At 41.2% G+C, this 144179-nt stretch overlaps 5 protein-coding genes and 6 long non-coding RNA genes across 11 annotated transcripts in view; 5 read left to right on the top strand and 6 right to left on the bottom strand.

The window, feature by feature from the left end:
* Positions 1–9895: 9895 nt before the first annotated feature.
* On the top strand, positions 9896–11107 carry LOC138410582 (uncharacterized). The gene is made up of 2 exons (XR_011243292.1): positions 9896–10035; positions 10127–11107. It is a non-coding gene; the product is annotated as an uncharacterized lncRNA (long non-coding RNA).
* Positions 11108–11567: 460 nt separating this feature from the next.
* Positions 11568–16240, bottom strand: LOC138410572 (rho-related GTP-binding protein RhoA-C-like). The gene is made up of 4 exons (XM_069527322.1): positions 16067–16240; positions 14968–15088; positions 14755–14885; positions 11568–13353 (listed from the first exon to the last, which is right to left on the bottom strand). Exons 1-4 carry the CDS (start codon positions 16220–16222, stop codon positions 13189–13191), a joined length of 573 nt encoding a protein of 190 aa, XP_069383423.1. The 5' UTR covers positions 16223–16240; the 3' UTR covers positions 11568–13188.
* Positions 16241–31466: 15226 nt separating this feature from the next.
* Positions 31467–35255, bottom strand: LOC138410536 (rho-related GTP-binding protein RhoA-C). The gene is made up of 4 exons (XM_069527030.1): positions 34864–35255; positions 33765–33885; positions 33552–33682; positions 31467–32071 (listed from the first exon to the last, which is right to left on the bottom strand). The coding sequence occupies exons 1-4, from the start codon at positions 35017–35019 to the stop codon at positions 31898–31900; spliced, it is 582 nt and encodes a 193-aa protein (XP_069383131.1). The 5' UTR covers positions 35020–35255; the 3' UTR covers positions 31467–31897.
* Positions 31791–97970, bottom strand: LOC138410538 (uncharacterized). The gene is made up of 3 exons (XR_011243246.1): positions 97884–97970; positions 55087–55161; positions 31791–31814 (listed from the first exon to the last, which is right to left on the bottom strand). It is a non-coding gene; the product is annotated as an uncharacterized lncRNA (long non-coding RNA).
* LOC138410585 (uncharacterized) lies at positions 50745–53142 on the top strand. The gene is made up of 2 exons (XR_011243294.1): positions 50745–52080; positions 52172–53142. It is a non-coding gene; the product is annotated as an uncharacterized lncRNA (long non-coding RNA).
* LOC138410535 (rho-related GTP-binding protein RhoA-C) lies at positions 55112–58843 on the bottom strand. The gene is made up of 4 exons (XM_069527029.1): positions 58452–58843; positions 57353–57473; positions 57140–57270; positions 55112–55343 (listed from the first exon to the last, which is right to left on the bottom strand). Exons 1-4 carry the CDS (start codon positions 58605–58607, stop codon positions 55170–55172), a joined length of 582 nt encoding a protein of 193 aa, XP_069383130.1. The 5' UTR covers positions 58608–58843; the 3' UTR covers positions 55112–55169.
* LOC138410587 (uncharacterized) lies at positions 73469–76768 on the top strand. Its single transcript, XR_011243295.1, has 2 exons — positions 73469–75706; positions 75798–76768. It is a non-coding gene; the product is annotated as an uncharacterized lncRNA (long non-coding RNA).
* Positions 78360–82255, bottom strand: LOC138410537 (rho-related GTP-binding protein RhoA-C). Its single transcript, XM_069527031.1, has 4 exons — positions 82073–82255; positions 80974–81094; positions 80761–80891; positions 78360–78964 (listed from the first exon to the last, which is right to left on the bottom strand). Exons 1-4 carry the CDS (start codon positions 82226–82228, stop codon positions 78791–78793), a joined length of 582 nt encoding a protein of 193 aa, XP_069383132.1. The 5' UTR covers positions 82229–82255; the 3' UTR covers positions 78360–78790.
* Positions 97971–117594: 19624 nt separating the features above from the next.
* Positions 117595–118806, top strand: LOC138410520 (uncharacterized). The gene is made up of 2 exons (XR_011243231.1): positions 117595–117734; positions 117826–118806. It is a non-coding gene; the product is annotated as an uncharacterized lncRNA (long non-coding RNA).
* An 18499-nt stretch (positions 118807–137305) lies between these two features.
* LOC138410519 (uncharacterized) lies at positions 137306–141777 on the top strand. The gene is made up of 2 exons (XR_011243230.1): positions 137306–140705; positions 140797–141777. It is a non-coding gene; the product is annotated as an uncharacterized lncRNA (long non-coding RNA).
* Positions 141778–142232: 455 nt separating this feature from the next.
* LOC138410518 (rho-related GTP-binding protein RhoA-C) overlaps positions 142233–144179 on the bottom strand; it is a 4925-nt gene continuing 2978 nt past the window's right edge. The window contains exon 4 of the mRNA XM_069526921.1: positions 142233–143975. Coding sequence (XP_069383022.1) covers positions 143802–143975 — 174 coding nt within the window. The 3' untranslated portion in view covers positions 142233–143801. The remainder of the gene's footprint in view (positions 143976–144179) is intronic.

Here is a 144179-nt window from a genome sequence, read left to right as displayed (position 1 = left end):
TGAGCGCTGTAGCCAAGTGGCCAACACCTGATAGCCGCAAGAAAGTGCAGCAATTCCTAGGTTTCGCTAACTTTTACAGGCGGTTTATCAGAGGCTTTAGCGCAATAGCAGCTCCTCTCCACGCTCTCACTTTTCCGCAGGTGTCATTCCGCTGGTTCGCTGACGTGGACGCAGCGTTCCGAGAGCTGAAGGGGCGGTTCACCATGGCGCCTATCTTCACGCTTCCCGATCCCTCTCACCAGTTTGTGGTGGAAGTAGATGCATCTAACGAGGGGATCAGGGCCGTCTTATCCCAGCGAGCCGAGGTGGACAACAAGCTGCATCCCTGCGCCTTCCTGTCCCGACGCTTGAAGGCAGCTGAGCGGAACTACGACGTTGGAAATCGTGAACTGTTGGCGGTGAAGGTGGCGTTGGAGGAGTGGCGGCATTGGCTGGAGGGGGCACAACACCCGTTCTTGGTTTGGACTGATAACCTGCAGTATATAAAAGGAGCTAAACGATTAAATTCCTGTCAAGCTCGCTGTTCATTGTTTTTTAACAGATTAAATTTTTCCTTATCTTACAGACCGGGGTCCAAAAACACTAAGCCTGACGCCCTGTCCCGCCTATTCAGCCCCGAGCCTGTTGCCACGGATCCCGAGCCTATCCTTCCACTTATCCGTGTGGTGGGGTTGGTATCCTGGCACATAGAAGCCGAGGTGAAGCAAGCGAATGGTGAGACCCCGCCACCTAGTGGGTGCCCTGAGAACCGTCTGTATGTTCCTGTTGATCTGCGCCCACAGGTGATTCACTGGGCTCACTCGTCTCTGCTCACCTGTCATCCGGGCGTACGACGGACCATATTCGCCATCACACAGCGGTTCTGGTGGCCGTCCATGGAGCTGGAAGTGCGGGAGTACGTTGAGGCGTGTCCAGTCTGTGCCAGGAATAAGAACTCCTCCAGAACCCGCGCAGGCTTGTTGTAGCCTCTTCCTATTCCGTCCCGGCCGTGGGCGGAAATTTCTATGGACTTTGTCTGTACACCACGGTTTTAACAGTCGTAGACATTCGCTAAAATGGTTCACTTTATAGCTTTGCCCAAATTGCCCTCAGCCAAAGAAACGGCCGAAATTATGATGAACAATGTTTTTAAGATTCACAGATTCTGACAGGACATCGTGTCAGATCGGGGGGCCCCAGTTTATCTCGCGGTTCTGGAAGGAGATCTGTAAACTCATCGGTGCCATTGTCATGGTTGTAATAGTGAACATGGGTTAACCAAGAGCTTATGACTGAGTAGAATAATAATAATTAATGGCAAAATGTGTTTAAAAAGACTGTCATGATTATAATACCGGATAATAAAATGTTTCATGTGTTTAAAATAAGATAAAATGAATGAAAATAATAATAATTCATGTTCATGATTTTCATATGCTAAGATAGCAGTTCATTAGAAAGAGTGAGTTAAAAAAGAATAATAATTAATTGTTTTCAAGTGTCTTGAGTTAAAAGAGGTTAAAATGATGATCGATCATCTATTCAGTGTTCAACTGCTTTTGCCTCGCAGGTATTGAAACAACAACAGAGACAGGACTGCACTTATAGATAAAACACTTTATTTTATATCATTTTTGTTTACAACTTTGTACTTACCTTTGATCAAATATGACTTGCATAAGTATTTCTGTAACTGCAATTGTGTTTTATTTTCTTTTATTAAGTCCGTGGCGAATGTGCTGCACGGCGATTGATTGTTGATGTCTGTTCCCGTGTTGAAGGAGAAGCAGGATGGCTGACTGACGAATACACACTGGCTGCTAACTCGTCGTGCTTGTGTAGTTTCTTTCCACCTTTTTTACTTTATATTTTCCCCGGCAACGGGGCGTAACACCATCGGTGTCATCGGTGCCACTCCATGACGCGGGGGTTTTCCCCGCGTCATGGAGTTATGGGCGAATTATGGGCGTACTCGACCTGACATGGGTCGAGTACGCCCATAATTCCCTTCCCACCTCAGCCACCAGTATGTCCCCTTTTAAGTGTGTTTTTGGTTACCAACCCCCGATCTTTTCTGAGTCCGAACCTGAGGTGTCTGTCCCATCAGCCCATGCCCTATCTGGGCTGCAGCGCAACAGACTCTTATACGTCAAGGGGACAGAGTTAAGAGAGCTGCAGATCGCAGCAGGAGACCGGCTCCTGTCTACCAGCCTGGCCAGCGAGTCTGGCTCGCGGCCAAAGAACTGCCTCTTCAGGTGGAGTTGCGCAAACTGGCTCCACGCTTCGTCGGTCCGTTCCCCATCACCAGGATTATCAATCCAGAGGCTGTGCGTCTTCGTCTGCCTCGGTCCCTCCGAGTACATCCCACATTCCACGTCAGCAAAATTAAGCCGGTCAAGGAGAGTGCTCTGTTTCCAGCTACCAAATCACCCCCTTCTCCCCGTATGGTCGATGGAGGGCCGGTGTACACCATGCTGGCGGTGCGTAAAAGGGGCCAGGGCAGGAAACTCCTGGTGGACTGGGTGGGGTATGGACCTGAAGAACGCCAGTGGGTTCCGGACAGTTTTATTATGGACTTGGATCTTATCAGTGACTTTAATAAAGAACATCCAGACATTCCAGGGCCATCTGGTATTTGGCCATAGAGGGGGGCCAATTTGTTAGATTGGCATAGAGACTTCCAAAAATGAATTTACAGAGCCTGATAAATTATGTGACACACAGAAACAAGATCTTCTAAACAACTGACAGAAGATCTGAAAATGAATCCATTTAATGGTACAAAGCAGGGGAGAATATAATAATAATAATAATAACTGCATTTGTATAGCACTTATTAGAAGCCATTGTTAGCTGCTAATGCTAAGTTGCTAAGCTAACACGGATAGTGTGTAAATCACAGTGATTTAGCAAATGAGTCGCTAAGAGAGGGAGAGGTGAGTGTAAGGAATAGTAAAACTGTGAGTGTGACTCAAAATTAGCTTCAGTGAGTCAGATATTAGCAGAATAGGGAGAGACGAAAAAGAGAAGAGTTCAAAACAAGGAGGTGACACAATACGCTCACCGCAATACGTCAGCACGTCAACAACGCAACACGTGTTACTTGTTATTTGAAAGTTAATGTTAGTTCTGTTAGGCTTTTCATTTTCTTTGCATGCATCTAACTACTTTCTTTAACCTGGCACCAACACCTCACACACTCATCTCCACAAACTTAACACATACATGTGATCTCAGCCACATGGTCCCACCACTCCAGGGGGCCTTTTGTCTTCATAGTGGCCAGCTGCTATTTTGAATCTCAGTCACACACACACACAAACACACACACACACACACACACACACACACACACACACACACACACACACACATCTGTATATAGTAAGTACACCTTTTGTTAGTTTGTGTGTTTATACTTTTATTTTTTTCATAATAAATGTTTTTCTTTAAAACACGTCTTTATTAATGTTGCATAAGTGTGAATTTTGCCAACCTCTATACTGTCAAGAAAGAGAAGAGATACTTTATTGATCCCTCAAGGGTAAATTCTTTTTACACTCATTTTTTTAGATGCACTTTTTTTTAACCCTGAAACACAATCCCACACACACAAAGGCCGACGCCTGCCGACCCTGCTTCTATGGATTGGTCCCCCAGACGGCGGCGCACTCCTGTTCCGGGGTCCAAGGTGCCTGTGCGGCGGCGCCCACCTTCCAGGCCGCCAGAGAGACGCCGCATCCCGCGATGCCCACCTGCTCGACGCCCGGAGCGCCTCCTTTGGTGGGGTGGGTTCCTCCCCTGGGCGGATGGAAGGGGGGGAGCAGTTCAGGCCGGATAGCTCCCGGTCCTGAATCTGACAGTGGAGGTATGTGGAGGTGAAGGGGCTGGGAGAGCACCTTCACCTGCACCACAGAGGATCAGTCAGCACAGGTGAGAGCTGTTAGCTGATTGATCCTCATGCTTGAAAAGGCAGCAGCAGAGCTGCCTCGTGGAACACACTGGGGAAGAGACTGGGCGAAGCTAAAGGTCCAGCAGAAAGTGCTGGACCCTTTAAGTTAAGTGTTCTGTCAGTTCTCTTTGTATTAAATAAAAAGATGTTGCTGAGCACCCAATGGTTGGACTGGTTCGTCTCTGGCTGTCGTGGTGGGTACCCCGTGGCATGGTCGACTGCCACAACACCATTTAATGGTGCCACGTTTAATGAGTACATAGTCACAACAGTGATTAAGTGCAAGTGTTTGTTTTCCTGGTTCTTTTAAAGAGCTGGAAAAATCGTCTCAGCAAAGACGGTTTCTTTGATTTGCTCTCTTTCACCTCCATCATTTCTTCTAGGATTGTTATTCTCCTAATCATTTCCTCGCTCCACTTTACTTTATCCTCCTCCATTGCCTCCAGAGCTTCCTTAGTGGTGTTGAGAGTCTCCTGAATTGTGGACATTTCCGACTGCCACTGGTGTCTTTCCTTCCTTCCTCCTTCCTGTTCCTGTAGCAGAGCTGCCTTGAGCCTGGAGGTTTCCTGACTATGTGTAGCCAAGATTTGGGACTTCTCATGCTCCCAAAGGCATCTTGACTTTTCCAGTTGGTCATGGGCTTGAACCAGGGAGGTTTGGATTTTGGATGTTTCCTCAATCTCTCTGGCGAGGCATGTCTCTTTCTCCATTGTTTTCTCTCTTTCAGTTTGGACAGCTCTCTCAAGGTCACTGACCTTTTGGCTACCACTTGACTGAAGCATCCTCAGTCGTGAAACTTCCTTCCCTAGACCCACTTTAGTGGCATAAATATATACAATTTTTCGCTCCATATCCTTTGCCTTTCTGACGAGGTCATCATTTTCATGTACCTGAGCGATCATTTTCATGTGCTTCTCATACAGGAGCCGATTCAAGAGTTCAGAGTAGGCATGTGTAGTCAAATCAACCCCACTGCCAGATTCAAACTTAGGCTCAGATGCAGACACAAATGCAGATGCCTCTGTGTGTGCAGAAACATCAGCTGTCCCAGCAAACTCTGTTTCTGTGGACTGAGAAGTCGATGCCTCTGCCTGTGGAGATGGAGGCTGAAACACTTTTGTCTCTTCCTCCATCCCCAGGACAGTCTGGTCTTCAATTGTCTCTTTCCTCAGGACAGTCTGGTCTTCAATTGTCTTTGTTGTCTCTTCCCTCAGGACAGTCTGGTCTTCAATTGTCTCTGCGGACTCTGTCCTAGGGATTATCTTTTCTTCATTCATCTCTTCTGACTTTATACTCAGGACAATCTCGTCCTTATTAATCTCTGCTGAGTCCACCCTCAGGACAGGCATGTTTGTTGCCTTTGTTTCCTGACATGCTGGAAATGGAAGGCAATTTACAACTCCCTTTTTTTTCTTTGGGGGAGACTGCACTTTCCTTTTCACTTCAAATGCAGATGCCTCTGTGTGTGCAGAAACATCAGCTGTCCCAGCAAACTGTGTTCCTGTGGACTGAGAAGTCGATGCCTCTGCCTGTGGAGATGGAGGCTGAAACACTTTTGTCTCTTCCTCCATCCCCAGGACAGTCTGGTCTTCAATTGTCTCTTTCCTCAGGACAGTCTGGTCTTCAATTGTCTTTGTTGTCTCTTCCCTCAGGACAGTCTGGTCTTCAATTGTCTCTGCGGACTCTGTCCTAGGGATAATCTTTTCTTCATATATCTCTTCTGACTTTATACTCAGGACAATCTCGTCCTTATTCATCTCTGCTGAGTCCACCCTCAGGACAGGCATGTTTGTTGCCTTTGTTTCCTGACATGCTGGAAATGAACGGTGATATACAAGTCCCTTTTTTCTCTTTGGGGGAGACTGCACTTTCCTTTTCACTTCAGGTCTAATGACGGGAATTCCATATACAACTCTTGCTATTATGTTCTTCTTCTTCTTTTTAGATGTAGTTGTCTTATTATTCTCCCCAATTCCACTTCTGTCTGGTTTATAGATCTCTCTTTGTAGTGGTGGGAAATTAATATCATCCATTGATTGATTGAACGTTAGAAGCGGTCCATTGCTTTCGGTCACTTTATTCCTATTCATGCTGAGATTTCTGTATGAATGTGTGTGTGAATGGGTGAATGGAAAACTGTAGTGTAAAGCGCTTTGAGTGGTCTTCAAGACTAGAAAAGCGCTATATAAATACAACCATTTACCATTTATGTGTGCAACTGTGATCTGATTTCCTGTTGAAGTTGACAAGTCTGTTAATAGTAGCACAAAGAGAAAAGAATTGGTTGCCTGGCTGAGAAAACTGAGATGTGTGGCCTGTTGACTGCACCTCTTCATCTAACAGCTCACTAGGGTTGCTCCTGACTGTTCCATTTCTCCCTGCAATATCTCCAACTAATCCCTTGTTGAAAAAATACCCCAAATAACTGTTACCTTGGTTTGTAAACATGTTACATAGAATAAAGCAAATGTTAATAGTAGTGAAACAGAAAAACTCCAGGCCTTTTTATCATTTGCGTGTTGGACGTAGTGTGCACAGCTTTTTATTAACAGTCTATGATGTAGTGTTACGTTTTCATTCATCCTACCTGGTTTATCTGCATAAAGATTTTATATTCAATATTTACATGAGATGAAACAGAACTTGCTTATTTACTGTTCACGTGTGTGGCTTTGAATAGGTTTGAATGATGTTATTTTTACATACATAACACTGCGGCTATTTCAGGTCTGTTAAGCCATTGACACAACCTTCAGGCCATAGTTCACAGCTTTTTGAAATTCAAACATCAAACTGCATCAAAACAAAAACATTAAGCTTTGAGGGCAAATTGATAAACAGGAAGTGATTCTGTGAATATACAGTGTCACAAAGAAATGCAATATGTCACCTTGTACTTTACATATACATTACATATATACATGCCAGCCACAAAATGTTGCCTTTTTAACTCTGTGTTCAAGTGAAAAATAAAATAGAGTAAAATCCATAAAATAAATGTTATTATTATTAAACTGTTATTAATTATTATTAAATAATTATTAAACTGAATCTCCTCTCTCTCACTTCTGTCCTGTTTGGAGATGCCTTTAGGAAGTGATGCGAAATTAATTTCATCCACCTTTGGCAAGGATTCAACCTCTGCTTGAAATGCATTGTCTTCTGAGGGTTGACTGTTGGCAGCTCAGTTTATTTTATTTTGAAGAAATGACACCACGACTTGAAACAATACAATTGATGATCAAATATAATCTATTTAATGTGAATGTGGACAGCAGTGACATTATAGTAATATGTTTTTAATTGGCTGGTGTGTACGTCCTCATGATTGAAAATGCAAGGATTTGTTTAGTAAATTTGTTTTTGCTGCATTTGTTAGATTGGCATAGAGACTTCCAAAAATGAATTTACAGAGCCTGATAAATTATGTGACACACAAAAACAAGATCCTCTAAACAACTGACAGAGGATCTGAAAATGAATCAATTTAATGCTACAAAGCAGGGGAGAATATAATAATAATAATAACTGCAATAACGGCAGCGATAAAAGACCGGGAACACTTGAGCACCATCAGGTATTAGATCTGACTAGTTAAAAAGTAAACAACAGTGTAAAGACATTTAATTATTATTGATGACAGACACAATTCATATTATAATGAATTACTGATATATTGTAATTAATAATAGTAATAATGGTAAAGTTGTTGTCCTGAGGTTCCGGGGTCAGAGATATCTGAAATGAGAGAGAAAAATGGAGAGAGAGAGACTATGGGAGTACAAAGTGAACTAGTCATTGACATGTATTAAAATAAATAAATGAATGAATGTGGGGGGTGCAGAGAGACAGAGAGAAGTGGAGAGGTGCTCAGTGCATGATGGGAGTTCCCCCAGCAGTCTAGACCTATAGCAGCATAACTAAGTGATGGTTCAGGACTCACCTGATCCAGAACTAACTATAGGCTTTATCAAAGAGGAACGTTTTAAGTTTAACTTTAAATGCAGAGATGGTGTCTGCCTCCTGAACCCAGAGTGGGAGCTGGTTCCACAGGAGAGGAGCCTGGTAGCTGAATGCTCTACCTCCTGTTCTACTCTTACAGTCTCTTGGAACCACAGAGAGCCTGTGTTTTGTGAACGAAGTGATCTGTTGGGTTAATATGGTGTTATGAACTCTTTTATATATGAAGGGGCTTGATTGTTAAGGGCTTTAAATGTGAGGAGCAGGATTTTGAATTCTATTCTGAATTTTACAGAGAGCCAATGTAGATAAGCTAAGACAGGAGTAATATGATCTCTCCTTCTACTTCCTGTCAGCACTCATGCTGCAGCATTTTGGACCAACTGGAGGTTTTTCACAGTCTTCCTGGGGCATCCTGATAATAAGGAATTACAGTAATCTAGTCTAGAGGTAACACACAGGTGTACTATCACATTCAGTAAGGCTCTATGAATGTGATGGTCATAACTGTGTTTACCTACTTTTTAGAAGGTGGAAATAATCAGGGTGATCAACAGGTGGAGGAACACGGGGCAGGAAGTGAAGTTCTCTGAGAAGACACAAGAGGTGAGGCAGCTGTGGCTTAGGGGGTAAAGTGGCCATCCTCTAACCATAAGGTCGGCCCTCTTATAGACGAAGTGCTGCACATAGATGCACTGTTTGAATGTGTGTGTGAGTGGGTGAATGGTAACTTTACTGTAAATGCTTTGAGTGGTCATCAAGAGGAGAAAAGCTCCATCTAAATACAGTCCATTCATATAGTCTGGAGGATATTGCACCTTGTTAACCCAAATGAAACAAATTGTGATTTGTGAATATTGGCTATACAAAATAAAATGTGATTGATTGATACAAAAAACATGAAACGAGAAAACATTCTGCTGAAATAAAAGACTGGATGGGAAACAACTTTCTCCAACTAAACCTGTCCAAATCCAGTGTAACTGTCTTTGGTCCCATCTCCAGCAAGAATGATATGATGGCAAAATGGTGAGCTAGAACCATTTACCAAGTCCTCAGCTAGAAATCTGGATGTGGTTTGTCTCAACATTAAGAAGGTTGTGCAATCATGTTTTTATCATTTAAGAAACATAGCCACGGTTAAATCTTGTATCCCTCACATAGACCTGGAAAGACTCATTCCCGCCCTTATTTCCTCTCACCTCGACTACTGTAACTCCCTTTATAGTGGTCTTACTCAGAAATCAATCCAGCGTCTACAGTGAGTCCAGAATGCTGCCCCTCGGCTTCTAACACAATCCAAAAATGTAACCATATCACCCCCCATTTAAGCACCCATGTACTGGCTGCCTGTTTATTTGAGGATTGATTTAAAAATACTTTTAATTACTTTAAAAAGCCAGACAGGCTTCTCCTCCCTATATTTCAGAACTTTTATCTCCTTACGAGCCAGGACGCAGTCTGAGATCCTCTGGTAAAGCGTTTCATACATGATGGTATATTTTGCTTGATAGTGACAATTGTTTGTACACTGCTTTTCTCAATGCATTGTGGGAAACAACGAGTCCACTATATAGGGTATAAAAATGTTCACTTAAAATTCGGGACAACACTACAAAATTGCAAACTCACCATATAGTGAACTATCTAGTAATCAGTGATTGATTTCAGACACAGCCCACGTGTCCCGGATGTTACACATGTCCTGGTCTCCCCTCATGATTGTGGTGATGGTGGTGAAGGAGGTTAGTGGTGATTTGATCCAATCTGTGGACAACTTTGCAAAGTTCAGTTATCTGGTCCCTGTCAGACTTTTCATACCCAAACACAACCATGCAACACAAGTAGAGGCAAACTGTGTTATGTCACAATCACCGCATTTTGCAACACAGCACTGTCCAAATGATGAAAAATATTTAAACAAGGTATTATTCACATTACATTTCAAGTTAGTCCATTTCATATATTAATTGATGTATATATATATGTCTAACATCCAGAGAAGAAATATGAGGAGAGTTTTGTGACCACCCTGTCATGGTTCCAGGTGAAAGAACTGCTGGCCACTGATGACTTCAAGCCCAACTCAGCCATGGTGGTCTTGGACTTCCTCATTAGACATTCATTTATTGAGCCTGACACAGGTTTGTGACTCTCCAGACAATTTCCATTGTGAGAGTAAATTGTAAAATCTGTTTACAACTTTAAATGTCTTTGTATTTCATCCCCTCTCAGAGCCATACTATCAGGAACTAGTGGCAGGACTCCATCGGACACTATAGAGCGGAGCTGAGGACTGACGCCAGTGATGCCACTGTGTTAGATTTAGCTGCTTTCAGAAGTGCACTGAAGTCTGGAGCTCCTCCAGACTTCCTCCGGAGGGGCTGTATGTGTGAATGCAAATATGCAAGTGAGAGCCTCCGGACTTTTTCCAGAGTTGCTTTGGCCAGCCCCCTAGTATAAAGTCTGCAGAAAGTCCAGAGGAACTGATGTGAGAACACAGCAGGAGATCGTCCACAGGATTCATCGAATGTGAGTGGGGGTGTTGATGGTGTTTCTAACACACGACAGACTGAAAATAACGTTATATCCTGGGTCTGCCTGCTGCTCCACCCCTCACCTGAATCCTCTATAAGATGTATGTGTTGTTGTGAATACGTCTGAGCGGAGAATCTGCTGCATGTGAAAAGACAAAACTGCAGAAAGTCTGACCCAATTCTGCAAACGTCCTCCAGAGGTCATGTCTGAAAATGGTTTTATTTACGTGTATGTCAGCACAATAATGTGATCTTAACAATTTTACAATATTAACTTAGTATTTAGAAATGTGAATTTAAATAACATTGTACTAATTAGTGACAGAGATATAAAGACTCAATCAACTCACCTCTACAGACACAAGAACTCTGCAAGCACATGACAGTAAGTGGTGAAGAGAGGGTTCATAGATTGGTGCTGCACTGCACTCACCAAAACTGGTTTGAAAAGCCTGGGTGGAAATGTTTGATCTCTGCCACTTGTCACACATACTGTCACTCATTACGAGAATGAGCTTTGATCTTTCAGTCAGAACAGAGGAATCTGTGCCCACAGAATTCTCTTAACACAGCTAATAGATTTTAAAAACATTGTGATGCTGCTTGTAAAACTGAGAATGTTAACCCATCTCTACCAACCTCTGCATATGAAATGAAAAATAAATTTTCTCAGTTTTAATTCTGTGTCCATGTGTTAATTATTTTTACATCCAAGTCCCTGTCTTTTCTACAGAGCACCGGGGGAGTCAGATAGAAAAGTACATATATCGAGGCCATGTTTTACTTCATTGACTGCTGGTACTACTGATGCATGTGTCTAAGATACTATTTGTAACCACATTTTAATTAATTTGTGCACATGAGATACGTGTATAAAAACAGTATAACTGCAAAACCAACAGTTACAGTATGAAGGTCAAAACAATTGAACAATCAACTGGCAGAACTTAATGAAGCTTTTCATAACCATAAGCTAAATATGGCTGTACCAAACAATTCAATGGAAATGGGTATGAGCCTGACACATGGGGTACCTTGGAAACTTTGGGATCTTGATGGATGAGTGATGAACAATAGCATGATTCGTCATAACTGAAATGGTGTTAAGAGAGAAAGCACAAGACGCCAGAGGCAGAATTTGGTCATTCTCGGTTACAATTTATTTCCTTTAGAATACATTACAAAATACAACTGGAGAAATGTCAGGATACATTTGTATACAAAAGAATATTACAAATGTCCGATCCATAAGGAGTTGCTTGCATTTTGGATTTAATAAGCTGACATCATATATTTTAAAAAGTGTTAACCACTCCGACCTCTTGATTTTAGTTGTGTGCAAATAATACAACAAAAGCCAGTAGAATATCACAAAGTGAACATAACATACAACAGAGTAAAAAGCAGAAAATAACAGCTGTAGACATGAGTGAAGTGGCAGAGTGGGGAAAAACACTGTCAATGTCTAACTTCCAGAGAAGACCAAAGGTGTGGAATTACTTGTCCTGTATATTGCAGATGAACATCACTATAGATGACAGTCCCATGGCACTGATTCCATCAACTATCCCTCAAGTGTCACTTCTCCAACACAAACACTGTTTTCACTCACTTCCACAAGTGACTGAAGCCCTGGGCAAAGGTTTCACATTAAAAGCCTACTGGCAGCTAGCAATTTATCCTATTAACATAAAATATTGGTAAATAAAAGCAATTTCACAAAAAGTAACTGAAAACAGTATTTATTTTGAAAGAAACTACCCAACTGTATAGTATAGGATACTTTGCTATAGAAATGTGCAATATACTGAATTTGTCAGGTAGACAGGGTTCAGTTTGCATTAACAGCAAATTGAAAGTGATCACATGGTAAAATTGGGAGGATTCTTCTTAAATTCTGAAATATTTTCAGAAAACGGGGGAAATTAGGAATCAAGTCTTTTCCGCTTGTTTAAAAAAGGCTCTGCCCCAGTAGCAGTTAGAAATTAAGACCTGTTACTATTTCAGAATTTACAGTAACTTTCTAAAGGACAATAATATTTTATTTACCCTTTAATCCCCAGTCACATACAGCGTATTTGACAGTACACTTTGATTTATTTCAATCACAGTTTTGTCACTTTAAGGCCAAGTTAACTCAGTCAACTTTTATTAATTAACAAGCAGGTATAAAACACTCATGGTCGTTGGTCTCATTATGTTTTTATACTGCAAACAATTAAACTCTGCTTTTTAATTGAAAATTGTATGAAATATCACAGGTTCATAAAAAAGAAAAGCGGGTCCATAAAAAGTTTGTTAGTTCTAACTTTGGAATTTAAGGAGAGTGAAAAACATACAGAATGAAAGACAAGCACAGTCACACTGCAAGCCACGGAAGTCTTCCAACAGTTAGTTAGGCAGGCATTCGTCTGATTTCGACCACCAGCCACAGAGGAGCTTACTGTACTGGAGTAAGAGTATGAGCAGGAGAGATGTTCCCTTCTCGTCATGTTCTCTTAATTTCAGCTTTATTGAGTCCTAAACTCGAGATTACAGTATTTCTATTTGAAAGCTAAAAGCTATAATGTCGAACTTAAATGTATATACATGTATTCCCCTTTTCCATAGCATTTGACCTTCCTTTTTTTCTTTAGCCTGGTTTCATCCCTACAACTCCCCAGTCAACTGTGCCTACCTTGGTGGAAACAGGCACAGGGATGTTTTTCTTAGCCGTGTTTATTTCCCTCCTTCCCTCCTGATCCTGCGTCACCTGACACTCTATAAAAGGCAGCAGCCGCTTTTCTTGCCTCGTCTCTTGGCCTGCAGTGCTGCCCTGGTGGCCATCTCAAACACCTCCCTCACGCCATCCTTCGTCTTGGCCGAGCACTCCAAGTAACCAATCCGGTTAGCCATTTCCCTCGCCTCATCAGACTTCACTGGTTCCTGTGTGGCAAAATCAAAAAAGAAAATAAGTTCAATGGGATGACTTGATGGTTTGATCTCTTCACATCTTTCTATCTTTCTAGCAGCTGATACATGCAGTGAATATGTTGGCTTGTGCATAGAGTTTACAGCACCGATGCTGCACCTCGTCAGAATCACAGAAATCATTCATAATGATGTGACCTAGATATTTCACTTTGTTCTTTCTTTAGGACTCGGCCTGCTCAAAAGAATGAGAGAAAATTAAGCTGGATCCAACACTCTTTTTTAATGAATTAATTGTATTAAACATCAGCCCTGATCATAAATACCAAATATTCATTCATTTTCATTATTTCAACTCTTTAAAATTCCAGTTTGACACCATCGGTTTTTATGCTAACTATATAAAAACAAAACACAGAAAATGTCATATTTTCCCTTTACTACATGATAATGTCATTATTTTTGGAAGGTTAACAGAGCCTGGCATATGTCACTGATGATCACTAACATTATTTTTGCGTAATTATTTTGCTGATTAGCAACACACAAACACAGATGCACAAACACACTTACACATACACAGTTACAGTGAAAGCTTAGCATGCTGTAACTCATACAGATGTTCACAGCAAAATGTAGGTTTCACACATCATTTCACTTGCACACATTAGGTTTATGGGTTCCATTATACAGAAATAGTGCCACTACAGGAAACACTATGTATTTTACCTTTATGCCAAATGTGGGAAAATGGGTCAATATAAAAAATATAACTTTGAAGCCAGGACTTCAGAATGAAATAATAAAAATGTGTAATGCATGATTTTATTTTGGCAAAGAGATAAAAAAGCAGTTAAAATGGATTCCAATGGGACTTTTTTTGTGCTACAAATGTGATAAAAGGTTGTATTTTTTTTACACAAATTTTAAAAATCTGCAGAAAATACACATCTTTTGAAAGTCCCGAGTCATATGCATTAACACAGACAGAATTATCAAAAAAAGAAACTTAAATGGCCAAAGATGTCCAGAAGTTGCCCTAAGGGTTAACAATGCTATCCCCACCATACAGCCAGTCCTTAACTCTATTAACTGTTTGGAGAGACCATCCATATACAGAGTGAAGTGAACTGGTGAGAATATTCCACCTTGTCAAACCTGATTGTTACTAGAGTGTGCAGATAAACATTTACTATCTTGTATAGCTTTGCAGTGAGAACCAAAAGTGCAGAATATGGAGGACTCCTCGCTCTTACAGTTTCACAAACAGTTTCCCATGATTAACTCAGTCAATTTGATGCATTTTGAGATAAGTAACCTTTGGGATTATAATGAAATTCAGTCTAAACAAACCCCCATAGGTTTGAATTTGTATAAGCTGCAGAATGAGCACAGTTAAGTACAGGCCTCACTCACCTGTTTCATCTTGGCTAACTCTCGACGGGTGTGTTCATCATTCCACAGGTCTTTCTTGTTTCTCACCAGAATAATAGGCACATTGGGACAGAAGTGTTTGACCTCTGGAGTCCACTTCTCTGGAATATTCTCTGCATCGGGCACAAAGTGTCCATGTTGAATGTGGAGCAAATGGTACATTTGTCAAAACCAATGGCAGGAAAGAAATCTCACCTAGGCTGTCGGGGCTGTCGATGGAGAAACACATGAGGATGACATCTGTGTCTGGGTAGGAGAGAGGCCTCAGCCGGTCATAGTCCTCCTGTCCTGCTGTGTCCCAGAGAGCCAGCTCCACCTACAGGGGTCGAGGACATTAATGCTTACATACTTCACAACACCACCATATCTGCATCACAATTAAATGCTACAGGGCTCAGTTACAAGGTTTGTGCCCTAGATTCTGACAACATGAGATAGATTCAAAGACAACCAGGAAAACAGCAGAAAGGTTGGATAGAACAGTTGTTTGACAAAAAATTGTTCCGGTACACAACAGTCAATTTTCCATTTCTGTTGATGTACAGGTTAAACAAATTATTATTGAGCTTTGTTCAGTTTGTTAAAAATCCATCAAAATGTCAAACTGGTGATCTATTATCAGGTTTAAAAGCCATGGCTCAAAATCAGGAAAAGTATTCAGATTCAGACATCAGGCAGATTCTGGGTGAGGGAGAAGCTTTGAAATACAACTAAACTAAAATCCAGAGGCACTTTTAATCTTAAAACATTTTCTTGAAAATATTTCGCCCAATTGGATGGCAACGTTGACGTTCGATCCAGCGGTCAATGTGGATTCTACATACTGTGTATATATGTCTAGATAGATTACTTTATTCATAGATTACTTTATTCATCCCCGAAGGGAAATTAAGTCTATGTACAAATCCGCCAGGCCAATATACAACCCAATGTTACCTTCTTCCAGATGTGTTGGTATCAGTGTACATGTTTAGAGATAAGTGAGATGAAATGACAGAATTTCACAAACAAGTTTATCATTTAAAAATAGCGTCTCTATGTTCATATATCATTGACAAAAAAGATGAAGCATTGCACAAGCATTAGTTTAAAACATATTACTAACATTTGATATATTGTTAGCATTTTTTGTTTTTAACTGTCCAATATAGTATCATCCTTAAAAACCAAGTGCTGCGCAGGTTATATTATGAAACAAACCTTCAGGGTCCGAGGCTCAGTCTACACACCCTATGCTGTGTTAATTGACTCATGACAAAAAGAAAGAAATGTGACATTATAATAAACAGCTTACCTGTTTACCATCCACCTCAATATCTGCCACATAGTTTTCAAACACAGTGGGCACATAGACCTCAGGGAACTGATCTTTGCTGAACACTATGAGGAGACAGGTTTTGCCGCAGGCTCCATCACCGACTATCACTAGTTTCTTTCTGATTGCAGCCATTTGAAAGAATGAAGAAAGACATGTACTCTGTTATTGATTCTGTGCATTCAGAGCAAAAACAACCCTGCAGGGTGAGGAGCTTGATTGGTGTACAAGCACAATGATGAAATAGGACAGGATGATAGTTTTAAGATGGTGTGAGGTATGGATCCATGAAACACTGTCAGGAAACACTTAACAAAACTCTGGAAACCTATTATGGCCACAATCATTTCATCTCCTGCTTTTTCAATATGTGGAATTAAACTCCTTTTGACAAAAATAATATCAACCAGAAATGTTTGCTTGATGATGCAAATTCACAATATAGATGATGCCATGGCTCTTTACAGAGTAAGTTTGAGACCTGACAAAATTATAGAGTAACTCAACAGTTCCTGCAAAGAGAAGCTCCCAGGGAGAAACGAGGTAGAGGGGGCATCTGCCAATCAGACAGTGAACTTTGACTATTTCATCTGTCTAATGTATCTGCATTTATATGTGCGTGTGCGCCACTGGTGTCAGATTGTATCGAATGATATTCCCCAACACGAGTTGCTATGTGTGTGCACTTTAGACAAGAGGTACAAGAGATCTAGTTGTGGCATCATGGACATGTGAAAAACTGTATTCAGGGTATGCTCCAGTATTTCAGTGTACTCCACCAGATATTTACAATGTTTCACTTAGGGCCAAAGCATTTTACTGACCAACAATGACTTTCAAATTAGTTTCTGGCATAAAACAAATGAAACACTATAGGTATGATATAACATAGTGCATGGAAAAAAACATGTGGGGTGAGGCCTCATTTCTGATTAGAAGAAAAAGTCATGACAATAACACTCGAACATGATCATTTCCAGAACGACTAGTATCAAACCAGCTAATTCAAAACTGAGACCTTGGATTGCATTCTGGATTTGGTGTTTACATGCTGATAAAATAAGATCAACCAATTTAATAGTCTGAAGTTATTAGGTTATGACTGTCGCCAATTTTCATCCAGAGCAGGAAATGGTAATCTCCGAATATAATCTCTGACAGCAGCTTTCAAACTGTGCCTCAATAAAATCCCGTCAAACCAGATGTAGAGGTTTAGTGGGTGGCGTTCTCTCACATGACACCGTATACCTCCATTAAGTCTGTAACCACCCAGCTTCATCCGTGTTTATACACTGCTGTCAGTGTAGCTCCTCAGCTAGCTGGTGTTTCAGGAGTGTTTGCCAAGTTTACGTTGCGTTAGAGCTCCACTTCCTCACTGCTGTTTACCTCTCATGTAAAGAACCATCACATCTGTCAACCTAACCTCTGGTGAACCACTTCAGATTGAATATAATTGACGACCTAATCTCCTTTATTTTTAATCTAAAATATCTTTTGGCCTGTGTGAATCAGTGAAGTAGCAGCTAACTTGTAGCTAACAGCAGTTCAGTAAGGACACTGAAGTGTTAGCTAGCTAACTTGGCTGAGTTGACCGGTACAGTTAGCCTGTCGTCAGACACAAAACATTGTCACACCGCGATATGTTGTTTAAACCCGGCAGCTGGCTCAATCTCAAAGAGCTTTTACAGGACAGTTTGCCTTTTACCCATTCATATGAGGGGCCATTCAGGGTTCAGTATCTTGCCCAAGGACACTTTGGCATACAGATGGAGAAGACTGTGATCAAACCAATGACATTCTGGTTGGAGGACGACCGCTCTTCTCCTCAGCCACAGCCATAGCCACACATACACTTTGGTCCCTGAGGTCAGATGGAGGGTTTGCCCTTCAGGTGTTATGTAGAACATGAACCTTGTCATTACGACAGGAAGAGTTTTGATACTACTGTAGGCATGTAAAATCAAGCCCCTCTAGATATGGGGTGCCGTTTGTAAAGCAGCTCACGCTTAAAATAACAGCAACATTTTGTCACATTTAGCTTCAAACCATGTTTAAAAAACTGGTGTGAATTTTTGAGAGTCACTTTTTTGCACATTTACAACAATATTTGTCAACTTAGAGATATTTTAAATATTTAAATCCAAATGTTAAATGTTACACTTAAATGTTAAATGTTAAATCTAAATGCTAAATCTAAATGCTAAATCTAAATGCTAAATCTAAATGTTAAATTTAAATCTAAATCTGCCATCTAAATGTTAAATCTAAATCTAAATCTAAATGTTAAATCTAAATCCAAATCTAAATGTTAAATCTAAATGTTAAATCTAAATCTAAATGTTAAATCAAAATGTTAAATCTGAATGTTAAATCTGAATCTAAATCTAAATGTTAAATCTAAATGTTTCGGGTGAAACTAAATATTTAACTAATATGCAAATTCAAATGCCGGTAACAGGAAGTACCAAAATAAAAGCTCGAGGAGGTCAGAGTGTGTTTATAGTGGCAAATAACAAATAAAACCCAACTTATCCGGGGAAATGGACTCTTGGACATGGAATATCATGTTAATAACTACATAAAATAACAAACATGTTTGGAGAAACTTTATTTGAAGAGTACTTTGAGTTTTTAGTGTCACTTTTATGAAGAATGCGGGATTTATGACCTGTAGCCACTATAGCCAGCCACAAGGGGGCGCACTTTGACTGATCTGTCATGTTCGCCCGCCTCCACCCGGTACACTCTCCTGTCGGCCATGGTCGCTCTGCAAACATGTCGATGAATGAATCGGCGTTAGCGGAGAATATCGGCAGAGCCGTTCTGGCAGCAATCCAAAATTTTTCCACATCGACGGCAACAGCAACAGCAACCGCCACAGGGCTACCACAGGCCACCTCGGTAAGTATGTTTTCCAAATCAGGTAGCATTGGATTCTTGTCAAGGCTAACTTAACTAAACTAGCTTACGGTAGCCAGTAGAGATTTGCTACTAGCACCAATGCACTTTATGTGTAGCACATATGTTTCTATAAACAGTAAAACTCACACCGGTAAGTGACGCAGTGGGACGAACTCATGAGCTGAAAAGCAAGGTGTGTAAATGTGAGTTAAAGATTACGTGAAGATGTTCTGAGCCGCAAAGCATCAATTATATAATTTAGCATTACAGCTAACGGATGTCAAATGTAAATGTGCCTCTGTCCTCAGTCAGACATCTCACCTTGGCTTACCTGCTGGCCTTTACTCAAGATAAAACCGTTCTCTGCTCGGCTAGAGAGAGAGTTATGCTGATGGAGGGCAGAGGCAGTCACAATGATAAAGACATTCATTTAATGTGAATAAGGTACCAGAGTGAATACTGTAAAAAAACATAAAATCTATCTCTCTTTGTTTCTACATTTTCTAAGACAGGAATATGATCTCTCCTTAGAGCTCCTGTCAGCACTCGTGCTGTGGCATTTTGGACCAACTGGAGACTTTACAGTCTTCCTGGGGCATCCTGATAATAAGGAATTACAGGCCTTGATGTTCTTGAGACATTCCTGAAGTTGAACTAAGTGATTAGATTCATCATGCTTCAGAGAAATGTACAGCTGGGTGTCATCTGCGTAACAATGGTAGTGTATGTGGTGCTTTCTCATGATGTTGCCTAAGGGGAGTATATATAAGGTGAAGAATATCGGTCCAAGGACAGAACCTTGTGGAACTCCATGACTAACTTGCATGTGCATGGAGGGGTCATTGTTGACATTAACAAATTGAAATCTATCTGATAAATATGATTTAAACCAGTCTAGTGCAGTTCCTCTGATCCCTATATGTTGTTCTAGTCTCTATAACAGGATCTTATGATCTATGGTGTCAAATGCTGCACTAAGATCCAACAGGACGAGCACAGAGACAAGTCCATCATCTGATGCCTTAAAAAGGTCTTTCAATAGTGCTGTTTCTGTGCTGTGATGGATTCTAATGTAACGGGTATGGTTTTGAACCCAAATGCAGCACAACAAGCATGGACAGTTGGTAACAGTCTTTATTGTCAGCTCTTAGCAGATCAGGTGGCAGGCAATACAGACAGCAACAGGCCGACGACTTGGTCAGATAGTAACAGGCAGAAGACTTGGTCAGGGATGGAAGGCAGAGGTGATTACCAGGTTTCGGACGAGGCAGGTTAGTCAGGAACAGGCAGGGTCGGCAACGAAGAATCAGTCCGGAGATAACTGCTGGAAAGTCTTGCATGAAGGCGTAGAACAATCTGGCACTGACTGAGAGTGGAGCTGGTGAATATATACTGGGCTTGATTGCAGGTGATGAGGAGCAGCTGTGTTGGATTGTGAGAGGGTGTGGCTTGGCTGGCAGATGAGGCAGAGGCGGAGTCCATGGAAAAGTACTGAGAGGTGGAAGGATGGGAGACTGACTGAGAAGTGGGAGGATGGGTGACTGACTGTGACATCTGAATCCTGACCGGAATTTGTCCAACAAATCGTTACTATCTAAGTAATCACACAGCTGGTTAGCAACTGTTTTTTCTAAGATTTTTGAAATGAAGGGCAGGTTTGATATGGCTCTGTAATTAGCTAAAACCTCTGGGTCAAGTGTAGGCTTTTTACGCAGAGGTTTAATAACAGCTACCTCAAAAGCTTGTGGTACATAGCCTGTCAACAAAGACATTTAATATGGAACTGTCAATCAGGGGGACAACTTCCTTAAAAAGTCCAGTTGGGACAGAGTCTAATTGACAAGTTATTGGTTTAGATGATGAAACTAATGAGGTCACTTCAGGAAGGTCAATAGAAGAAAATTGGTTCAAACATAAATCTGGTTCTATGGTTTCAGGACCAGACAATGTTTCTACGTATGTGCTATTCATTGGGAGGAGGTGGTGGATTTTATCCCTGATGGTTATAATTTTATTTGTAAAGAAGCTCATGAAATCATTGCTTCTCAGGGTTAGAGGAATAGATGGGTCAGTAGAGGTGTGACTTTCTGTCAGCCTGGCTACAGTGCTGAAGAGAAACCTGGGAGGTTCTGGCATTTCTAAGTGCTTTCTTGTAATATATCAAGCTATTCTTCCAGGCTAGGTAAAAGTCATGTTTATTGGTGGAACGCCACTTCCTCTCTAGTTTCCGTGATGTCTGTTTTAGAACACGTGTCTGAGAATTATACCACGGAGCTGATCTCCTCTGATTTGCCTTCTTCTTTTTTAGAGGGGCGACAGCGTCAAGGATTGTTTTTAATGAAGCTGCTGTACTATTAACTAAGTTATCAACTAGTGTGGGGGTAAAGTTTTGATAACTTTCCTGTATTGTAGTGACACATGGCTGAGAGGTAAGTGTAGAAGGAAGCAGTTCTTAAATGTATTCAGTTTTATCAGATAAACACAGACTATAATAGAGTTTCTGTCCAGAATCAGTGTAATTAGTAATTCTAAATTTAAATGTAATTAAAAAATGGTCGGACAGAAGAGGGTTCTGTTGAAATATTATTACATTTTCAATGTCTATGACATATGTCAGAACAAGATCAAGAGTGTGATTCAGACAGTGGGTGAGTTTATTCACATGTTGAATGACACCAATCGCTATTATTGATTTGAAAGCTGAACTAAGGCTGTCGTTGGCAACATCTACATAAATGTTGAAATCACCTACTATAATTATTTTATCTGTCCTAAGAACTAGTTCTGATAGAAATTCAGAGAATTCAGATAAACCAATTCATCTAGTTATCATATATCGTCCGCCTGCCCCTTAGTCAGAATTTCTATGTGATTTCAGGCTTGGATGGATGAGGCTGATTATAAGATTTTCAAAGGAGTTATAACTTTCTTTCGGTCGAGGGTTGATAGATAGGTCAGATTTAGAGGTTGCTGCAACCCCTCCACCTCTGCCTGTGCTTCGAGAAGTATGAGTATTAGTATAGGTTGGGGGCTTCGTTTCATTTAAGCCTACATATTCTCCATCTTGCAGCCAGGTTTCTGTTAAACATAATAGATCGATTTGGTGATCGGTAATCAGGTCATTAATAAGTAATGATTTTTGATTGAGTGACCTGATATTTAATAAACCGCCTTTTATAATTCTGTGTTTTGTTACAGGTATATTGGCTGTGTTAACTTTTATTAGGTTTGAATATATTATTCCTGTCCTGTTTGCTTTTGATTTAATGAATTTAGGGTGTCGGGGGCAGACACAGTTTCTATAGGATATTGTGAGGATGACTGTTCAAATAGAAGCGCAGAGAAAGGTGTAAGACTGCGACTCTGCCTCCTGGTCTCAACTCTGGATTGTCACGGTGTGGACTGTCTAACAAACGTTGTCATGTTTCTAGATATGAGAGCTGTTCCATTCCAAGTGGGATGAATACAATATCTCCGAATCAGACCAGGTTTCCCCCAAAGAGTGCGCCAATTATCTACGAAGCCCACGTTGTTATTTGGACACCACCTTGACAGCCAGCGGTGAAAGGATGACATGTGGCTGTACATGTCATCACTGGAAACATTAGGCAGGGGTCCAGAGAAAAATTACGGAGTCCGACATTCTCTTTGCATATGTACACACCAAATCAATATTGATTTTTGTGACCTCCGACTGACGTAGTCACAGTCAAGAATAGATAACCCTTCCCCCTCATGACGTCAGTGTTTGATCAAATACAACAAGTGCAGATCTTCACCAAGTTGGATCTGCGAAACGCATACCACCTTATCCGCATTCGGGAGGGGGATGAGTGGAAAACTGGTTTCAACACACCAAGTGAGTATTTAGTGATGCCGTTTGGTCTCACCAATGCCCCAGGAGTGTTCCAAGCTTTGATTAATGATGTTTTAAGAGACTTTTTAGATCAGTTTGTTTATGTATATCTAGATGATATTCTTATTTACTCTCCCGACGTGGAAACCCACCAGAGACACGTTAAGCTCGTTCTGCAACATCTTCTAGCTAATAAGTTACATGTGAAAGCAGAAAAGAGTGAATTTCATGCCGATACCATCTCCTTCCTGGGCTTTATCGTAGCCCCTGGAAGGGTTAAGATGGACCCAGCTAAAGTGAGCGCTGTAGCCAAGTGGCCAACACCTGATAGCCGCAAGAAAGTGCAGCAATTCCTAGGTTTCGCTAACTTTTACAGGCGGTTTATCAGAGGCTTTAGCGCAATAGCAGCTCCTCTCCACGCTCTCACTTTTCCGCAGGTGTCATTCCGCTGGTTCGCTGACGTGGACGCAGCGTTCCGAGAGCTGAAGGGGCGGTTCACCATGGCGCCTATCTTCACGCTTCCCGATCCCTCTCACCAGTTTGTGGTGGAAGTAGATGCATCTAACGAGGGGATCAGGGCCGTCTTATCCCAGCGAGCCGAGGTGGATAACAAGCTGCATCCCTGCGCCTTCCTGTCCCGACGCTTGAAGGCAGCTGAGCGGAACTACGACGTTGGAAATCGTGAACTGTTGGCGGTGAAGGTGGCGTTGGAGGAGTGGCGGCATTGGCTGGAGGGGGCACAACACCCGTTCTTGGTTTGGACTGATAACCTGCAGTATATAAAAGGAGCTAAACGATTAAATTCCCGTCAAGCTCGCTGTTCATTGTTTTTTAACAGATTAAATTTTTCCTTATCTTACAGACCGGGGTCCAAAAACATTAAGCCTGACGCCCTGTCCCGCCTATTCAGCCCCGAGCCTGTTGCCACGGATCCCGAGCCTATCCTTCCACTTATCCGTGTGGTGGGGTTGGTATCCTGGCACATAGAAGCCGAGGTGAAGCAAGCGAATGGTGAGACCCCGCCACCTAGTGGGTGCCCTGAGAACCGTCTGTATGTTCCTGTTGATCTGCGCCCACAGGTGATTCACTGGGCTCACTCGTCTCTGCTCACCTGTCATCTGGGCGTACGACCATATTCGCCATCACACAGCGGTTCTGGTGGCCGTCCATGGAGCTGGAAGTGCGGGAGTACGTTGAGGCGTGTCCAGTCTGTGCCACGAATAAGAACTCCTCCAGAACCCGTGCAGGCTTGTTGCAGCCTCTTCCTATTCCGTCCCGGCCGTGGGCGGAAATTTCTATGGACTTTGTCTGTACACCACGGTTTTAACAGTCGTAGACATTCGCTAAAATGGTTCACTTTATAGCTTTGCCCAAATTGCCCTCAGCCAAAGAAACGGCCGAAATTATGATGAACAATGTTTTTAAGATTCACAGATTCTGACAGGACATCGTGTCAGATCGGGGGGCCCCAGTTTATCTCGCGGTTCTGGAAGGAGATCTGTAAACTCATCGGTGCCATTGTCATGGTTGTAATAGTGAACATGGGTTAACCAAGAGCTTATGACTGAGTAGAATAATAATAATTAATGGCAAAATGTGTTTAAAAAGACTGTCATGATTATAATACCGGATAATAAAATGTTTCATGTGTTTAAAATAGGATAAAATGAATGAAAATAATAATAATTCATGTTCATGATTTTCATATGCTAAGATAGCAGTTCATTAGAAAGAGTGAGTTAAAAAAGAATAATAATTAATTGTTTTCAAGTGTCTTGAGTTAAAAGAGGTTAAAATGATGATCGATCATCTATTCAGTGTTCAACTGCTTTTGCCTCGCAGGTATTGAAACAACAACAGAGACAGGACTGCACTTATAGATAAAACACTTTATTTTATATCATTTTTGTTTACAACTTTGTACTTACCTTTGATCAAATATGACTTGCATAAGTATTTCTGTAACTGCAATTGTGTTTTATTTTCTTTTATTAAGTCCGTGGCGAATGTGCTGCACGGCGATTGATTGTTGATGTCTGTTCCCGTGTTGAAGGAGAAGCAGGATGGCTGACTGACGAATACACACTGGCTGCTAACTCGTCGTGCTTGTGTAGTTTCTTTCCACCTTTTTTACTTTATATTTTCCCCGGCAACGGGGCGTAACACCATCGGTGTCATCGGTGCCATGACGCGGGGGTTTTCCCCGCGTCATGGAGTTATGGGCGAATTATGGGCGTACTCGACCTGACATGGGTCGAGTACGCCCATAATTCCCTTCCCACCTCAGCCACCAGTATGTCCCCTTTTAAGTGTGTTTTTGGTTACCAACCCCCGATCTTTTCTGAGTCCGAACCTGAGGTGTCTGTCCCATCAGCCCATGCCCTATCTGGGCTGCAGCGCAACAGACTCTTATACGTCAAGGGGACAGAGTTAAGAGAGCTGCAGATCGCAGCAGGAGACCGGCTCCTGTCTACCAGCCTGGCCAGCGAGTCTGGCTCGCGGCCAAAGAACTGCCTCTTCAGGTGGAGTTGCGCAAACTGGCTCCACGCTTCGTCGGTCCGTTCCCCATCACCAGGATTATCAATCCAGAGGCTGTGCGTCTTCGTCTGCCTCGGTCCCTCCGAGTACATCCCACATTCCACGTCAGCAAAATTAAGCCGGTCAAGGAGAGTGCTCTGTTTCCAGCTACCAAATCACCCCCTTCTCCCCGTATGGTCGATGGAGGGCCGGTGTACACCATGCTGGCGGTGCGTAAAAGGGGCCAGGGCAGGAAACTCCTGGTGGACTGGGTGGGGTATGGACCTGAAGAACGCCAGTGGGTTCCGGACAGTTTTATTATGGACTTGGATCTTATCAGTGACTTTAATAAAGAACATCCAGACATTCCAGGGCCATCTGGTATTTGGCCATAGAGGGGGGCCAATTTGTTAGATTGGCATAGAGACTTCCAAAAATGAATTTACAGAGCCTGATAAATTATGTGACACACAGAAACAAGATCTTCTAAACAACTGACAGAAGATCTGAAAATGAATCCATTTAATGGTACAAAGCAGGGGAGAATATAATAATAATAATAATAATAACTGCATTTGTATAGCACTTATTAGAAGCCATTGTTAGCTGCTAATGCTATGTTGCTAAGCTAACACGGGTAGTGTGTAAATCACAGTGATTTAGAAAATGAGTCGCTAAGAGAGGGAGAGGTGAGTGTAAGGAATAGTAAAACTGTGAGTGTGACTCAAAATTAGCTTCAGTGAGTCAGATATTAGCAGAATAGGGAGAGACGAAAAAGAGAAGAGTTCAAAACAAGGAGGTGACACAATACGCTCACCGCAATACGTCAGCACGTCAACAACACAACACGTGTTATTTATTATTTGAAAGTTAATGTTAGTTCTGTTAGGCTTTTCATTTTCTTTGCATGCATCTAACTACTTTCTTTAACCTGGCACCAACACCTCACACACTCATCTCCACAAACTTAACACATACATGTGATCTCAGCCACATGGTCCCACCACTCCAGGGGGCCTTTTGTCTTCATAGTGGCCAGCTGCCATTTTGAATCTCAGTCACACACACACACACACACACACACACACACACACATCTGTATATAGTAAGTACACCTTTTGTAAGTTTGTGTGTTTATACTTTTATTTTTTTCATAATAAATGTTTTTCTTTAAAACACGTCTTTATTAATGTTGCATAAGTGTGAATTTTGCCAACCTCTATACTGTCAAGAAAGAGAAGAGATACTTTATTGATCCCTCAAGGGTAAATTCTTTTTACACTCATTTTTTTAGATGCACTTTTTTTTAACCCTGAAACACAATCCCACACACACAAAGGCCGACGCCTGCCGACCCTGCTTCTATGGATTGGTCCCCCAGACGGCGGCGCACTCCTGTTCCGGGGTCCAAGGTGCCTGTGCGGCGGCGCCCACCTTCCAGGCCGCCAGAGAGACGCCGCATCCCGCGATGCCCACCTGCTCGACGCCCGGAGCGCCTCCTTTGGTGGGGTGGGTTCCTCCCCTGGGCGGATGGAAGGGGGGGAGCAGTTCAGGCCGGATAGCTCCCGGTCCTGAATCTGACAGTGGGGGTATGTAGAGGTGAAGGGGCTGGGAGAGCACCGTTACCTGCACCACAGAGGATCAGTCAGCACAGGTGAGAGCTGTTAGCTGATTGATCCTCATGCTTGAAAAGGCAGCAGCAGAGCTGCCTCGTGGAACACACTGGGGAAGAGACTGGGCGAAGCTAAAGGTCCAGCAGAAAGTGCTGGACCCTTTAAGTTAAGTGTTCTGTCAGTTCTCTTTGTATTAAATAAAAAGATGTTGCTGAGCACCCAATGGTTGGACTGGTTCGTCTCTGGCTGTCGTGGTGGGTACCCCGTGGCATGGTCGACTGCCACAACACCATTTAATGGTGCCACGTTTAATGAGTACATAGTCACAACAGTGATTAAGTGCAAGTGTTTGTTTTCCTGGTTCTTTTAAAGAGCTGGAAAAATCGTCTCAGCAAAGACGGTTTCTTTGATTTGCTCTCTTTCACCTTTATCATCTCTTCTAGGATTGTTATTCTCCTAATCATTTCCTCGCTCCACTTTACTTTATCCTCCTCCATTGCCTCCAGAGCTTGCTTAGTGGTGTTGAGAGCCACCTGAATTGTGGACATTTCCGACTGCCACTGGTGTCTTTCCTTCCTTCCTCCTTCCTGTTCCTGTAGCAGAGCTGCCTTGAGCCTGGAGGTTTCCTGACTATGTGTAGCCAAGATTTGGGACTTCTCATGCTCCCAAAGGCATCTTGACTTTTCCAGTTGGTCATGGGCTTGAACCAGGGAGGTTTGGATTTTGGATGTTTCCTCAATCTCTCTGGCGAGGCATGTCTCTTTCTCCATTGTTTTCTCTCTTTCAGTTTGGACAGCTCTCTCAAGGTCACTGACCTTTTGGCTACCACTTGACTGAAGCATCCTCAGTCGTGAAACTTCCTTCCCTAGACCCACTTTAGTGGCATAAATATATACAATTTTTCGCTCCATATCCTTTGCCTTTCTGACGAGGTCATCATTTTCATGTAACTGAGCGATCATTTTCATGTGCTTCTCATACAGGAGCTGATTCAAGAGTTCAGAGTAGGCATGTGTGGTCAAATCAACCCCACTGCCAGATTCAAACTTAGGCTCAGATGCAGACACAAATGCAGATGCCTCTGTGTGTGCAGAAACATCAGCTGTCCCAGCAAACTGTGTTTCTGTGGACTGAGAAGTCGATGCCTCTGCCTGTGGAGATGGAGGCTGAAACACTTTTGTCTCTTCCTCCATCCCCAGGACAGTCTGGTCTTCAATTGTCTCTTTCCTCAGGACAGTCTGGTCTTCAATTGTCTTTGTTGTCTCTTCCCTCAGGACAGTCTGGTCTTCAATTGTCTTTGTTGTCTCTTCCCTCAGGACAGTCTGGTCTTCAATTGTCTCTGCGGACTCTGTCCTAGGGATAATCTTTTCTTCATATATCTCTTCTGACTTTATACTCAGGACAATCTCGTCCTTATTCATCTCTGCTGAGTCCACCCTCAGGACAGTCATGTTTGTTGCCTTTGTTTCCTGACATGCTGGAAATGGAAGGCAATATACAACTTCCTTTTTTTTTCTTTGGGGGAGACTGCACTTTCCTTTTCACTTCAAATGCAGATGCCTCTGTGTGTGAAGAAACATCAGCTGTCCCAGCAAACTGAGTTCCTGTGGACTGAGAAGTCGATGCCTCTGCCTGTGGAGATGGAGGCTGAAACACTTTTGCCTCTTCCTCCATCCCCAGGACAGTCTGGTCTTCAATTGTCTCTTTCCTCAGGACAGTCTGGTCTTCAATTGTCTTTGTTGTCTCTTTCCTCAGGACAATCTCGTCCTTATTCATCTCTGCTGAGTCCACCCTCAGGACAGGCATGTTTGTTGCCTTTGTTTCCTGACATGCTGGAAATGAACGGTGATATACAAGTCCCTTTTTTCTCTTTCGGGGAGACTGCACTTTCCTTTTCACTTCAGGTCTAATGACGGGAATTCCATATACAACTCTTGCTATTATGTTCTTCTTCTTCTTTTTAGATGTAGTTGTCTTATTATTCTCCCCAATTTCACTTCTGTCTGGTTTATAGATCGCTCTTTGTAGTGGTGGGAAATTAATATCATCCATTGATTGATTGAACGTTAGAAGCGGTCCATTGCTTTCGGTCACTTTATTCCTATTCATGCTGAGATTTCTGTATGAATGTGTGTGTGAATGGGTGAATGGAAAACTGTAGTGTAAAGCGCTTTGAGTGGTCTTCAAGACTAGAAAAGCGCTATATAAATACAACCATTTACCATTTATGTGTGCAACTGTGATCTGATTTCCTGTTGAAGTTGACAAGTCTGTTAATAGTCGCACAAAGTGAAAAGAATTGGTTGCCTGGCTGAGAAAACTGAGATGTGTGGCCTGTTGACTGCACCTCTTCATCTAACAGCTCACTAGGGTTGCTCCTGGCTGTTCCATTTCTCCCTGCAATATCTCCAACTAATCCCTTGTTGAAAAAATACCCCAAATAACTGTTACCTTGGTTTGTAAACATGTTACATAGAATAATGCAAATGTTAATAGTAGTGAAACAGAAAAACTCCAGGCCTTTTTATCGTTTGCGTGTTGGACGTAGTGTGCACAGCTTTTTATTAACAGTCTATGATGTAGTGTTACGTTTTCATTCATCCTACCTGGTTTATCTGCATAAAGATTTTATATTCAATATTTACATGAGATGAAACAGAACTTGCTTATTTACTGTTCACGTGTGTGGCTTTGAATAGGTTTGAATGATGTTATTTTTACATACATAACACTGCAGCTATTTCAGGTCTGTTAAGCCATTGACACAACCTTCAGGCCATAGTTCACAGCTTTTTGAAATTCAAACATCAAACTGCATCAAAACAAAAACATTTAGCTTTGAGGTCAAATTGATAAACAGGAAGTGATTCTGTGAATATACAGTGTCACAAAGAAATGCAATATGTCACCTTGTACTTTACATATACATTACATATATACATACCAGCCAAAAAATGTTGCCTTTTTAACTCTGTGTTCAAGTGAAAAATAAAATAGAGTAAAATCCATAAAATAAATGTTATTATTATTAAACTGTTATTAATTATTATTAAATAATTATTAAACTGAATCTCCTCTCTCTCACTTCTGTCCTGTTTGGAGATGCCTTTAGGAAGTGATGCGAAATTCATTTCATCCACCTTCGGCAAGGATTCAACCTCTGCTTGAAATGCATTGTCTTCTGAGGTTTGACTGTTGGCAGCTCAGTTTATTTTATTTTGAAGAAATGACACCACGACTTGAAACAATATAATTGATGATCAAATATAATCTATTTAATGTGAATGTGGACAGCAGTGACATTATAGTAATATGTTTTTAATTGGCTGGTGTGTACGTCCTCATGATTGAAAATGCAAGGATTTGTTTAGTAAATTTGTTTTTGCTGCATTTGTTAGATTGGCATAGAGACTTCCAAAAATGAATTTACAGAGCCTGATAAATTATGTGACACACAAAAACAAGATCCTCTAAACAACTGACAGAGGATCTGAAAATGAATCAATTTAATGCTACAAAGCAGGGGAGAATATAATAATAATAATAACTGCAATAACGGCAGCGATAAAAGACCGGGAACACTTGAGCACCATCAGGTATTAGATCTGACTAGTTAAAATGTAAACAACAGTGTAAAGACATTTAATTATTATTGATAACAGACACAATTCATATCATAATTAATTACTGAGATATTGTAATTAATAATAGTAATAATGGTAAAGTTGTTGTCCTGAGGTTCCGGGGTCAGAGATATCTGAAATGAGAGAGAGAAAGAGAGAGAGAGACTATGGGAGTACAAAGTGAACTAGTCATTGACATGTATTAAAATAAATAAATGAATGAACGTGGGGGGGCAGAGAGACAGAGAGAAGTGGAGAGGTCCTCAGTGCATGATGGGAGTTCCCCCAGCAGTCTAGACCTATAGCAGCATAACTAAGTGATGGTTCAGGACTCACCTGATCCAGAACTAACTATAGGCTTTATCAAAGAGGAACGTTTTAAGTTTAACTGTAAGAGATGGTGTCTGCTTCCTGAACCCAGAGTGGGAGCTGGTTCCACAGGAGAGGAGCCTGGTAGCTGAATGCTCTACCTCCTGTTCCACTCTTACAGACTCTTGGAACCACAGGAGAGCCTGTGTTTTGTGAACGAAGTGATCTGTTTGGATAATATGGTGTTATGAACTCTTTTATATATGAAGGGGCTTGATTGTTAAGGGCTTTAAATGTGAGGAGCAGGATCTTGAATTCTATTCTGAATTTTACAGAGTTTTGTCACTTTAAGGCCAAGTTAACTCAGTCAACTTTTATTAATTAACAAGCAGGTATAAAACACTCATGGTCGTTGGTCTCATTATGTTTTTATACTTAACTGCAAACAATTAAACTCTGCTTTTTAATTGAAAATTGTATGAAATATCACAGGTTCATAAAAAAGAAAAGCGAGTCCATAAAAAGTTTGTTAGTTCTAACTTTGGAATTTAAGGAGAGTGAAAAACATACAGAATGAAAGACAAGCACAGTCACACTGCAAGCCACGGAAGTCTTCCAACAGTTAGTTAGGCAGGCATTCGTCTGATTTCGACCACCAGCCACAGAGGAGCTTACTGTACTGGAGTAAGAGTATGAGCAGGAGAGATGTTCCCTTCTCGTCATGTTCTCTTAATTTCAGCTTTATTGAGTCCTAAACTCGAGATTACAGTATTTCTATTTGAAAGCTAAAAGCTATAATGTCGAACTTAAATGTATATACATGTATTCCCCTTTTCCATAGCATTTCACCTTCCTTTTTTTCTTTAGCCTGGTTTCATCCCTACAACTCCCCAGTCAACTGTGCCTACCTTGGTGGAAACAGGCACAGGGATGTTTTTCTTAGCCGTGTTTATTTCCCTCCTTCCCTCCTGATCCTGCGTCACCTGACACTCTATAAAAGGCAGCAGCCGCTTTTCTTGCCTCGTCTCTTGGCCTGCAGTGCTGCCCTGGTGGCCATCTCAAACACCTCCCTCACGCCATCCTTCGTCTTGGCCGAGCACTCCAAGTAACCAAAAGCATTGATCCGGTTAGCCATTTCCCTCGCCTCATCAGACTTCACTGGTTCCTGTGTGGCAAAATCAAAAAAGAAAATAAGTTCAATGGGATGACTTGATGGTTTGATCTCTTCACATCTTTCTATCTTTCTAGCAGCTGATACATGCAGTGAATATGTTGGCTTGTGCATAGAGTTTACAGCACCGATGCTGCACCTCGTCAGAATCACAGAAATCATTCATAATGATGTGACCTAGATATTTCACTTGGTTCTTTCTTTAGGACTCGGCCTGTTCAATAGAATGAGAGAAAATTAAGTCTCTGGATCCAACACTCTTTTTAAACATGTCATAGGCTTGTACAGTTGCTGTAAACCAGCACTGTGAGGAGACAAGACAACTAAATCATTTCGTGGCCAAAAATGCTGTTATAAACTTTACATATATATAAATATTTTTTTCCCTTTTAATGAATTAATTGTATTAAACATCAGCCCTGATCATAAATACCAAATATTCATTCATTTTTATTATTTCAACTCCAGTTTGACACCATCGGTTTTTATGCTAACTATATAAAAACAAAACACAGAAAATGTCATATTTTCCCTTGACTACATGATAATGTCATTATTTTTGGAAGGTTAACAGAGCCTGGCATATGTCACTGATGTTCACTAACATCATTTTTGCATAATTATTTTGCTGATTAGCAACACACAGATGCACAAACACACTTACACATACACAGTTACAGTGAAAGCTTAGCATGCTGTAACTCATACAGATATTCACAGCATCATTTCACTTGCATACATTAGGTTTATGGGTTCCATTATACAGAAATAGTGCCACTACAGGAAATACTATGTATTTTACCTTTATGCCAAATGATGGAAAATGGGTCAATATATAAAATATAACTTTGAAGCCAGGACTTCAGAATGAAATAATAAAAATGTGTAATGCATGATTTTATGGTTTCATGGCAAAGAGATAAAAAGCAGTTAAAATGGGTTCCAATGGGGCTTTTTTTTGTGCCACAAAGGTGATAAAAGGTTGTATTTTTTTACACAAATTTTAAAATCTGCAGAAAATACACATCTTTTGAAAGTCCCGAGTCATATGCATTAACACAGTGAGAATTATCAAAAAAAGAAAACTTAAATGGCCAAAGATGTCCAGAAGGTGCCCTAAGGGTTAACAATGCTATCCCCACCATACAGCCTGTTTGGAGAGACCATCCATATACAGAGTGAAGTGGACTGGTGAGAATATTCCACCTTGTCAAACCTGATTGTTACTAGAGTGTGCAGATAAACATTTACTATCTTGTATAGCTTTGCAGTGAGAACCAAAAGTGCAGAATATGGAGGACTCCTCACTCTTACAGTTTCACAAACAGTTTCCCATGATTAACTCAGTCAATTTGATGCATTTTGAGATAAGTAACCTTTGGGATTATAATGAAATTCAGTCTAAACAAACCCCCATAGGTTTGAATTTGTATAAGCTGCAGAATGAGCACAGTTAAGTACAGGCCTCACTCACCTGTTTCATCTTGGCTAACTCTCGACGGGTGTGTTCATCATTCCGCAGGTCTTTCTTGTTTCCCACCAGAATAATAGGCACATTGGGACAGAAGTGTTTGACCTCTGGAGTCCACTTCTCTGGAATATTCTCTGCATCGGGCACAAAGTGTCCATGTTGAATGTGGAGCAAATGGTACATTTGTCAAAACCAATGGCAGGAAAGAAATCTCACCTAGGCTGTCGGGGCTGTCGATGGAGAAACACATGAGGATGACATCTGTGTCTGGGTAGGAGAGAGGCCTCAGCCGGTCATAGTCCTCCTGTCCTGCTGTGTCCCAGAGAGCCAGCTCCACCTACAGGGGTCGAGGACATTAATGCTTACATACTTCACAACACCACCATATCTGCATCACAATTAAATGCTACAGGGCTCAGTTACAAGGTTTGTGCCCTAGATTCTGACAACATGAGATAGATTCAAAGACAACCAGGAAAACAGCAGAAAGGTTGGATAGAACAGTTGTTTGACAAAAAATTGTTCCAGTACACAACAGTCAATTTTTCATTTCTGTTGATGTACAGGTTAAACAAGTTATTATTGAGCTTTGTTCAGTTTGTTAAAAATCCATCAAAATGTCAAACTGGTGATTTATTATCAGGTTTAAAAGCCATGGCTCAAAATCAGGAAAAGTATTCAGATTCAGACATCAGGCAGATTCTGGGTGAGGGAGAAGCTTTGAAATACAACTAAACTAAAATCCAGAGGCACTTTTAATCTTAAAACATTTTCTTGAAAATATTTCGCCCAATTGGATGGCAACGTGGACGTTTGATCCAGCGGTCAATGTGGATTCTACATACTGTGTATATATGTCTGGATAGATTACTTTATTCATAGATTACTTTATTCATCCCCGAAGGGAAATTAAGTCTATGGACAAATCCGCCAGGCCAATATACAACCCAATGTTACCTTCTTCCAGATGTGTTGGTATCAGTGTACATGTTTAGAGATAAGTGAGATGAAATGACAGAATTTCACAAACAAGTTTATCATTTAAAAATAGCGTCTCTATGTTCATTTATCATGGACAAAAAAGATGAAGCATTGCACAAGCATTAGTTTAAAACATATTACTAACATTTGATATATTGTTAGCATTTTTTGTTTTTAACTGTCCAACATAGTATCATCCTTAAAAACCAAGTGCTGCTCAGGTTACATTATGAAACAAACCTTCAGGGTCCGAGGCTCAGTCTACACACCCTATGCTGTGTTAATTGACTCATGACAAAAAGAAAGAAATGTGACATTATAATAAACAGCTTACCTGTTTACCATCCACCTCAATATCTGCCACATAGTTTTCAAACACAGTGGGCACATAGACCTCAGGGAACTGATCTTTGCTGAACACTATGAGGAGACAGGTTTTGCCGCAGGCTCCATCACCGACTATCACTAGTTTCTTTCTGATTGCAGCCATCTGAAAGAATGAAGAAAGACATGTACTCTGTTATTGATTCTGTGCATTCAGAGCAAAAACAACCCTGCAGGGTGAGGAGCTTGATTGGTGTACAAGCAGTGCTTGTCAAGCACAATGATGAAATAGGACAGGATGAGAGTTTTAAGATGGTGTGAGGTATGGATCCATGAAACACTGTCAGGAAACACTTAACAAAACTCTGGAAACCTATTATGGCCACAATCATTTCATCTCCTGCTTTTTCAATATGTGGAATTAAACTCTTTTTGAAAAAAATAATATCAACCAGAAATGTTTGCTTGATGATGCAAATTCACAATATAGATGATGCCATGGCTCTTTACAGAGTAAGTTTGAGACCTGACAAAATTATAGAGTAACTCAACAGTTCCTGCAAAGAGAAGCTCACAGGGAGAAACGAGGTGGAGGGGGCATCTGCCAATCAGACAGTGAACTTTGACTATTTCATCTGTCTAATGTATCTGCATTTATATGTGCGTGTGCGCCACTGGTGTCAGATTGTATCGAATGATATTCCCCAACACGAGTTGCTATGTGTGTGCACTTTAGACAAGAGGTACAAGAGATCTAGTTGTGGCATCATGGACATGTGAAAAACTGTATTCAGGGTATGCTCCAGTATTTCAGTGTACTCCACCAGATATTTACAATGTTTCACTTAGGGCCAAAGCATTTTACTGACCAACAATGACTTTCAAATTAGTTTCTGGCATAAAACAAATGAAACACTATAGGTATGATATAACATAGTGCATGGAAAAAAACATGTGGGGTGAGGCCTCATTTCTGATTAGAAGAAAAAGTCATGACAATAACACTCGAACGTGATCATTTCCAGAACGACTAGTATCAAACCAGCTAATTCAATACTGAGACCTTGGATTGCATTCTGGATTTGGTGTTTACATGCTGATAAAATAAGATCAACCAATTTAATAGTCTGAAGTTATTAGGTTATGACTGTCGCCAATTTTCATCCAGAGCAGGAAATGGTAATCTCCGAATATAATCTCTGACAGCAGCTTTCAAACTGTGCCTGAATAAAATCCCTTCGAACCAGATGTAAAGGTTTAGTGGGTGGCGTTCTCTCACATGACACCGTATACCTCCATTAAGTCTGTAACCACCCAGCTTCATCCGTGTTTATACACTGCTGTCAGTGTTAGCTCCTCAGCTAGCTGATGTTTCAGGAGTGTTTGCCAAGTTTACGTTGCGTTAGAGCTCCACTTCCTCACTGCTGTTTACCTCTCATGTAAAGAACCATCACATCTGTCAACCTAACCTCTGGTGAACCACTTCAGATTGAAGATAATTGACGACCTAATCTCCTTTATTTTTAATCTAAAATATCTTTTGGCCTGTGTGAATCAGTGAAGTAGCAGCTAACTTGTAGCTAACAGCAGTTCAGTAAGGACACTGAAGTGTTAGCTAGCTAACTTGGCTAAGTTGACCGGGAAAGCTAGCCTGTCGTCAGACACAAAACATTGTCACACTGCGATATGTTGTTTAAACCCAGCAGCTGGCTCAATCTCAAAGAGCTTTTACAGGACAGTTTGCCTTTTACCCATTCATATGAGGGGCCATTCAGGGTTCAGTATCTTGCCCAAGGACACTTTGGCATACAGATGGAGAAGACTGTGATCGAACCAATGACATTCTGGTTGGAGGACGACCGCTCTTCTCCTCAGCCACAGCCACAGCCACACATACACTTTGGTCCCTGAGGTCAGATGGAGGGTTTGCCCTTCAGGTGTTATGTAGAACATGAACCTTGTCATTACGACAGGAAGAGTTTTGATACTACTGTAGGCATGTAAAATCAAGCCCCTCTAGATATGGGGTGCCGTTTGTAAAGCAGCTCACGCTGAAAATAACAGCAACATTTTGTCACATTTAGCTTCAAACCATGTTTAAAAAACTGGTGTGAATTTTTGAGAGTCACTTTTTTGCACATTTACAACAATATTTGTCAACTTAGAGATATTTTAAATATTTAAATCCAAATGTTGAATGTTACACTTAAATGTTAAATGTTAAATCTAAATGCTAAATCTAAATGCTAAATCTAAATGTTAAATTTAAATCTAAATCTGCAACCTAAATGTTAAATCTAAATGTTAAATCTAAATGTTAAATCTAAATCTAAATGTTAAATCTAAATCCAAATCTAAATGTTAAATCTAAATGTTAAATCTAAATCTAAATGTTAAATCTAAATGTTAAATCAGAATCTAAATCTAAATGTTAAATCTAAATGTTAAATCAAAATCTAAATGTTAAATCAAAATGTTAAATCTAAAAGTTAAATCTGAATCTAAATCTAAATGTTAAATCTAAATGTTTCGGGTGAAACTAAATATTTAACTAATATGCAAATTCAAATGCCGGTAACAGGAAGTACCAAAATAAAAGCTCGAGGAGGTCAGAGTGTGTTTATAGTGGCAAATAACAAATAAAACCCAACTTATCCGGGGAAATGGACTCTTGGACATGGAATATCGTGTTAATAACTACATAAAATAACAAACACGTATGCAGAAACTTTATTTGAAGAGTACTTTGAGTTTTTAGTGTCACTTTTATGAAGAATGCGGGATTTATGACCTGTAGCCACTATAGCCAGCCACAAGGGGGCGCACTTTGACTGATCTGTCATGTTCGCCCGCCTCCACCCGGTACACTCTCCTGTCGGCCATGGTCGCTCTGCAAACATGTCGATGAGTGAATCTGCGTTAGCGGAGAATATCGGCAGAGCCGTTCTGGCAGCAATCCAAAATTTTTCCACATCGACGGCAACAGCAACAGCAACCGCCACAGGGCTACCACATGCCACCTCGGTGAGTCTGTTTTCCAAATCACATAGCATTGGATTCTTGTCAAGGCTAACTTAACTAAACTAGCTTACGGTAGCCAGTAGAGATTTGCTACTAGCACCAATGCACTTTATGTGTAGCACATATGTTTCTATAAACAGTAAAACTCACACCGGTAAGTGACGCAGTGGGACGAACTCATGAGCTGAAAAGCAAGGTGTGTAAATGTGAGTTAAAGATTACGTGAAGATGTTCTGAGCCGCAAAGCATCAATTATATAATTTAGCATTACAGCTAACGGATGTCAAATGTAAATGTGCCTCTGTCCTCAGTCAGACATCTCACCTTGGCTTACCTGCTGGCCTTTACTCAAGATAAAACCGTTCTCTGCTCGGCTAGAGAGAGAGTTATGCTGATGGAGGACAGAGGCAGTCACAATGATAAAGACATTCATTTAATGTGAATAAGGTACCAGAGTGAATACTGTAAAAAAACATAAAATCTATCTCTCTTTGTTTCTACATTTTCTAAGACAGGAATATGATCTCTCCTTAGAGCTCCTGTCAGCACTCGTGCTGTGGCATTTTGGACCAACTGGAGACTTTACAGTCTTCCTGGGGCATCCTGATAATAAGGAATTACAGGCCTTGATGTTCTTGAGACATTCCTGAAGTTGAACTAAGTGATTAGATTCATCATGCTTCAGAGAAATGTACAGCTGGGTGTCATCTGCGTAACAATGGTAGTGTATGTGGTGCTTTCTCACGATGTTGCCTAAGGGGAGTATATATAAGGTGAAGAATTTCGGTCCAAGGACAGAACCTTGTGGAACTCCATGACTAACTTGCATGTGCATGGAGGGGTCATTGTTGACATTAACAAATTGAAATATGTCTGATAAATATGATTTAAACCAGTCTAGTGCAGTTCCTCTGATCCCTATATGTTGTTCTAGTCTCTATAACAGGATCTTATGATCTGTGGTGTCAAATGCTGCACTAAGATCCAACAGGACGAGCACAGAGACAAGTCCATCATCTGATGCCTTAAAAAGGTCTTTCAATAGTGCTGTTTCTGTGCTGTGATGGATTCTAATGTAACGGGTATGGTTTTGAACCCAAATGCAGCACAACAAGCATGGACAGTTGGTAACAGTCTTTATTGTCAGCTCTTAGCAGATCAGGTGGCAGGCAATACAGACAGCAACAGGCCGACGACTTGGTCAGATAGCAACAGGCAGAAGACTTGGTCAGGGACGGAAGGCAGAGGTGATTACCAGGTTTCGGACGAGGCAGGTTAGTCAGGAACAGGCAGGGTCGGCAACGAAGAATCAGTCCGGAGATAACTGCTGGAAAGTCTTGCATGAAGGCGTAGAACAATCTGGCACTGACTGAGAGTGGAGCTGGTGAATATATACTGGGCTTGATTGCAGGTGATGAGGAGCAGCTGTGTTGGATTGTGAGAGGGTGTGGCTTGGCTGGCAGATGAGGCAGAGGCGGAGTCCATGGAAAAGTACTGAGAGGTGGAAGGATGGGAGACTGACTGAGAAGTGGGAGGATGGGTGACTGACTGTGACTTCTAAATCCTGACCGGAATTTGTCCAACAAATCGTTACTATCTAAGAAATCACACAGCTGGTTAGCAACTGTTTTTTCTAAGATTTTTGAAATGAAGGGCAGGTTTGATATGGCTCTGTAATTAGCTAAAACCTCTGGGTCAAGTGTAGGCTTTTTACGCAGAGGTTTAATAACAGCTACCTCAAAAGCTTGTGGTACATAGCCTGTCAACAAAGACATTTAATATGGAACTGTCAATCAGGGGGACAACTTCCTTAAAAAGTCCAGTTGGGACAGAGTCTAATTGACAAGTTGTTGGTTTACATGATGAAACTAATGAGGTCAGTTCAGGAAGGTCAATAGAAGAAAATTGGTTCAAACATAAATCTGGTTCTATGGTTTCAGGACCAGACAATGTTTCTATGTATGTGCTATTCATTGGGAGGAGGTGGTGGATTTTATCCCTGATGGTTATAATTTTATTTGTAAAGAAGCTCATGAAATCATTGCTTCTCAGGGTTAGAGGAATAGATGGGTCAGTAGAGGTGTGACTTTCTGTCAGCCTGGCTACAGTGCTGAAGAGAAACCTGGGAGGTTCTGGCATTTCTAAGTGCTTTCTTGTAATATATCAAGCTATTCTTCCAGGCTAGGTAAAAGTCATGTTTATTGGTGGAACGCCACTTCCTCTCTAGTTTCCGTGATGTCTGTTTTAGAACACGTGTCTGAGAATTATACCACGGAGCTGATCTCCTCTGATTTGCCTTCTTCTTTTTTAGAGGGGCGACAGCGTCAAGGATTGTTTTTAATGAAGCTGCTGTACTATTAACTAAGTTATCAACTAGTGTGGGGGTAAAGTTTTGATAACTTTCCTGTATTGTACTGACACATGGCTGAGAGGTAAGTGTAGAAGGAAGCAGTTCTTAAAATGTATTCAGTTTTATCAGATAAACACAGACTATAATAGAGTTTCTGTCCAGAATCAGTGTAATTAGTAATTCTAAATTTAAATGTAATTAAAAAATGGTCGGACAGAAGAGGGTTCTGTTGAAATATTATTACATTTTCAATGTCTATGACATATGTCAGAACAAGATCAAGAGTGTGATTCAGACAGTGGGTGAGTTTATTCACATGTTGAATGACACCAATCGCTATTATTGATTTGAAAGCTGAACTAAGGCTGTCGTTGGCAACATCTACATAAATGTTGAAATCACCTACTATAATTATTTTATCTGTCCTAAGAACTAGTTCTGATAGAAATTCAGAGAATTCAGATAAACCAATTCATCTAGTTATCATATATCGTCCGCCTGCCCCTTAGTCAGAATTTCTATGTGATTTCAGGCTTGGATGGATGAGGCTGATTATAAGATTTTCAAAGGAGTTATAACTTTCTTTCGGTCGAGGGTTGATAGATAGGTCAGATTTAGAGGTTGCTGCAACCCCTCCACCTCTGCCTGTGCTTCGAGAAGTATGAGTATTAGTATAGGTTGGGGGCTTCGTTTCATTTAAGCCTACATATTCTCCATCTTGCAGCCAGGTTTCTGTTAAACATAATAGATCGATTTGGTGATCGGTAATCAGGTCATTAATAAGTAATGATTTTTGATTGAGTGACCTGATATTTAATAAACCGCCTTTTATAATTCTGTGTTTTGTTACAGGTATATTGGCTGTGTTAACTTTTATTAGGTTTGAATATATTATTCCTGTCCTGTTTGCTTTTGATTTAATGAATTTAGGGTGTCGGGGGCAGACACAGTTTCTATAGGATATTGTGAGGATGACTGTTCAAATAGAAGCGCAGAGAAGCGCAGAGAAGCGTGTAAGACTGCGACTCTGCCTCCTGGTCTCAACTCTGGATTGTCACGGTGTGGACTGTCTAACAAACGTTGTCATGTTTCTAGATATGAGAGCTGCTCCATTCCAAGTGGGATGAATACAATCTCTCCTAATCAGACCAGGTTTCCCCCAAAGAGTGCGCCAATTATCTACGAAGCCCACGTTGTTATTTGGACACCACCTCGACAGCCAGCGGTGAAAGGATGACATGCGGCTGTACATGTCATCACTGGAAACATTAGGCAGGGGTCCAGAGAAAAATTACGGAGTCCGACATTCTCTTTGCATATGTACACACCAAATCAATATTGATTTTTGTGACCTCCGACTGACGTAGTCACAGTCAAGAATAGATAACCCTTCCCCCTCATGACGTCAGTGTTTGATCAAATACAACAAGTGCAGATCTTCACCAAGTTGGATCTGCGAAACGCATACCACCTTATCCGCATTCGGGAGGGGGATGAGTGGAAAACTGGTTTCAACACACCAAGTGAGTATTTAGTGATGCCGTTTGGTCTCACCAATGCCCCAGGAGTGTTCCAAGCTTTGATTAATGATATTTTAAGAGACTTTTTAGATCAGTTTGTTTATGTATATCTAGATGATATTCTTATTTACTCTCCCGACGTGGAAACCCACCAGAGACACGTTAAGCTCGTTCTGCAACATCTTCTAGCTAATAAGTTACATGTGAAAGCAGAAAAGAGTGAATTTCATGCCGATACCATCTCCTTCCTGGGCTTTATCGTAGCCCCTGGAAGGGTTAAGATGGACCCAGCTAAAGTGAGCGCTGTAGCCAAGTGGCCAACACCTGATAGCCGCAAGAAAGTGCAGCAATTCCTAGGTTTCGCTAACTTTTACAGGCGGTTTATCAGAGGCTTTAGCGCAATAGCAGCTCCTCTCCACGCTCTCACTTTTCCGCAGGTGTCATTCCGCTGGTTCGCTGACGTGGACGCAGCGTTCCGAGAGCTGAAGGGGCGGTTCACCATGGCGCCTATCTTCACGCTTCCCGATCCCTCTCACCAGTTTGTGGTGGAAGTAGATGCATCTAACGAGGGGATCAGGGCCGTCTTATCCCAGCGAGCCGAGGTGGACAACAAGCTGCATCCCTGCGCCTTCCTGTCCCGACGCTTGAAGGCAGCTGAGCGGAACTACGACGTTGGAAATCGTGAACTGTTGGCGGTGAAGGTGGCGTTGGAGGAGTGGCGGCATTGGCTGGAGGGGGCACAACACCCGTTCTTGGTTTGGACTGATAACCTGCAGTATATAAAAGGAGCTAAACGATTAAATTCCTGTCAAGCTCGCTGTTCATTGTTTTTTAACAGATTAAATTTTTCCTTATCTTACAGACCGGGGTCCAAAAACACTAAGCCTGACGCCCTGTCCCGCCTATTCAGCCCCGAGCCTGTTGCCACGGATCCCGAGCCTATCCTTCCACTTATCCGTGTGGTGGGGTTGGTATCCTGGCACATAGAAGCCGAGGTGAAGCAAGCGAATGGTGAGACCCCGCCACCTAGTGGGTGCCCTGAGAACCGTCTGTATGTTCCTGTTGATCTGCGCCCACAGGTGATTCACTGGGCTCACTCGTCTCTGCTCACCTGTCATCCGGGCGTACGACGGACCATATTCGCCATCACACAGCGGTTCTGGTGGCCGTCCATGGAGCTGGAAGTGCGGGAGTACGTTGAGGCGTGTCCAGTCTGTGCCAGGAATAAGAACTCCTCCAGAACCCGCGCAGGCTTGTTGTAGCCTCTTCCTATTCCGTCCCGGCCGTGGGCGGAAATTTCTATGGACTTTGTCTGTACACCACGGTTTTAACAGTCGTAGACATTCGCTAAAATGGTTCACTTTATAGCTTTGCCCAAATTGCCCTCAGCCAAAGAAACGGCCGAAATTATGATGAACAATGTTTTTAAGATTCACAGATTCTGACAGGACATCGTGTCAGATCGGGGGGCCCCAGTTTATCTCGCGGTTCTGGAAGGAGATCTGTAAACTCATCGGTGCCATTGTCATGGTTGTAATAGTGAACATGGGTTAACCAAGAGCTTATGACTGAGTAGAATAATAATAATTAATGGCAAAATGTGTTTAAAAAGACTTTCATGATTATAATACCGGATAATAAAATGTTTCATGTGTTTAAAATAAGATAAAATGAATGAAAATAATAATAATTCATGTTCATGATTTTCATATGCTAAGATAGCAGTTCATTAGAAAGAGTGAGTTAAAAAAGAATAATAATTAATTGTTTTCAAGTGTCTTGAGTTAAAAGAGGTTAAAATGATGATCGATCATCTATTCAGTGTTCAACTGCTTTTGCCTCGCAGGTATTGAAACAACAACAGAGACAGGACTGCACTTATAGATAAAACACTTTATTTTATATCATTTTTGTTTACAACTTTGTACTTACCTTTGATCAAATATGACTTGCATAAGTATTTCTGTAACTGCAATTGTGTTTTATTTTCTTTTATTAAGTCCGTGGCGAATGTGCTGCACGGCGATTGATTGTTGATGTCTGTTCCCGTGTTGAAGGAGAAGCAGGATGGCTGACTGACGAATACACACTGGCTGCTAACTCGTCGTGCTTGTGTAGTTTCTTTCCACCTTTTTTACTTTATATTTTCCCCGGCAACGGGGCGTAACACCATCGGTGTCATCGGTGCCACTCCATGACGCGGGGGTTTTCCCCGCGTCATGGAGTTATGGGCGAATTATGGGCGTACTCGACCTGACATGGGTCGAGTACGCCCATAATTCCCTTCCCACCTCAGCCACCAGTATGTCCCCTTTTAAGTGTGTTTTTGGTTACCAACCCCCGATCTTTTCTGAGTCCGAACCTGAGGTGTCTGTCCCATCAGCCCATGCCCTATCTGGGCTGCAGCGCAACAGACTCTTATACGTCAAGGGGACAGAGTTAAGAGAGCTGCAGATCGCAGCAGGAGACCGGCTCCTGTCTACCAGCCTGGCCAGCGAGTCTGGCTCGCGGCCAAAGAACTGCCTCTTCAGGTGGAGTTGCGCAAACTGGCTCCACGCTTCGTCGGTCCGTTCCCCATCACCAGGATTATCAATCCAGAGGCTGTGCGTCTTCGTCTGCCTCGGTCCCTCCGAGTACATCCCACATTCCACGTCAGCAAAATTAAGCCGGTCAAGGAGAGTGCTCTGTTTCCAGCTACCAAATCACCCCCTTCTCCCCGTATGGTCGATGGAGGGCCGGTGTACACCATGCTGGCGGTGCGTAAAAGGGGCCAGGGCAGGAAACTCCTGGTGGACTGGGTGGGGTATGGACCTGAAGAACGCCAGTGGGTTCCGGACAGTTTTATTATGGACTTGGATCTTATCAGTGACTTTAATAAAGAACATCCAGACATTCCAGGGCCATCTGGTATTTGGCCATAGAGGGGGGCCAATTTGTTAGATTGGCATAGAGACTTCCAAAAATGAATTTACAGAGCCTGATAAATTATGTGACACACAGAAACAAGATCTTCTAAACAACTGACAGAAGATCTGAAAATGAATCCATTTAATGGTACAAAGCAGGGGAGAATATAATAATAATAATAATAACTGCATTTGTATAGCACTTATTAGAAGCCATTGTTAGCTGCTAATGCTAAGTTGCTAAGCTAACACGGGTAGTGTGTAAATCACAGTGATTTAGCAAATGAGTCGCTAAGAGAGGGAGAGGTGAGTGTAAGGAATAGTAAAACTGTGAGTGTGACTCAAAATTAGCTTCAGTGAGTCAGATATTAGCAGAATAGGGAGAGACGAAAAAGAGAAGAGTTCAAAACAAGGAGGTGACACAATACGCTCACCGCAATACGTCAGCACGTCAACAACGCAACACGTGTTACTTGTTATTTGAAAGTTAATGTTAGTTCTGTTAGGCTTTTCATTTTCTTTGCATGCATCTAACTACTTTCTTTAACCTGGCACCAACACCTCACACACTCATCTCCACAAACTTAACACATACATGTGATCTCAGCCACATGGTCCCACCACTCCAGGGGGCCTTTTGTCTTCATAGTGGCCAGCTGCTATTTTGAATCTCAGTCACACACACACACAAACACACACACACACACACACACACACACACACACACACACACACACACACACACACATCTGTATATAGTAAGTACACCTTTTGTTAGTTTGTGTGTTTATACTTTTATTTTTTTCATAATAAATGTTTTTCTTTAAAACACGTCTTTATTAATGTTGCATAAGTGTGAATTTTGCCAACCTCTATACTGTCAAGAAAGAGAAGAGATACTTTATTGATCCCTCAAGGGTAAATTCTTTTTACACTCATTTTTTTAGATGCACTTTTTTTTAACCCTGAAACACAATCCCACACACACAAAGGCCGACGCCTGCCGACCCTGCTTCTATGGATTGGTCCCCCAGACGGCGGCGCACTCCTGTTCCGGGGTCCAAGGTGCCTGTGCGGCGGCGCCCACCTTCCAGGCCGCCAGAGAGACGCCGCATCCCGCGATGCCCACCTGCTCGACGCCCGGAGCGCCTCCTTTGGTGGGGTGGGTTCCTCCCCTGGGCGGATGGAAGGGGGGGAGCAGTTCAGGCCGGATAGCTCCCGGTCCTGAATCTGACAGTGGAGGTATGTGGAGGTGAAGGGGCTGGGAGAGCACCTTCACCTGCACCACAGAGGATCAGTCAGCACAGGTGAGAGCTGTTAGCTGATTGATCCTCATGCTTGAAAAGGCAGCAGCAGAGCTGCCTCGTGGAACACACTGGGGAAGAGACTGGGCGAAGCTAAAGGTCCAGCAGAAAGTGCTGGACCCTTTAAGTTAAGTGTTCTGTCAGTTCTCTTTGTATTAAATAAAAAGATGTTGCTGAGCACCCAATGGTTGGACTGGTTCGTCTCTGGCTGTCGTGGTGGGTACCCCGTGGCATGGTCGACTGCCACAACACCATTTAATGGTGCCACGTTTAATGAGTACATAGTCACAACAGTGATTAAGTGCAAGTGTTTGTTTTCCTGGTTCTTTTAAAGAGCTGGAAAAATCGTCTCAGCAAAGACGGTTTCTTTGATTTGCTCTCTTTCACCTCCATCATTTCTTCTAGGATTGTTATTCTCCTAATCATTTCCTCGCTCCACTTTACTTTATCCTCCTCCATTGCCTCCAGAGCTTCCTTAGTGGTGTTGAGAGTCTCCTGAATTGTGGACATTTCCGACTGCCACTGGTGTCTTTCCTTCCTTCCTCCTTCCTGTTCCTGTAGCAGAGCTGCCTTGAGCCTGGAGGTTTCCTGACTATGTGTAGCCAAGATTTGGGACTTCTCATGCTCCCAAAGGCATCTTGACTTTTCCAGTTGGTCATGGGCTTGAACCAGGGAGGTTTGGATTTTGGATGTTTCCTCAATCTCTCTGGCGAGGCATGTCTCTTTCTCCATTGTTTTCTCTCTTTCAGTTTGGACAGCTCTCTCAAGGTCACTGACCTTTTGGCTACCACTTGACTGAAGCATCCTCAGTCGTGAAACTTCCTTCCCTAGACCCACTTTAGTGGCATAAATATATACAATTTTTCGCTCCATATCCTTTGCCTTTCTGACGAGGTCATCATTTTCATGTACCTGAGCGATCATTTTCATGTGCTTCTCATACAGGAGCCGATTCAAGAGTTCAGAGTAGGCATGTGTAGTCAAATCAACCCCACTGCCAGATTCAAACTTAGGCTCAGATGCAGACACAAATGCAGATGCCTCTGTGTGTGCAGAAACATCAGCTGTCCCAGCAAACTCTGTTTCTGTGGACTGAGAAGTCGATGCCTCTGCCTGTGGAGATGGAGGCTGAAACACTTTTGTCTCTTCCTCCATCCCCAGGACAGTCTGGTCTTCAATTGTCTCTTTCCTCAGGACAGTCTGGTCTTCAATTGTCTTTGTTGTCTCTTCCCTCAGGACAGTCTGGTCTTCAATTGTCTCTGCGGACTCTGTCCTAGGGATTATCTTTTCTTCATTCATCTCTTCTGACTTTATACTCAGGACAATCTCGTCCTTATTAATCTCTGCTGAGTCCACCCTCAGGACAGGCATGTTTGTTGCCTTTGTTTCCTGACATGCTGGAAATGGAAGGCAATTTACAACTCCCTTTTTTTTCTTTGGGGGAGACTGCACTTTCCTTTTCACTTCAAATGCAGATGCCTCTGTGTGTGCAGAAACATCAGCTGTCCCAGCAAACTGTGTTCCTGTGGACTGAGAAGTCGATGCCTCTGCCTGTGGAGATGGAGGCTGAAACACTTTTGTCTCTTCCTCCATCCCCAGGACAGTCTGGTCTTCAATTGTCTCTTTCCTCAGGACAGTCTGGTCTTCAATTGTCTTTGTTGTCTCTTCCCTCAGGACAGTCTGGTCTTCAATTGTCTCTGCGGACTCTGTCCTAGGGATAATCTTTTCTTCATATATCTCTTCTGACTTTATACTCAGGACAATCTCGTCCTTATTCATCTCTGCTGAGTCCACCCTCAGGACAGGCATGTTTGTTGCCTTTGTTTCCTGACATGCTGGAAATGAACGGTGATATACAAGTCCCTTTTTTCTCTTTGGGGGAGACTGCACTTTCCTTTTCACTTCAGGTCTAATGACGGGAATTCCATATACAACTCTTGCTATTATGTTCTTCTTCTTCTTTTTAGATGTAGTTGTCTTATTATTCTCCCCAATTCCACTTCTGTCTGGTTTATAGATCTCTCTTTGTAGTGGTGGGAAATTAATATCATCCATTGATTGATTGAACGTTAGAAGCGGTCCATTGCTTTCGGTCACTTTATTCCTATTCATGCTGAGATTTCTGTATGAATGTGTGTGTGAATGGGTGAATGGAAAACTGTAGTGTAAAGCGCTTTGAGTGGTCTTCAAGACTAGAAAAGCGCTATATAAATACAACCATTTACCATTTATGTGTGCAACTGTGATCTGATTTCCTGTTGAAGTTGACAAGTCTGTTAATAGTAGCACAAAGAGAAAAGAATTGGTTGCCTGGCTGAGAAAACTGAGATGTGTGGCCTGTTGACTGCACCTCTTCATCTAACAGCTCACTAGGGTTGCTCCTGACTGTTCCATTTCTCCCTGCAATATCTCCAACTAATCCCTTGTTGAAAAAATACCCCAAATAACTGTTACCTTGGTTTGTAAACATGTTACATAGAATAAAGCAAATGTTAATAGTAGTGAAACAGAAAAACTCCAGGCCTTTTTATCGTTTGCGTGTTGGACGTAGTGTGCACAGCTTTTTATTAACAGTCTATGATGTAGTGTTACGTTTTCATTCATCCTACCTGGTTTATCTGCATAAAGATTTTATATTCAATATTTACATGAGATGAAACAGAACTTGCTTATTTACTGTTCACGTGTGTGGCTTTGAATAGGTTTGAATGATGTTATTTTTACATACATAACACTGCGGCTATTTCAGGTCTGTTAAGCCATTGACACAACCTTCAGGCCATAGTTCACAGCTTTTTGAAATTCAAACATCAAACTGCATCAAAACAAAAACATTAAGCTTTGAGGGCAAATTGATAAACAGGAAGTGATTCTGTGAATATACAGTGTCACAAAGAAATGCAATATGTCACCTTGTACTTTACATATACATTACATATATACATACCAGCCAAAAAATGTTGTCTTTTTAACTCTGTGTTCAAGTGAAAAATAAAATAGAGTAAAATCCATAAAATAAATGTTATTATTATTAAACTGTTATTAATTATTATTAAATAATTATTAAACTGAATCTCCTCTCTCTCACTTCTGTCCTGTTTGGAGATGCCTTTAGGAAGTGATGCGAAATTAATTTCATCCACCTTTGGCAAGGATTCAACCTCTGCTTGAAATGCATTGTCTTCTGAGGGTTGACTGTTGGCAGCTCAGTTTATTTTATTTTGAAGAAATGACACCACGACTTGAAACAATACAATTGATGATCAAATATAATCTATTTAATGTGAATGTGGACAGCAGTGACATTATAGTAATATGTTTTTAATTGGCTGGTGTGTACGTCCTCATGATTGAAAATGCAAGGATTTGTTTAGTAAATTTGTTTTTGCTGCATTTGTTAGATTGGCATAGAGACTTCCAAAAATGAATTTACAGAGCCTGATAAATTATGTGACACACAAAAACAAGATCCTCTAAACAACTGACAGAGGATCTGAAAATGAATCAATTTAATGCTACAAAGCAGGGGAGAATATAATAATAATAATAACTGCAATAACGGCAGCGATAAAAGACCGGGAACACTTGAGCACCATCAGGTATTAGATCTGACTAGTTAAAAAGTAAACAACAGTGTTAAGACATTTAATTATTATTGATGACAGACACAATTCATATTATAATGAATTACTGATATATTGTAATTAATAATAGTAATAATGGTAAAGTTGTTGTCCTGAGGTTCCGGGGTCAGAGATATCTGAAATGAGAGAGAAAAATGGAGAGAGAGAGACTATGGGAGTACAAAGTGAACTAGTCATTGACATGTATTAAAATAAATAAATGAATGAATGTGGGGGGTGCAGAGAGACAGAGAGAAGTGGAGAGGTGCTCAGTGCATGATGGGAGTTCCCCCAGCAGTCTAGACCTATAGCAGCATAACTAAGTGATGGTTCAGGACTCACCTGATCCAGAACTAACTATAGGCTTTATCAAAGAGGAACGTTTTAAGTTTAACTTTAAATGCAGAGATGGTGTCTGCCTCCTGAACCCAGAGTGGGAGCTGGTTCCACAGGAGAGGAGCCTGGTAGCTGAATGCTCTACCTCCTGTTCTACTCTTACAGTCTCTTGGAACCACAGAGAGCCTGTGTTTTGTGAACGAAGTGATCTGTTGGGTTAATATGGTGTTATGAACTCTTTTATATATGAAGGGGCTTGATTGTTAAGGGCTTTAAATGTGAGGAGCAGGATTTTGAATTCTATTCTGAATTTTACAGAGAGCCAATGTAGATAAGCTAAGACAGGAGTAATATGATCTCTCCTTCTACTTCCTGTCAGCACTCATGCTGCAGCATTTTGGACCAACTGGAGGTTTTTCACAGTCTTCCTGGGGCATCCTGATAATAAGGAATTACAGTAATCTAGTCTAGAGGTAACACACAGGTGTACTATCACATTCAGTAAGGCTCTATGAATGTGATGGTCATAACTGTGTTTACCTACTTTTTAGAAGGTGGAAATAATCAGGGTGATCAACAGGTGGAGGAACACGGGGCAGGAAGTGAAGTTCTCTGAGAAGACACAAGAGGTGAGGCAGCTGTGGCTTAGGGGGTAAAGTGGCCATCCTCTAACCATAAGGTCGGCCCTCTTATAGACGAAGTGCTGCACATAGATGCACTGTTTGAATGTGTGTGTGAGTGGGTGAATGGTAACTTTACTGTAAATGCTTTGAGTGGTCATCAAGAGGAGAAAAGCTCCATCTAAATACAGTCCATTCATATAGTCTGGAGGATATTGCACCTTGTTAACCCAAATGAAACAAATTGTGATTTGTGAATATTGGCTATACAAAATAAAATGTGATTGATTGATACAAAAAACATGAAACGAGAAAACATTCTGCTGAAATAAAAGACTGGATGGGAAACAACTTTCTCCAACTAAACCTGTCCAAATCCAGTGTAACTGTCTTTGGTCCCATCTCCAGCAAGAATGATATGATGGCAAAATGGTGAGCTAGAACCATTTACCAAGTCCTCAGCTAGAAATCTGGATTTGGTTTGTCTCAACATTAAGAAGGTTGTGCAATCATGTTTTTATCATTTAAGAAACATAGCCACGGTTAAATCTTGTATCCCTCACATAGACCTGGAAAGACTCATTCCCGCCCTTATTTCCTCTCACCTCGACTACTGTAACTCCCTTTATAGTGGTCTTACTCAGAAATCAATCCAGCGTCTACAGTGAGTCCAGAATGCTGCCCCTCGGCTTCTAACACAATCCAAAAATGTAACCATATCACCCCCCATTTAAGCACCCATGTACTGGCTGCCTGTTTATTTGAGGATTGATTTAAAAATACTTTTAATTACTTTAAAAAGCCAGACAGGCTTCTCCTCCCTATATTTCAGAACTTTTATCTCCTTACGAGCCAGGACGCAGTCTGAGATCCTCTGGTAAAGCGTTTCATACATGATGGTATATTTTGCTTGATAGTGACAATTGTTTGTACACTGCTTTTCTCAATGCATTGTGGGAAACAACGAGTCCACTATATAGGGTATAAAAATGTTCACTTAAAATTCGGGACAACACTACAAAATTGCAAACTCACCATATAGTGAACTATCTAGTAATCAGTGATTGATTTCAGACACAGCCCACGTGTCCCGGATGTTACACATGTCCTGGTCTCCCCTCATGATTGTGGTGATGGTGGTGAAGGAGGTTAGTGGTGATTTGATCCAATCTGTGGACAACTTTGCAAAGTTCAGTTATCTGGTCCCTGTCAGACTTTTCATACCCAAACACAACCATGCAACACAAGTAGAGGCAAACTGTGTTATGTCACAATCACCGCATTTTGCAACACAGCACTGTCCAAATGATGAAAAATATTTAAACAAGGTATTATTCACATTACATTTCAAGTTAGTCCATTTCATATATTAATTGATGTATATATATATGTCTAACATCCAGAGAAGAAATATGAGGAGAGTTTTGTGACCACCCTGTCATGGTTCCAGGTGAAAGAACTGCTGGCCACTGATGACTTCAAGCCCAACTCAGCCATGGTGGTCTTGGACTTCCTCATTAGACATTCATTTATTGAGCCTGACACAGGTTTGTGACTCTCCAGACAATTTCCATTGTGAGAGTAAATTGTAAAATCTGTTTACAACTTTAAATGTCTTTGTATTTCATCCCCTCTCAGAGCCATACTATCAGGAACTAGTGGCAGGACTCCATCGGACACTATAGAGCGGAGCTGAGGACTGACGCCAGTGATGCCACTGTGTTAGATTTAGCTGCTTTCAGAAGTGCACTGAAGTCTGGAGCTCCTCCAGACTTCCTCCGGAGGGGCTGTATGTGTGAATGCAAATATGCAAGTGAGAGCCTCCGGACTTTTTCCAGAGTTGCTTTGGCCAGCCCCCTAGTATAAAGTCTGCAGAAAGTCCAGAGGAACTGATGTGAGAACACAGCAGGAGATCGTCCACAGGATTCATCGAATGTGAGTGGGGGTGTTGATGGTGTTTCTAACACACGACAGACTGAAAATAACGTTATATCCTGGGTCTGCCTGCTGCTCCACCCCTCACCTGAATCCTCTATAAGATGTATGTGTTGTTGTGAATACGTCTGAGCGGAGAATCTGCTGCATGTGAAAAGACAAAACTGCAGAAAGTCTGACCCAATTCTGCAAACGTCCTCCAGAGGTCATGGTTTTATTTACATGTATGTCAGCACAATAATGTGATCTTAACAATTTTACAATATTAACTTAGTATTTAGAAATGTGAATTTAAATAACATTGTACTAATTAGTGACAGAGATATAAAGACTCAATCAACTCACCTCTACAGACACAAGAACTCTGCAAGCACATGACAGTAAGTGGTGAAGAGAGGGTTCATAGATTGGTGCTGCACTGCACTCACCAAAACTGGTTTGAAAAGCCTGGGTGGAAATGTTTGATCTCTACCACTTGTCACACATACTGTCACTCATTACGAGAATGAGCTTTGATCTTTCAGTCAGAACAGAGGAATCTGTGCCCACAGAATTCTCTTAACACAGCTAATAGATTTTAAAAACATTGTGAAGCTGCTTGTAAAACTGAGAATGTTAACCCATCTCTACCAACCTCTGCATATGAAATGAAAAATACATTTTCTCAGTTTTAATTCTGTGTCCATGTGTTAATTATTTTTACATCCAAGTCCCTGTCTTTTCTACAGAGCACTGGGGGAGTCAGATAGAAAAGTACATATATCGAGGCCATGTTTTACTTCATTGACTGCTGGTACTACTGATGCATGTGTCTAAGATACTATTTGTAACCACATTTTAATTAATTTGTGCACATGAGATACGTGTATAAAAACAGTATAACTGCAAAACCAACAGTTACAGTATGAAGGTCAAAACAATTGAACAATCAACTGGCAAAACTTAATGAAGCTTTTCATAACCATAAGCTATATATGGCTGTACCAAACAATTAAATGGAAATGGGTATGAGCCTGACACATGGGGTACCTTGGAAACTTTGGGATCTTGATGGACGAGTGATGGACAATAGCATGATTCGTCATAACTGAAATGGTGTTAAGAGAGAAAGCACAAGACGCCAGAGGCAGAATTTGGTCATTCTCGGTTACAATTTATTTCCTTTAGAATACATTACAAAATACAACTGGAGAAATGTCAGGATACATTTGTATACAAAAGAATATTACAAATGTCCGATCCATAAGGAGTTGCTTGCATTTTGGATTTAATAAGCTGACATCATATATTTTAAAAAGTGTTAACCACTCCGACCTCTTGATTTTAGTTGTGTGCAAATAATACAACAAAAGCCAGTAGAATATCACAAAGTGAACATAACATACAACAGAGTAAAAAGCAGAAAAAAACAGCTGTAGACATGAGTGAAGTGGCAGAGTGGGGAAAAACACTGTCAATGTCTAACTTCCAGAGAAGACCAAAGGTGTGGAATTACTTGTCCTGTATATTGCAGATGAACATCACTATAGATGACAGTCCCATGGCACTGATTCCATCAACTATCCCTCAAGTGTCACTTCTCCAACACAAACACTGTTTTCACTCACTTCCACAAGTGACTGAAGCCCTGGGCAAAGGTTTCACATTAAAAGCCTACTGGCAGCTAGCATAGTATTTATTTTGAAAGAAACTACCCAACTGTATAGTATAGGATACTTTGCTATAGAAATGTGCAATATACTGAATTTGTCAGGTAGACAGGGTTCAGTTTGCATTAACAGCAAATTGAAAGTGATCACATGGTAAAATTGGGAGGATTCTTCTTCTTAAATTCTGAAATATTTTCAGAAAACGGGGGAAATTAGGAATCAAGTCTTTTCAGCTTGTTTAAAAAAGGCTCTGCCCCAGTAGCAGTTAGAAATTAAGACCTGTTACTATTTCAGAATTTACAGTAACTTTCTAAAGGACAATAACATTTTATTTACCCTTTAATCCCCAGTCACATACAGCGTATTTGACAGTACACTTTGATTTATTTCAATCACAGTTTTGTCACTTTAAGGCCAAGTTAACTCAGTCAACTTTTATTAATTAACAAGCAGGTATAAAACACTCATGGTCGTTGGTCTCATTATGTTTTTATACTTAACTGCAAACAATTAAACTCTGCTTTTTAATTGAAAATTGTATGAAATATCACAGGTTCATAAAAAAGAAAAGCGGGTCCATAAAAAGTTTGTTAGTTCTAACTTTGGAATTTAAGGAGAGTGAAAAACATACAGAATGAAAGACAAGCACAGTCACGCTGCAAGCCACGGAAGTCTTCCAACAGTTAGTTAGGCAGGCATTCGTCTGATTTCGACCACCAGCCACAGAGGAGCTTACTGTACTGGAGTAAGAGTATGAGCAGGAGAAATGTTCCCTTCTCGTCATGTTCTCTTAATTTCAGCTTTATTGAGTCCTAAACTCGAGATTACAGTATTTCTATTTGAAAGCTAAAAGCTATAATGTCGAACTTAAATGTATATACATGTATTCCCCTTTTCCATAGCATTTCACCTTCCTTTTTTTCTTTAGCCTGGTTTCATCCCTACAACTCCCCAGTCAACTGTGTCTACCTTGGTGGAAACAGCCACAGGGATGTTTTTCTTAGCCGTGTTTATTTCCCTCCTTCCCTCCTGATCCTGCGTCACCTGACACTCTATAAAAGGCAGCAGCCGCTTTTCTTGCCTCGTCTCTTGGCCTGCAGTGCTGCCCTGGTGGCCATCTCAAACACCTCCCTCACGCCATCCTTCGTCTTGGCCGAGCACTCCAAGTAACCAAAAGCATTGATCCGGTTAGCCATTTCCCTCGCCTCATCAGACTTCACTGGTTCCTGTGTGGCAAAATCAAAAAAGAAAATAAGTTCAATGGGATGACTTGATGGTTTGATCTCTTCACATCTTTCTATCTTTCTAGCCGCTGATACATGCAGTGAATATGTTGGCTTGTGCATAGAGTTTACAGCACCGATGCTGCACCTCGTCAGAATCACAGAAATCATTCATAATGATGTGACCTAGATATTTCACTTGGTTCTTTCTTTAGTACTCGGCCTGTTCAATAGAATGAGAGAAAATTAAGTCTCTGGATCCAACACTCTTTTTAAACATGTCATAGGCTTGTACAGTTGCTGTAAACCAGCACTGTGAGGAGACAAGACAACTAAATCATTTCGTGGCCAAAAATAGCCACTCTGTAAAACTATTAAACAAGTTAATGTTATTCTTTATTTTTCACTTTTAATAACTTTTTTTTTTTTTAACCAACCTCAGTCCTGATCATAAATACCAAATATATGTATTCATTTTAAGTATATGAATGCTTTAAATGCTAATTTTACATGGCAATGACATTATTTTTTGAGGGTGAACACAGCATGGCATGTGTCATTCGTGTAGTGTCATATTTAAAAAACACTACCCTCTCGGCTCCTTCGTGGACAACAATGTCCACTCCCTAAATCTGCTGTAATAAACTTTACATATATATAAATATTTTTTTCCCTTTTAATGAATTCATTGTATTAAACATCAGCCCTGATCATAAATACCAAATATTCATTCATTTTTATTATTTCAACTCCAGTTTGACACCATTGGTTTTTATGCTAACTATATAAAAACAAAACACAGAAAATGTCATATTTTCCCTTGACTACATGATAATGTCATTATTTTTGGAAGGTTAACAGAGCCTGGCATATGTCACTGATGATCACTAACATTATTTTTGCGTAATTATTTTGCTGATTAGCAACAAACACACACAGATGCACAAACACACTTACACATACACAGTTACAGTGAAAGCTTAGCATGCTGTAACTCATACAGATATTCACAGCAAAATGTAGGTTTCACACATCATTTCACTTGCACACATTAGGTTTATGGGTTCCATTATACAGAAATAGTGCCACTACAGGAAATACTATGTATTTTACCTTTATGCCAAATGTGGGAAAATGGGTCAATATAAAAAATATAACTTTGAAGCCAGGACTTCAGAATGAAATAATAAAAATGTGCAATGCATGATTTTATTTTGGCAAAGAGATAAAAAGCTGTTAAAATGGATTCCAATGGGGCTTTTTTTGTGCTACAAATGTGATAAAAGGTTGTATTTTTTTTACACAAATTTTAAAAATCTGCAGAAAATACACATCTTTTGAAAGTCCCGAGTCATATGCATTAACACAGACAGAATTATCAAAAAAAGAAACTTAAATGGCCAAACATGTCCGGAAGGTGCCCTAAGGGTTAACAATGCTATCCCCACCATACAGCCAGTCCTTAACTCTATTAACTGTTTGGAGAGACCATCCATATACAGAGTGAAGTGGACTGGTGAGAATATTCCACCTTGTCAAACCTGATTGTTACTAGAGTGTGCAGATAAACATTTACTATCTTGTATAGCTTTGCAGTGAGAACCAAAAGTGCAGAATATGGAGGACTCCTCGCTCTTACAGTTTCACAAACAGTTTCCCATGATTAACTCAGTCAATTTGATGCATTTTGAGATAAGTAACCTTTGGGATTATAATGAAATTCAGTCTAAACAAACCCCCATAGGTTTGAATTTGTATAAGCTGCAGAATGAGCACAGTTAAGTACAGGCCTCACTCACCTGTTTCATCTTGGCTAACTCTCGACGGGTGTGTTCATCATTCCGCAGGTCTTTCTTGTTTCCCACCAGAATAATAGGCACATTGGGACAGAAGTGTTTGACCTCTGGAGTCCACTTCTCTGGAATATTCTCTGCATCGGGCACAAAGTGTCCATGTTGAATGTGGAGCAAATGGTACATTTGTCAAAACCAATGGCAGGAAAGAAATCTCACCTAGGCTGTCGGGGCTGTCGATGGAGAAACACATGAGGATGACATCTGTGTCTGGGTAGGAGAGAGGCCTCAGCCGGTCATAGTCCTCCTGTCCTGCTGTGTCCCAGAGAGCCAGCTCCACCTACAGGGGTCGAGGACATTAATGCTTACATACTTCACAACACCACCATATCTGCATCACAATTAAATGCTACAGGGCTCAGTTACAAGGTTTGTGACCTAGATTCTGACAACATGAGATAGATTCAAAGACAACCAGGAAAACAGCAGAAAGGTTGGATAGAACAGTTGTTTGACAAAAAATTGTTCCGGTACACAACAGTCAATTTTCCATTTCTGTTGATGTACAGGTTAAACAAGTTATTATTGAGCTTTGTTCAGTTTGTTAAAAATCCATCAAAATGTCAAACTGGTGATCTATTATCAGGTTTAAAAGCTTTGGCTCAAAATCAGGAAAAGTATTCAGATTCAGACATCAGGCAGATTCTGGGTGAGGGAGAAGCTTTGAAATACAACTAAACTAAAATCCAGAGGCACTTTTAATCTTAAAACATTTTCTTGAAAATATTTCGCCCAATTGGATGGCAACGTTGACGTTCGATCCAGCGGTCAATGTGGATTCTACATACTGTGTATATATGTCTAGATAGATTACTTTATTCATAGATTACTTTATTCATCCCCAAAGGGAAATTAAGTCTATGGACAAATCCGCCAGGCCAATATACAACCCAATGTTACCTTCTTCCAGATGTGTTGGTATCAGTGTATATGTTTAGAGATAAGTGAGATGAAATGACAGAATTTCACAAACAAGTTTATCATTTAAAAATAGCGTCTCTATGTTCATTTATCATGGACAAAAAAGATGAAGCATTGCACAAGCATTAGTTTAAAACATATTACTAACATTTGATATATTGTTAGCATTTTTTGTTTTTAACTGTCCAACATAGTATCATCCTTAAAAACCAAGTGCTGCGCAGGTTATATTATGAAACAAACCTTCAGGGTCCGAGGCTCAGTCTACACACCCTATGCTGTGTTAATTGACTCATGACAAAAAGAAAGAAATGTGACATTATAATAAACAGCTTACCTGTTTACCATCCACCTCAATATCTGCCACATAGTTTTCAAACACAGTGGGCACATAGACCTCAGGGAACTGATCTTTGCTGAACACTATGAGGAGACAGGTTTTGCCGCAGGCTCCATCACCGACTATCACTAGTTTCTTTCTGATTGCAGCCATCTGAAAGAATGAAGAAAGACATGTACTCTGTTATTGATTCTGTGCATTCAGAGCAAAAACAACCCTGCAGGGTGAGGAGCTTGATTGGTGTACAAGCAGTGCTTGTCAAGCACAATGATGAAATAGGACAGGATGAGAGTTTTAAGATGGTGTGAGGTATGGATCCATGAAACACTGTCAGGAAACACTTAACAAAACTCTGGAAACCTATTATGGCCACAATCATTTCATCTCCTGCTTTTTCAATATGTGGAATTAAACTCTTTTTGAAAAAAATAATATCAACCAGAAATGTTTGCTTGATGATGCAAATTCACAATATAGATGATGCCATGGCTCTTTACAGAGTAAGTTTGAGACCTGACAAAATTATAGAGTAACTCAACAGTTCCTGCAAAGAGAAGCTCACAGGGAGAAACGAGGTGGAGGGGGCATCTGCCAATCAGACAGTGAACTTTGACTATTTCATCTGTCTAATGTATCTGCATTTATATGTGCGTGTGCGCCACTGGTGTCAGATTGTATCGAATGATATTCCCCAACACGAGTTGCTATGTGTGTGCACTTTAGACAAGAGGTACAAGAGATCTAGTTGTGGCATCATGGACATGTGAAAAACTGTATTCAGGGTATGCTCCAGTATTTCAGTGTACTCCACCAGATATTTACAATGTTTCACTTAGGGCCAAAGCATTTTACTGACCAACAATGACTTTCAAATTAGTTTCTGGCATAAAACAAATGAAACACTATAGGTATGATATAACATAGTGCATGGAAAAAAACATGTGGGGTGAGGCCTCATTTCTGATTAGAAGAAAAAGTCATGACAATAACACTCGAACGTGATCATTTCCAGAACGACTAGTATCAAACCAGCTAATTCAATACTGAGACCTTGGATTGCATTCTGGATTTGGTGTTTACATGCTGATAAAATAAGATCAACCAATTTAATAGTCGGAAGTTATTAGGTTATGACTGTCGCCAATTTTCATCCAGAGCAGGAAATGGTAATCTCCGAATATAATCTCTGACAGCAGCTTTCAAACTGTGCCTGAATAAAATCCCTTCGAACCAGATGTAAAGGTTTAGTGGGTGGCTTTCTCTCACATGACACCGTATACCTCCATTAAGTCTGTAACCACCCAGCTTCATCCGTGTTTATACACTGCTGTCAGTGTTAGCTCCTCAGCTAGCTGGTGTTTCAGGAGTGTTTGCCAAGTTTACGTTGCGTTAGAGCTCCACTTCCTCACTGCTGTTTACCTCTCATGTAAAGAACCATCACATCTGTCAACCTAACCTCTGGTGAACCACTTCAGATTGAAGATAATTGACGACCTAATCTCCTTTATTTTTAATCTAAAATATCTTTTGGCCTGTGTGAATCAGTGAAGTAGCAGCTAACTTGTAGCTAACAGCAGTTCAGTAAGGACACTGAAGTGTTAGCTAGCTAACTTGGCTAAGTTGACCGGGAAAGCTAGCCTGTCGTCAGACACAAAACATTGTCACACTGCGATATGTTGTTTAAACCCAGCAGCTGGCTCAATCTCAAAGAGCTTTTACAGGACAGTTTGCCTTTTACCCATTCATATGAGGGGCCATTCAGGGTTCAGTATCTTGCCCAAGGACACTTTGGCATACAGATGGAGAAGACTGTGATCGAACCAATGACATTCTGGTTGGAGGACGACCGCTCTTCTCCTCAGCCACAGCCATAGCCACACATACACTTTGGTCCCTGAGGTCAGATGGAGGGTTTGCCCTTCAGGTGTTATGTAGAACATGAACCTTGTCATTACGACAGGAAGAGTTTTGATACTACTGTAGGCATGTAAAATCAAGCCCCTCTAGATATGGGGTGCCGTTTGTAAAGCAGCTCACGCTGAAAATAACAGCAACATTTTGTCACATTTAGCTTCAAACCATGTTTAAAAAACTGGTGTGAATTTTTGAGAGTCACTTTTTTGCACATTTACAACAATATTTGTCAACTAGAGATATTTTAAATATTTAAATCCAAATGTTAAATGTTACACTTAAATGTTAAATGTTAAATCTAAATGCTAAATCTAAATGTTAAATTTAAATCTAAATCTGACATCTAAATGTTAAATCTAAATCTAAATGTTAAATCTAAATCTAAATGTTAAATCTAAATCCAACACTAAATGTTAAATCTAAATCCAACACTAAATGTTAAATCTAAATCCAAATCTAAATGTTAAATCTAAATGTTAAATCTAAATCTAAATGTTAAATCAAAATGTTAAATCTAAATGTTAAATCTGAATCTAAATCTAAATGTTAAATCTAAATGTTAAATCTAAATCTAAATGTTAAATCAAAATGTTAAATCTAAATGTTAAATCTGAATCTAAATCTAAATGTTAAATCTAAATGTTTCGGGTGAAACTAAATATTTAACTAATATGCAAATTCAAATGCCGGTAACAGGAAGTACCAAAATAAAAGCTCGAGGAGGTCAGAGTGTGTTTATAGTGGCAAATAACAAATAAAACCCAACTTATCCGGGGAAATGGACTCTTGGACATGGAATATCGTGTTAATAACTACATAAAATAACAAACACGTATGCAGAAACTTTATTTGAAGAGTACTTTGAGTTTTTAGTGTCACTTTTATGAAGAATGCAGGATTTATGACCTGTAGCCACTATAGCCAGCCACAAGGGGGCGCACTTTGACTGATCTGTCATGTTCGCCCGCCTCCACCCGGTACACTCTCCTGTCGGCCATGGTCGCTCTGCAAACATGTCGATGAATGAATCGGCGTTAGCGGAGAATATCGGCAGAGCCGTTCTGGCAGCAATCCAAAATTTTTCCACATCGACGGCAACAGCAACAGCAACCGCCACAGGGCTACCACAGGCCACCTCGGTGAGTCTGTTTTCCAAATCACATAGCATTGGATTCTTGTCAAGGCTAACTTAACTAAACTAGCTTACGGTAGCCAGTAGAGATTTGCTACTAGCACCAATGCACTTTATGTGTAGCACATATGTTTCTATAAACAGTAAAACTCACACCGGTAAGTGACGCAGTGGGACGAACTCATGAGCTGAAAAGCAAGGTGTGTAAATGTGAGTTAAAGATTACGTGAAGATGTTCTGAGCCGCAAAGCATCAATTATATAATTTAGCATTACAGCTAACGGATGTCAAATGTAAATGTGCCTCTGTCCTCAGTCAGACATCTCACCTTGGCTTACCTGCTGGCCTTTACTCAAGATAAAACCGTTCTCTGCTCGGCTAGAGAGAGAGTTATGCTGATGGAGGACAGAGGCAGTCACAATGATAAAGACATTCATTTAATGTGAATAAGGTACCAGAGTGAATACTGTAAAAAAACATAAAATCTATCTCTCTTTGTTTCTACATTTTCTAAGACAGGAATATGATCTCTCCTTAGAGCTCCTGTCAGCACTCGTGCTGTGGCATTTTGGACCAACTGGAGACTTTACAGTCTTCCTGGGGCATCCTGATAATAAGGAATTACAGGCCTTGATGTTCTTGAGACATTCCTGAAGTTGAACTAAGTGATTAGATTCATCATGCTTCAGAGAAATGTACAGCTGGGTGTCATCTGCGTAACAATGGTAGTGTATGTGGTGCTTTCTCACGATGTTGCCTAAGGGGAGTATATATATAAGGTGAAGAATATCGGTCCAAGGACAGAACCTTGTGGAACTCCATGACTAACTTGCATGTGCATGGAGGGGTCATTGTTGACATTAACAAATTGAAATCTATCTGATAAATATGATTTAAACCAGTCTAGTGCAGTTCCTCTGATCCCTATATGTTGTTCTAGTCTCTATAACAGGATCTTATGATCTGTGGTGTCAAATGCTGCACTAAGATCCAACAGGACGAGCACAGAGACAAGTCCATCATCTGATGCCTTAAAAAGGTCTTTCAATAGTGCTGTTTCTGTGCTGTGATGGATTCTAATGTAACGGGTATGGTTTTGAACCCAAATGCAGCACAACAAGCATGGACAGTTGGTAACAGTCTTTATTGTCAGCTCTTAGCAGATCAGGTGGCAGGCAATACAGACAGCAACAGGCCGACGACTTGGTCAGATAGCAACAGGCAGAAGACTTGGTCAGGGACGGAAGGCAGAGGTGATTACCAGGTTTCGGACGAGGCAGGTTAGTCAGGAACAGGCAGGGTCGGCAACGAAGAATCAGTCCGGAGATAACTGCTGGAAAGTCTTGCATGAAGGCGTAGAACAATCTGGCACTGACTGAGAGTGGAGCTGGTGAATATATACTGGGCTTGATTGCAGGTGATGAGGAGCAGCTGTGTTGGATTGTGAGAGGGTGTGGCTTGGCTGGCAGATGAGGCAGAGGCAGAGTCCATGGAAAAGTACTGAGAGGTGGAAGGATGGGAGACTGACTGAGAAGTGGGAGGATGGGTGACTGACTGTGACATCTAAATCCTGACCGGAATTTGTCCAACAAATCGTTACTATCTAAGAAATCACACAGCTGGTTAGCAACTGTTTTTTCTAAGATTTTTGAAATGAAGGGCAGGTTTGATATGGCTCTGTAATTAGCTAAAACCTCTGGGTCAAGTGTAGGCTTTTTACGCAGAGGTTTAATAACAGCTACCTCAAAAGCTTGTGATACATAGCCTGTCAACAAAGACATTTAATATGGAACTGTCAATCAGGGGGACAACTTCCTTAAAAAGTCCAGTTGGGACAGAGTCTAATTGACAAGTTATTGGTTAAGATGATGAAACTAATGAGGTCACTTCAGGAAGGTCAATAGAAGAAAATTGGTTCAAACATAAATCTGGTTCTATGGTTTCAGGACCAGACAATGTTTCTACGTATGTGCTATTCATTGGGAGGAGGTGGTGGATTTTATCCCTGATGGTTATAATTTTATTTGTAAAGAAGCTCATGAAATCATTGCTTCTCAGGGTTAGAGGAATAGATGGGTCAGTAGAGGTGTGACTTTCTGTCAGCCTGGCTACAGTGCTGAAGAGAAACCTGGGAGGTTCTGGCATTTCTAAGTGCTTTCTTGTAATATATCAAGCTATTCTTCCAGGCTAGGTAAAAGTCATGTTTATTGGTGGAACGCCACTTCCTCTCTAGTTTCCGTGATGTCTGTTTTAGAACACGTGTCTGAGAATTATACCACGGAGCTGATTTCCTCTGATTTGCCTTCTTCTTTTTTAGAGGGGCGACAGCGTCAAGGATTGTTTTTAATGAAGCTGCTGTACTATTAACTAAGTTATCAACTAGTGTGGGGGTAAAGTTTTGATAACTTTCCTGTATTGTAGTGACACATGGCTGAGAGGTAAGTGTAGAAGGAAGCAGTTCTTAAAATGTATTCAGTTTTATCAGATAAACACAGACTATAATAGAGTTTCTGTCCAGAATCAGTGTAATTAGTAATTCTAAATTTAAATGTAATTAAAAAATGGTCGGACAGAAGAGGGTTCTGTTGAAATATTATTACATTTTCAATGTCTATGACATATGTCAGAACAAGATCAAGAGTGTGATTCAGACAGTGGGTGAGTTTATTCACATGTTGAATGACACCAATCGCTATTATTGATTTGAAAGCTGAACTAAGGCTGTCGTTGGCAACATCTACATAAATGTTGAAATCACCTACTATAATTATTTTATCTGTCCTAAGAACTAGTTCTGATAGAAATTCAGAGAATTCAGATAAACCAATTCATCTAGTTATCATATATCGTCCGCCTGCCCCTTAGTCAGAATTTCTATGTGATTTCAGGCTTGGATGGATGAGGCTGATTATAAGATTTTCAAAGGAGTTATAACTTTCTTTCGGTCGAGGGTTGATAGATAGGTCAGATTTAGAGGTTGCTGCAACCCCTCCACCTCTGCCTGTGCTTCGAGAAGTATGAGTATTAGTATAGGTTGGGGGCTTCGTTTCATTTAAGCCTACATATTCTCCATCTTGCAGCCAGGTTTCTGTTAAACATAATAGATCGATTTGGTGATCGGTAATCAGGTCATTAATAAGTAATGATTTTTGATTGAGTGACCTGATATTTAATAAACCGCCTTTTATAATTCTGTGTTTTGTTACAGGTATATTGGCTGTGTTAACTTTTATTAGGTTTGAATATATTATTCCTGTCCTGTTTGCTTTTGATTTAATGAATTTAGGGTGTCGGGGGCAGACACAGTTTCTATAGGATATTGTGAGGATGACTGTTCAAATAGAAGCGCAGAGAAGCGCAGAGAAGCGTGTAAGACTGCGACTCTGCCTCCTGGTCTCAACTCTGGATTGTCACGGTGTGGACTGTCTAACAAACGTTGTCATGTTTCTAGATATGAGAGCTGCTCCATTCCAAGTGGGATGAATACAATCTCTCCTAATCAGACCAGGTTTCCCCCAAAGAGTGCGCCAATTATCTACGAAGCCCACGTTGTTATTTGGACACCACCTCGACAGCCAGCGGTGAAAGGATGACATGCGGCTGTACATGTCATCACTGGAAACATTAGGCAGGGGTCCAGAGAAAAATTACGGAGTCCGACATTCTCTTTGCATATGTACACACCAAATCAATATTGATTTTTGTGACCTCCGACTGACGTAGTCACAGTCAAGAATAGATAACCCTTCCCCCTCATGACGTCAGTGTTTGATCAAATACAACAAGTGCAGATCTTCACCAAGTTGGATCTGCGAAACGCATACCACCTTATCCGCATTCGGGAGGGGGATGAGTGGAAAACTGGTTTCAACACACCAAGTGAGTATTTAGTGATGCCGTTTGGTCTCACCAATGCCCCAGGAGTGTTCCAAGCTTTGATTAATGATATTTTAAGAGACTTTTTAGATCAGTTTGTTTATGTATATCTAGATGATATTCTTATTTACTCTCCCGACGTGGAAACCCACCAGAGACACGTTAAGCTCGTTCTGCAACATCTTCTAGCTAATAAGTTACATGTGAAAGCAGAAAAGAGTGAATTTCATGCCGATACCATCTCCTTCCTGGGCTTTATCGTAGCCCCTGGAAGGGTTAAGATGGACCCAGCTAAAGTGAGCGCTGTAGCCAAGTGGCCAACACCTGATAGCCGCAAGAAAGTGCAGCAATTCCTAGGTTTCGCTAACTTTTACAGGCGGTTTATCAGAGGCTTTAGCGCAATAGCAGCTCCTCTCCACGCTCTCACTTTTCCGCAGGTGTCATTCCGCTGGTTCGCTGACGTGGACGCAGCGTTCCGAGAGCTGAAGGGGCGGTTCACCATGGCGCCTATCTTCACGCTTCCCGATCCCTCTCACCAGTTTGTGGTGGAAGTAGATGCATCTAACGAGGGGATCAGGGCCGTCTTATCCCAGCGAGCCGAGGTGGACAACAAGCTGCATCCCTGCGCCTTCCTGTCCCGACGCTTGAAGGCAGCTGAGCGGAACTACGACGTTGGAAATCGTGAACTGTTGGCGGTGAAGGTGGCGTTGGAGGAGTGGCGGCATTGGCTGGAGGGGGCACAACACCCGTTCTTGGTTTGGACTGATAACCTGCAGTATATAAAAGGAGCTAAACGATTAAATTCCTGTCAAGCTCGCTGTTCATTGTTTTTTAACAGATTAAATTTTTCCTTATCTTACAGACCGGGGTCCAAAAACACTAAGCCTGACGCCCTGTCCCGCCTATTCAGCCCCGAGCCTGTTGCCACGGATCCCGAGCCTATCCTTCCACTTATCCGTGTGGTGGGGTTGGTATCCTGGCACATAGAAGCCGAGGTGAAGCAAGCGAATGGTGAGACCCCGCCACCTAGTGGGTGCCCTGAGAACCGTCTGTATGTTCCTGTTGATCTGCGCCCACAGGTGATTCACTGGGCTCACTCGTCTCTGCTCACCTGTCATCCGGGCGTACGACGGACCATATTCGCCATCACACAGCGGTTCTGGTGGCCGTCCATGGAGCTGGAAGTGCGGGAGTACGTTGAGGCGTGTCCAGTCTGTGCCAGGAATAAGAACTCCTCCAGAACCCGCGCAGGCTTGTTGTAGCCTCTTCCTATTCCGTCCCGGCCGTGGGCGGAAATTTCTATGGACTTTGTCTGTACACCACGGTTTTAACAGTCGTAGACATTCGCTAAAATGGTTCACTTTATAGCTTTGCCCAAATTGCCCTCAGCCAAAGAAACGGCCGAAATTATGATGAACAATGTTTTTAAGATTCACAGATTCTGACAGGACATCGTGTCAGATCGGGGGGCCCCAGTTTATCTCGCGGTTCTGGAAGGAGATCTGTAAACTCATCGGTGCCATTGTCATGGTTGTAATAGTGAACATGGGTTAACCAAGAGCTTATGACTGAGTAGAATAATAATAATTAATGGCAAAATGTGTTTAAAAAGACTTTCATGATTATAATACCGGATAATAAAATGTTTCATGTGTTTAAAATAAGATAAAATGAATGAAAATAATAATAATTCATGTTCATGATTTTCATATGCTAAGATAGCAGTTCATTAGAAAGAGTGAGTTAAAAAAGAATAATAATTAATTGTTTTCAAGTGTCTTGAGTTAAAAGAGGTTAAAATGATGATCGATCATCTATTCAGTGTTCAACTGCTTTTGCCTCGCAGGTATTGAAACAACAACAGAGACAGGACTGCACTTATAGATAAAACACTTTATTTTATATCATTTTTGTTTACAACTTTGTACTTACCTTTGATCAAATATGACTTGCATAAGTATTTCTGTAACTGCAATTGTGTTTTATTTTCTTTTATTAAGTCCGTGGCGAATGTGCTGCACGGCGATTGATTGTTGATGTCTGTTCCCGTGTTGAAGGAGAAGCAGGATGGCTGACTGACGAATACACACTGGCTGCTAACTCGTCGTGCTTGTGTAGTTTCTTTCCACCTTTTTTACTTTATATTTTCCCCGGCAACGGGGCGTAACACCATCGGTGTCATCGGTGCCACTCCATGACGCGGGGGTTTTCCCCGCGTCATGGAGTTATGGGCGAATTATGGGCGTACTCGACCTGACATGGGTCGAGTACGCCCATAATTCCCTTCCCACCTCAGCCACCAGTATGTCCCCTTTTAAGTGTGTTTTTGGTTACCAACCCCCGATCTTTTCTGAGTCCGAACCTGAGGTGTCTGTCCCATCAGCCCATGCCCTATCTGGGCTGCAGCGCAACAGACTCTTATACGTCAAGGGGACAGAGTTAAGAGAGCTGCAGATCGCAGCAGGAGACCGGCTCCTGTCTACCAGCCTGGCCAGCGAGTCTGGCTCGCGGCCAAAGAACTGCCTCTTCAGGTGGAGTTGCGCAAACTGGCTCCACGCTTCGTCGGTCCGTTCCCCATCACCAGGATTATCAATCCAGAGGCTGTGCGTCTTCGTCTGCCTCGGTCCCTCCGAGTACATCCCACATTCCACGTCAGCAAAATTAAGCCGGTCAAGGAGAGTGCTCTGTTTCCAGCTACCAAATCACCCCCTTCTCCCCGTATGGTCGATGGAGGGCCGGTGTACACCATGCTGGCGGTGCGTAAAAGGGGCCAGGGCAGGAAACTCCTGGTGGACTGGGTGGGGTATGGACCTGAAGAACGCCAGTGGGTTCCGGACAGTTTTATTATGGACTTGGATCTTATCAGTGACTTTAATAAAGAACATCCAGACATTCCAGGGCCATCTGGTATTTGGCCATAGAGGGGGGCCAATTTGTTAGATTGGCATAGAGACTTCCAAAAATGAATTTACAGAGCCTGATAAATTATGTGACACACAGAAACAAGATCTTCTAAACAACTGACAGAAGATCTGAAAATGAATCCATTTAATGGTACAAAGCAGGGGAGAATATAATAATAATAATAATAACTGCATTTGTATAGCACTTATTAGAAGCCATTGTTAGCTGCTAATGCTAAGTTGCTAAGCTAACACGGGTAGTGTGTAAATCACAGTGATTTAGCAAATGAGTCGCTAAGAGAGGGAGAGGTGAGTGTAAGGAATAGTAAAACTGTGAGTGTGACTCAAAATTAGCTTCAGTGAGTCAGATATTAGCAGAATAGGGAGAGACGAAAAAGAGAAGAGTTCAAAACAAGGAGGTGACACAATACGCTCACCGCAATACGTCAGCACGTCAACAACGCAACACGTGTTACTTGTTATTTGAAAGTTAATGTTAGTTCTGTTAGGCTTTTCATTTTCTTTGCATGCATCTAACTACTTTCTTTAACCTGGCACCAACACCTCACACACTCATCTCCACAAACTTAACACATACATGTGATCTCAGCCACATGGTCCCACCACTCCAGGGGGCCTTTTGTCTTCATAGTGGCCAGCTGCTATTTTGAATCTCAGTCACACACACACACAAACACACACACACACACACACACACACACACACACACACACACACACACACACACACACATCTGTATATAGTAAGTACACCTTTTGTTAGTTTGTGTGTTTATACTTTTATTTTTTTCATAATAAATGTTTTTCTTTAAAACACGTCTTTATTAATGTTGCATAAGTGTGAATTTTGCCAACCTCTATACTGTCAAGAAAGAGAAGAGATACTTTATTGATCCCTCAAGGGTAAATTCTTTTTACACTCATTTTTTTAGATGCACTTTTTTTTAACCCTGAAACACAATCCCACACACACAAAGGCCGACGCCTGCCGACCCTGCTTCTATGGATTGGTCCCCCAGACGGCGGCGCACTCCTGTTCCGGGGTCCAAGGTGCCTGTGCGGCGGCGCCCACCTTCCAGGCCGCCAGAGAGACGCCGCATCCCGCGATGCCCACCTGCTCGACGCCCGGAGCGCCTCCTTTGGTGGGGTGGGTTCCTCCCCTGGGCGGATGGAAGGGGGGGAGCAGTTCAGGCCGGATAGCTCCCGGTCCTGAATCTGACAGTGGAGGTATGTGGAGGTGAAGGGGCTGGGAGAGCACCTTCACCTGCACCACAGAGGATCAGTCAGCACAGGTGAGAGCTGTTAGCTGATTGATCCTCATGCTTGAAAAGGCAGCAGCAGAGCTGCCTCGTGGAACACACTGGGGAAGAGACTGGGCGAAGCTAAAGGTCCAGCAGAAAGTGCTGGACCCTTTAAGTTAAGTGTTTTGTCAGTTCTCTTTGTATTAAATAAAAAGATGTTGCTGAGCACCCAATGGTTGGACTGGTTCGTCTCTGGCTGTCGTGGTGGGTACCCCGTGGCATGGTCGACTGCCACAACACCATTTAATGGTGCCACGTTTAATGAGTACATAGTCACAACAGTGATTAAGTGCAAGTGTTTGTTTTCCTGGTTCTTTTAAAGAGCTGGAAAAATCGTCTCAGCAAAGACGGTTTCTTTGATTTGCTCTCTTTCACCTCCATCATTTCTTCTAGGATTGTTATTCTCCTAATCATTTCCTCGCTCCACTTTACTTTATCCTCCTCCATTGCCTCCAGAGCTTCCTTAGTGGTGTTGAGAGTCTCCTGAATTGTGGACATTTCCGACTGCCACTGGTGTCTTTCCTTCCTTCCTCCTTCCTGTTCCTGTAGCAGAGCTGCCTTGAGCCTGGAGGTTTCCTGACTATGTGTAGCCAAGATTTGGGACTTCTCATGCTCCCAAAGGCATCTTGACTTTTCCAGTTGGTCATGGGCTTGAACCAGGGAGGTTTGGATTTTGGATGTTTCCTCAATCTCTCTGGCGAGGCATGTCTCTTTCTCCATTGTTTTCTCTCTTTCAGTTTGGACAGCTCTCTCAAGGTCACTGACCTTTTGGCTACCACTTGACTGAAGCATCCTCAGTCGTGAAACTTCCTTCCCTAGACCCACTTTAGTGGCATAAATATATACAATTTTTCGCTCCATATCCTTTGCCTTTCTGACGAGGTCATCATTTTCATGTACCTGAGCGATCATTTTCATGTGCTTCTCATACAGGAGCCGATTCAAGAGTTCAGAGTAGGCATGTGTAGTCAAATCAACCCCACTGCCAGATTCAAACTTAGGCACAGATGCAGACACAAATGCAGATGCCTCTGTGTGTGCAGAAACATCAGCTGTCCCAGCAAACTCTGTTTCTGTGGACTGAGAAGTCGATGCCTCTGCCTGTGGAGATGGAGGCTGAAACACTTTTGTCTCTTCCTCCATCCCCAGGACAGTCTGGTCTTCAATTGTCTCTTTCCTCAGGACAGTCTGGTCTTCAATTGTCTTTGTTGTCTCTTCCCTCAGGACAGTCTGGTCTTCAATTGTCTCTGCGGACTCTGTCCTAGGGATTATCTTTTCTTCATTCATCTCTTCTGACTTTATACTCAGGACAATCTCGTCCTTATTAATCTCTGCTGAGTCCACCCTCAGGACAGGCATGTTTGTTGCCTTTGTTTCCTGACATGCTGGAAATGGAAGGCAATTTACAACTCCCTTTTTTTTCTTTGGGGGAGACTGCACTTTCCTTTTCACTTCAAATGCAGATGCCTCTGTGTGTGCAGAAACATCAGCTGTCCCAGCAAACTGTGTTCCTGTGGACTGAGAAGTCGATGCCTCTGCCTGTGGAGATGGAGGCTGAAACACTTTTGTCTCTTCCTCCATCCCCAGGACAGTCTGGTCTTCAATTGTCTCTTTCCTCAGGACAGTCTGGTCTTCAATTGTCTTTGTTGTCTCTTCCCTCAGGACAGTCTGGTCTTCAATTGTCTCTGCGGACTCTGTCCTAGGGATAATCTTTTCTTCATATATCTCTTCTGACTTTATACTCAGGACAATCTCGTCCTTATTCATCTCTGCTGAGTCCACCCTCAGGACAGGCATGTTTGTTGCCTTTGTTTCCTGACATGCTGGAAATGAACGGTGATATACAAGTCCCTTTTTTCTCTTTGGGGGAGACTGCACTTTCCTTTTCACTTCAGGTCTAATGACGGGAATTCCATATACAACTCTTGCTATTATGTTCTTCTTCTTCTTTTTAGATGTAGTTGTCTTATTATTCTCCCCAATTCCACTTCTGTCTGGTTTATAGATCTCTCTTTGTAGTGGTGGGAAATTAATATCATCCATTGATTGATTGAACGTTAGAAGCGGTCCATTGCTTTCGGTCACTTTATTCCTATTCATGCTGAGATTTCTGTATGAATGTGTGTGTGAATGGGTGAATGGAAAACTGTAGTGTAAAGCGCTTTGAGTGGTCTTCAAGACTAGAAAAGCGCTATATAAATACAACCATTTACCATTTATGTGTGCAACTGTGATCTGATTTCCTGTTGAAGTTGACAAGTCTGTTAATAGTAGCACAAAGAGAAAAGAATTGGTTGCCTGGCTGAGAAAACTGAGATGTGTGGCCTGTTGACTGCACCTCTTCATCTAACAGCTCACTAGGGTTGCTCCTGACTGTTCCATTTCTCCCTGCAATATCTCCAACTAATCCCTGGTTGAAAAAATACCCCAAATAACTGTTACCTTGGTTTGTAAACATGTTACATAGAATAAAGCAAATGTTAATAGTAGTGAAACAGAAAAACTCCAGGCCTTTTTATCATTTGCGTGTTGGACGTAGTGTGCACAGCTTTTTATTAACAGTCTATGATGTAGTGTTACGTTTTCATTCATCCTACCTGGTTTATCTGCATAAAGATTTTATATTCAATATTTACATGAGATGAAACAGAACTTGCTTATTTACTGTTCACGTGTGTGGCTTTGAATAGGTTTGAATGATGTTATTTTTACATACATAACACTGCGGCTATTTCAGGTCTGTTAAGCCATTGACACAACCTTCAGGCCATAGTTCACAGCTTTTTGAAATTCAAACATCAAACTGCATCAAAACAAAAACATTAAGCTTTGAGGGCAAATTGATAAACAGGAAGTGATTCTGTGAATATACAGTGTCACAAAGAAATGCAATATGTCACCTTGTACTTTACATATACATTACATATATACATGCCAGCCACAAAATGTTGCCTTTTTAACTCTGTGTTCAAGTGAAAAATAAAATAGAGTAAAATCCATAAAATAAATGTTATTATTATTAAACTGTTATTAATTATTATTAAATAATTATTAAACTGAATCTCCTCTCTCTCACTTCTGTCCTGTTTGGAGATGCCTTTAGGAAGTGATGCGAAATTCATTTCATCCACCTTTGGCAAGGATTCAACCTCTGCTTGAAATGCATTGTCTTCTGAGGGTTGACTGTTGGCAGCTCAGTTTATTTTATTTTGAAGAAATGACACCACGACTTGAAACAATACAATTGATGATCAAATATAATCTATTTAATGTGAATGTGGACAGCAGTGACATTATAGTAATATGTTTTTAATTGGCTGGTGTGTACGTCCTCATGATTGAAAATGCAAGGATTTGTTTAGTAAATTTGTTTTTGCTGCATTTGTTAGATTGGCATAGAGACTTCCAAAAATGAATTTACAGAGCCTGATAAATTATGTGACACACAAAAACAAGATCCTCTAAACAACTGACAGAGGATCTGAAAATGAATCAATTTAATGCTACAAAGCAGGGGAGAATATAATAATAATAATAACTGCAATAACGGCAGCGATAAAAGACCGGGAACACTTGAGCACCATCAGGTATTAGATCTGACTAGTTAAAAAGTAAACAACAGTGTAAAGACATTTAATTATTATTGATGACAGACACAATTCATATTATAATGAATTACTGATATATTGTAATTAATAATAGTAATAATGGTAAAGTTGTTGTCCTGAGGTTCCGGGGTCAGAGATATCTGAAATGAGAGAGAAAAATGGAGAGAGAGAGACTATGGGAGTACAAAGTGAACTAGTCATTGACATGTATTAAAATAAATAAATGAATGAATGTGGGGGGTGCAGAGAGAAGTGGAGAGGTGCTCAGTGCATGATGGGAGTTCCCCCAGCAGTCTAGACCTATAGCAGCATAACTAAGTGATGGTTCAGGACTCACCTGATCCAGAACTAACTATAGGCTTTATCAAAGAGGAACGTTTTAAGTTTAACTTTAAATGCAGAGATGGTGTCTGCCTCCTGAACCCAGAGTGGGAGCTGGTTCCACAGGAGAGGAGCCTGGTAGCTGAATGCTCTACCTCCTGTTCTACTCTTACAGTCTCTTGGAACCACAGAGAGCCTGTGTTTTGTGAACGAAGTGATCTGTTGGGTTAATATGGTGTTATGAACTCTTTTATATATGAAGGGGCTTGATTGTTAAGGGCTTTAAATGTGAGGAGCAGGATTTTGAATTCTATTCTGAATTTTACAGAGAGCCAATGTAGATAAGCTAAGACAGGAGTAATATGATCTCTCCTTCTACTTCCTGTCAGCACTCATGCTGCAGCATTTTGGACCAACTGGAGGTTTTTCACAGTCTTCCTGGGGGATCCTGATAATAAGGAATTACAGTAATCTAGTCTAGAGGTAACACACAGGTGTACTATCACATTCAGTAAGGCTCTATGAATGTGATGGTCATAACTGTGTTTACCTACTTTTTAGAAGGTGGAAATAATCAGGGTGATCAACAGGTGGAGGAACACGGGGCAGGAAGTGAAGTTCTCTGAGAAGACACAAGAGGTGAGGCAGCTGTGGCTTAGGGGGTAAAGTGGCCATCCTCTAACCATAAGGTCGGCCCTCTTATAGACGAAGTGCTGCACATAGATGCACTGTTTGAATGTGTGTGTGAGTGGGTGAATGGTAACTTTACTGTAAATGCTTTGAGTGGTCATCAAGAGGAGAAAAGCTCCATCTAAATACAGTCCATTCATATAGTCTGGAGGATATTGCACCTTGTTAACCCAAATGAAACAAATTGTGATTTGTGAATATTGGCTATACAAAATAAAATGTGATTGATTGATACAAAAAACATGAAACGAGAAAACATTCTGCTGAAATAAAAGACTGGATGGGAAACAACTTTCTCCAACTAAACCTGTCCAAATCCAGTGTAACTGTCTTTGGTCCCATCTCCAGCAAGAATGATATGATGGCAAAATGGTGAGCTAGAACCATTTACCAAGTCCTCAGCTAGAAATCTGGATTTGGTTTGTCTCAACATTAAGAAGGTTGTGCAATCATGTTTTTATCATTTAAGAAACATAGCCACGGTTAAATCTTGTATCCCTCACATAGACCTGGAAAGACTCATTCCCGCCCTTATTTCCTCTCACCTCGACTACTGTAACTCCCTTTATAGTGGTCTTACTCAGAAATCAATCCAGCGTCTACAGTGAGTCCAGAATGCTGCAGCTCGGCTTCTAACACAATCCAAAAATGTAACCATATCACCCCCCATTTAAGCACCCATGTACTGGCTGCCTGTTTATTTGAGGATTGATTTAAAAATACTTTTAATTACTTTAAAAAGCCAGACAGGCTTCTCCTCCCTATATTTCAGAACTTTTATCTCCTTACGAGCCAGGACGCAGTCTGAGATCCTCTGGTAAAGCGTTTCATACATGATGGTATATTTTGCTTGATAGTGACAATTGTTTGTACACTGCTTTTCTCAATGCATTGTGGGAAACAATGAGTCCACTATATAGGGTATAAAAATGTTCACTTAAAATTCGGGACAACACTACAAAATTGCAAACTCACCATATAGTGAACTATCTAGTAATCAGTGATTGATTTCAGACACAGCCCACGTGTCCCGGATGTTACACATGTCCTGGTCTCCCCTCATGATTGTGGTGATGGTGGTGAAGGAGGTTAGTGGTGATTTGATCCAATCTGTGGACAACTTTGCAAAGTTCAGTTATCTGGTCCCTGTCAGACTTTTCATACCCAAACACAACCATGCAACACAAGTAGAGGCAAACTGTGTTATGTCACAATCACCGCATTTTGCAACACAGCACTGTCCAAATGATGAAAAATATTTAAACAAGGTATTATTCACATTACATTTCAAGTTAGTCCATTTCATATATTAATTGATGTATATATATATGTCTAACATCCAGAGAAGAAATATGAGGAGAGTTTTGTGACCACCCTGTCATGGTTCCAGGTGAAAGAACTGCTGGCCACTGATGACTTCAAGCCCAACTCAGCCATGGTGGTCTTGGACTTCCTCATTAGACATTCATTTATTGAGCCTGACACAGGTTTGTGACTCTCCAGACAATTTCCATTGTGAGAGTAAATTGTAAAATCTGTTTACAACTTTAAAAGTCTTTGTATTTCATCCCCTCTCAGAGCCATACTATCAGGAATTAGTGGCAGGACTCCATCGGACACTATAGAGCGGAGCTGAGGACTGACGCCAGTGATGCCACTGTGTTAGATTTAGCTGCTTTCAGAAGTGCACTGAAGTCTGGAGCTCCTCCAGACTTCCTCCGGAGGGGCTGTATGTGTGAATGCAAATATGCAAGTGACAGCCTCCAGACTTTTTCCAGAGTTGCTTTGGCCAGCCCCCTAGTATAAAGTCTGCAGAAAGTCCAGAGGAACTGATGTGAGAACACAGCAGGAGATCGTCCACAGGATTCATCGAATGTGAGTGGGGGTGTTGATGGTGTTTCTAACACACGACAGACTGAAAATAACGTTATATCCTGGGTCTGCCTGCTGCTCCACCCCTCACCTGAATCCTCTATAAGATGTATGTGTTGTTGTGAATACGTCTGAGCGGAGAATCTGCTGCATGTGAAAAGACAAAACTGCAGAAAGTCTGACCCAATTCTGCAAACGTCCTCCAGAGGTCATGGTTTTATTTACATGTATGTCAGCACAATAATGTGATCTTAACAATTTTACAATATTAACTTAGTATTTAGAAATGTGAATTTAAATAACATTGTACTAATTAGTGACAGAGATATAAAGACTCAATCAACTCACCTCTACAGACACAAGAACTCTGCAAGCACATGACAGTAAGTGGTGAAGAGAGGGTTCATAGATTGGTGCTGCACTGCACTCACCAAAACTGGTTTGAAAAGCCTGGGTGGAAATGTTTGATCTCTGCCACTTGTCACACATACTGTCACTCATTACGAGAATGAGCTTTGATCTTTCAGTCAGAACAGAGGAATCTGTGCCCACAGAATTCTCTTAACACAGCTAATAGATTTTAAAAACATTGTGATGCTGCTTGTAAAACTGAGAATGTTAACCCATCTCTACCAACCTCTGCATATGAAATGAAAAATACATTTTCTCAGTTTTAATTCTGTGTCCATGTGTTAATTATTTTTACATCCAAGTCCCTGTCTTTTCTACAGAGCACTGGGGGAGTCAGATAGAAAAGTACATATATCGAGGCCATGTTTTACTTCACTGACTGCTGGTACTACTGATGCATGTGTCTAAGATACTGTTTGTAACCACATTTTGATTAATTTGTGCACATGAGATACGTGTATAAAAACAGTATAACTGCAAAACCAACAGTTACAGTATGAAGGTCAAAACAATTGAACAATCAACTGGCAAAACTTAATGAAGCTTTTCATAACCATAAGCTAAATATGGCTGTACCAAACAATTAAATGGAAATGGGTATGAGCCTGACACATGGGGTACCTTGGAAACTTTGGGATCTTGATGGACGAGTGATGGACAATAGCATGATTCGTCATAACTGAAATGGTGTTAAGAGAGAAAGCACAAGACGCCAGAGGCAGAATTTGGTCATTCTCGGTTACAATTTATTTCCTTTAGAATACATTACAAAATACAACTGGAGAAATGTCAGGATACATTTGTATACAAAAGAATATTACAAATGTCCGATCCATAAGGAGTTGCTTGCATTTTGGATTTAATAATCTGACATCATATATTTTAAAAAGTGTTAACCACTCCGACCTCTTGATTTTAGTTGTGTGCAAATAATACAACAAAAGCCAGTAGAATATCACAAAGTGAACATAACATACAACAGAGTAAAAAGCAGAAAAAAACAGCTGTAGACATGAGTGAAGTGGCAGAGTGGGGAAAAACACTGTCAATGTCTAACTTCCAGAGAAGACCAAAGGTGTGGAATTACTTGTCCTGTATATTGCAGATGAACATCACTATAGATGACAGTCCCATGGCACTGATTCCATCAACTATCCCTCAAGTGTCACTTCTCCAACACAAACACTGTTTTCACTTACTTCCACAAGTGACTGAAGCCCTGGGCAAAGGTTTCACATTAAAAGCCTACTGGCAGCTAGCACAGTATTTATTTTGAAAGAAACTACCCAACTGTATAGTATAGGATACTTTGCTGTAGAAATGTGCAATATACTGAATTTGTCAGGTAGACAGGGTTCAGTTTGCATTAACAGCAAATTGAAAGTGATCACATGGTAAAATTGGGAGGATTCTTCTTCTTAAATTCTGAAATATTTTCAGAAAACGGGGGAAATTAGGAATCAAGTCTTTTCAGCTTGTTTAAAAAAGGCTCTGCCCCAGTAGCAGTTAGAAATTAAGACCTGTTACTATTTCAGAATTTACAGTAACTTTCTAAAGGACAATAACATTTTATTTACCCTTTAATCCCCAGTCACATACAGCGTATTTGACAGTACACTTTGATTTATTTCAATCACAGTTTTGTCACTTTAAGGCCAAGTTAACTCAGTCAACTTTTATTAATTAACAAGCAGGTATAAAACACTCATGGTCGTTGGTCTCATTATGTTTTTATACTGCAAACAATTAAACTCTGCTTTTTAATTGAAAATTGTATGAAATATCACAGGTTCATAAAAAAGAATAGCGGGTCCATAAAAAGTTTGTTAGTTCTAACTTTGGAATTTAAGGAGAGTGAAAAACATACAGAATGAAAGACAAGCACAGTCACACTGCAAGCCACGGAAGTCTTCCAACAGTTAGTTAGGCAGGCATTCGTCTGATTTCGACCACCAGCCACAGAGGAGCTTACTGTACTGGAGTAAGAGTATGAGCAGGAGAGATGTTCCCTTCTCGTCATGTTCTCTTAATTTCAGCTTTATTGAGTCCTAAACTCGAGATTACAGTATTTCTATTTGAAAGCTAAAAGCTATAATGTCGAACTTAAATGTATATACATGTATTCCCCTTTTCCATAGCATTTGACCTTCCTTTTTTTCTTTAGCCTGGTTTCATCCCTACAACTCCCCAGTCAACTGTGCCTACCTTGGTGGAAACAGGCACAGGGATGTTTTTCTTAGCCGTGTTTATTTCCCTCCTTCCCTCCTGATCCTGCGTCACCTGACACTCTATAAAAGGCAGCAGCCGCTTTTCTTGCCTCGTCTCTTGGCCTGCAGTGCTGCCCTGGTGGCCATCTCAAACACCTCCCTCACGCCATCCTTCGTCTTGGCCGAGCACTCCAAGTAACCAAAAGCATTGATCCGGTTAGCCATTTCCCTCGCCTCATCAGACTTCACTGGTTCCTGTGTGGCAAAATCAAAAAAGAAAATAAGTTCAATGAGATGACTTGATGGTTTGATCTCTTCACATCTTTCTATCTTTCTAGCAGCTGATACATGCAGTGAATATGTTGGCTTGTGCATAGAGTTTACAGCACCGATGCTGCACCTCGTCAGAATCACAGAAATCATTCATAATGATGTGACCTAGATATTTCACTTGGTTCTTTCTTTAGTACTCGGCCTGTTCAATAGAATGAGAGAAAATTAAGTCTCTGGATCCAACACTCTTTTTAAACATGTCATAGGCTTGTACAGTTGCTGTAAACCAGCACTGTGAGGAGACAAGACAACTAAATCATTTCGTGGCCAAAAATAGCCACTCTGTAAAACTATTAAACAAGTTAATGTTATTCTTTATTTTTCACTTTTAATAACTTTTTTTTTTTTTAACCAACCTCAGTCCTGATCATAAATACCAAATATATGTATTCATTTTAAGTATATGAATGCTTTAAATGCTAATTTTACATGGCAATGACATTATTTTTTGAGGGTGAACACAGCATGGCATGTGTCATTCGTGTAGTGTCATATTTAAAAAACACTACCCTCTCGGCTCCTTCGTGGACAACAATGTCCACTCCCTAAATCTGCTGTAATAAACTTTACATATATATAAATATTTTTTTCCCTTTTAATGAATTCATTGTATTAAACATCAGCCCTGATCATAAATACCAAATATTCATTCATTTTTATTATTTCAACTCCAGTTTGACACCATTGGTTTTTATGCTAACTATATAAAAACAAAACACAGAAAATGTCATATTTTCCCTTTACTACATGATAATGTCATTATTTTTGGAAGGTTAACAGAGCCTGGCATATGTCACTGATGATCACTAACATTATTTTTGCGTAATTATTTTGCTGATTAGCAACAAACACACACAGATGCACAAACACACTTACACATACACAGTTACAGTGAAAGCTTAGCATGCTGTAACTCATACAGATATTCACAGCAAAATGTAGGTTTCACACATCATTTCACTTGCATACATTAGGTTTATGGGTTCCATTATACAGAAATAGTGCCACTACAGGAAATACTATGTATTTTACCTTTATGCCAAATGTGGGAAAATGGGTCAATATAAAAAATATAACTTTGAAGCCAGGACTTCAGAATGAAATAATAAAAATGTGTAATGCATGATTTTATTTTGGCAAAGAGATAAAAAGCAGTTATAATGGGTTCCAATGGGGCTTTTTTTGTGCTACAAATGTGATAAAAGGTTGTATTTTTTTTACACAAATTTTAAAAATCTGCAGAAAATACACATCTTTTGAAAGTCCCGAGTCATATGCATTAACACAGACAGAATTATCAAAAAAAGAAACTTAAATGGCCAAAGATGTCCAGAAGGTGCCCTAAGGGTTAACAATGCTATCCCCACCATACAGCCAGTCCTTAACTCTATTAACTGTTTGGAGAGACCATCCATATACAGAGTGAAGTGGACTGGTGAGAATATTCCACCTTGTCAAACCTGATTGTTACTAGAGTGTGCAGATAAACATTTACTATCTTGTATAGCTTTGCAGTGAGAACCAAAAGTGCAGAATATGGAGGACTCCTCGCTCTTACAGTTTCACAAACAGTTTCCCATGATTAACTCAGTCAATTTGATGCATTTTGAGATAAGTAACCTTTGGGATTATAATGAAATTCAGTCTAAACAAACCCCCATAGGTTTGAATTTGTATAAGCTGCAGAATGAGCACAGTTAAGTACAGGCCTCACTCACCTGTTTCATCTTGGCTAACTCTCGACGGGTGTGTTCATCATTCCGCAGGTCTTTCTTGTTTCCCACCAGAATAATAGGCACATTGGGACAGAAGTGTTTGACCTCTGGAGTCCACTTCTCTGGAATATTCTCTGCATCGGGCACAAAGTGTCCATGTTGAATGTGGAGCAAATGGTACATTTGTCAAAACCAATGGCAGGAAAGAAATCTCACCTAGGCTGTCGGGGCTGTCGATGGAGAAACACATGAGGATGACATCTGTGTCTGGGTAGGAGAGAGGCCTCAGCCGGTCATAGTCCTCCTGTCCTGCTGTGTCCCAGAGAGCCAGCTCCACCTACAGGGGTCGAGGACATTAATGCTTACATACTTCACAACACCACCATATCTGCATCACAATTAAATGCTACAGGGCTCAGTTACAAGGTTTGTGACCTAGATTCTGACAACATGAGATAGATTCAAAGACAACCAGGAAAACAGCAGAAAGGTTGGATAGAACAGTTGTTTGACAAAAAATTGTTCCGGTACACAACAGTCAATTTTCCATTTCTGTTGATGTACAGGTTAAACAAGTTATTATTGAGCTTTGTTCAGTTTGTTAAAAATCCATCAAAATGTCAAACTGGTGATCTATTATCAGGTTTAAAAGCTTTGGCTCAAAATCAGGAAAAGTATTCAGATTCAGACATCAGGCAGATTCTGGGTGAGGGAGAAGCTTTGAAATACAACTAAACTAAAATCCAGAGGCACTTTTAATCTTAAAACATTTTCTTGAAAATATTTCGCCCAATTGGATGGCAACGTGGACGTTCGATCCAGCGGTCAATGTGGATTCTACATACTGTGTATATATGTCTAGATAGATTACTTTATTCATAGATTACTTTATTCATCCCCAAAGGGAAATTAAGTCTATGGACAAATCCGCCAGGCCAATATACAACCCAATGTTACCTTCTTCCAGATGTGTTGGTATCAGTGTACATGTTTAGAGATAAGTGAGATGAAATGACAGAATTTCACAAACAAGTTTATCATTTAAAAATAGCGTCTCTATGTTCATTTATCATGGACAAAAAAGATGAAGCATTGCACAAGCATTAGTTTAAAACATATTACTAACATTTGATATATTGTTAGCATTTTTTGTTTTTAACTGTCCAACATAGTATCATCCTTAAAAACCAAGTGCTGCTCAGGTTATATTATGAAACAAACCTTCAGGGTCCGAGGCTCAGTCTACACACCCTATGCTGTGTTAATTGACTCATGACAAAAAGAAAGAAATGTGACATTATAATAAACAGCTTACCTGTTTACCATCCACCTCAATATCTGCCACATAGTTTTCAAACACAGTGGGCACATAGACCTCAGGGAACTGATCTTTGCTGAACACTATGAGGAGACAGGTTTTGCCGCAGGCTCCATCACCGACTATCACTAGTTTCTTTCTGATTGCAGCCATCTGAAAGAATGAAGAAAGACATGTACTCTGTTATTGATTCTGTGCATTCAGAGCAAAAACAACCCTGCAGGGTGAGGAGCTTGATTGGTGTACAAGCACAATGATGAAATAGGACAGGATGAGAGTTTTAAGATGGTGTGAGGTATGGATCCATGAAACACTGTCAGGAAACACTTAACAAAACTCTGGAAACCTATTATGGCCACAATCATTTCATCTCCTGCTTTTTCAATATGTGGAATTAAACTCTTTTTGACAAAAATAATATCAACCAGAAATGTTTGCTTGATGATGCAAATTAACAATATAGATTATGCCATGGCTCTTTACAGAGTAAGTTCGAGACCTGACAAAATTATAGAGTAACTCAACAGTTCCTGCAAAGAGAAGCTCCCAGGGAGAAACGAGGTGGAGGGGGCATCTGCCAATCAGACAGTGAACTTTGACTATTTCATCTGTCTAATGTATCTGCATTTATATGTGCGTGTGCGCCACTGGTGTCAGATTGTATCAAATGATATTCCCCAACACGAGTTGCTATGTGTGTGCACTTATGACAAGAGGTACAAGAGATCTAGTTGTGGCATCATGGACATGTGAAAAACTGTATTCAGGGTATGCTCCAGTATTTCAGTGTACTCCACCAGATATTTACAATGTTTCACTTAGGGCCAAAGCATTTTACTGACCAACAATGACTTTCAAATTAGTTTCTGGCATAAAACAAATGAAACACTATAGGTATGATATAACATAGTGCATGGAAAAAAACATGTGGGATGAGGCCTCATTTCTGATTAGAAGAAAAAGTCAAACCCATGACAATAACACTCGAACATGATCATTTCCAGAACGACTAGTCTCAAACCAGCTAATTCAATACTGAGACCTTGGATTGCATTCTGGATTTGGTGTTTACATGCTGATAAAATAAGATCAACCAATTTAATAGTCGGAAGTTATTAGGTTATGACTGTCGCCAATTTTCATCCAGAGCAGGAAATGGTAATCTCCGAATATAATCTCTGACAGCAGCTTTCAAACTGTGCCTGAATAAAATCCCGTCAAACCAGATGTAGAGGTTTAGTGGGTGGCGTTCTCTCACATGACACCGTATACCTCCATTAAGTCTGTAACCACCCAGCTTCATCCGTGTTTATACACTGCTGTCAGTGTTAGCTCCTCAGCTAGCTGGTGTTTCAGGAGTGTTTGCCAAGTTTACGTTGCGTTAGAGCTCCACTTCCTCACTGCTGTTTACCTCTCATGTAAAGAACCATCACATCTGTCAACCTAACCTCTGGTGAACCACTTCAGATTGAATATAATTGACGACCTAATCTCCTTTATTTTTAATCTAAAATATCTTTTGGCCTGTGTGAATCAGTGAAGTAGCAGCTAACTTGTAGCTAACAGCAGTTCAGTAAGGACACTGAAGTGTTAGCTAGCTAACTTGGCTGAGTTGACCGGGACAGCTAGCCTGTCGTCAGACACAAAACATTGTCACACTGCGATATGTTGTTTAAACCCAGCAGCTGGCTCAATCTCAAAGAGCTTTTACAGGACAGTTTGCCTTTTACCCATTCATATGAGGGGCCATTCAGGGTTCAGTATCTTGCCCAAGGACACTTTGGCATACAGATGGAGAAGACTGTGATCGAACCAATGACATTCTGGTTGGAGGACGACCGCTCTTCTCCTCAGCCACAGCCATAGCCACACATACACTTTGGTCCCTGAGGTCAGATGGAGGGTTTGCCCTTCAGGTGTTATGTAGAACATGAACCTTGTCATTACGACAGGAAGAGTTTTGATACTACTGTAGGCATGTAAAATCAAGCCCCTCTAGATATGGGGTGCCGTTTGTAAAGCAGCTCACGCTGAAAATAACAGCAACATTTTGTCACATTTAGCTTCAAACCATGTTTAAAAAACTGGTGTGAATTTTTGAGAGTCACTTTTTTGCACATTTACAACAATATTTGTCAACTAGAGATATTTTAAATATTTAAATCCAAATGTTAAATGTTACACTTAAATGTTAAATGTTAAATCTAAATGCTAAATCTAAATGTTAAATTTAAATCTAAATCTGACATCTAAATGTTAAATCTAAATCTAAATGTTAAATCTAAATCTAAATGTTAAATCTAAATCTAAATGTTAAATCTAAATCCAACACTAAATGTTAAATCTAAATGTTAAATCTAAACCTAAATGTTAAATCAAAATGTTAAATCTAAATGTTAAATCTGAATCTAAATCTAAATTGTTAAATCTAAATGTTTCGGGTGAAACTAAATATTTAACTAATATGCAAATTCAAATGCCGGTAACAGGAAGTACCAAAATAAAAGCTTGAGGAGGTCAGAGTGTGTTTATAGTGGCAAATAACAAAACTTATCCGGGGAAATGGACTCTTGGACATGGAATATCGTGTTAATAACTACATAAAATAACAAACACGTATGCAGAAACTTTATTTGAAGAGTACTTTGAGTTTTTAGTGTCACTTTTATGAAGAATGCGGGACTTATGACCTGTAGCCACTATAGCCAGCCACAAGGGGGCGCACTTTGACTGATCTGTCATGTTCGCCCGCCTCCACCCAGTACACTCTCCTGTCGGCCATGGTCGCTCTGCAAACATGTCGATGAATGAATCGGCGTTAGCGGAGAATATCGGCAGAGCCGTTCTGGCAGCAATCCAAAATTTTTCCACATCGACGGCAACAGCAACAGCAACAGCAACCGCCACAGGGCTACCACAGGCCACCTCGGTAAGTATGTTTTCCAAATCACGTAGCATTGGATTCTTGTCAAGGCTAACTTAACTAAACTAGCTTACGGTAGCCAGTAGAGATTTGCTACTAGCACCAATGCACTTTATGTGTAGCACATATGTTTCTATAAACAGTAAAACTCACACCGGTAAGTGACGCAGTGGGACGAACTCATGAGCTGAAAAGCAAGGTGTGTAAATGTGAGTTAAAGATTACGTGAAGATGTTCTGAGCCGCAAAGCATCAATTATATAATTTAGCATTACAGCTAACGGATGTCAAATGTAAATGTGCCTCTGTCCTCAGTCAGACATCTCACCTTGGCTTACCTGCTGACCTTTACTCAAGATAAAACCGTTCTCTGCTCGGCTAGAGAGAGAGTTATGCTGATGGAGGGCAGAGGCAGTCACAATGATAAAGACATTCATTTAATGTGAATAAGGTACCAGAGTGAATACTGTAAAAAAACATAAAATCTATCTCTCTTTGTTTCTACATTTTCTAAGACAGGAATATGATCTCTCCTTAGAGCTCCTGTCAGCACTCGTGCTGTGGCATTTTGGACCAACTGGAGACTTTACAGTCTTCCTGGGGCATCCTGATAATAAGGAATTACAGGCCTTGATGTTCTTGAGACATTCCTGAAGTTGAACTAAGTGATTAGATTCATCATGCTTCAGAGAAATGTACAGCTGGGTGTCATCTGCGTAACAATGGTAGTGTATGTGGTGCTTTCTCATGATGTTGCCTAAGGGGAGTATATATAAGGTGAAGAATATCGGTCCAAGGACAGAACCTTGTGGAACTCCATGACTAACTTGCATGTGCATGGAGGGGTCATTGTTGACATTAACAAATTGAAATCTATCTGATAAATATGATTTAAACCAGTCTAGTGCAGTTCCTCTGATCCCTATATGTTGTTCTAGTCTCTATAACAGGATCTTATGATCTATGGTGTCAAATGCTGCACTAAGATCCAACAGGACGAGCACAGAGACAAGTCCATCATCTGATGCCTTAAAAAGGTCTTTCAATAGTGCTGTTTCTGTGCTGTGATGGATTCTAATGTAACGGGTATGGTTTTGAACCCAAATGCAGCACAACAAGCATGGACAGTTGGTAACAGTCTTTATTGTCAGCTCTTAGCAGATCAGGTGGCAGGCAATACAGACAGCAACAGGCCGACGACTTGGTCAGATAGTAACAGGCAGAAGACTTGGTCAGGGATGGAAGGCAGAGGTGATTACCAGGTTTCGGACGAGGCAGGTTAGTCAGGAACAGGCAGGGTCGGCAACGAAGAATCAGTCCGGAGATAACTGCTGGAAAGTCTTGCATGAAGGCGTAGAACAATCTGGCACTGACTGAGAGTGGAGCTGGTGAATATATACTGGGCTTGATTGCAGGTGATGAGGAGCAGCTGTGTTGGATTGTGAGAGGGTGTGGCTTGGCTGGCAGATGAGGCAGAGGCGGAGTCCATGGAAAAGTACTGAGAGGTGGAAGGATGGGAGACTGACTGAGAAGTGGGAGGATGGGTGACTGACTGTGACATCTGAATCCTGACCGGAATTTGTCCAACAAATCGTTACTATCTAAGTAATCACACAGCTGGTTAGCAACTGTTTTTTCTAAGATTTTTGAAATGAAGGGCAGGTTTGATATGGCTCTGTAATTAGCTAAAACCTCTGGGTCAAGTGTAGGCTTTTTACGCAGAGGTTTAATAACAGCTACCTCAAAAGCTTGTGGTACATAGCCTGTCAACAAAGACATTTAATATGGAACTGTCAATCAGGGGGACAACTTCCTTAAAAAGTCCAGTTGGGACAGAGTCTAATTGACAAGTTATTGGTTTAGATGATGAAACTAATGAGGTCACTTCAGGAAGGTCAATAGAAGAAAATTGGTTCAAACATAAATCTGGTTCTATGGTTTCAGGACCAGACAATGTTTCTACGTATGTGCTATTCATTGGGAGGAGGTGGTGGATTTTATCCCTGATGGTTATAATTTTATTTGTAAAGAAGCTCATGAAATCATTGCTTCTCAGGGTTAGAGGAATAGATGGGTCAGTAGAGGTGTGACTTTCTGTCAGCCTGGCTACAGTGCTGAAGAGAAACCTGGGAGGTTCTGGCATTTCTAAGTGCTTTCTTGTAATATATCAAGCTATTCTTCCAGGCTAGGTAAAAGTCATGTTTATTGGTGGAACGCCACTTCCTCTCTAGTTTCCGTGATGTCTGTTTTAGAACACGTGTCTGAGAATTATACCACGGAGCTGATCTCCTCTGATTTGCCTTCTTCTTTTTTAGAGGGGCGACAGCGTCAAGGATTGTTTTTAATGAAGCTGCTGTACTATTAACTAAGTTATCAACTAGTGTGGGGGTAAAGTTTTGATAACTTTCCTGTATTGTAGTGACACATGGCTGAGAGGTAAGTGTAGAAGGAAGCAGTTCTTAAATGTATTCAGTTTTATCAGATAAACACAGACTATAATAGAGTTTCTGTCCAGAATCAGTGTAATTAGTAATTCTAAATTTAAATGTAATTAAAAAATGGTCGGACAGAAGAGGGTTCTGTTGAAATATTATTACATTTTCAATGTCTATGACATATGTCAGAACAAGATCAAGAGTGTGATTCAGACAGTGGGTGAGTTTATTCACATGTTGAATGACACCAATCGCTATTATTGATTTGAAAGCTGAACTAAGGCTGTCGTTGGCAACATCTACATAAATGTTGAAATCACCTACTATAATTATTTTATCTGTCCTAAGAACTAGTTCTGATAGAAATTCAGAGAATTCAGATAAACCAATTCATCTAGTTATCATATATCGTCCGCCTGCCCCTTAGTCAGAATTTCTATGTGATTTCAGGCTTGGATGGATGAGGCTGATTATAAGATTTTCAAAGGAGTTATAACTTTCTTTCGGTCGAGGGTTGATAGATAGGTCAGATTTAGAGGTTGCTGCAACCCCTCCACCTCTGCCTGTGCTTCGAGAAGTATGAGTATTAGTATAGGTTGGGGGCTTCGTTTCATTTAAGCCTACATATTCTCCATCTTGCAGCCAGGTTTCTGTTAAACATAATAGATCGATTTGGTGATCGGTAATCAGGTCATTAATAAGTAATGATTTTTGATTGAGTGACCTGATATTTAATAAACCGCCTTTTATAATTCTGTGTTTTGTTACAGGTATATTGGCTGTGTTAACTTTTATTAGGTTTGAATATATTATTCCTGTCCTGTTTGCTTTTGATTTAATGAATTTAGGGTGTCGGGGGCAGACACAGTTTCTATAGGATATTGTGAGGATGACTGTTCAAATAGAAGCGCAGAGAAGCGTGTAAGACTGCGACTCTGCCTCCTGGTCTCAACTCTGGATTGTCACGGTGTGGACTGTCTAACAAACGTTGTCATGTTTCTAGATATGAGAGCTGCTCCATTCCAAGTGGGATGAATACAATCTCTCCTAATCAGACCAGGTTTCCCCCAAAGAGTGCGCCAATTATCTACGAAGCCCACGTTGTTATTTGGACACCACCTTGACAGCCAGCGGTGAAAGGATGACATGCGGCTGTACATGTCATCACTGGAAACATTAGGCAGGGGTCCAGAGAAAAATTACGGAGTCCGACATTCTCTTTGCATATGTACACACCAAATCAATATTGATTTTTGTGACCTCCGACTGACGTAGTCACAGTCAAGAATAGATAACCCTTCCCCCTCATGACGTCAGTGTTTGATCAAATACAACAAGTGCAGATCTTCACCAAGTTGGATCTGCGAAACGCATACCACCTTATCCGCATTCGGGAGGGGGATGAGTGGAAAACTGGTTTCAACACACCAAGTGAGTATTTAGTGATGCCGTTTGGTCTCACCAATGCCCCAGGAGTGTTCCAAGCTTTGATTAATGATATTTTAAGAGACTTTTTAGATCAGTTTGTTTATGTATATCTAGATGATATTCTTATTTACTCTCCCGACGTGGAAACCCACCAGAGACACGTTAAGCTCGTTCTGCAACATCTTCTAGCTAATAAGTTACATGTGAAAGCAGAAAAGAGTGAATTTCATGCCGATACCATCTCCTTCCTGGGCTTTATCGTAGCCCCTGGAAGGGTTAAGATGGACCCAGCTAAAGTGAGCGCTGTAGCCAAGTGGCCAACACCTGATAGCCGCAAGAAAGTGCAGCAATTCCTAGGTTTCGCTAACTTTTACAGGCGGTTTATCAGAGGCTTTAGCGCAATAGCAGCTCCTCTCCACGCTCTCACTTTTCCGCAGGTGTCATTCCGCTGGTTCGCTGACGTGGACGCAGCGTTCCGAGAGCTGAAGGGGCGGTTCACCATGGCGCCTATCTTCACGCTTCCCGATCCCTCTCACCAGTTTGTGGTGGAAGTAGATGCATCTAACGAGGGGATCAGGGCCGTCTTATCCCAGCGAGCCGAGGTGGACAACAAGCTGCATCCCTGCGCCTTCCTGTCCCGACGCTTGAAGGCAGCTGAGCGGAACTACGACGTTGGAAATCGTGAACTGTTGGCGGTGAAGGTGGCGTTGGAGGAGTGGCGGCATTGGCTGGAGGGGGCACAACACCCGTTCTTGGTTTGGACTGATAACCTGCAGTATATAAAAGGAGCTAAACGATTAAATTCCTGTCAAGCTCGCTGTTCATTGTTTTTTAACAGATTAAATTTTTCCTTATCTTACAGACCGGGGTCCAAAAACACTAAGCCTGACGCCCTGTCCCGCCTATTCAGCCCCGAGCCTGTTGCCACGGATCCCGAGCCTATCCTTCCACTTATCCGTGTGGTGGGGTTGGTATCCTGGCACATAGAAGCCGAGGTGAAGCAAGCGAATGGTGAGACCCCGCCACCTAGTGGGTGCCCTGAGAACCGTCTGTATGTTCCTGTTGATCTGCGCCCACAGGTGATTCACTGGGCTCACTCGTCTCTGCTCACCTGTCATCCGGGCGTACGACGGACCATATTCGCCATCACACAGCGGTTCTGGTGGCCGTCCATGGAGCTGGAAGTGCGGGAGTACGTTGAGGCGTGTCCAGTCTGTGCCAGGAATAAGAACTCCTCCAGAACCCGCGCAGGCTTGTTGTAGCCTGTTCCTATTCCGTCCCGGCCGTGGGCGGAAATTTCTATGGACTTTGTCTGTACACCACGGTTTTAACAGTCGTAGACATTCGCTAAAATGGTTCACTTTATAGCTTTGCCCAAATTGCCCTCAGCCAAAGAAACGGCCGAAATTATGATGAACAATGTTTTTAAGATTCACAGATTCTGACAGGACATCGTGTCAGATCGGGGGGCCCCAGTTTATCTCGCGGTTCTGGAAGGAGATCTGTAAACTCATCGGTGCCATTGTCATGGTTGGTAATAGTGAACATGGGTTAACCAAGAGCTTATGACTGAGTAGAATAATAATAATTAATGGCAAAATGTGTTTAAAAAGAGTTTCATGATTATAATACCGGATAATAAAATGTTTCATGTGTTTAAAATAAGATAAAATGAATGAAAATAATAATAATTCATGTTCATGATTTTCATATGCTAAGATAGCAGTTCATTAGAAAGAGTGAGTTAAAAAAGAATAATAATTAATTGTTTTCAAGTGTCTTGAGTTAAAAGAGGTTAAAATGATGATCGATCATCTGTTCAGTGTTCAACTGCTTTTGCCTCGCAGGTATTGAAACAACAACAGAGACAGGACTGCACTTATAGATAAAACACTTTATTTTATATCATTTTTGTTTACAACTTTGTACTTACCTTTGATCAAATATGACTTGCATAAGTATTTCTGTAACTGCAATTGTGTTTTATTTTCTTTTATTAAGTCCGTGGCGAATGTGCTGCACGGCGATTGATTGTTGATGTCTGTTCCCGTGTTGAAGGAGAAGCAGGATGGCTGACTGACGAATACACACTGGCTGCTAACTCGTCGTGCTTGTGTAGTTTCTTTCCACCTTTTTTACTTTATATTTTCCCCGGCAACGGGGCGTAACACCATCGGTGTCATCGGTGCCACTCCATGACGCGGGGGTTTTCCCCGCGTCATGGAGTTATGGGCGAATTATGGGCGTACTCGACCTGACATGGGTCGAGTACGCCCATAATTCCCTTCCCACCTCAGCCACCAGTATGTCCCCTTTTAAGTGTGTTTTTGGTTACCAACCCCCGATCTTTTCTGAGTCCGAACCTGAGGTGTCTGTCCCATCAGCCCATGCCCTATCTGGGCTGCAGCGCAACAGACTCTTATACGTCAAGGGGACAGAGTTAAGAGAGCTGCAGATCGCAGCAGGAGACCGGCTCCTGTCTACCAGCCTGGCCAGCGAGTCTGGCTCGCGGCCAAAGAACTGCCTCTTCAGGTGGAGTTGCGCAAACTGGCTCCACGCTTCGTCGGTCCGTTCCCCATCACCAGGATTATCAATCCAGAGGCTGTGCGTCTTCGTCTGCCTCGGTCCCTCCGAGTACATCCCACATTCCACGTCAGCAAAATTAAGCCGGTCAAGGAGAGTGCTCTGTTTCCAGCTACCAAATCACCCCCTTCTCCCCGTATGGTCGATGGAGGGCCGGTGTACACCATGCTGGCGGTGCGTAAAAGGGGCCAGGGCAGGAAACTCCTGGTGGACTGGGTGGGGTATGGACCTGAAGAACGCCAGTGGGTTCCGGACAGTTTTATTATGGACTTGGATCTTATCAGTGACTTTAATAAAGAACATCCAGACATTCCAGGGCCATCTGGTATTTGGCCATAGAGGGGGGCCAATTTGTTAGATTGGCATAGAGACTTCCAAAAATGAATTTACAGAGCCTGATAAATTATGTGACACACAGAAACAAGATCTTCTAAACAACTGACAGAAGATCTGAAAATGAATCCATTTAATGGTACAAAGCAGGGGAGAATATAATAATAATAATAATAACTGCATTTGTATAGCACTTATTAGAAGCCATTGTTAGCTGCTAATGCTAAGTTGCTAAGCTAACACGGGTAGTGTGTAAATCACAGTGATTTAGCAAATGAGTCGCTAAGAGAGGGAGAGGTGAGTGTAAGGAATAGTAAAACTGTGAGTGTGACTCAAAATTAGCTTCAGTGAGTCAGATATTAGCAGAATAGGGAGAGACGAAAAAGAGAAGAGTTCAAAACAAGGAGGTGACACAATACGCTCACCGCAATACGTCAGCACGTCAACAACGCAACACGTGTTACTTGTTATTTGAAAGTTAATGTTAGTTCTGTTAGGCTTTTCATTTTCTTTGCATGCATCTAACTACTTTCTTTAACCTGGCACCAACACCTCACACACTCATCTCCACAAACTTAACACATACATGTGATCTCAGCCACATGGTCCCACCACTCCAGGGGGCCTTTTGTCTTCATAGTGGCCAGCTGCTATTTTGAATCTCAGTCACACACACACACAAACACACACACACACACACACACACACACACACACACACACACATCTGTATATAGTAAGTACACCTTTTGTTAGTTTGTGTGTTTATACTTTTATTTTTTTCATAATAAATGTTTTTCTTTAAAACACGTCTTTATTAATGTTGCATAAGTGTGAATTTTGCCAACCTCTATACTGTCAAGAAAGAGAAGAGATACTTTATTGATCCCTCAAGGGTAAATTCTTTTTACACTCATTTTTTTAGATGCACTTTTTTTTAACCCTGAAACACAATCCCACACACACAAAGGCCGACGCCTGCCGACCCTGCTTCTATGGATTGGTCCCCCAGACGGCGGCGCACTCCTGTTCCGGGGTCCAAGGTGCCTGTGCGGCGGCGCCCACCTTCCAGGCCGCCAGAGAGACGCCGCATCCCGCGATGCCCACCTGCTCGACGCCCGGAGCGCCTCCTTTGGTGGGGTGGGTTCCTCCCCTGGGCGGATGGAAGGGGGGGAGCAGTTCAGGCCGGATAGCTCCCGGTCCTGAATCTGACAGTGGAGGTATGTGGAGGTGAAGGGGCTGGGAGAGCACCTTCACCTGCACCACAGAGGATCAGTCAGCACAGGTGAGAGCTGTTAGCTGATTGATCCTCATGCTTGAAAAGGCAGCAGCAGAGCTGCCTCGTGGAACACACTGGGGAAGAGACTGGGCGAAGCTAAAGGTCCAGCAGAAAGTGCTGGACCCTTTAAGTTAAGTGTTCTGTCAGTTCTCTTTGTATTAAATAAAAAGATGTTGCTGAGCACCCAATGGTTGGACTGGTTCGTCTCTGGCTGTCGTGGTGGGTACCCCGTGGCATGGTCGACTGCCACAACACCATTTAATGGTGCCACGTTTAATGAGTACATAGTCACAACAGTGATTAAGTGCAAGTGTTTGTTTTCCTGGTTCTTTTAAAGAGCTGGAAAAATCGTCTCAGCAAAGACGGTTTCTTTGATTTGCTCTCTTTCACCTTTATCATCTCTTCTAGGATTGTTATTCTCCTAATCATTTCCTCGCTCCACTTTACTTTATCCTCCTCCATTGCCTCCAGAGCTTCCTTAGTGGTGTTGAGAGCCACCTGAAGTGTGGACATTTCCGACTGCCACTGGTGTCTTTCCTTCCTTCCTCCTTCCTGTTCCTGTAGCAGAGCTGCCTTGAGCCTGGAGGTTTCCTGACTATGTGTAGCCAAGATTTGGGACTTCTCATGCTCCCAAAGGCATCTTGACTTTTCCAGTTGGTCATGGGCTTGAACCAGGGAGGTTTGGATTTTGGATGTTTCCTCAATCTCTCTGGCGAGGCATGTCTCTTTCTCCATTGTTTTCTCTCTTTCAGTTTGGACAGCTCTCTCAAGGTCACTGACCTTTTGGCAACCACTTGACTGAAGCATCCTCAGTTGTGAAACTTCCTTCCCTAGACCCACTTTAGTGGCATAAATATATACAATTTTTCGCTCCATATCCTTTGCCTTTCTGACGAGGTCATCATTTTCATGTACCTGAGCGGTCCTTTTCATGTGCTTCTCATACAGGAGCCGATTCAAGAGTTCAGAGTAGGCATGTGTAGTCAAATCAACCCCACTGCCAGATTCAAACTTAGGCACAGATGCAGACACAAATGCAGATGCCTCTGTGTGTGCAGAAACATCAGCTGTCCCAGCAAACTCTGTTTCTGTGGACTGAGAAGTCGATGCCTCTGCCTGTGGAGATGGAGGCTAAAACTCTTTTGCTTCTTGCTCCATCCCCAGGACAGTCTGGTCTTCAATTGTCTCTTTCATCAGGACAGTCTCGTCTTCAATTGTCTCTTTCCTCAGGACAGTCTGGTCTTCAATTGACTCTGCTGACTCTGTCACCGGGATAATCTTTTCTTCATATATCTCTTCTGACTTTATACTCAGGACAATCTCGTCCTTATTCATCTCTGCTGAGTCCACCCTCAGGATAGTCATGTTTGTTGCCTTTGTTTCCTGACATGCTGGAAATGGAAGGCAATATACAACTTCCTTTTTTTTTCTTTGGGGGAGACTGCACTTTCCTTTTCACTTCAAATGCAGATGCCTCTGTGTGTGCAGAAACATCAGCTGTCCCAGCAAACTGTGTTCCTGTGGACTGAGAAGTCGATGCCTCTGCCTGTGGAGATGGAGGCTGAAACACTTTTGCCTCTTCCTCCATCCCCAGGACAGTCTGGTCTTCAATTGTCTCTTTCCTCAGGACAGTCTGGTCTTCAATTGTCTTTGTTGTCTCTTTCCTCAGGACAATCTCGTCCTTATTCATCTCTGCTGAGTCCACCCTCAGGACAGGCATGTTTGTTGCCTTTGTTTCCTGACATGCTGGAAATGAACGGTGATATACAAGTCCCTTTTTTCTCTTTGGGGGAGACTGCACTTTCCTTTTCACTTCAGGTCTAATGACGGGAATTCCATATACAACTCTTGCTATTATGTTCTTCTTCTTCTTTTTAGATGTAGTTGTCTTATTATTCTCCCCAATTTCACTTCTGTCTGGTTTATAGATCTCTCTTTGTAGTGGTGGGAAATTAATATCATCCATTGATTGATTGAACGTTAGAAGCGGTCCATTGCTTTCGGTCACTTTATTCCTATTCATGCTGAGATTTCTGTATGAATGTGTGTGTGAATGGGTGAATGGAAAACTGTAGTGTAAAGCGCTTTGAGTGGTCTTCAAGACTAGAAAAGCGCTATATAAATACAACCATTTACCATTTATGTGTCCAACTGTGATCTGATTTCCTGTTGAAGTTGACAAGTCTGTTAATAGTCGCACAAAGTGAAAAGAATTGGTTGCCTGGCTGAGAAAACTGAGATGTGTGGCCTGTTGACTGCACCTCTTCATCTAACAGCTCACTAGGGTTGCTCCTGACTGTTCCATTTCTCCCTGCAATATCTCTAACTAATCCCTTGTCGAAAAAATACCCCAAATAACTGTTACCTTGGTTTGTAAACATGTTACATAGAATAATGCAAATGTTAATAGTAGTGAAACAGAAAAACTCCAGGCCTTTTTATCGTTTGCGTGTTGGACGTAGTGTGCACAGCTTTTTATTAACAGTCTAGGATGTAGTGTTACGTTTTCATTCATCCTACCTGGTTTATCTGCATAAAGATTTTATATTCAATATTTACATGAGATGAAACAGAACTTGCTTATTTACTGTTCACGTGTGTGGCTTTGAATAGGTTTGAATGATGTTATTTTTACATACATAACACTGCGGCTATTTCAGGTCTGTTAAGCCATTGACACAACCTTCAGGCCATAGTTAACAGCTTTTTGAAATTCAAACATCAAACTGCATCAAAACAAAAACATTTAGCTTTGAGGTCAAATTGATAAACAGGAAGTGATTCTGTGAATATACAGTGTCACAAAGAAATGCAATATGTCACCTTGTACTTTACATATACATTACATATATACATACCAGCCAAAAAATGTTGTCTTTTTAACTCTGTGTTCAAGTGAAAAATAAAATAGAGTAAAATCCATAAAATAAATGTTATTATTATTAAACTGTTATTAATTATTATTAAATAATTATTAAACTGAATCTCCTCTCTCTCACTTCTGTCCTGTTTGGAGATGCCTTTAGGAAGTGATGCGAAATTCATTTCATCCACCTTCGGCAAGGATTCAACCTCTGCTTGAAATGCATTGTCTTCTGAGGGTTGACTGTTGGCAGCTCAGTTTATTTTATTTTGAAGAAATGACACCACGACTTGAAACAATACAATTGATGATCAAATATAATCTATTTAATGTGAATGTGGACAGCAGTGACATTATAGTAATATGTTTTTAATTGGCTGGTGTGTACGTCCTCATGATTGAAAATGCAAGGATTTGTTTAGTAAATTTGTTTTTGCTGCATTTGTTAGATTGGCATAGAGACATCCAAAAATGAATTTACAGAGCCTGATAAATTATGTGACACACAAAAACAAGATCCTCTAAACAACTGACAGAGGATCTGAAAATGAATCCATTTAATGCTACAAAGCAGGGGAGAATATAATAATAATAATAACTGCAATAACGGCAGCGATAAAAGACCGGGAACACTTGAGCACCATCAGGTATTAGATCTGACTAGTTAAAATGTAAACAACAGTGTTAAGACATTTAATTATTATTGATAACAGACACAATTCATATCATAATTAATTACTGAGATATTGTAATTAATAATAGTAATAATGGTAAAGTTGTTGTCCTGAGGTTCCGGGGTCAGAGACATCTGAAATGAGAGAGAGAAAGAGAGAGAGAGACTATGGGAGTACAAAGTGAACTAGTCATTGACATGTATTAAAATAAATAAATGAATGAATGTGGGGGGGCAGAGAGACAGAGAGAAGTGGAGAGGTCCTCAGTGCATGATGGGAGTTCCCCCAGCAGTCTAGACCTATAGCAGCATAACTAAGTGATGGTTCAGGACTCACCTGATCCAGAACTAACTATAGGCTTTATCAAAGAGGAACGTTTTAAGTTTAACTGTAAGAGATGGTGTCTGCTTCCTGAACCCAGAGTGGGAGCTGGTTCCACAGGAGAGGAGCCTGGTAGCTGAATGCTCTACCTCCTGTTCTACTCTTACAGACTCTTGGAACCACAAGAGAGCCTGTGTTTTGTGAACGAAGTGATCTGTTTGGATAATATGGTGTTATGAACTCTTTTATATATGAAGGGGCTTGATTGTTAAGGGCTTTAAATGTGAGGAGCAGGATCTTGAATTCTATTCTGAATTTTACAGAGTTTTGTCACTTTAAGGCCAAGTTAACTCAGTCAACTTTTATTAATTAACAAGCAGGTATAAAACACTCATGGTCGTTGGTCTCATTATGTTTTTATACTTAACTGCAAACAATTAAACTCTGCTTTTTAATTGAAAATTGTATGAAATATCACAGGTTCATAAAAAAGAAAAGCGAGTCCATAAAAAGTTTGTTAGTTCTAACTTTGGAATTTAAGGAGAGTGAAAAACATACAGAATGAAAGACAAGCACAGTCACACTGCAAGCCACGGAAGTCTTCCAACAGTTAGTTAGGCAGGCATTCGTCTGATTTCGACCACCAGCCACAGAGGAGCTTACTGTACTGGAGTAAGAGTATGAGCAGGAGAGATGTTCCCTTCTCGTCATGTTCTCTTAATTTCAGCTTTATTGAGTCCTAAACTCGAGATTACAGTATTTCTATTTGAAAGCTAAAAGCTATAATGTCGAACTTAAATGTATATACATGTATTCCCCTTTTCCATAGCATTTCACCTTCCTTTTTTTCTTTAGCCTGGTTTCATCCCTACAACTCCCCAGTCAACTGTGCCTACCTTGGTGGAAACAGGCACAGGGATGTTTTTCTTAGCCGTGTTTATTTCCCTCCTTCCCTCCTGATCCTGCGTCACCTGACACTCTATAAAAGGCAGCAGCCGCTTTTCTTGCCTCTTCTCTTGGCCTGCAGTGCTGCCCTGGTGGCCATCTCAAACACCTCCCTCACGCCATCCTTCATCTTGGCCGAGCACTCCAAGTAACCAAAAGCATTGATCCGGTTAGCCATTTCCCTCGCCTCATCAGACTTCACTGGTTCCTGTGTGGCAAAATCAAAAAAGAAAATAAGTTCAATGAGATGACTTCATTGTTTGATCTCTTCACATCTTTCTATCTTTCTAGCAGCTGATACATGCAGTGAATATGTTGGCTTGTGCATAGAGTTTACAGCACCGATGCTGCACCTCGTCAGAATCACAGAAATCATTCATAATGATGTGACCTAGATATTTCACTGAGAAGAATGAGAGAAAATTAAGCCTCTGGATCCAACACTCTTTTTTAATGAATTGTATTCTTCCTCCCGGCCACGGTGTGGCGCTAGGTTAATTGCTGGGCGGCGCCAGTCGACCGCTTATAACCGGGTGAGCGGCCACACCACGCTCTTTCCTTTCCACCCTTTGATCCCTCGGGTGGTGGCTGCGGCGTGGTGTGGTAAGCTCAAGCGCACATCCCCCATACATACAGGTACGGTAGCGCACTTACTCTTCATCCATGATCAGCGCAATGTGCACGGTGGTGACACTGACTTCCAACTCTTACAGCACCACAAGTGGCTGACTATATCGGCGGTCCCGCTTGGAGCTCTGTTGGGGTTGTAGTTCGTGTCCGCAGGTAGGCTGGCGTTATCTGCCTGTTTGGTTTTGTTGTGTCGCTGGGTCTTCTGCCGACTGTCGCTGGTGCGCTTTCTGTCCGCAGCGTCTCCGTGTCGTGGGCGCAACACTCTTGCCCATCGGCGCACCGAAAAGGGATGCAGGCAGGGGTGTGGCGTGTCTAGTGCCACCGCCCCCTGGAATCAGTCCTGCTGTTTTGGCTCGGGGTTATTCTGACGGGACCCGGTTGCTCCGTCCCGTGTTGGTTCTACAACTGATAAAAATGAACAAAACCAATTAAAACAATTTAATATAATGGTGATTAAAACGATGTTTGGGAGCTGGTTCCACAGGAGAGGAGCCTGGTAGCTGAATGCTCTACCTCCTGTTCTACTCTTACAGACTCTTGGAACCACAAGAGAGCCTGTGTTTTGTGAACGAATTGATCTATTTGGATAATATGGTGTTATCAGGTCTTTGATATATGAAGGGGCTTGATTGTTAAGGGCTTTAAATGTGAGGAGCAGGATTTTGAAAACTATTTTGAAATTGCCTAGCCAATGTGGAGAAGCTAAGACAGGAGTAATATGATCTCTCCTTAGAGCTCCTGTCAGCACTTGTGCTGCGGCATTTTGGACCAACTGGAGACTTTACAGTCTTCCTGGGGCATCCTGATAATAAGGAATTACAGGCCTTGATGTTCTTGAGACATTCCTGAAGTTGAACTAAGTGATTAGATTCATCATGCTTCAGAGAAATGTACAGCTGGGTGTCATCTGTGTAACAATGGTAGTGTATGTGGTGCTTTCTCATGATGTTGCCTAAGGGGAGTATATATAAGGTGAAGAGTATCGGTCCAAGGACAGAACCTTGTGGAACTCCATGACTAACTTGCATGTGCATGGAGGGGTCATTGTTGACATTAACAAATTGAAATCTATCTGATAAATATGATTTAAACCAGTCTAGTGCAGTTCCTCTGATCCCTATATGTTGTTCTAGTCTCTATAACAGGATCTTATGATCTATGGTGTCAAATGCTGCACTAAGATCCAACAGGACGAGCACAGAGACAAGTCCATCATCTGATGCCTTAAAAAGGTCTTTCAATAGTGCTGTTTCTGTGCTGTGATGGATTCTAAATCCTGACCGGAATTTGTCCAACAAATCGTTACTATCTAAGTAATCACACAGCTGGTTAGCAACTGCTTTTTCTAAGATTTTTGAAATGAAGGGCAGGTTTGATATGGCTCCTTAATTAGCTAAAACCTCTGGGTCAAGTGTAGGCTTTTTAAGCAGAGGTTTAATAACAGCTACCTCAAAAGCTTGAGGTACATAGCCGGTTAACAAAGACATGTAAATCTGATTTAATATGGAACTGTCAATCAGGGGGACAACTCCCTTAAAAAGTCCAGTTGGGACAGAATCTAATTGACAAGTTGTTGGTTTAGATTATGAAACTAATCAGGTCAGTTCAGGAAGGTCAATAGAAGAAAATTGGTTCAAACATAAATCTGGTTCTATGGTTTCAGGACCAGACAATGTATCTATGTATGTGCTATTCATTGGGAGGAGGTGGTGGATTTTATCCCTGATGGTTATAATTTTATTTGTAAAGAAGCTCATGAAATCATTGCTTCTCAGGGTTAGAGGAATAGATGGGTCAGTAGAGGTGTGACTTTCTGTCAGCCTGGCTACAGTGCTGAAGAGAAACCTGGGGTTGTTCTTATTTTCTTCTATTAATAATGAATAATAAGAGGTTCTGGCATTTCTAAGTGGCTTTTTGTAATATATCAAGCTATTCTTCCAGGCTAGGTGAAAGTCATGTTTATTGGTGGAACGCCACTTCCTCTCTAGTTTCCGCAATGTCTGTTTTAGAACACGTGTCTGAGAATTATACCACGGACATAATTACTTCGGGTAATGGCTGATTGGGATCAGCGTTCTGCATGATATTCTAAAGCCGACAAATATTAAAGAAAGCGAGGCGATTTTTAATAAAACCAATTTGATATGGAGAGATAATCGAGGGCGGGGTACCTTCTAGGCGGTGAGTCAGGACCTTGGCCAACAATTTGCAGTCCACGTTCAGGAGTGATATCGGACGGTATGACCCACAACTAAGGGGATCTTTACCCTTTTTCAATATAACTGAGATAGAAGCCTGAGAGAATGTGGGTGGAAGTTGGCCCTCGACAAACGATTCCTCAAAAAGAGTGAGAAAAATTGGCAGCAACTTATCTCCAAATTTCTTAAGGAATTCGACCTTGAAACCATCAGGTCCTGGAGGTTTAGCATTCTGCATGCTGTAAAGAGCAGATCTAGTTTCCTCCAAAGACAGAGGTTCTTCCAATTGTTCCATAAATGCCATATATGCAAATCCATACTCTGAAAAAATGACTTTAGCCTAGAAGGGTCATGGATCCCCTCAGAGGTGTAAAGAGAGGAATAAAATACTTTAAACTCATTATTTATCTCCTGCTCGTCATTAGAGATCTGACCGTCGTGTTTGCGGATATTTGTGATCAGGGTAGAGGCTGTGAACTGCCTAATATGTTGAGCAAGAGTCCTGCCTGCCTTATGTGAGTGTTCATACAGATTAGAGCGAGACTGAAGCAGTAGTTGCTCTGTATAATAGGTGGTGGTCAAGACGAACTCTGTCTGCAGAGCTGACCTCTCCTTTAAAAGTTCAGGGGTGGGAGCAGTTGAATATTTATAGTCCAGCTGATGAATTTGGTCTGTAAGATCTTTAATGCGCTGTTTTCTATTCCTGTCCTCCCAGGTGGTGTATGAAATAATCTCTCCTCTCAAAAAGCGATTCCCAAATAGTGGATTTGCTAACATCTGGTGTATAATTCGTGGACAAGAAAACATTTATTTGTGTGTTTATATGGTTAACAAACCCTTTGTTAGTGAGAGAAGCATTGCTAAAGTGCCACGGGCGCCGAGTAACTTTATTAGGGAAGGATAATTGCAACACTACAGGCCCATAATCAGAAATGACGATACTTTCATACCTGCATTCTCTGACTGAGGTCAGCCATTGGCTATCAATTAAAAAATAATCAATGCACGAGTAGGAGTGATGCACAGGGGAGAAAAAAGAATAATGCCTTAGATCGGGGTCCAGGAAACGCCAGGGATCAGTTATGTTATATGCTTGAATGAAGGAAGTAATAGTCTTCGCTGATCTTGTTATATTGTAGGTAGAGCTAGAGGAGCAGTCTAAAGCTGGGTGTAATACACAATTAAAGTCACCCCCTAGAATAAGCCTGTGTGTGATTAAGTTGGGTAATTAGGATAAAAAAGTCTTCAGAAATTATGCATCATCTCCGTTTGGTGCATATACATTAGCCAAAATTATAGGTATGTTATACAGGGTACCCGTGACCACAACATATCTCGCTGGTCTGCAGTGACAGTCTGCATAATAAAAGGAGTATTCTTATTAACAAGAATTGCAGCTCCCCTAGACTTGCTTTGATAATTGGAGTGGTATAGTTGCCCCACCCACCCTTTACAAAGTCTATTATGGTCAGAAGACATGAGATGGGTTTCTTGCAGGAAAGCGATATTAACCTTGAGACTTCTCAAATGGGATAAAACTCTATTACGTTTGATAATGTGATTGACTCCTTTGGTGTTCCAACTAATACAGTTCACTGTAATATCATCATTACCCCTGGTCAGCACTGAATTAACCATAATCAGAGGTAGACAGGGAATTAACTGCTTTTAAAGCATCCACAGGATATCGCTGACACTGCCCCACATCCATTAATACAAAATAATAAGTTATACATACATACAAAAAAAAAAACGTATGCCCCCTTCCCCAGGTAAGAAGCCCCATACACACTTGGTACACTTCCATTACGCTTTCATACGCAAAAAAGAAACAACATAAAAGAAAAACCACACTGCTCCTTAGAGCAGTGGTTCCCAACCTTGGGTCTGCGCCCCCCACAGGGGGGCGCCAGAGATAGCAAGGGGTACACAGAGCTTTGTCTGTTCTGAAGTTGTCAAGTTATTAAAAATATATTTGTGCGTATTAAATTTTAAAAATCCCAATAAGACACTCAATTTGATATTTGAAAGTCTTTAAAAAATTAAAACATATTTTTCGCCTTTTTTTTTCTTTTTCGCCTGTGACCTCTGAACTTCCATTCAGTCTCGTCAGGATTACCGGCTACGTTACCGGGTCGATTGTTTAGCATCACACAAAATGTCGGGGAAACGAAAAAGTGATGATACGTCCTCTGTATCAAAAAAGAAGTCTGTTACAAAAACAAGGCAATATCAGGACAGTTACCTCGATTTGGGTTTTATGGAAAGCCAGGACACATTTCGGCCAGAATGTGTCATTTGTGGTGAGAGGCTAGCTAATGACAGCCTGAAGCCAAGCAAACTCAAACGACACCAGGAGACTAAACACCCCGAGACTGCTGGTGAAAGACGATAGCTGGCACTATCAAGAAGATCTATGGACATTAGAAGAGCTTTTGAAAGAGCAGGTAGTGATTTACACAGAGCCACGGAGGCATCATTTGAGTGTTCACTATTAATTGCCAAGGCTAAAAAGCCACACAATATTGGAGAACAGCTTATCAAGCCCGCCTGCCTGAAAATTGTGAAGCGGCTGTGTGGACCACAGGTGGCTGATAAAGTGAGAACTGTCCCGCTGTCTGACAACACTGTCAAAGACAGAATTGATAAAATGGCGAACGACTGCCAAAACCAGCTGCATGAGAAGCTTAAGACTTCTCCCTTCACCATTAAGCTGGATGAAACAACAACAGTGGCAGAGGAGTCCGTGCTCATCCTGTATGTCCAGTATATTAATGGTGGGGTCTACAAATCTAACAACAACAACAACGGGCCAGGATATATTTTTAGCCGTTGACTCATATTTCTCATCGCACAGTCTGCCCTATGAAAACCTGGCCGTGTGTTGCACAGCGATGATGGGCAAAAACAAGGGATTTAACACCCTCCTGAAGGAAAAAGCCCCAGGGTGCACGATTTTTCACTGCATGCTGCGTTGCCATGCATTGGCCAGTAAACAACTTTCAGAAGACCTCAGCAACACCCTGTCAACTGTTGTTAAAGTTGTAAATTTTATTAAAGCTCGCCCTACTAATAAGAGACTTTTGGCCCAACTGTGTGAGGATGAGGCACATCAAACATTACTGCTTCACACGGAGGTGAGATGGTTGTCGTGTGGACAAGTGCTTGTGCGTTTTATGGGATTGCAAGAAAAAATAAAAGAATTCTTGCAACATCACAACCAACCACTGTGTGAACAGCTCATTGATGCGTTTTGGATCAAAGCGGCTTACCTGGCAGACACATTCACACTGTACAATGAGACGAACAAGCGAATGCAAGGACCCGAATCAAACGTCATGCAGTGCAAAGACACTCTGGATGCTTTTGTGCGCAAACTGGAGTACAGAGCTGCAAAAATGTCAAATGGGGACTTGCAGCATTTTCCACTTCTGCTGAAACAGTCTGATGGCACCGCAGTGCGTCTTTACACATAGAGTTCACCCGGCACATGAAGCTGCTCCGTGAGGAGATTAAGAGCCGCTTTGCCGACATCGACGACTAAATGTCAAAGGAAATGTGGGTGATGGATCCCTACATTTCCAGCCTTGAGGTTGTGGCGTACCTCGGCTGTGAAGATGAACTTTGACCTGCAAGCTGATTCTGTGTCAAAAAAATATTTCCAGGAAAAAGGACACAAACAGTTTTGGATCGTCAAAGGACACGCTGTCGCTCACACCCTGGCCAAACACACAGTAACAAAGGTTATTCTCCCATTTAGTACTACCTACCTGTCTGAGACAGCCTGCAGTGCCCTTGTCACAATAAAAACAAAAGCCTGAAACAGACTCGATGTCTACCAGGACTTTAGGCTGGCTGTCACAACCATCACACCTGACGTGGCATCCCTGGTCAGAGGTTTGCAAGCCCAAGGTGGCCATTAGTTTATGAACAGATTGACACAGAGTAAAAGAAAATGAAAATAAAATGTTTATTGTTATGGATGTTAGTTATTGTAATGGTTGTACATGAACAGTATGTGTAGTTGGGTCAGAAACTGTCACACATTGAGTCTGGTTCTGCCAGAGGTTTCTCCCAGTTAAAGAGGGAGTTTTTCAGCTCCACAGTCGTCAATGGGCTAATATGGCAGCTTCTGACTCTGCAACCTATGAGAGTAGGTATTTAGTTCAATTTAGTTTGAAAACAAATGAATAAATAAAGAGAATAAAAAAGGCACTGAGGTAATGACATCTGATCTACTGAGTGGGCCACATGGCTTTCATAGCACTGCCATACTTGCCAGTAGCCAGTCAGATTTACTTTTAGCCTTTCTCAACGCTGTTCAGATTAATAGGCCTGAATACTTGATTACACCAAGGTACAATTTAAGTTATTATTTTCATTACAACAACCACCACAACCGGTTCTGTGGCTCAAAAAATTTGACTGAATTACTTTTTTTTAATTTAAATGTATTCTTCTTCTAGCCATGGATTTTATAATTTTCCTGTGAAGCACTTTGTAGCTTTGTTTAGATAAGTGCTATACAAATGCAGTTATTATTATTATTATTATATTCTCCCCTGCTTTGTAGCATTAAATTGATTCATTTTCAGATCCTCTGTCAGTTGTTTAGAGGATCTTGTTTTTGTGTGTCACATAATTTATCAGGCTCTGTAAATTCATTTTTGGAAGTCTCTATGCCAATCTAACAAATGCAGCAAAAACAAATTTACTAAACAAATCCTTGCATTTTCAATCATGAGGACGTACACACCAGCCAATTAAAAAAAGGATTTCTATGATGTCACTGCTGTCCACATTCACATTAAATAGATTATATTTGATCATCAATTGTATTGTTTCAAGTCGTGGTGTCATTTCTTCAAAATAAAATAAACTGAGCTGCCAACAGTCAACCCTCAGAAGACAATGCATTTCCAAGCAGAGGGTGAATCCTTGCCGAAGGTGGATGAAATTAATTTCGCATCACTTCCTAAAGGCATCTCCAAACAGGACAGAAGTGAGAGAGAGGAGATTCAGTTTAATAATTATTTAATAATAATTAATAACAGTTTAATAATAACATTTATTTTATGGATTTTACTCTTTTATTTTTCACTTGAACACAGAATTAAAAAGGCAACATTTTGTGGCTGGTATGTATATATGTAATGTATATGTAAAGTACAAGGTGACATATTGCATTTCTTTGTGACACTGTATATTCACAGAATCACTTCCTGTTTATCAATTTGACCTCAAAGCTAAATGTTTTTGTTTTGATGCAGTTTGATGTTTGAATTTCAAAAAGCTGTGAACTATGGCCTGAAGGTTGTGTCAATGGCTTAACAGACCTGAAATAGCCGCAGTGTTATGTATGTAAAAATAACATCATTCAAACCTATTCAAAGCCACACACGTGAACAGTAAATAAGCAAATTCTGTTTCATCTCATGTAAATATTGAATATAAAATCTTTATGCAGATAAACCAGGTAGGATGAATGAAAACGTAACACTACATCATAGACTGTTAATAAAAAGCTGTGCACACTACGTCCAACACGCAAACGATATTTTTTTTATTTTTGTTGCCCTGGAGTTTTTCTGTCTCACTACTATTAACATTTGCATTATTCTATGTAACATGTTTACAAACCAAGGTAACAGTTATTTGGGGTATTTTTTCAACCAGGGATTAGTTAGAGATATTGCAGGGAGAAATGGAACAGTCAGGAGCAACCCTAGTGAGCTGTTAGATGAAGAGGTGCAGTCAACAGGCCACACATCTCAGTTTTCTCAGCCAGGCAACCAATTCTTTTCTCTTTGTGCTACTATTAACAGACTTGTCAACTTCAACAGGAAATCAGATCACAGTTGCGCACATAATGATGTAAGAGGCCAATTATGGACAGATGTCTTTATTACAAACATCTAGGATCTTTTGTTCTATCAATATTCCATCCTTTGAGTTTGATGCAAAGGACACCATTCTCTGGGGCTTTGATTTTGATGTAAAGGCATTCTTCTTTCGTGCCTTCAATGTGCTTTGATGTTACGGTTTACAAAGCATCATTTTCCCCATAGTAGGTATAATGCCTCACATTGTTTTATCATTAATATTTACTTAGAGACATTTCAGTGAAGAGGATCGAGTAGAAATCTCAGCATGAATTGGAATAAAGTGACCAAAAGCAATGGACCGCTTCTAACGTTCAATCAATCAATGTATGATATTAATTTCCCACCACTACAAAGAGAGATCTATAAACCAGACAGAAGTGAAATTAGGGAGAATAATAAGCCAACTACATCTAAAAAGAAGAAGAAGAACATAATAGAAAAAGTTGTATATGGAATTCCCGTCTTAAGACCTGAAGTGAGAAGGAAAGTGCAGTCTCCCCGAAAGAAAAAAAAGGGACATGTATATCACCGTTCATTTCCAGCATGTCAGGAAACAAAGGCAACAAACATGCCTGTCCTGAGGGTGGACTCAGCAGAGATGAATAAGGACGAGATTGTCCTGAGTATAAAGTCAGAAGAGATAATTGAAGAAAAGATTATCCCGAGGACAGAGTCAGCAGAGTCAATTGAAGACCAGACTGTCCTGAGGAAAGAGACACCAAAGGCAATTGAAGACCAGACTGTCCTGAGGAAAGAGAGAATTGAAGACCAGACTGTCCTGGGGATGGAGGAAGAAGCAAAAGTGTTTCAGCCTCCATCTCCACAGGCAGAGGCATCAACTTCTCAGTCCACAGGAACACAGTTTGCTGGGACAGCTGATGTTTCTGCACACACAGAGGCATCTGCATTTGAAGTGAAAAGGAAAGTGCAGTCTCCCCCAAAGAAAAAAAAGGGAGTTGTAAATTGCCTTCCATTTCCAGCATGTCAGGAAACAAAGGCAACAAACATGCCTGTCCTGAGGGTGGACTCAGCAGAGATTAATAAGGACGAGATTGTCCTGAGTATAAAGTCAGAAGAGATGAATGAAGAAAAGATAATCCCTAGGACAGAGTCAGCAGAGACAATTGAAGACCAGACTGTCCTGAGGAAAGACACAACAAAGACCATTGAAGACCAGACTGTCCTGAGGAAAGAGACAATTGAAGACCAGACTGTCCTGGGGATGGAGGAAGAGGCAAAAGTGTTTCAGCCTCCATCTCCACAGGCAGAGGCATCGACTTCTCAGTCCACAGGAACAGAGTTTGCTGGGATAGCTGATGTTTCTGCACACACAGAGGCATCTGCATTTGTGTCTGCATCTGAGCCTAAGTTTGAATCTGGCAGTGGGATTGATTTGACTACACATGCCTACTCTGAACTCTTGAATCAGCTCCTGTATGAGAAGCACATGAAAATGATCGCTCAGTTACATGAAAATGATGACCTCGTCAGAAAGGCAAAGGATGTGGAGCGAGAAATTGTAGAAATTTATGCCACTAAAGTGGGTCTAGGGAAGGAAGTTTCACAACTGAGGATGCTTCAGTCAAGTGGAAACCAAAAGGTCAGTGACCTTGAGAGAGCTGTCCAAACTGAAAGAGAGAAAACAATGGAGGAAGAGACATGCCTCGCCAGAGAGATTGAGGAAACATCCAAACTCCAAACCTCCCTGGTTCAAGCCCAAGACCAACTGGAAAAGTCAAGATGCCTTTGGGAGCATGAGAAGTCCCAAATCTTGGCTACACATAGTCAGGAAACCTCCAGGCTCAAGGCAGCTCTGCTACAGGAACAGGAAGGAGGAAGGAAGGAAAGACTCCAGTGGCAGTCGGAAATGTCCACACTTCAGGTGGCTCTCAACACCACTAAGCAAGCTCTGGAGGCAATGGAGGAGAAGGTGATAGAGAGCAAATCAAAGAAGCCGTCTTTGCTGAGACGATTTTTCCAGCTCTTTAAAAGAACCAGGAAAACAAACACTTGCACTTAATCACTGTTGTGACTATGTACTCATTAAACGTGGCACCATTAAATGGTGTTGTGGCAGTCGACCATGCCACGGGGTACCCACCACGACAGCCAGAGACGAACCAGTCCAACCATTGGGTGCTCAGCAACATCTTTTCATTTAATACAAAGAGAACTGACAGAACACTTAACTTAAAGGGTCCAGCACTTTCTGCTGGACCTTTAGCTTCGCCCAGTCTCTTCCCCAGTGTGTTCCACGAGGCAGCTCTGCTGCTGCCTTTTCAAGCATGAGGATCAATCAGCTAACAGCTCTCACCTGTGCTGACTGATCCTCTGTGGTGCAGGTGACGGTGCTCTCCCAGCCCCTTCACCTCCACAGTTGTGCTTTTGGGCATTCAATAAATGTGGCTATCAGAGAAATATTAAATATTAATATTAAAAATATTAATATGAAATAATAATTGGATTGATAAAAGATAAATAGGGGCACCACCCTTCAAAGGAAGGGAAAAGATAGCCAAATTATTGAATAAGTCTCATGAAATTACTGACTACAAATTTGGAACTCTGATTAATAATTAAATAAATAACTATAACCAAAATTACCACATCAATAGCTAGCAAAGTTGAAGGATATGGAGTTCTCATCATTCCACCATCTCTCTCCAAATGTGCATGTCTATGAGCCCTTTGTGTGTGTGGGATTGTTTTTCAGGGTTAAAAAAAAGTGCATCTAAAAAAACGAGTGTAAAAAGAATTTACCCTTGAGGGATCAATAAAGTATCTCTTCTCTTTCTTGACAGTATAGAGGTTGGCAAAATTCACACTTATGCAACATTTATTATGAAAAAAATAAAAGTATAAACACACAAACTAACAAAAGGTGTACTTACTATATACAGGTGTGTGTGTGTGTGTGTGTGTGTGTGTGTGTGTGTGTGTGTGTGTGTGTGTGTGTGTGTGTGTGTGTGTGTGTGTGTGACTGAGATTCAAAATGGCAGCTGGCCACTATGAAGACAAAAGGCCCCCTGGAGTGGTGGGACCATGTGGCTGAGATCACATGTATGTGTTAAGTTTGTGGAGATGAGTGTGTGAGGTGTTGGTACCAGGTTAAAGAAAGTAGTTAGATGCATGCAAAGAAAATGAAAAGCCTAACAGAACTAACATTAACTTTCAAATAACAAGTAACACGTGTTGTGTTGTTGACGTGCTGACGTATTGCGGTGAGCGTATTGTGTCACCTCCTTGTTTTGAACTCTTCTCTTTTTCGTCTCTCCCTATTCTGCTAATATCTGACTCACTGAAGCTAATTTTGAGTCACACTCACAGTTTTACTATTCCTTACACTCACCTCTCCCTCTCCTAGCGACTCATTTGCTAAATCACTGTGATTTACACACTACCCGTGTTAGCTTAGCAACATAGCATTAGCAGCTAACAATGGCTTCTCCCTCCCCCTCCCCTGCTCTCTCCTGCTCAGTGTGCTTGATGTTCAGTCACTCCTCTGCCTCCTTTAGCGATAACAGTATGTGTGTTAAATTTAACTTATTTGCCAGGATGGAGGCGAGGATCAGCCATTTTGAATCGCGGCGACATAGAGTCCTATTTAAAACGGCTGGCTAAGGGTAAGCGTAAGTACAGTAAGAATGTTATTCATGTCGGCAGTAATGACCTCCGACTACGTCAGTCGGAGGTCACAAAAATCAATATTGATTCGGTGTGTACTTATGCAAAGACAATGTCGGACTCCGTAATTTTCTCTGGACCCCTGCCTAATGTTTCCAGTGATGACAGCCACACGTCATCCTTTCACCGCTGGCTGTCGAGGTGGTGTCCAACAACGTGGGCTTCGTAGATAATTGGCAAACTTTTTGGGGGAAACCTGGTCTGATTAGGAGAGATTGTATTCATCCCACTTGGAATGGAGCAGCTTCCCAGGTTCCCCAAGAGGAACCTGGTGTTGTTCTTATTTTCTTCTATTAATAATGAATAATAAGAGGTTCTGGCATTTCTAAGTGCTTTCTTGTAATATATCAAGCTATCCTTCCAGGCTAGGTGAAAGTCATGTTTAGCTGTTCAACTTTGTTTAGATAAGTGCTATACAAATGCAGTTATTATTATTATTATTATATTCTCCCCTGCTTTGTAGCATTAAATGGATTCATTTTCAGATCTTCTGTCAGTTGTTTAGAAGATCTTGTTTCTGTGTGTCACATAATTTATCAGGCTCTGTAAATTCATTTTTGGAAGTCTCTATGCCAATCTAACAAATGCAGCAAAGACAAATTTACTAAACTAAGCCTTGCATTTTCAATCATGAGGACGTACACACCAGCCTTCCATTTCCAGCATGTCAGGAAACAAAGGCAACAAACATGACTGTCCTTAGGGTGGACTCAGCAGAGATGAATCAGGACGAGATTGTCCTGAGTATAAAGTCAGAAGAGATATATGAAGAAAGATTATCCCTAGGACAGAGTCAGCAGTGACAATTGAAGACCAGACTGCCCTGAGGAAAGAGACAATTGAAGACCAGACTTTCCTGGGGATGGAGGAAGAGGCAAAAGTGTTTCAGGCTCCATCTCCACAGGCAGAGGCATCGACTTCTCAGTCCACAGGAACAGTTTGCTAGGGAAGGAAGTTTCAGCACTGAGGATTCTTCAGTCGAGTGGTAGCCAAAAGGTCAGCGACCTTGAGAGAGCTGTCCACACTGAAAGAGAGAAAACAATGGAGGCAGAGACATGCCTCGCCTGAGAGATTGAGGAAACATCCAAAATCCAAACCTCCCTGGTTCAAGCCCATGACCAACTGGAAAAGTCAAGATGCCTTTGGGAGCATGAGAAGTCCCAAATCTTGGCTACACATAGTCAGGAAACCTCCAGGCTCAAGGCAGCTCTGCTACAGGAACAGGAAGGAGGAAGGAAGGAAAGACTCCAGTGGCAGTCGGAAATGTCCACACTTCAGGTGGCTCTCAACACCACTAAGCAAGCTCTGGAGGCAATGGAGGAGGATAAAGTAAAGTGGAGCGAGGAAATGATTAGGAGAATAACAATCCTAGAAGAGATGATAAAGGTGAAAGAGAGCAAATCAAAGAAACCGTCTTTGCTGAGACGATTTTTCCAGCTCTTTAAAAGAACCAGGAAAACAAACACTTGCACTTAATCACTGTTGTGACTATGTACTCATTAAACGTGGCACCATTAAATGGTGTTGTGGCAGTCGACCATGCCACGGGGTACACACCACGACAGCCAGAGACGAACCAGTCCAACCATTAGGTGCTCAGCAACATCTTTTCATTTAATACAAAGAGAACTGACAGAACACTTAACTTAAAGGGTCCAGCACTTTCTGCTGGACCTTTAGCTTCGCCCAGTCTCTTCCCCAGTGTGTTCCACGAGGCAGCTCTGCTGCTGCCTTTTCAAGCATGAGGATCAATCAGCTAACAGCTCTCACCTGTGCTGACTGATCCTCTGTGGTGCAGGTGACGGTGCTCTCCCAGCCCCTTTACCTCCACAGTTGTGCTTTTGGGCATTCAATAAATGTGGCTATCAGAGAAATATTAAATATTAATATTAAAAATATTAATATGAAATAATAATTGGATTGATAAAAGATAAATAGGGGCACCACCCTTCAAAGGAAGGGAAAAGATAGCCAAATTATTGAATAAGTCTCATGAAATTACTGACTACAAATTTGGAACTCTGATTAATAATTAAATAAATAACTATAACCAAAATTACCACATCAATAGCTCGCAAAGTTGAAGGATATGGAGTTCTCATCATTCCACCATCTCTCTCCAAATGTGCATGTCTATGAGCCCTTTGTGTGTGTGGGATTGTTTTTCAGGGTTAAAAAAAAGTGCATCTAAAAAAACGAGTGTAAAAAGAATTTACCCTTGAGGGATCAATAAAGTATCTCTTCTCTTTCTTGACAGTATAGAGGTTGGCAAAATTCACACTTATGCAACATTTATTATGAAAAAAATAAAAGTATAAACACACAAACTAACAAAAGGTGTACTTACTATATACAGGTGTGTGTGTGTGTGTGTGTGTGTGTGTGTGTGTGTGTGTGTGTGTGTGTGTGTGTGAGACTGAGATTCAAAATGGCAGCTGGCCACTATGAAGACAAAAGGCCCCCTGGAGTGGTGGGACCATGTGGCTGAGATCACATGTATGTGTTAAGTTTGTGGAGATGAGTGTGTGAGGTGTTGGTGCCAGGTTAAAGAAAGTAGTTAGATGCATGCAAAGAAAATGAAAAGCCTAACAGAACTAACATTAACTTTCAAATAACAAGTAACACGTGTTGTGTTGTTGACGTGCTGACGTATTGCGGTGAGCGTGTTGTGTCACCTCCTTGTTTTGAACTCTTCTCTTTTTCGTCTCTCCCTATTCTGCTAATATCTGACTCACTGAAGCTAATTTTGAGTCACACTCACAGTTTTACTATTCCTTACACTCACCTCTCCCTCTCCTAGCGACTCATTTGCTAAATCACTGTGATTTACACACTACCCGTGTTAGCTTAGCAACATAGCATTAGCAGCTAACAATGGCTTCTCCCTCCCCCTCCCCTGCTCTCTCCTGCTCAGTGTGCTTGATGTTCAGTCACTCCTCTGCCTCCTTTAGCGATAACAGTATGTGTGTTAAATTTAACTTATTTGCCAGGATGGAGGCGAGGATCAGCCATTTTGAATCGCGGCGACATAGAGTCCTATTTAAAACGGCTGGCTAAGGGTAAGCGTAAGTACAGTAAGAATGTTATTCATGTCGGCAGTAATGACCTCCGACTACGTCAGTCGGAGGTCACAAAAATCAATATTGATTCGGTGTGTACTTATGCAAAGACAATGTCGGACTCCGTAATTTTCTCTGGACCCCTGCCTAATGTTTCCAGTGATGACAGCCACACGTCATCCTTTCACCGCTGGCTGTCGAGGTGGTGTCCAACAACGTGGGCTTCGTAGATAATTGGCAAACTTTTTGGGGGAAACCTGGTCTGATTAGGAGAGATTGTATTCATCCCACTTGGAATGGAGCAGCTTCCCAGGTTCCCCAAGAGGAACCTGGTGTTGTTCTTATTTTCTTCTATTAATAATGAATAATAAGAGGTTCTGGCATTTCTAAGTGCTTTCTTGTAATATATCAAGCTATCCTTCCAGGCTAGGTGAAAGTCATGTTTAGCTGTTCAACTTTGTTTAGATAAGTGCTATACAAATGCAGTTATTATTATTATTATTATATTCTCCCCTGCTTTGTAGCATTAAATGGATTCATTTTCAGATCTTCTGTCAGTTGTTTAGAAGATCTTGTTTCTGTGTGTCACATAATTTATCAGGCTCTGTAAATTCATTTTTGGAAGTCTCTATGCCAATCTAACAAATGCAGCAAAGACAAATTTACTAAACTAAGCCTTGCATTTTCAATCATGAGGACGTACACACCAGCCTTCCATTTCCAGCATGTCAGGAAACAAAGGCAACAAACATGACTGTCCTTAGGGTGGACTCAGCAGAGATGAATCAGGACGAGATTGTCCTGAGTATAAAGTCAGAAGAGATATATGAAGAAAGATTATCCCTAGGACAGAGTCAGCAGTGACAATTGAAGACCAGACTGCCCTGAGGAAAGAGACAATTGAAGACCAGACTTTCCTGGGGATGGAGGAAGAGGCAAAAGTGTTTCAGGCTCCATCTCCACAGGCAGAGGCATCGACTTCTCAGTCCACAGGAACAGTTTGCTAGGGAAGGAAGTTTCAGCACTGAGGATTCTTCAGTCGAGTGGTAGCCAAAAGGTCAGCGACCTTGAGAGAGCTGTCCACACTGAAAGAGAGAAAACAATGGAGGCAGAGACATGCCTCGCCAGAGAGATTGAGGAAACATCCAAAATCCAAACCTCCCTGGTTCAAGCCCATGACCAACTGGAAAAGTCAAGATGCCTTTGGGAGCATGAGAAGTCCCAAATCTTGGCTACACATAGTCAGGAAACCTCCAGGCTCAAGGCAGCTCTGCTACAGGAACAGGAAGGAGGAAGGAAGGAAAGACTCCAGTGGCAGTCGGAAATGTCCACACTTCAGGAGGCTCTCAACACCACTAAGCAAGCTGTGGAGGCAATGGAGGAGGATAAAGTAAAGTGGAGCGAGGAAATGATTAGGAGAATAACAATCCTAGAAGAGATGATGAAGGTGATAGAGAGCAAATCAAAGAAACCGTCTTTGCTGAGACGATTCCTCCGGCTCTTTATTAGAACCAGGAAAACAAAGTCTTGCACTTAATCACTGTTGTGATTATGTACTCATTAAACGTGGCACCATTAAATGTTGTGCTTTTGGGCTTTCAATAAATGTGGCTATCAGATAAATATTAATATTAAAAATATTAATATTAAATAATAATTGGATTGATAAAAGATAAATAGGGGCACCACCCTTCAAAGGAAGGGAAAAGATAGCCAAATTATTGAATAAGTCTCATAAAATTACTGACTACAAATTTGGAACTGTGATTAATAATTAAATAAATAATTATAAGGAGGAGGAGAGGAGAGATGGTTGGAAAAGAGGGGAGAGAAGAGAGAGGGATAGTGGGGAGGGCGGCGATAAAAGACCGGGAACACTTGAGCACCATCAGGTATTAGATCTGACTAGTTAAAAAGTAAACAACAGTGTAAAGACATTTAATTATTATTGATAACAGACACAATTCATATTATAATGAATTACTGAGATATTGTAATTAATAATAGTAATAATGGTAAAGTTGTTGTCCTAAGGTTCGGGGGTCAGAGATATCTGAAATGAGAGAGAAAAATGGAGAGAGAGAGACTATGGGAGTACAAAGTGAACTAGTCATTGACATGTATTATAATAAATAAATTAATGAATGTGGGGGGGCAGAGAGACAGAGAGAAGTGGAGAGGTCCTCAGTGCATCATGGGAGTTCCCCCAGCAGTCTAGACCTATAGCAGCATAACTAAGTGATGGTTCAGGACTCACCTGATCCAGAACTAACTATAGGCTTTATCAAAGAGGAACGTTTTAAGTTTAACTTTAAATGCAGAGATGGTGTCTGCCTCCTGAACCCAGAGTGGGAGCTGGTTCCACAGGAGAGGAGCCTGGTAGCTGAATGCTCTACCTCCTGTTCTACTCTTACAGACTCTTGGAACCACAAGAGAGCCTGTGTTTTGTGAACAAAGTGATCTGTTTGGATAATATGGTGTTATGAACTCTTTGATATATGAAGGGGCTTGATTGTTAAGGGCTTTAAATGTGAGGAGCAGGATTTTGAAAACTATTTTGAAATTTACAGAGAGCAAATGTAGATTAGCTAAGACAGGAGTAATATGATCTCTCCTACTTCCTGTCAGCACTCATGCTGTGGCATTTTGGACCAACTGGAGGTTTTTCACAGTCTTCCTGGGGCATCCTGATAATAAGGAATTACAGTAATCTAGTCTAGAGGTAACACACAGGTGTACTATCACATTCAGTGAGGCTCTATGAATGTGATGGTCATAACTGTGTTTACCTACTTTTTAGAAGGTGGAAATAATCAGGGTGATTAACAGGTGGAGGAACACAGAGCAGGAAGTGAAGTTCTCTGAGAAGACACAAGAGGTGAGGCAGCTGTGGCTTAGGGGGTAAAGTGGCCAGCCTCTAACCATAAGGTCGGCCCTCTTATAGACGAAGTGCTGCACATAGATGCACTGTTTGAATGTGTGTGTGAGTGGGTGAATGGTAACTTTACTGTAAATGCTTTGAGTGGTCATCAAGAGGAGAAAAGCTCCATCTAAATACAGTCCATTCATATAGTCTGGAGGATATTGCACCTTGTTAACCCAAATGAAACAAATTGTGATTTGTGAATATTGGCTATGCAAAATAAAATGTGATTGATTGATACAAAAAACATGAAACGAGAAAACATTCTGCTGAAATAAAAGACTGGATGGGAAACAACTCTCTCCAACTAAACCTGTCCAAATCCAGTGTAACTGTCTTTGGTCCCATCTCCAGCAAGAATGATATGATGGCAAAATGGTGAGCTAGAACCATTTACCAAGTCCTCAGCTAGAAATCTGGATTTGGTTTGTCTCAACATTAAGAAGGTTGTGCAATCATGTTTTTATCATTTAAGAAACATAGCCACGGTTAAATCTTGTATCCCTCACATAGACCTGGAAAGACTCATTCCCGCCCTTATTTCCTCTCACCTCGACTACTGTAACTCCCTTTATAGTGGTCTTACTCAGAAATCAATCCACCGTCTACAGTGAGTCCAGAATGCTGCAGCTCGGCTTGTAACACAATCCAAAAATGTAACCATATCACCCCCCATTTAAGCACCCATGTACTGGCTGCCTGTTTATTTGAGGATTGATTTAAAAATACTTTTAATTACTTTAAAAAGCCAGACAGGCTTCTCCTCCCTATATTTCAGAACTTTTATCTCCTTACGAGCCAGGACGCAGTCTGAGATCCTCTGGTAAAGCGTTTCATACATGATGGTATATTTTGCTTGATAGTGACAATTGTTTGTACACTGCTTTTCTCAATGCATTGTGGGAAACAACGATTCCACTATATAGGGTATAAAGATGTTCACTTAAAATTCGGGACAACACTACAAAATTGCAAACTCACCATATAGTGAACTATATAGTAATCAGTGATTGATTTCAGACACAGCCCACGTGTCCCGGATGTTACACATGTCCTGGTCTCACCTCATGATTGTGGTGATGGTGGTGAAGGAGCTTAGTGGTGATTTGATCCAATCTGTGGACAACTTTGCAAAGTTCAGTTATCTGGTCCCTGTCAGACTTTTCATACCCAAACACAACCATGCAACACAAGTAGAGGCAAACTGTGTTATGTCACAATCACCGCATTTTGCAACACAGCACTGTCCAAATGATGAAAAATATTTACACAACAAGGTATTATTCACATTACATTTCAAGTTAGTCCATTTCATATATTAATTGATGTATATATATATATGTCTAACATCCAGAGAAGAAATATGAGGAGAGTTTTGTGACCACCCTGTCATGGTTCCAGGTGAAAGAACTGCTGGCCACTGATGACTTCAAGCCCAACTCAGCCATGGTGGTCTTGGACTTCCTCATTAGACATTCATTTATTGAGCCTGACACAGGTTTGTGACTCTCCAGACAATTTCCATTGTGAGAGTAAATTGTAAAATCTGTTTACAACTTTAAATGTCTTTGTATTTCATCCCCTCTCAGAGCCACACTATCAGGAATTAGTGGCAGGACTCCATCGGACACTATAGAGCGGAGCTGAGGACTGACGCCAGTGATGCCACTGTGTTAGATTTAGCTGCTTTCAGAAGTGCACTGAACTCTGGAGCTCCTCCAGACTTCCTCCGGAGGGGCTGTATGTGTGATTGCAAATATGCAAGTGACAGCCTCCGGACTTTTTCCAGAGTTGCTTTGGCCAGCCCCCTAGTATAAAGTCTGCAGAAAGTCCAGAGGAACTGATGTGAGAACACAGCAGGAGATCGTCCACAGGATTCATCGAATGTGAGTGGGGGTGTTGATGGTGTTTCTAACACACGACAGACTGAAAATAACGTTATATCCTGGGTCTGCCTGCTGCTCCACCCCTCACCTGAATCCTCTATAAGATGTATGTGTTGTTGTGAATACGTCTGAGCGGAGAATCTGCTGCATGTGAAAAGACAAAACTGCAGAAAGTCTGACCCAATTCTGCGAACGTCCTCCAGAGGTCATGTCTGAAAATGGTTTTATTTACGTGTATGTCAGCACAATAATGTGATCTTAACAATTTTACAATATTAACTTAGTATTTAGAAATGTGAATTTAAATAACATTGTACTAATTAGTGACAGAGATATAAAGACTCAATCAACTCACCTCTACAGACACAAGAACTCTGCAAGCACATGACAGTAAGTGGTGAAGAGAGGGTTCATAGATTGGTGCTGCACTGCACTCACCAAAACTGGTTTGAAAAGCCTGGGTGGAAATGTTTGATCTCTGCCACTTGTCACACATACTGTCACTCATTACGAGAATGAGCTTTGATCTTTCAGTCAGAACAGAGGAATCTGTGCCCACAGAATTCTCTTAACACAGCTAATAGATTTTAAAAACATTGTGATGCTGCTTGTAAAACTGAGAATGTTAACCCATCTCTACCAACCTCTGCATATGAAATGAAAAATACATTTTCTCAGTTTTAATTCTGTGTCCATGTGTTAATTATTTTTACATCCAAGTCCCTGTCTTTTCTACAGAGCACCGGGGGAGTCAGATAGAAAAGTACATATATCGAGGCCATGTTTTACTTCACTGACTGCTGGTACTACTGATGCATGTGTCTAAGATACTGTTTGTAACCACATTTTGATTAATTTGTGCACATGAGATACGTGTATAAAAACAGTGTAACTGCAAAACCAACAGTTACAGTATGAAGGTCAAAACAATTGAACAATCAACTGGCAAAACTTAATGAAGCTTTTCATAACCATAAGCTAAATATGGCTGTACCAAACAATTCAATGGAAATGGGTATGAGCCTAACACATGGGGTACCTTGGAAACTTTGGGATCTTGATGGACGAGTGATGGACAATAGCATGATTCGTCATAACTGAAATGGTGTTAAGAGAGAAAGCACAAGACGCCAGAGGCAGAATTTGGTCATTCTCGGTTACAATTTATTTCCTTTAGAATACATTACAAAATACAACTGGAGAAATGTCAGGATACATTTGTATACAAAAGAATATTACAAATGTCCGATCCATAAGGAGTTGCTTGCATTTTGGATTTAATAAGCTGACATCATATATTTTAAAAAGTGTTAACCACTCCGACCTCTTGATTTTAGTTGTGTGCAAATAATACAACAAAAGCCAGTAGAATATCACAAAGTGAACATAACATACAACAGAGTAAAAAGCAGAAAAAAACAGCTGTAGACATGAGTGAAGTGGCAGAGTGGGGAAAAACACTGTCAATGTCTAACTTCCAGAGAAGACCAAAGGTGTGGAATTACTTGTCCTGTATATTGCAGATGAACATCACTATAGATGACAGTCCCATGGCACTGATTCCATCAACTATCCCTCAAGTGTCACTTCTCCAACACAAACACTATTTCACTCACTTCCACAAGTGACTGAAGCCCTGTGCAAATGTTTCACATTAAAAGCCTACTGGCAGCTAGCAATTTATCCTATTAACATAAAATATTGGTAAATAAAAGCAATTTCACAAAAAGTAACTGAAAACAGTATTTATTTTGAAAGAAACTACCCAACTGTATAGTATAGGATACTTTGCTATAGAAATGTGCAATATACTGAATTTGTCAGGTAGACAGGGTTCAGTTTGCATTAACAGCAAATTGAAAGTGATCACATGGTAAAATTGGGAGGATTCTTCTTAAATTCTGAAATATTTTCAGAAAACGGTGGAAATTAGGAATCAAGTCTTTTCCGCTTGTTTAAAAAAGGCTCTGCCCCAGTAGCAGTTAGAAATTAAGACCTGTTACTATTTCAGAATTTACAGTAACTTTCTAAAGGACAATAACATTTTATTAACCCTTTAATCCCCAGTCACATACAGCGTATTTGACAGTACACTTTGATTTATTTCAATCACAGTTTTGTCACTTTAAGGCCAAGTTAACTCAGTCAACTTTTATTAATTAACAAGCAGGTATAAAACACTCATGGTCGTTGGTCTCATTATGTTTTTATACTTAACTGCAAACAATTAAACTCTGCTTTTTAATTGAAAATTGTATGAAATATCAAAGGTTCATAAAAAAGAATAGCGGGTCCATAAAAAGTTTGTTAGTTCTAACTTTGGAATTTAAGGAGAGTGAAAAACATACAGAATGAAAGACAAGCACAGTCACACTGCAAGCCACGGAAGTCTTCCAACAGTTAGTTAGGCAGGCATTCGTCTGATTTCGACCACCAGCCACAGAGGAGCTTACTGTACTGGAGTAAGAGTATGAGCAGGAGAGATGTTCCCTTCTCGTCATGTTCTCTTAATTTCAGCTTTATTGAGTCCTAAACTCGAGATTACAGTATTTCTATTTGAAAGCTAAAAGCTATAATGTCGAACTTAAATGTATATACATGTATTCCCCTTTTCCATAGCATTTGACCTTCCTTTTTTTCTTTAGCCTGGTTTTCATCCCTACAACTCCCCGGTCAACTGTGCCTACCTTGGTGGAAACAGGCACAGGGATGTTTTTCTTAGCCGTGTTTATTTCCCTCCTTCCCTCCTGATCCTGCGTCACCTGACACTCTATAAAAGGCAGCAGCCGCTTTTCTTGCCTCGTCTCTTGGCCTGCAGTGCTGCCCTGGTGGCCATCTCAAACACCTCCCTCACGCCATCCTTCGTCTTGGCCGAGCACTCCAAGTAACCAAAAGCATTGATCCGGCTAGCCATTTCCCTCGCCTCATCAGACTTCACTGGTTCCTGTGTGGCAAAATCAAAAAAGAAAATAAGTTCAATGGGATGACTTGATGGTTTGATCTCTTCACATCTTTCTATCTTTCTAGCAGCTGATACATGCAGTGAATATGTTGGCTTGTGCATAGAGTTTACAGCACCGATGCTGCACCTCGTCAGAATCACAGAAATCATTCATAATAATGTGACCTAGATATTTCACTGAGAAGAATGAGAGAAAATTAAGCCTCTGGATCCAACACTCTTTTTTAATGAATTGTATTCTTCCTCCCGGCCACGGTGTGGCGCTAGGTTAATTGCTGGGCGGCGCCAGTCGACCGCTTATAACCAGGTGAGCGGCCACACCACGCTCTTTCCTTTCCACCCTTTGATCCCTCGGGTGGTGGCTGCAGCGTGGTGTGGTAAGCTCAAGCGCACATCCCCCATACATACAGGTACGGTAGCGCACTTCCTCTTCATCCATGATCAGCGCAATGTGCACAGTGGTGACACTGACTTCCAACTCTTACAGCACCACAAGTGGCTGACTATATCGGCGGTCCCGCTTGGAGCTCTGTTGGGGTTGTAGTTCGTGTCCGCAGGTAGGCTGGCGTTATCTGCCTGTTTGGTTTTGTTGTGTCGCTGGGTCCTCTGCTGACTGTCGCTGGTGCGCTTTCTGTCCGCAGCGTCTCCGTGTCGTGGTCGCAACACTCTTGCCCATCGGCGCACCGAAAAGGGATGCAGGCAGGGGTGTGGCGTGTCTAGTGCCACCGCCCCCTGGAATCAGTCCTGCTGTTTTGGCTCGGGGTTATTCTGACGGGACCCGGTTGCTCTGTCCCGTGTTGGTTCTACAACTGATAAAAATGAACAAAACCAATTAAAACAATTTAATATAATGGTGATTAAAACGATGTTTGGGAGCTGGTTCCACAGGAGAGGAGCCTGGTAGCTGAATGCTCTACCTCCTGTTCTACTCTTACAGACTCTTGGAACCACAAGAGAGCCTGTGTTTTGTGAACGAAGTGATCTATTTGGATAATATGGTGTTATTAGGTCTTTGATATATGAAGGGGCTTGATTGTTAAGGGCTTTAAATGTGAGGAGCAGGATTTTGAAAACTATTTTGAAATTGCCTAGCCAATGTGGAGAAGCTAAGACAGGAGTAATATGATCTCTCCTTAGAGCTCCTGTCAGCACTTGTGCTGCGGCATTTTGGACCAACTGGAGACTTTACAGTCTTCCTGGGGCATCCTGATAATAAGGAATTACAGGCCTTGATGTTCTTGAGACATTCCTGAAGTTGAACTAAGTGATTAGATTCATCATGCTTCAGAGAAATGTACAGCTGGGTGTCATCTGCGTAACAATGGTAGTGTATGTGGTGCTTTCTCATGATGTTGCCTAAGGGGAGTATATATAAGGTGAAGAGTATCGGTCCAAGGACAGAACCTTGTGGAACTCCATGACTAACTTGCATGTGCATGGAGGGGTCATTGTTGACATTAACAAATTGAAATCTATCTGATAAATATGATTTAAACCAGTCTAGTGCAGTTCCTCTGATCCCTATATGTTGTTCTAGTCTCTATAACAGGATCTTATGATCTATGGTGTCAAATGCTGCACTAAGATCCAACAGGACGAGCACAGAGACAAGTCCATCATCAGATGCCCTAAAAAGGTCTTTCAATAGTGCTGTTTCTGTGCTGTGATGGATTCTAAATCCTGACCGGAATTTGTCCAACAAATCGTTACTATCTAAGTAATCACACAGCTGGTTAGCAACTGCTTTTTCTAAGATTTTTGAAATGAAGGGCAGGTTTGATATGGCTCCTTAATTAGCTAAAACCTCTGGGTCAAGTGTAGGCTTTTTAAGCAGAGGTTTAATAACAGCTACCTCAAAAGCTTGAGGTACATAGCCGGTTAACAAAGACATGTAAATCTGATTTAATATGGAACTGTCAATCAGGGGGACAACTCCCTTAAAAAGTCCAGTTGGGACAGAATCTAATTGACAAGTTGTTGGTTTAGATTATGAAACTAATCAGGTCAGTTCAGGAAGGTCAATAGAAGAAAATTGGTTCAAACATAAATCTGGTTCTATGGTTTCAGGACCAGACAATGTATCTATGTATGTGCTATTCATTGGCAGGAGGTGGTGGATTTTATCCCTGATGGTTATAATTTTATTTGTAAAGAAGCTCATGAAATCATTGCTTCTCAGGGTTAGAGGAATAGATGGGTCAGTAGAGGTGTGACTTTCTGTCAACCTGGCTACAGTGCTGAAGAGAAACCTGAGGTTGTTCTTATTTTCTTCTATTAATAATGAATAATAAGAGGTTCTGGCATTTCTAAGTGCTTTCTTGTAATATATCAAGCTATCCTTCCAGGCTAGGTGAAAGTCATGTTTATTGGTGGAACGCCACTTCCTCTCTAGTTTCCGCAATGTCTATTTTAGAACACGTGTCTGAGAATTATACCACGGACATAATTACTTCGGGTAATGGCTGATTGGGATCAGCGTTCTGCATGATATTCAAAAGCCGACAAATATTAAAGAAAGCGAGGCAATTTTTAATAGACCTTGGCCAACAATTTGCAGTCCACGTTCAGGAGTGATATCGGACGGTATGACCCACAACTAAGGGGATCTTTACCCTTTTTCAATATAACTGAGATAGAAGCCTGAGAGAATGTGGGTGGAAGTTGGCCCTCGACAAACGATTCCTCAAAAAGAGTGAGTAAAATTGGCAGCAACTTATCTCCAAATTTCTTAAGGAATTCGACCTTGAAACCATCAGGTCCTGGAGGTTTAGCATTCTGCATGCTGTAAAGAGCAGATCTAGTTTCCTCCAAAGACAGAGGTTCTTCCAATTGTTCCATAAATGCCATATATGCAAATCCATACTCTGAAAAAATGACTCTAGCCTAGAAGGGTCATGGATCCCCTCAGAGGTGTAAAGAGAGGAATAAAATTCTTTAAACTCATTATTTATCTCCTGCTCGTCATTGGAGATCTGACCGTCATGTTTGCGGATATTTGTGATCAGGGTAGAGGCTGTGAACTGCCTAATATGTTGAGCAAGAGTCCTGCCTGCCTTATGTGAGTGTTCATACAGATTAGAGCGAGACTGAAGCAGTAGTTGCTCTGTATAATGGGTGGTGGTCAAGACGAACTCTGTCTGCAGAGCTGACCTCTCCTTTAAAAGTTCAGGGGTGGGAGCAGTTGAATATTTATAGTCCAGCTGATGAATTTGGTCTGTAAGATCTTTAATGCACTGTTTTCTATTCCTGTCCTCCCAGGTGGTGTATGAAATAATCTCTCCTCTCAAAAAGCGATTCCCAAATAGTGGATTTGCTAACATCTGGTGTATAATTCGTGGACAAGAAAACATTTATTTGTGTGTTTATATGGTTAACAAACCCTTTGTTAGTGAGAGAAGCATTGCTAAAGTGCCACGGGCACCGAGTAACTTTATTAGGGAAGGATAATTGCAACACTACAGGCCCATGATCAGAAATGAAGATACTTTCATACCTGCATTCTCTGACTGAGGTCAGCCATTGGCTATCAATTAAAAAATAATCAATGCACGAGTAGGAGTGATGCACAGGGGAGAAAAAAGAATAATGCCTTAGATCGGGGTCCAGGAAACGCCAGGGATCAGTTATGTTATATGCTTGAATGAAGGAAGTAATAGTCTTCGCTGATCTTGTTATATTGTAGGTAGAGCTAGAGGAGCAGTCTAAAGCTGGGTGTAATACACAATTAAAGTCACCCCCTAGAATAAGCCTGTGTGTGATTAAGTTGGGTAATTAGGATAAAAAAGTCTTCAGAAATTATGCATCATCTCCGTTTGGTGCATATACATTAGCCAAAATTATAGGTATGTTATACAGGGTACCCGTGACCACAACATATCTCGCTGGTCTGCAGTGACAGTCTGCATAATAAAAGGAGTATTCTTATTAACAAGAATTGCAGCTCCCCTAGACTTGCTTTGATAATTGGAGTGGTATAGTTGCCCCACCCACCCTTTACAAAGTCTATTATGGTCAGAAGACATGAGATGGGTTTCTTGCAGGAAAGCGATATTAACCTTGAGACTTCTCAAATGGGATAAAACTCTATTACGTTTGATAATGTGATTGACTCCTTTGGTGTTCCAACTAATACAGTTCACTGTAATATCATCATTACTCCTGGTCAGCACTGAATTAACCATAATCAGAGGTAGACAGGGAATTAACTGCTTTTAAAGCATCCACAGGATATCGCTGACACTGCCCCACATCCATTAATACAAAATAATAAGTTATACATACATACAAAAAAAAAACCGTATGCCCCCTTCCCCAGGTAAGAAGCCCCATACACACTTGGTACACTTCCATTACGCTTTCATACGCAAAAAAGAAACAACATAAAAGAAAAACCACACTGCTCCTTAGAGCAGTGGTTCCCAACCTTGGGTCTGCGCCCCCCACAGGGGGGCGCCAGAGATAGCAAGGGGTACACAGAGCTTTGTCTGTTCTGAAGTTGTCAAGTTATTAAAAATATATTTGTGCGTATTAAATTTTAAAAATCCCAATAAGACACTCAATTTGATATTTAAAAGTCTTTAAAAAATTAAAACATATTTTTCGCCTTTTTTTTTCTTTTTCGCCTGTGACCTCTGAACTTCCATTCAGTCTCGTCAGGATTACCGGCTACGTTACCGGGTCGATTGTTTAGCATCACACAAAATGTCGGGGAAACGAAAAAGTGATGATACGTCCTCTGTATCAAAAAAGAAGTCTGTTACAAAAACAAGGCAATATCAGGACAGTTACCTCGATTTGGGTTTTATGGAAAGCCAGGACACATTTCGGCCAGAATGTGTCATTTGTGGTGAGAGGCTAGCTAATGACAGCCTGAAGCCAAGCAAACTCAAACGACACCAGGAGACTAAACACCCCGAGACTGCTGGTGAAAGACGATAGCTGGCACTATCAAGAAGATCTATGGACATTAGAAGAGCTTTTGAAAGAGCAGGTAGTGATTTACACAGAGCCACGGAGGCATCATTTGAGTGTTCACTATTAATTGCCAAGGCTAAAAAGCCACACAATATTGGAGAACAGCTTATCAAGCCCGCCTGCCTGAAAATTGTGAAGCGGCTGTGTGGACCACAGGTGGCTGATAAAGTGAGAACTGTCCCGCTGTCTGACAACACTGTCAAAGACAGAATTGATAAAATGGCGAACGACTGCCAAAACCAGCTGCATGAGAAGCTTAAGACTTCTCCCTTCACCATTAAGCTGGATGAAACAACAACAGTGGCAGAGGAGTCCGTGCTCATCCTGTATGTCCAGTATATTAATGGTGGGGTCTACAAATCTAACAACAACAACAACGGGCCAGGATATATTTTTAGCCGTTGACTCATATTTCTCATCGCACAGTCTGCCCTATGAAAACCTGGCCGTGTGTTGCACAGCGATGATGGGCAAAAACAAGGGATTTAACACCCGCCTGAGGGAAAAAGCCCCAGGGTGCACGATTTTTCACTGCATGCTGCGTTGCCATGCATTGGCCAGTAAACAACTTTCAGAAGACCTCAGCAACACCCTGTCAACTGTTGTTAAAGTTGTAAATTTTATTAAAGCTCGCCCTACTAATAAGAGACTTTTGGCCCAACTGTGTGAGGATGAGGCACATCAAACATTACTGCTTCACACGGAGGTGAGATGGTTGTCGTGTGGACAAGTGCTTGTGCGTTTTATGGGATTGCAAGAAAAAATAAAAGAATTCTTGCAACATCACAACCAACCACTGTGTGAACAGCTCATTGATGCGTTTTGGATCAAAGCGGCTTACCTGGCAGACACATTCACACTGTACAATGAGACGAACAAGCGAATGCAAGGACCCGAATCAAACGTCATGCAGTGCAAAGACACTCTGGATGCTTTTGTGCGCAAACTGGAGTACAGAGCTGCAAAAATGTCAAATGGGGACTTGCAGCATTTTCCACTTCTGCTGAAACAGTCTGATGGCACCGCAGTGCGTCTTTACACATAGAGTTCACCCGGCACATGAAGCTGCTCCGTGAGGAGATTAAGAGCCGCTTTGCCGACATCGACGACTAAATGTCAAAGGAAATGTGGGTGATGGATCCCTACATTTCCAGCCTTGAGGTTGTGGCGTACCTCGGCTGTGAAGATGAACTTTGACCTGCAAGCTGATTCTGTGTCAAAAAAATATTTCCAGGAAAAAGGACACAAACAGTTTTGGATCGTCAAAGGACACGCTGTCGCTCACACCCTGGCCAAACACACAGTAACAAAGGTTATTCTCCCATTTAGTACTACCTACCTGTCTGAGACAGCCTGCAGTGCCCTTGTCACAATAAAAACAAAAGCCTGAAACAGACTCGATGTCTACCAGGACTTTAGGCTGGCTGTCACAACCATCACACCTGACGTGGCATCCCTGGTCAGAGGTTTGCAAGCCCAAGGTGGCCATTAGTTTATGAACAGATTGACACAGAGTAAAAGAAAATGAAAATAAAATGTTTATTGTTATGGATGTTAGTTATTGTAATGGTTGTACATGAACAGTATGTGTAGTTGGGTCAGAACACACTGTCACACATTGAGTCTGGTTCTGCCAGAGGTTTCTCCCAGTTAAAGAGGGAGTTTTTCAGCTCCACAGTCGTCAATGGGCTAATATGGCAGCTTCTGACTCTGCAACCTATGAGAGTAGGTATTTAGTTCAATTTAGTTTGAAAACAAATGAATAAATAAAGAGAATAAAAAAGGCACTGAGGTAATGACATCTGATCTACTGAGTGGGCCACATGGCTTTCATAGCACTGCCATACTTGCCAGTAGCCAGTCAGATTTACTTTTAGCCTTTCTCAACGCTGTTCAGATTAATAGGCCTGAATACTTGATTACACCAAGGTACAATTTAAGTTAATATTTTCATTACAACAACCACCACAACCGGTTCTGTGGCTCAAAAAATTTGACTGAATTACTTTTTTTTAATTTAAATGTATTCTTCTTCTAGCCATGGATTTTATAATTTTCCTGTGAAGCACTTTGTAGCTTTGTTTAGATAAGTGCTATACAAATGCAGTTATTATTATTATTATTATATTCTCCCCTGCTTTGTAGCATTAAATTGATTCATTTTCAGATCCTCTGTCAGTTGTTTAGAGGATCTTGTTTTTGTGTGTCACATAATTTATCAGGCTCTGTAAATTCATTTTTGGAAGTCTCTATGCCAATCTAACAAATGCAGCAAAAACAAATTTACTAAACAAATCCTTGCATTTTCAATCATGAGGACGTACACACCAGCCAATTAAAAAAAGGATTTCTATGATGTCACTGCTGTCCACATTCACATTAAATAGATTATATTTGATCATCAATTGTATTGTTTCAAGTCGTGGTGTCATTTCTTCAAAATAAAATAAACTGAGCTGCCAACAGTCAACCCTCAGAAGACAATGCATTTCCAAGCAGAGGGTGAATCCTTGCCGAAGGTGGATGAAATTAATTTCGCATCACTTCCTAAAGGCATCTCCAAACAGGACAGAAGTGAGAGAGAGGAGATTCAGTTTAATAATTATTTAATAATAATTAATAACAGTTTAATAATAACAACATTTATTTTATGGATTTTACTCTTTTATTTTTCACTTGAACACAGAATTAAAAAGGCAACATTTTGTGGCTGGTATGTATATATGTAATGTATATGTAAAGTACAAGGTGACATATTGCATTTCTTTGTGACACTGTATATTCACAGAATCACTTCCTGTTTATCAATTTGACCTCAAAGCTAAATGTTTTTGTTTTGATGCAGTTTGATGTTTGAATTTCAAAAAGCTGTGAACTATGGCCTGAAGGTTGTGTCAATGGCTTAACAGACCTGAAATAGCCGCAGTGTTATGTATGTAAAAATAACATCATTCAAACCTATTCAAAGCCACACACGTGAACAGTAAATAAGCAAATTCTGTTTCATCTCATGTAAATATTGAATATAAAATCTTTATGCAGATAAACCAGGTAGGATGAATGAAAACGTAACACTACATCATAGACTGTTAATAAAAAGCTGTGCACACTACGTCCAACACGCAAACGATATTTTTTTTATTTTTGTTGCCCTGGAGTTTTTCTGTCTCACTACTATTAACATTTGCATTATTCTATGTAACATGTTTACAAACCAAGGTAACAGTTATTTGGGGTATTTTTTCAACCAGGGATTAGTTAGAGATATTGCAGGGAGAAATGGAACAGTCAGGAGCAACCCTAGTGAGCTGTTAGATGAAGAGGTGCAGTCAACAGGCCACACATCTCAGTTTTCTCAGCCAGGCAACCAATTCTTTTCTCTTTGTGCTACTATTAACAGACTTGTCAACTTCAACAGGAAATCAGATCACAGTTGCACACATAATGATGTAAGAGGCCAATTTTAGACAGATGTCTTTATTACAAACATATATGATCATTTGTTCTATCAATATTCCATCCTTTGAGTTTGATGCAAAGGACACCATTCTCTGGGGCTTTGATTTTGATGTAAAGGCATTCTTCTTTCGTGCCTTCAATGTGCTTTGATGTTACGGTTTACAAAGCATCATTTTCCCCATAGTAGGTATAATGCCTCACATTGTTTTATCATTAATATTTACTTAGAGACATTTCAGTGAAGAGGATCGAGTAGAAATCTCAGCATGAATTGGAATAAAGTGACCGAAAGCAATGGACCGCTTCTAACGTTCAATCAATCAATGTATGATATTAATTTCCCACCACTACAAAGAGAGATCTATAAACCAGACAGAAGTGAAATTAGGGAGAATAATAAGCCAACTACATCTAAAAAGAAGAAGAAGAACATAATAGAAAAAGTTGTATATGGAATTCCCGTCTTAAGACCTGAAGTGAGAAGGAAAGTGCAGTCTCCCCGAAAGAAAAAAAAGGGACATGTATATCACCGTTCATTTCCAGCATGTCAGGAAACAAAGGCAACAAACATGCCTGTCCTGAGGGTGGACTCAGCAGAGATGAATAAGGACGAGATTGTCCTGAGTATAAAGTCAGAAGAGATAATTGAAGAAAAGATTATCCCGAGGACAGAGTCAGCAGAGTCAATTGAAGACCAGACTGTCCTGAGGAAAGAGACACCAAAGGCAATTGAAGACCAGACTGTCCTGAGGAAAGAGAGAATTGAAGACCAGACTGTCCTGGGGATGGAGGAAGAAGCAAAAGTGTTTCAGCCTCCATCTCCACAGGCAGAGGCATCGACTTCTCAGTCCACAGGAACACAGTTTGCTGGGACAGCTGATGTTTCTGCACACACAGAGGCATCTGCATTTGAAGTGAAAAGGAAAGTGCAGTCTCCCCCAAAGAAAAAAAAGGGAGTTGTAAATTGCCTTCCATTTCCAGCATGTCAGGAAACAAAGGCAACAAACATGCCTGTCCTGAGGGTGGACTCAGCAGAGATTAATAAGGACGAGATTGTCCTGAGTATAAAGTCAGAAGAGATGAATGAAGAAAAGATAATCCCTAGGACAGAGTCAGCAGAGACAATTGAAGACCAGACTGTCCTGAGGAAAGACACAACAAAGACCATTGAAGACCAGACTGTCCTGAGGAAAGAGACAATTGAAGACCAGACTGTCCTGGGGATGGAGGAAGAGACAAAAGTGTTTCAGCCTCCATCTCCACAGGCAGAGGCATCGACTTCTCAGTCCACAGGAACAGAGTTTGCTGGGACAGCTGATGTTTCTGCACACACAGAGGCATCTGCATTTGTGTCTGCATCTGAGCCTAAGTTTGAATCTGGCAGTGGGATTGATTTGACTACACATGCCTACTCTGAACTCTTGAATCAGCTCCTGTATGAGAAGCACATGAAAATGATCGCTCAGGTACATGAAAATGATGACCTCATCAGAAAGGCAAAGGATGTGGAGCGAGAAATTGTAGAAATTTATGCCACTAAAGTGGGTCTAGGGAAGGAAGTTTCACAACTGAGGATGCTTCAGTCAAGTGGAAACCAAAAGGTCAGTGACCTTGAGAGAGCTGTCCAAACTGAAAGAGAGAAAACAATGGAGGAAGAGACATGCCTCGCCAGAGAGATTGAGGAAACATCCAAACTCCAAACCTCCCTGGTTCAAGCCCAAGACCAACTGGAAAAGTCAAGATGCCTTTGGGAGCATGAGAAGTCCCAAATCTTGGCTACACATAGTCAGGAAACCTCCAGGCTCAAGGCAGCTCTGCTACAGGAACAGGAAGGAGGAAGGAAGGAAAGACTCCAGTGGCAGTCGGAAATGTCCACACTTCAGGTGGCTCTCAACACCACTAAGCAAGCTCTGGAGGCAATGGAGGAGAAGGTGATAGAGAGCAAATCAAAGAAGCCGTCTTTGCTGAGACGATTTTTCCAGCTCTTTAAAAGAACCAGGAAAACAAACACTTGCACTTAATCACTGTTGTGACTATGTACTCATTAAACGTGGCACCATTAAATGGTGTTGTGGCAGTCGACCATGCCACGGGGTACCCACCACGACAGCCAGAGACGAACCAGTCCAACCATTGGGTGCTCAGCAACATCTTTTCATTTAATACAAAGAGAACTGACAGAACACTTAACTTAAAGGGTCCAGCACTTTCTGCTGGACCTTTAGCTTCGCCCAGTCTCTTCCCCAGTGTGTTCCACGAGGCAGCTCTGCTGCTGCCTTTTCAAGCATGAGGATCAATCAGCTAACAGCTCTCACCTGTGCTGACTGATCCTCTGTGGTGCAGGTGACGGTGCTCTCCCAGCCCCTTCACCTCCACAGTTGTGCTTTTGGGCATTCAATAAATGTGGCTATCAGAGAAATATTAAATATTAATATTAAAAATATGAATATGAAATAATAATTGGATTGATAAAAGATAAATAGGGGCACCACCCTTCAAAGGAAGGGAAAAGATAGCCAAATTATTGAATAAGTCTCATGAAATTACTGACTACAAATTTGGAACTCTGATTAATAATTAAATAAATAACTATAACCAAAATTACCACATCAATAGCTAGCAAAGTTGAAGGATATGGAGTTCTCATCATTCCACCATCTCTCTCCAAATGTGCATGTCTATGAGCCCTTTGTGTGTGTGGGATTGTTTTTCAGGGTTAAAAAAAAGTGCATCTAAAAAAACGAGTGTAAAAAGAATTTACCCTTGAGGGATCAATAAAGTATCTCTTCTCTTTCTTGACAGTATAGAGGTTGGCAAAATTCACACTGATGCAACATTTATGAAAAAAATAAAAGTATAAACACACAAACTAACAAAAGGTGTACTTACTATATACAGATGTGTGTGTGTGTGTGTGTGTGTGTGTGTGTGTGTGTGTGTGTGTGTGTGTGTGTGTGTGTGTGTGTGTGTGTGTGTGTGTGTGTGTGTGTGTGTGACTGAGATTCAAAATGGCAGCTGGCCACTATGAAGACAAAAGGCCCCCTGGAGTGGTGGGACCATGTGGCTGAGATCACATGTATGTGTTAAGTTTGTGGAGATGAGTGTGTGAGGTGTTGGTACCAGGTTAAAGAAAGTAGTTAGATGCATGCAAAGAAAATGAAAAGCCTAACAGAACTAACATTAACTTTCAAATAACAAGTAACACGTGTTGCGTTGTTGACGTGCTGACGTATTGCGGTGAGCGTATTGTGTCACCTCCTTGTTTTGAACTCTTCTCTTTTTCGTCTCTCCCTATTCTGCTAATATCTGACTCACTGAAGCTAATTTTGAGTCACACTCACAGTTTTACTATTCCTTACACTCACCTCTCCCTCTCCTAGCGACTCATTTGCTAAATCACTGTGATTTACACACTACCCGTGTTAGCTTAGCAACATAGCATTAGCAGCTAACAATGGCTTCTCCCTCCCCCTCCCCTGCTCTCTCCTGCTCAGTGTGCTTGATGTTCACTCACTCCTCTGCCTCCTTTAGCGATAACAGTATGTGTGTTAAATTTAACTTATTTGCCAGGATGGAGGCGAGGATCAGCCATTTTGAATCGCGGCGACATAGAGTCCTATTTAAAACAGCTGGCTAAGGGTAAGCGTAAGTACAGTAAGAATGTTATTCATGTCGGCAGTAATGACCTCCGACTACGTCAGTCGGAGGTCACAAAAATCAATATTGATTCGGTGTGTACTTATGCAAAGACAATGTCGGACTCCGTAATTTTCTCTGGACCCCTGCCTAATGTTTCCAGTGATGACAGCCACACGTCATCCTTTCACCGCTGGCTGTCGAGGTGGTGTCCAACAACGTGGGCTTCGTAGATAATTGGCAAACTTTTTGGGGGAAACCTGGTCTGATTAGGAGAGATTGTATTCATCCCACTTGGAATGGAGCAGCTTCCCAGGTTCCCCAAGAGGAACCTGGTGTTGTTCTTATTTTCTTCTATTAATAATGAATAATAAGAGGTTCTGGCATTTCTAAGTGCTTTCTTGTAATATATCAAGCTATCCTTCCAGGCTAGGTGAAAGTCATGTTTAGCTGTTCAACTTTGTTTAGATAAGTGCTATACAAATGCAGTTATTATTATTATTATTATATTCTCCCCTGCTTTGTAGCATTAAATGGATTCATTTTCAGATCTTCTGTCAGTTGTTTAGAAGATCTTGTTTCTGTGTGTCACATAATTTATCAGGCTCTGTAAATTCATTTTTGGAAGTCTCTATGCCAATCTAACAAATGCAGCAAAGACAAATTTACTAAACTAAGCCTTGCATTTTCAATCATGAGGACGTACACACCAGCCTTCCATTTCCAGCATGTCAGGAAACAAAGGCAACAAACATGACTGTCCTTAGGGTGGACTCAGCAGAGATGAATCAGGACGAGATTGTCCTGAGTATAAAGTCAGAAGAGATATATGAAGAAAGATTATCCCTAGGACAGAGTCAGCAGTGACAATTGAAGACCAGACTGCCCTGAGGAAAGAGACAATTGAAGACCAGACTTTCCTGGGGATGGAGGAAGAGGCAAAAGTGTTTCAGGCTCCATCTCCACAGGCAGAGGCATCGACTTCTCAGTCCACAGGAACAGTTTGCTAGGGAAGGAAGTTTCAGCACTGAGGATTCTTCAGTCGAGTGGTAGCCAAAAGGTCAGCGACCTTGAGAGAGCTGTCCACACTGAAAGAGAGAAAACAATGGAGGCAGAGACATGCCTCGCCAGAGAGATTGAGGAAACATCCAAAATCCAAACCTCCCTGGTTCAAGCCCATGACCAACTGGAAAAGTCAAGATGCCTTTGGGAGCATGAGAAGTCCCAAATCTTGGCTACACATAGTCAGGAAACCTCCAGGCTCAAGGCAGCTCTGCTACAGGAACAGGAAGGAGGAAGGAAGGAAAGACTCCAGTGGCAGTCGGAAATGTCCACACTTCAGGTGGCTCTCAACACCACTAAGCAAGCTCTGGAGGCAATGGAGGAGGATAAAGTAAAGTGGAGCGAGGAAATGATTAGGAGAATAACAATCCTAGAAGAGATGATAAAGGTGAAAGAGAGCAAATCAAAGAAACCGTCTTTGCTGAGACGATTTTTCCAGCTCTTTAAAAGAACCAGGAAAACAAACACTTGCACTTAATCACTGTTGTGACTATGTACTCATTAAACGTGGCACCATTAAATGGTGTTGTGGCAGTCGACCATGCCACGGGGTACACACCACGACAGCCAGAGACGAACCAGTCCAACCATTAGGTGCTCAGCAACATCTTTTCATTTAATACAAAGAGAACTGACAGAACACTTAACTTAAAGGGTCCAGCACTTTCTGCTGGACCTTTAGCTTCGCCCAGTCTCTTCCCCAGTGTGTTCCACGAGGCAGCTCTGCTGCTGCCTTTTCAAGCATGAGGATCAATCAGCTAACAGCTCTCACCTGTGCTGACTGATCCTCTGTGGTGCAGGTGACGGTGCTCTCCCAGCCCCTTTACCTCCACAGTTGTGCTTTTGGGCATTCAATAAATGTGGCTATCAGAGAAATATTAAATATTAATATTAAAAATATTAATATGAAATAATAATTGGATTGATAAAAGATAAATAGGGGCACCACCCTTCAAAGGAAGGGAAAAGATAGCCAAATTATTGAATAAGTCTCATGAAATTACTGACTACAAATTTGGAACTCTGATTAATAATTAAATAAATAACTATAACCAAAATTACCACATCAATAGCTCGCAAAGTTGAAGGATATGGAGTTCTCATCATTCCACCATCTCTCTCCAAATGTGCATGTCTATGAGCCCTTTGTGTGTGTGGGATTGTTTTTCAGGGTTAAAAAAAAGTGCATCTAAAAAAACGAGTGTAAAAAGAATTTACCCTTGAGGGATCAATAAAGTATCTCTTCTCTTTCTTGACAGTATAGAGGTTGGCAAAATTCACACTTATGCAACATTTATTATGAAAAAAATAAAAGTATAAACACACAAACTAACAAAAGGTGTACTTACTATATACAGGTGTGTGTGTGTGTGTGTGTGTGTGTGTGTGTGTGTGTGTGTGTGTGTGTGTGTGTGTGTGTGTGTGTGTGTGTGTGAGACTGAGATTCAAAATGGCAGCTGGCCACTATGAAGACAAAAGGCCCCCTGGAGTGGTGGGACCATGTGGCTGAGATCACATGTGTGTGTTAAGTTTGTGGAGATGAGTGTGTGAGGTGTTGGTGCCAGGTTAAAGAAAGTAGTTAGATGCATGCAAAGAAAATGAAAAGCCTAACAGAACTAACATTAACTTTCAAATAACAAGTAACACGTGTTGTGTTGTTGACGTGCTGACGTATTGCGGTGAGCATATTGTGTCACCTCCTTGTTTTGAACTCTTCTCTTTTTCGTCTCTCCCTATTCTGCTAATATCTGACTCACTGAAGCTAATTTTGAGTCACACTCACAGTTTTACTATTCCTTACACTCACCTCTCCCTCTCTTAGCGACTCATTTGCTAAATCACTGTGATTTACACACTACCCGTGTTAGCTTAGCAACATAGCATTAGCAGCTAACAATGGCTTCTCCCTCCCCCTCCCCTGCTCTCTCCTGCTCAGTGTGCTTGATGTTCACTCACTCCTCTGCCTCCTTTAGCGATAACAGTATGTGTGTTAAATTTAACTTATTTGCCAGGATGGAGGCGAGGATCAGCCATTTTGAATCGCGGCGACATAGAGTCCTATTTAAAACGGCTGGCTAAGGGTAAGCGTAAGTACAGTAAGAATGTTATTCAGTAATGACCTCCGACTACGTCAGTCGGAGGTCACAAAAATCAATATTGATTCGGTGTGTACTTATGCAAAGACAATGTCGGACTTCGTAATTTTCTCTGGACCCCTGCCTAATGTTTCCAGTGATGACAGCCACACGTCATCCTTTCACCGCTGGCTGTCGAGGTGGTGTCCAACAACGTGGGCTTCGTAGATAATTGGCAAACTTTTTGGGGGAAACCTGGTCTGATTAGGAGAGATTGTATTCATCCCACTTGGAATGGAGCAGCTTCCCAGGTTCCCCAAGAGGAACCTGGTGTTGTTCTTATTTTCTTCTATTAATAATGAATAATAAGAGGTTCTGGCATTTCTAAGTGCTTTCTTGTAATATATCAAGCTATCCTTCCAGGCTAGGTGAAAGTCATGTTTAGCTGTTTAACTTTGTTTAGATAAGTGCTATACAAATGCAGTTATTATTATTATTATTATATTCTCCCCTGCTTTGTAGCAGTAAATGGATTCATTTTCAGATCTTCTGTCAGTTGTTTAGAAGATCTTGTTTCTGTGTGTCACATAATTTATCAGGCTCTGTAAATTCATTTTTGGAAGTCTCTATGCCAATCTAACAAATGCAGCAAAGACAAATTTACTAAACTAAGCCTTGCATTTTCAATCATGAGGACGTACACACCAGCCTTCCATTTCCAGCATGTCAGGAAACAAAGGCAACAAACATGACTGTCCTTAGGGTGGACTCAGCAGAGATGACTCAGGACGAGATTGTCCTGAGTATAAAGTCAGAAGAGATATATGAAGAAAGATTATCCCTAGGACAGAGTCAGCAGTGACAATTGAAGACCAGACTGCCCTGAGGAAAGAGACAATTGAAGACCAGACTTTCCTGGGGATGGAGGAAGAGGCAAAAGTGTTTCAGGCTCCATCTCCACAGGCAGAGGCATCGACTTCTCAGTCCACAGGAACAGTTTGCTAGGGGAGGAAGTTTCAGCACTGAGGATTCTTCAGTCGAGTGGTAGCCAAAAGGTCAGCGACCTTGAGAGAGCTGTCCACACTGAAAGAGAAAAAAGAATGGAGGCAGAGACATGCCTTGCCAGAGAGATTGAGGAAACATCCAAACTCCAAACCTCCCTGGTTCAAGCCCATGACCAACTGGAAAAGTCAAGATGCCTTTGGGAGCATGACAAGTCCCAAATCTTGGCTACACATAGTCAGGAAACCTCCAGGCTCAAGGCAGCTCTGCTACAGGAACAGGAAGGAGGAAGGAAGGAAAGACTCCAGTGGCAATCAGAAATGTCCACACTTCAGGAGACTCTCAACACCACTAAGCAAGCTCTGGAGGCAATGGAGGAGGATAAAGTAAAGTGGAGCGAGGAAATGATTAGGAGAATAACAATCCTAGAAGAGATGATGAAGGTGATAGAGAGCAAATCAAAGAAACCGTCTTTGCTGAGACGTTTCCTCCGGCTCTTTATTAGAACCAGGAAAACAAAGTCTTGCACTTAATCACTGTTGTGATTATGTACTCATTAAACGTGGCACCATTTAATGTTGTGCTTTTGGGCGCTCAATAAATGTGGCTATCAGATAAATATTAATATTAAAAATATTAATATTAAATAATAATTGGATTGATAAAAGATAAATAGGGGCACCACCCTTCAAAGGAAGGGAAAAGATCGCCAAATTATTGAATAAGTCTCATGAGATTACTGACTACAAATTTGGAACTGTGATTAATAATTAAATAAATAATTATAAGGAGGAGGAGAGGAGAGATGGGTGGAAAAGAGGGGAGAGAAGAGAGAGGGATAGTGGGGAGGGCGGCGATAAAAGACCGGGAACACTTGAGCACCATCAGGTATTAGATCTGACTAGTTAAAAAGTAAACAACAGTGTAAAGACATTTAATTATTATTGATAACAGACACAATTCATATTATAATGAATTACTGAGATATTGTAATTAATAATAGTAATAATGGTAAAGTTGTTGTCCTAAGGTTCGGGGGTCAGAGATATCTGAAATGAGAGAGAAAAATGGAGAGAGAGAGACTATGGGAGTACAAAGTGAACTAGTCATTGACATGTATTATAATAAATAAATGAATGAATGTGGGGGGGCAGAGAGACAGAGAGAAGTGGAGAGGTCCTCAGTGGATGATGGGAGTTCCCCCAGCAGTCTAGACCTATAGCAGCATTACTAAGTGATGGTTCAGGACTCACCTGATCCAGAACTAACTATAGGCTTTATCAAAGAGGAACATTTTAAGTTTAACTGTAAATGCAGAGATGGTGTCTGCCTCCTGAACCCAGAGTGGGAGCTGGTTCCACAGGAGAGGAGCCTGGTAGCTGAATGCTCTACCTCCTGTTCTACTCTTACAGACTCTTGGAACCACAAGAGAGCCTGTGTTTTGTGAACGAAGTGATCTGTTTGGATAATATGGTGTTATGAACTCTTTGATATATGAAGGGGCTTGATTGTTAAGGGCTTTAAATGTGAGGAGCAGGATTTTGAAAACTATTTTGAAATTTACAGAGAACAAATGTAGATAAGCTAAGACAGGAGTAATATGATCTCTCCTTCTACTTCCTGTCAGCACTCATGCTGCAGCATTTTGGACCAACTGGAGGTTTTTCACAGTCTTCCTGGGGGATCCTGATAATCAGGAATTACAGTAATCTAGTCTAGAGGTAACACACAGGTGTACTATCACATTCAGTGAGGCTCTATGAATGTGATGGTCATAACTGTGTTTACCTACTTTTTAGAAGGTGGAAATAATCAGGGTGATCAAAAGGTGGAGGAACACGGGGCAGGAAGTGAAGTTCTCTGAGAAGACGCAAGAGGTGAGGCAGCTGTGGCTTAGGGGGTAAAGTGGCCATCCTCTAACCATAAGGTCGGCCCTCTTATAGACGAAGTGCTGCACATAGATGCACTGTTTGAATGTGTGTGTGAGTGGGTGAATGGTAACTTTACTGTAAATGCTTTGAGTGGTCATCAAGAGGAGAAAAGCTCCATCTAAATACAGTCCATTCATATAGTCTGGAGGATATTGCACCTTGTTAACCCAAATGAAACAAATTGTGATTTGTGAATATTGGCTATGCAAAATAAAATGTGATTGATTGATACAAAAAACATGAAACGAGAAAACATTCTGCTGAAATAAAAGACTGGATGGGAAACAACTTTCTCCAACTAAACCTGTCCAAATCCAGTGTAACTGTCTTTGGTCCCATCTCCAGCAAGAATGATATGATGGCAAAATGGTGAGCTAGAACCATTTACCAAGTCCTCAGCTAGAAATCTGGATGTGGTTTGTCTCAACATTAAGAGGGTTGTGCAATCATGTTTTTATCATTTAAGAAACATAGCCACGGTTAAATCGTGTATCCCTCACATAGACCTGGAAAGACTCATTCCCGCCCTTATTTCCTCTCACCTCGACTACTGTAACTCCCTTTATAGTGGTCTTACTCAGAAATCAATCCACCGTCTACAGTGAGTCCAGAATGCTGCAGCTCGGCTTCTAACACAATCCAAAAATGTAACCATATCACCCCCCATTTAAGCACCCATGTACTGCCTGTTTATTTGAGGATTGATTTAAAAATACTTTTAATTACTTTAAAAAGCCAGACAGGCTTCTCCTCCCTATATTTCAGAACTTTTATCTCCTTACGAGCCAGGACGCAGTCTGAGATCCTCTGGTAAAGCGTTTAATACATGATGGTATATTTTGCTTGATAGTGACAATTGTTTGTACACTGCTTTTCTCAATGCATTGTGGGAAACAACGAGTCCACTATATAGGGTATAAAAATGTTCACTTAAAATTCGGGACAACACTACAAAATTGCAAACTCACCATATAGTGAACTATCTAGTAATCAGTGATTGATTTCAGACACAGCCCACGTGTCCCGGATGTTACACATGTCCTGGTCTCCCCTCATGATTGTGGTGATGGTGGTGAAGGAGGTTAGTGGTGATTTGATCCAATCTGTGGACAACTTTGCAAAGTTCAGTTATCTGGTCCCTGTCAGACTTTTCATACCCAAACACAACCATGCAACACAAGTAGAGGCAAACTGTGTTATGTCACAATCACCGCATTTTGCAACACAGCACTGTCCAAATGATGAAAAATATTTAAACAAGGTATTATTCACATTACATTTCAAGTTAGTCCATTTCATATATTAATTGATGTATATATATATATGTCTAACATCCAGAGAAGAAATATGAGGAGAGTTTTGTGACCACCCTGTCATGGTTCCAGGTGAAAGAACTGCTGGCCACTGATGACTTCAAGCCCAACTCAGCCATGGTGGTCTTGGACTTCCTCATTAGACATTCATTTATTGAGCCTGACACAGGTTTGTGACTCTCCAGACAATTTCCATTGTGAGAGTAAATTGTAAAATCTGTTTACAACTTTAAAAGTCTTTGTATTTCATCCCCTCTCAGAGCCATACTATCAGGAATTAGTGGCAGGACTCCATCGGACACTATAGAGCGGAGCTGAGGACTGACGCCAGTGATGCCACTGTGTTAGATTTAGCTGCTTTCAGAAGTGCACTGAAGTCTGGAGCTCCTCCAGACTTCCTCCGGAGGGGCTGTATGTGTGAATGCAAATATGCAAGTGAGAGCCTCCGGACTTTTTCCAGAGTTGCTTTGGCCAGCCCCCTAGTATAAAGTCTGCAGAAAGTCCAGAGGAACTGATGTGAGAACACAGCAGGAGATCGTCCACAGGATTCATCGAATGTGAGTGGGGGTGTTGATGGTGTTTCTAACACACGACAGACTGAAAATAACGTTATATCCTGGGTCTGCCTGCTGCTCCACCCCTCACCTGAATCCTCTATAAGATGTATGTGTTGTTGTGAATACGTCTGAGCGGAGAATCTGCTGCATGTGAAAAGACAAAACTGCAGAAAGTCTGACCCAATTCTGCGAACGTCCTCCAGAGGTCATGTCTGAAAATGGTTTTATTTACATGTATGTCAGCACAATAATGTGATCTTAACAATTTTACAATATTAACTTAGTATTTAGAAATGTGAATTTAAATAACATTGTACTAATTAGTGACAGAGATATAAAGACTCAATCAACTCACCTCTACAGACACAAGAACTCTGCAAGCACATGACAGTAAGTGGTGAAGAGAGGGTTCATAGATTGGTGCTGCACTGCACTCACCAAAACTGGTTTGAAAAGCCTGGGTGGAAATGTTTGATCTCTGCCACTTGTCACACATACTGTCACTCATTACGAGAATGAGCTTTGATCTTTCAGTCAGAACAGAGGAATCTGTGCCCACAGAATTCTCTTAACACAGCTAATAGATTTTAAAAACATTGTGATGCTGCTTGTAAAACTGAGAATGTTAACCCATCTCTACCAACCTCTGCATATGAAATGAAAAATACATTTTCTCAGTTTTAATTCTGTGTCCATGTGTTAATTATTTTTACATCCAAGTCCCTGTCTTTTCTACAGAGCACCGGGGGAGTCAGATAGAAAAGTACATATATCGAGGCCATGTTTTACTTCATTGACTCCTGGTACTACTGATGCATGTGTCTAAGATACTATTTGTAACCACATTTTGATTAATTTGTGCACATGAGATACGTGTATAAAAACAGTATAACTGCAAAACCAACAGTTACAGTATGAAGGTCAAAACAATTGAACAATCAACTGGCAAAACTTGAAGCTTTTCATAACCATAAGCTATATATGGCTGTACCAAACAATTAAATGGAAATGGGTATGAGCCTGACACATGGGGTACCTTGGAAACTTTGGGATCTTGATGGATGAGTGATGGACAATAGCATGATTCGTCATAACTGAAATGGTGTTAAGAGAGAAAGCACAAGATGCCAGAGGCAGAATTTGGTCATTCTCGGTTACAATTTATTTCCTTTAGAATACATTACAAAATACAACTGGAGAAATGTCAGGATACATTTGTATACAAAAGAATATTACAAATGTCCGATCCATAAGGAGTTGCTTGCATTTTGGATTTAATAATCTGACATCATATATTTTAAAAAGTGTTAACCACACCGACCTCTTGATTTTAGTTGTGTGCAAATAATACAACAAAAGCCAGTAGAATATCACAAAGTGAACATAACATACAACAGAGTAAAAAGCAGAAAATAACAGCTGTAGACATGAGTGAAGTGGCAGAGTGGGGAAAAACACTGTCAATGTCTAACTTCCAGAGAAGACCAAAGGTGTGGAATTACTTGTCCTGTATATTGCAGATGAACATCACTATAGATGACAGTCCCATGGCACTGATTCCATCAACTATCCCTCAAGTGTCACTTCTCCAACACAAACACTGTTTTCACTCACTTCCACAAGTGACTGAAGCCCTGGGCAAAGGTTTCACATTAAAAGCCTACTGGCAGCTAGCACAGTATTTATTTTGAAAGAAACTACCCAACTGTATAGTATAGGATACTTTGCTGTAGAAATGTGCAATATACTGAATTTGTCAGGTAGACAGGGTTCAGTTTGCATTAACAGCAAATTGAAAGTGATCACATGGTAAAATTGGGAGGATTCTTCTTCTTAAATTCTAAAATATTTTCAGAAAACGGGGGAAATTAGGAATCAAGTCTTTTCAGCTTGTTTAAAAAAGGCTCTGCCCCAGTAGCAGTTATAAATTATGACCTGTTACTATTTCAGAATTTACAGTAACTTTCTAAAGGACAATAACATTTTATTTACCCTTTAATCCCCAGTCACATACAGCGTATTTGACAGTACACTTTGATTTATTTCAATCACAGTTTTGTCACTTTAAGGCCAAGTTAACTCAGTCAACTTTTATTAATTAACAAGCAGGTATAAAACACTCATGGTCGTTGGTCTCATTATGTTTTTATACTTAACTGCAAACAATTAAACTCTGCTTTTTAATTGAAAATTGTATGAAATATCAAAGGTTCATAAAAAAGAAAAGCGGGTCCATAAAAAGTTTGTTAGTTCTAACTTTGGAATTTAAGGAGAGTGAAAAACATACAGAATGAAAGACAAGCACAGTCACACTGCAAGCCACGGAAGTCTTCCAACAGTTAGTTAGGCAGGCATTCGTCTGATTTCGACCACCAGCCACAGAGGAGCTTACTGTACTGGAGTAAGAGTATGAGCAGGAGAGATGTTCCCTTCTCGTCATGTTCTCTTAATTTCAGCTTTATTGAGTCCTAAACTCAAGATTACAGTATTTCTATTTGAAAGCTAAAAGCTATAATGTCGAACTTAAATGTATATACATGTATTCCCCTTTTCCATAGCATTTGACCTTCCTTTTTTTCTTTAGCCTGGTTTCATCCCTACAACTCCCCAGTCAACTGTGCCTACCTTGGTGGAAACAGGCACAGGGATGTTTTTCTTAGCCGTGTTTATTTCCCTCCTTCCCTCCTGATCCTGCGTCACCTGACACTCTATAAAAGGCAGCAGCCGCTTTTCTTGCCTCGTCTCTTGGCCTGCAGTGCTGCCCTGGTGGCCATCTCAAACACCTCCCTCACGCCATCCTTCGTCTTGGCCGAGCACTCCAAGTAACCAAAAGCATTGATCCGGTTAGCCATTTCCCTCGCCTCATCAGACTTCACTGGTTCCTGTGTGGCAAAATCAAAAAAGAAAATAAGTTCAATGTGAATATGTTGGCTTGTGCATAGAGTTTACAGCACCGATGCTGCACCTCGTCAGAATCACAGAAATCATTCATAATGATGTGACCTAGATATTTCACTTTGTTCTTTCTTTAAGACTCTGCCTGCTCAAAAGAATGAGAGAAAATTAAGTCTCTGGATCCAACACTC

Source organism: Paralichthys olivaceus, chromosome 6 (genome assembly GCF_024713975.1).
Source record: "Paralichthys olivaceus isolate ysfri-2021 chromosome 6, ASM2471397v2, whole genome shotgun sequence".
NCBI lineage: Eukaryota > Metazoa > Chordata > Actinopteri > Pleuronectiformes > Paralichthyidae > Paralichthys > Paralichthys olivaceus.
Note: the sequence above shows the minus strand (reverse complement) of the source record. Positions and strands in the feature narration are given on the sequence as shown.

Excerpts from the sequence above, each read along its gene's own strand:
- LOC138410572 (XM_069527322.1), bottom strand. The coding sequence starts at position 16,222 with ATGGCTGCAATCAGAAAGAAACTAGTGATAGTCGGTGATGGAGCCTGC. Across the intron at positions 15,089-16,066 it reads TTGAGGTGGATGGTAAACAG|GTGGAGCTGGCTCTCTGGGA; the intron begins GTAAGCTGTTTA and ends CGACCCCTGTAG. Across the intron at positions 13,354-14,754 it reads AGTTAGCCAAGATGAAACAG|GAACCAGTGAAGTCTGATGA; the intron begins GTGAGTGAGGCC and ends TTTGCCACACAG.
- LOC138410536 (XM_069527030.1), bottom strand. The coding sequence starts at position 35,019 with ATGGCTGCAATCAGAAAGAAACTAGTGATAGTCGGTGATGGAGCCTGC. Across the intron at positions 33,683-33,764 it reads CGACAGCCCCGACAGCCTAG|AGAATATTCCAGAGAAGTGG; the intron begins GTGAGATTTCTT and ends TGCCCGATGCAG. Across the intron at positions 32,072-33,551 it reads AGTTAGCCAAGATGAAACAG|GAACCAGTGAAGTCTGATGA; the intron begins GTGAGTGAGGCC and ends TTTGCCACACAG.
- LOC138410535 (XM_069527029.1), bottom strand. The coding sequence starts at position 58,607 with ATGGCTGCAATCAGAAAGAAACTAGTGATAGTCGGTGATGGAGCCTGC. Across the intron at positions 57,271-57,352 it reads CGACAGCCCCGACAGCCTAG|AGAATATTCCAGAGAAGTGG; the intron begins GTGAGATTTCTT and ends TGCCCGATGCAG. Across the intron at positions 55,344-57,139 it reads AGTTAGCCAAGATGAAACAG|GAACCAGTGAAGTCTGATGA; the intron begins GTGAGTGAGGCC and ends TTTGCCACACAG.
- LOC138410537 (XM_069527031.1), bottom strand. The coding sequence starts at position 82,228 with ATGGCTGCAATCAGAAAGAAACTAGTGATAGTCGGTGATGGAGCCTGC. Across the intron at positions 80,892-80,973 it reads CGACAGCCCCGACAGCCTAG|AGAATATTCCAGAGAAGTGG; the intron begins GTGAGATTTCTT and ends TGCCCGATGCAG. Across the intron at positions 78,965-80,760 it reads AGTTAGCCAAGATGAAACAG|GAACCAGTGAAGTCTGATGA; the intron begins GTGAGTGAGGCC and ends TTTGCCACACAG.